Source organism: Nelumbo nucifera, chromosome 6, assembly GCF_055504915.1.
Source record: "Nelumbo nucifera cultivar China Antique chromosome 6, China Antique-T2T, whole genome shotgun sequence".
In the NCBI taxonomy this organism is placed as follows: domain Eukaryota; kingdom Viridiplantae; phylum Streptophyta; class Magnoliopsida; order Proteales; family Nelumbonaceae; genus Nelumbo; species Nelumbo nucifera.
The window spans coordinates 16660999-16769802 of NC_142654.1; the positions used below are offsets into that span (position 1 = coordinate 16660999).

Below are 108804 nucleotides of genomic sequence, written 5' to 3' on the forward strand. Positions count from 1 at the left end.
ACCACCGCCACTATCGAAAAGTCCTTGCATCCTCTTCAGGTAAAGCCAGTACTTCTGGAGATGACTTGTGATGTTCTCTGTAAATGAACCAAATATGTAGCTATGAAGTCGTCTGTGAAGTTTCAGGCGTACGGGAGAGAGAGATAGAGGAGATTGGTTAAGAGTGGAAAGTAAGAGAGAGAGAAGAAGAAGAAGGGAGTGGACGGAGCAGAAGAGAGAGGGGAAGAAAGTGGGAACACGGAAGAGAAGAAATGAAAATCTAAGGAGCAGATGGCGGGAGAGAGAAGCGGAAACAAGAAAAAAAAAAGTAGACATGCGTCATACATGCAAAATAGGAGAGAGAAATGGTGAGAGGAGAGAGGCATTTGTCCCTCATACAATGGAGAAGATGTTCAACTAAAGTGTTGAACAGTAAGATTTCAAATAGTGAAAGGGGAGAGCACCCCTGTTGCTTTAATATATATACTAGCGAGGGGCGCTCGAATAAGTGGGAGAATAAAAAAAGAACAATAGAAGTTGTAGTTGTGGGATCCGAATCCAGGTCTCTAATGTAAGGAACCAACTAATCTATGAAAAATATATATTACATAACAAAGAGAAGAAATACAAATTTTATATGCATGAGTACATAAATGATCTTACAAAGTTATTAGACATATAATTCCTAAAAGAAATTATATGTATCATAATGGAACCATCTTACAAACAAAGTCATCAAACATGCTATTCATCTTGTGAACCAACAAGTTTTGTGGAATAAGCCACCTCTACTGCACATAATTAAATATGCTGCAAATAAAAAAACTAAGGTCAGATGAAACAAGAGCCAAAAAAAACAAAAAAAAAATCACAATGGAACGTTTATTTATGCCCTTTACAAATTACTCCTATGAGTTCTACCCGTCCAGTTATTAAATCAAAGTCGTACACTTGGATGGGGTAAACATAAAAAGCCCTGCGTGGCTTCACGTGGAAGAAACACGTGCCAGCGAGATTTGACCCAATAGCTCAGAAATGGTATATTTTCAGTTTTTTTCTTTTTTAATCGATGAATTTTTTAAGGTCTGGTTGATATTGGAAGGGAAAAAAAGGGAAAAGCAGAGTTGACCATTTACATTGCCCAAGAAAAATTCAGGACTCAAAAAGGAAAATGCCGCTCCTTAAGTTCGTCTAATGTTGTATTAAAAATGTTAGATCAGCATAGAAGGCAATGCATGCCAGTAAAAAGACTGTAGGTAGATCAAATGGACACTTGCATAATTTCTTACCATGTCTTGCCAATGGTGGTATATCCCAATAATGTCTCACTTCTTCCACTCCTTCAAGTCGAAGATGTTCATTCCAAATGTCCACCCACAAGCATTTGGATCAAAATTCTCAGATATTTTTGGGTTAGAGAAGTTTAGATACTTATCAAACGGATGAAAGCTCTCTTTACAGGTCTCCACTGCACCATTAACCATTCCATGCAGGTCGACAGACCAAAGAGGTGTCAAATCCTTCTGAACTACAATATCATCATCCAAAAACAAAATCTTCTCCAATTTTGGGTAAACTTCAGCAAGGTAAAACCTTAGATGGTTCAACATAGACAAGTATTTAGGGTTCCTGTACTTGAGATTATCAGATCCATCAGAAAGGGAAGATGGATGATTTGCCTTGAAATAATATTCCTTGATTCGTGCAGATTCAAGTTGGCGAAGAACTGAACAGTAAGAAGAATTTAGCCACTTAAAATCACCAATGTTCTCAACTTGGATTGTAGCACCTGCAGGAGAGTTAACAAGGAACCACATCTTCATGGCTGCAAAGTTCAGTCTATCTGTGACCATATGGAAAACATGTTTCTCTGGTTCTTTTGCATGTAGAAAGGTAGAATTGACAACCACAGATGTGGCGAGAACATTATCAGAGAATATGGCATAATGGTATAGAGAAGGATTTTCCAGTTTTTCTATGTTAACGATTTCTTTATTTCTGTGATTCTGCATGAGATAGTCTGTTATGAGCTGCAATGGGAGGCAATGCAATGGTTTAGGTACAATCTTTGCAGCTAGCTGGATCAAGAAGGCACTTTTCTTCTTCAGTGCATTGATACTCTCCTCAGTTGATTGAAGCATGGCCCTTAACTTCCTTGCTACTACAACACAATTGTATAACTGGTCATTTGCCGTGGATAAGACATGACCGCATATCTTTTGCTCGATCAAGTGCACTGAACATATGAGAGAGAGAGAGAGAGCATGAACACCAAGAAACTTAAATGTTAACTACTATGTGATAACCTTTTCAAGGTTTAATTGGAGATACCTCGGATGTAACTCAGCATCAGAATTTGCTTCTCCAATAGCACATTGATTGTCTTTGATGTGTTTTATCAAGGATTCAGAGACCATGATCTTTCTTGGACAAAGCAACGCTTGCATATGCTTTTTCCATTCCATTATGATCTGATCCCTCATAAGCTTCAAGGTGGAGTCAGAATTTGGACATTCGTATTCTCTCCTCCATATACTGTACCTTCCCTTGACTGTAGTGTTGAGCTGTTTGGATTGTTCAATTGCTGCTGCTTGCATTTGCTTTTCAGATTCTTTGTTCTGGTGGATGAGCTCTGCAATTCGAAGTTCCCTCCTTGCCCGTCGCACTTTCTGCAAAACTAAAAAACATGACCACCCTGAATCCATTGTCCTAAAGATATTTAGAATTTGTGATTAGAAGAATTTGACAGTTCACTTGTCGCTGGAGCTTTATTGGGATCATTGTGATAGTTGGTTGATACTGCATACCTCCATCCTTGAATTGATGTTCATCAGTAGAAAGCTCACTTCTATCATCCATTCCACTCATCACATATTGAAATGAATCTTCTCTTGCCTGAAGAAAGCAGTAAGATGGAAACAAATAGCACGGTTATTAATACAGAAGGAAAAGGTAGTCAAATCAAAATTTTAGACATATATTCTGGACATTACAACCTATTATATTTTAATTGGTAGACCTATTTAATGTATACAAGGATGACATGACCATTCTAGAGAGTCCATAGAAAGGAGACCAGTGGATTTGTCAAGCATTCACTTCTGTACTAGAGCTTCCCAAAGTAACATTATCTTTCCAGAGTTCTCATTTTTCAATTCTAAGAAATGCCTACAACAAAAGGCTTATTTTGGACATTTGGAAACTGGCAAAAGCTTCATGGGTAAAAGTTGCTCCATGAATAGCAGAATTCAACAAGTACATGTGAGGCACATTCAAACAAATGGCAGTTCAAGGTCTTATAACTAATGCACCTGAACTGATCAATGGTCTCTACATGATATCATAAATGAATCAATTCTAAAAAATTGAGGGTACATACAGTATTTTAAAAGGTGCACCTGGGTTCACAAGCAAGGCTCATTGTTAGGTGCACTTTGTCAGACTTGTTGCTATGTTCTTTTTAATCAGTAAGAGTAAAGTTTTGTTATAGGGAAAAAAAGGAACAGAAAGTACAAAGTTCAAAGAACAACCAACAACCATGGAAAAAAACCATGAAAAATTAGGGCAGGGCCCTTGGCTGCTCCCCACCTACAATTTAAATGTATGTAATAGACTACAGCATTCTTTTTCTTTTGGATTGTTAATCATTGGATCTTTATTGGTATTGAAAAAAGAATGTATAGGCAATCAGCAACTAAGGATCCATTGTTGAGCTAGCCTAAGCTACCCAGTCCCTAAAGAGTCGGTCAAACAACTAAAATGAGAAAGGTCCACAATAAACACACCACCACTCAAACACATCAATAGTAAGGCAAACACAACTAGAATGAGAAACATGCGCATTGTGCAATTACAGAACAACAATTCGTTTATTCAAATTTGTAATTTTTTCCCTAACAAAAATACTCTAGGTTTTGAGCTGTGGAGGAAGAATAAAAAGAGTACTGCAAAAAGCTTTTAAAATAGTCTAGAAACAGGAAGGTATTGCCCACTTCATGTCAGTAAACAATAGCCACTGGACACTAAAATGGCTAACATGAAACCTTTCTGTTGCCGGAGGGGCCAATATCCTTTGAGTTCCCTTTGACTGAAAGAGCATACGAAGAAAAAAAAAGAGTATATTACAAAGATTAGCAGGTTTAAATCTCTCCAAAAATATGTATATAAATCTGTAAAATATACTCCTTGTATATGTGCAATAATAGACATGTTTCTGAGTGGTCTTACGTTCTTGCTGCCAGATGCCTTCAAGGGGATCAAGCAGATTGGCGTCATTGGGTGGGGGTCTCAGGGGCCTGCCCAAGCTCAGAACTTGAGAGATTCTCTTGCAGTAGCAAAATCCGACATTGTGGTCAAGATTGGTCTGAGGAAGGGCTCACGTTCCTTTGAGGAAGCTCGTGCTGCTGGTTTTACCGAAGAAAGTGGTACCCTGGGTGATATATGGGAAACTATTTCTGGCAGTGATCTGGTGTTGCTATTGACTTCCGATGCAGCACAAGCAGATAATTATCAGAAAGCATTCTCTCACATGAAGCCAAACACCATACTTGGGCTTTCTCATGGATTTCTTCCTGGACATTTACAGTCATTAGGGCTTGATTTCCCTAAGAACATTAGTGTTATCGCTGTATGCCCCAAGGGAATAGGCCCCTCTGTGAGAAGATTGTATGTCCAAGGCAAAGAGATAAACCAACTAGAGAGAGAAATTACCGCGACGTTGGGTCTGGCATGGCTGAACTACGTGCAAACCAGCTAGAGACTAGTATGATGGCTGGAACTACCACCAAATAGGGGACGGTGGGTCTGGCTTCCTTCTGGGCTGATCTACCGCCGGTTCGAGTGTTCGACGGTTGAGACAGAAAAACAGGGGGAAGAGGGGATGGTCTGATCTGCAACCGATGTAGACGAAACAGAAGCCAAGCAGAGGAGAAACCTTGAAGAAGAAGCCACGGAAGTCCCCGGTTTTTCAGAGCAAGTGGTGAGAGGGAGAGGGCGGGAAGATGGACATGGAAGCTGGGAGAGAAAGAAAAGTGTGTCGAAACAAGAGAGAGGAGTAGTGAGACGAAATGGTGAGAGGAAGATGGGGAGAGCGGGAAAAAAGTTCTGGAAACATGAGTAAACACGAGTCGTACGTGCGAAATAGAGGGAGAGACAAGTGGTTCTATGGGCGCTTTCTAGCCTTCGCTTGGCGTGCAAACCCTATTGGGGCGAAGTAAGGAGTGATTTGTCCAAGAAATCACCCTAACTCTCCTAAGCTCTTCGCTTGATCGAAAATTCAATGCCTTTTCATTAATTCGTGGCTCCTTAAATAGGAGATTACAGAAGGAAATTCCTAATTAAACTCAAATTCCAACTTAAAATCAAACTCATAATGGTAACTCAACTCCTATTTAAGATAAGATAAGATAAGATAGAGTAGCTGGCGGCGATTTGGCGAGAAGAGATAACTGTGGACCCACCCTGATGAGCTATCGTGTGGGTCTCGCTCTACTACTGCTGCAGGGTGGCGTGCGCGTCTCACAGTGCTGTTGCCGTGAGGCGCGTGCCACTGTCAGGCGGTGCGTGCTGCGCGCTGCCAGGCGGTACGTGCTATTGTGCGGCGCTGTCAAGCGGTGCGTGCTGTTGCGCGACCTGCTGTGCGTGTCGCTGCCTGTGACTGCGCCGCAATGTGCCGTCAGGCAGTGTGTCCATAACATCACACCCCTCCTGGACAACGAGCTTGTCCTCAAGCTCGAGAGCTAGATAGGCACTGTGAAGGTCGGTCCAGGGAATCCAAGTGGCCTCCGCTGAGGGTAGTCCTTCCCATTCTACGAGAACCTCGAAGGTACCCTGATTGATGCGTGACCGGACAAGAGCTCGAGGGTGGAGGATGGGTCTGCCATCCTTTAGAGGGGGTAGAGAAGGCACGTGCTCAGGGGGAGTCCCTGTAAAAGGCTTCAGTAGGGACACATGGAAGACATCATGGATTCTGATGTGCTCCGGTAGCTCGAGTTAATAGGCAACCTTCCCGACCTGCCAGAGAACCTTGAAGGGCCCGTAAAATCTGGGGGCCAGCTTGGGGGAGCCTCGCCGCCTAAGGGAGAGCTAGCGGTACGGTTGGAGCTTCAGCCAAACGAACTGACCTGGCTCGAAGGTGACTTCGCGGCGGTGTTGATCGTAGGTTTGCTTCATACGCGCCTGCGCCTGCTACAAGTGTAGGGAGACTTCGGCCAGGAGGGCATTGCGGTCTCAAAGACTGTGATCTACTTCTTCCAACCGTGTGGAACCTAGTTCGTAAGATAAAAGATGGGGAGGGTCTCGGCCATACACAACTCGGAAAGGGGTCATGCCAAGGGAGGAGTGGTAGGACGTGTTGTAGTATTCGGCCCAAGGGAGACAATCTACCCAGCATCGTGGTTGGTCCCCTACGAAACAGCAGAGGTACATCTCTATGGTCCGGTTGACAACCTCCGTTTGCCCGTCCGTTTGTGGGTGGTAGGCGGATGAGAAAGCCTGGGTCATGCCCTGTAATCAGAACAACTCCTTCCAAAAGGTGCTGGTGAAGACTGCGTCCCTGTCGCTGACGATGGACTCTGGCAGCCCATGTAGGCGGAAGATGTGTGTTAAGAAGGCGTGGGTCACAGAGACTGCACTGTATGGGTGGGACAACGGGATGAAATGGGCATACTTGGAGAAGCGGTCCACCACCACGAATAAGACTGATTTCCCTCCGACTTTAGGCAAGCCTTCAATGAAGTCCATGGAGATATCGGCTCAGATCTGTGTTGGGAGTGAGAGGGGCTGCAGGAGGCCAGTCGGGTGTAAATTCTCCCATTTTTGTTGCTGACATGTAGAGCAGTTCTGGATGAAATCCCTAACTGAGTTGCGCATACCATACCAATGAAAATCGGTGCGGACGCGGTGCAATGTCTTCTGAACCCCTTCGTGGGTGGCGTTATGGATGCTGACGATGATGGCTGGAATCAATGGGCAATCTGTCAGGAGATATACCCTCCCTTTGTACAGCACAAGTCCCTCATGGATGGACCAGTTCGGGCTGGTTGTACCTGCCTGTAATTCTTGCACCCGATCCCTCCAAGTTGGTGATTGGGGCAGTACGCTCCTTAGGTTCTCCAATAGGGTAACGCGGGGCCGGGAGATCGCGCAAAAGTGGACCGTGTCTTCATCACGCCTTGATCGTGCATCGGCGGCCCGGTTTGAAGCCCCTGCCTTGTGGTCTACGCGGAAGTCAAACCCTAGCAGTTTACTTGCCTAGTGCTACTGGGGTGGAGTAGTAAGTCGCTGCTCTAGAAGGTACTTGAGGCTGTAATGGTCTGTCTTGACGACGAACGATCTGCCCTACAAATATGGCCTCCAGTGTTGGATGGCCTTAGCAAGCCCAATTAATTCACGCTTGTAGGCGGGTAGCTTTAGGTGCCGGTCTGCTAGCTTGCGGCTAAAGAAGGCTATGGGGTGCTCTTGCTGCTGCAGCACTGCGCCGATGCCTATGCCAGAAGCATCACACTCAACCGTAAACTCCTAATTAAAGTTTGGTAGCTTCAACACGGGGGTAGAGGAGAGTGCCTCTCTTAAGTTTGTGAAGGCGACGTCCACTGCTTCATCCCACTGGAATGCATTCTTCTTCAACACCTAGGTTAATGGGGCAGCCAGGAATCCGTAATCTCTTACAAACTTGCGGTAGTATCCCGTGAAACCTAAGAACCCGCGGAGAGCCCTAGTGGACTGAGGCTTGGGCCACTCCATAATGGCTTGAATCTTGGACTCATCTATCGAGACTCCTTCCCTGTTGATTATATGTCCTAGATAAAGGACCTGTTGCTCTCCGAAGGAACACTTGGTTCGTTTTAGGAAGAGCTTATGTTGGCGAAGCAGCTCCAGAACTGTCCGTAGGTGACGAACGTGCTCCACCCACGATGCACTGTAAATCAGGATGTCGTCAAAAAATACTAGGATGAACCTGTGGAGGTGGGGCCTAAATACCTCGTTCATCAAGGCTTGAAATGTGGATGGAGCGTTTGTGAGACCAAAAGGCATGACCAAGAATTCAAAGTGGCTGTGATGCGTTCGGAAGGTTGTTTTCTTCACATCTTATGGGGCCATTCGAACCTGGAAGTAGCCTGACCTGAGATCCAGCTTAGAGAAATATTGAGACCCGTGGAGCTCATCTAGCAGTTCGTCCACCACCGGAATCGGGAACTTGTCCTTGACGGTCCTATTGTTGAGCTCCCGATAGTCTACATAGAACCTCCAAGTGCTGTCCTGTTTTGGCACCAGCAAGACTGGCGAAGAGAATGGGGAGCGGCTTGGGCGGATGATACCCTGCTTCAGCATCTCTGTACACTGGTTCTCTATCTCATCCTTCTGAAGGTGTGGGTAGCGATACGGCCGAACGACCACAGGTCCAGTCCTTGGCATTAATGGTATCCGATGGTCACACAATCGAACAGGGGGAAGGCCCTTGGGTTCTGAGAACACGTCTGGAAAATCGGCCAGAAGTTTCTCCATCTCAGCAGTGTGCAAGGCGTTGCCATGGAGAGTATGTACTTGTGGTCTTTTTGCTCTCATCTTGGTCCCTTTCCAGGTGACTTGTTTTCCATGTAGGTTAAACGTCATGGTCAAGGCACTGAAGTCCCATAGGATAGGGCCGAGGGTGATGAGCCACTTGATTCCCAATACTATATCAAACTCGTCTAGGGGCAATACAAACAGGTCAGCGAGGAATGGTTCAGAATCCACCTGTATTTGGATGTTTCGGTAGATCCCTGGGCTGTGAACTCTCTCCTCATTTGCTACGGCTATCTGAAGCTGTGGTCTGTCTTCCACCGGTAGTTTCAGTTGGAGCGTCGCTTTCTTGCTGATGAAATTATGCGTGCTCCCTGAGTCCACCAGAACCCGTACCTGTTTTCCTACTACTTGGGCCTGCAGCCGCATGGTTTGAGAGTTTTGAATTCCAGTGATGGCGTGAAGGGAGATCTCGGGTTCTAGAGTTGTCTGCTCCTCTTCTTCCTCCTCCAGTTCATCTACCAGGAGGCAGAACAACCGCTTGCAGTGGTGGCCGACAGAGTACAGTTCGTCACAGTTAAAGCAATGGCCCTTGGCTTGGCATTCTGCCATCTCAGCTCTGGATAGGCGTCTGATGGGAGGTGTCGTCGTGCTGCTCCCTATGTTGGTTGCAGATCGGGGAGGGTTACTGGTGAAAGGTGAAGGGATGAGAGATCCATCCTATGGACGCCCAAAGATTGCAGAATAAGGGGCGAATTTCAAAAATTTTATCTCTCCCTTCAACTGGGAATCGTATTCCCTATTTAGAAAATCATATTTTCAAGGATCAATCTTGAACCATAAACTGAACCAAATCTGAACCAAAAGGAGTGGGAGAGGATTATACCTGATACGGAGAAATACTATCTCCCAATGGAGGTATTCACGCCCAAGGAAGGATCCAAAAACTGCTCCCACTGAAGATGGCGCAGTGAAGGATGGAGCAGAATCAGCAATGTTCTTTAAAAGAACTTGACCCTTCGCAAGAATCAACTGGACGGCTTGAGAGTACAGCTCCAACCAATCTTTTCCCAAAAGATTGAGATCAAGATCAAATCTTGATTGCTCCCAAGAACTGGAGATCGAACTGAAGGAATGGCAATGGCAGGAAGGTGGCGGCAGGAGAGAATTCGCAGTATGCAGGAAATCTCTCAATCTCTCTTTCTTTAAGAGAAGAATGATGTTGATGATGTAAAAGGCTGCCGCCCCCTTCCCCTTTTATAATCTCAAAGGGATCAACTCCTAATCAGATTAGGAGTTGCTAATCCAAATCATATTTGGGTTTGAAGTCCCTTAGTGATAAGGGATAATCCTTATCTTATCTGCAAATCAGATCAGCTGTCTCCTAATCTAATTAGGAGGTTTCCATATCTAAATCTTATTTAGATCTTGGACTCTCTGAGTGGATAGGGTCTAAGCCCAATCCTTTTAGCTGACCCTCTTTAGAATTCGCCCCCTTTAAATGACTGATCAAATCAGCCCAGTTCGAAATGGGCTTAAGGCCCATTTAAGGTTATGTACTCAAAAGGCTTCCAAATTGCTGCCCAGTTGGGCTTCCTTGTATGGCGTGGGACCCAAGCATTGATCTACACATCAGCCACATGGGTTCGGCCCAGCCTTTGTTATAAGGCCGGGCCGAATACACTGTTAATGACAGTGCACCCCCTGAAACCCATCAAATGGGCTCTATGGGCCCAACACTTACACTAAGTGGTCCCTGGGCCAAGCCACCTTGTAACACCCAGGGACTGTGGGCAGATGCAAGATTAGCCCATCAGGTATTATCCTCAATGGTCTTACACTTAACCTCTCAGCCCATAATGATCATACACTGCCCGACAAGAGAGGACCTCTCCTTCGGCTGCAAGGAACAGTGTTGCACTCTCCACTTATATGGATCCCGGGAATTAAAACCTTCTTGCAAACAATTTAGAAACCATACATATATACTTTTATATCTTATAAAATATATTTTGCAAAACAAATCTCAATGGTTGAAATCGGCTGCCGGCAGTCTTGGTTTCCATCAGTGAGAGTGCATCCCCGATCATTACCTTTGTCCGACAAAGGGGCTGATCCTGTCACTATGATCACCCACTCAGATGAATTCTCGGACTGTCCCAACATACCCAGGTTTTGACCCCCTCTAAGGATCTCACTGATTGGTACATCAAAGACAGCCCAATCCGACACCTAGTGTAGTATCATAATCGAGTCTAGGGGTCAGGTGTAACTTTCCAGTTTTGCCCATCAATCTCCAAGGTCCAGGGCAATACTGGAAATCTGGTCCAGTTCAAAGATTCAATTAATCCTACACTGTATGTGCCTAGGGTCTCACCCTGGCAGCTGAGACAAGCCACCCCAACCGACTTGGTGGCACTACAGTGTCAGCCTTGTCAGGATAGGTCTCCCCAGACCGACCCACTGGCTGTGAACATTCTAAACTAACACGAGTCTCATTAAGTGTCCAGTTTAAGGGTATTACACAGAAACATACCAAGGGAACATGAATCAAATATGTATCTTTATTCATTTACAATAAACTCATAAAGTACATCATTCTGATTGAAGCTAAGGGCATACAAAACTGTCTAACAGGCTGTGGTTCCCTGTTGGCTGCCAGCGAAGGTCCTCCTCCAGCAGGCTTCGGGTTTGTCCAAGTCGTTGCTGGGCGTCCCATGCTGGACGGCCCTCTGCTAATCTGCAGTTTGCGCTCGAAGGCTCGGGCTAAATTCATTGCTGTGACCAGGTTAGGCGGGCTTTGCATCTCTACGTCAACTCGCAGCGGTTCGGATAGGGCAGCTGTGAACATATCCACCTGCTGGTCTGGGCGTACTGAAGAGGCTCTGGCGAGAAGGGTCTAAAACTGCCGTTGATATTCTGCTACGGTCCCTGTCTGCTTGAGGTTAATGAGTTCCCCCAAGGGGTTGCTTGTTAATGGGGGTCCGAATCGAAGGAGGCAGTACGACTTGAACTGCTCCCAACTAAGACCTGGTTCTTCCTGCTCTACTCGGTAGAACCAGAGCTGCGCTTCTTCGGTTAGGTGAAATGCGGCCAGGCTGACCTTGTCCTTCTCCTCCATGCGCTGATTACGGAAGAATTGCTCACAGCGGTACAGCCATCCCAGTGGGTCACCGCTGCAGCTGTAGGAGGGAAACTCCAGATGACTGTATTTGGGTATGACCGCTGCAGCTGGGGTGGTGTCTTGTCGTTCACCGGAGCCTTCGGCCCGTTCTGGGCGGCGGCTGTGGTTGGTGGCCGCCTCTTCAGGACTCCTTTCTCTGGTGGCGAAGTATAACTCTAGTAAGCGCCGAAGTTCCCTGACATCCTCCTTGACTTCTCTTACTTCTGCGTGATTTTCCACGAGTCGGTGTTCAAGTTCGTGGACCTTGGATGATAACTGCTCCATGTCGCCCATGACTCTAGGCTCTGATACCAAAATGTTATGGGCCCGCGCGTAGGATCTCGTCACGGAGCGGTCCACGGGGAAAACTCCTAGCCTTCCCTTGCCCTTCCCTCCCCTGGCATGCAGACCCTATTGTGGCGAACTAAGGGGTGATTTGTCCAAGAGATCACCCTAACTCTCCTAAGCTCTTCTCTTGATCGAAAATTCAATGCCTTTCCATTAATTCGTGGCTCCTTAAATAGGAGATTACAGAAGGAAATTCCTAATTAAACTCAAACTCCAACTTGAAATCAAACTCCTAATTACCTACTCCTAATGGTAACACAACTCCTATTTAAGATAAGATAAGATAAGATGGAGTAGCTGGCGGCGATTTGGCTAGAAGAGATAAGTGTGGACCCACCCTGATCAGCTGTCGTGTGGGTCCCACTCTACTGCTGCTATCGGGCGTGTGCGTCTCACAGTGCTGCTGCCGTGTGGCGCGTGCCGCTGTCGGGCGGTGCGAGTTGCGCGCTGCCAGGCGGTACGTGCTGCTGTGCGGCGCTACCGAGCGGTGCGTGCTGCTGCGCGGCCTGATGTGCGTGCCGCTACCTGTGACTGCGCCGCAATGTACCGTCAGGCGGTGTGTCCATAACATTCTAATTCTCCTGCAAACTAAGTGTTCAATCAATATCACCCCCTTCGCTTTAATGTATATATTAGCTAAAATTCAAAACTTACATGTCAATGGCTACCTTTCCTTGATTGAAAGAGTAGGAAGAAATCGCCAAAGATGAAGAAAACTAAAAGGAAAAACAAAGTCAATAGAATTCCTTGAACCCTTGTGCTGTGTTCCTTCTACTCTTTGAACCCTGCCTGCTGCTCAACATGGCTTACGTCGGGTGGTGAGTGGTCGCGTTGTTGGGTTGGAAGTTAAACATATAGCTGTCAACTATTGTTTCCTTCCTCACTGTGTCTATCTATGAAAGTTAGATGGACATGGACATTAATTGTTTACTGTTCCTTTAGGGTCTGTTCCCCTTCCACTCGAGGATGATATGATTTTGTTTTCTCAATTCCGATTTCCTGTTTGGTTTCGTCTTGTGTATGGACTATGGACTTTCAAGTATCCCCAAAGAAGAAAAAAGGTCTAACTTAAAGGCCTACCTAAATGGGTGTTCATAGATACTTTAGATTAAGGGTGTAAATGCTGGTTCATTGTAAATATATGCCTTACAAATAGAATGACTAAAATGAAAGCCAAAAGGATGACTATCTAAGCTATATAAAGAGCTGAATTTGAGCTAAAATGAAAGTCCAAATAATGAGGGCATTGTCTCAACTTCAAGAACCCTTTTTTTCAAAATTATTCATAAGAATCAAAAGTGGACATCTGCACGTGAGAGCATTAATCTATTTGTACGAATAGATTCCATTTAGTACAAGGAAAAACCACTAATCCCGTAATAAATGTGGTTTGGAGTAACGTCAAATTCATTGTTTTCCGAAAAAACAGTGCATTACTGTTAGCGGAGCAATGATATGACATCGTCTTGGACATGGGATAAATATAAACCATGTTGAAAATATTGATGCCAGCACTGATACCAAAGGAAACCAGTACTGTTTTTTCTTAAAACCTAACAGCCTATGTAATAGCATCGTTTTTCTTAGAAAACGGTATGATATTCTCAACATCGACACCAAACACTTTTCCTAAAACGAGAAAAATCCACGCAGTGACTGCTTTGCCATGTTAGGCAAGAGTTTGCAAGTTGCAGTACTTCTTTGCCGTTTCCAAGCCCCATCTTAAACAAAGACAAGGGAGTGCTGTAACCATGAACAGGTCAGCCATGTGGGAGGGCGTTCACTTCCAATAACAAATGATGAAATGAATACGTTTTCTGTTCAGAGTGTGGATCCCATCCACAATTCTGCATTGTTAATGGCTGAAGCTTGAAGAAGGGTCATTTAGAGTCCATGGTCAGTTCCCACTCCATTTTGTTCACTATAAATCTTTTTTTTTTAATTAAAAAATAAAATATTACTTTAACAGAAGTTTTACCGTTTGGTTTCACTGCATCCATGTGAGTGCACGTGGGGTTCACACTCTGAACACAAGACGTATTCATTTATTAATGGAAGGAAGTGCACCCCTGCCCACATACTTTGAGTATAGGATATCCGGACTCCACAGACATGCCCACACACACACAGATGGCAAGGCAGATCAGTCAAGCATTTCCCATGAACGGTGGAGACGGCCCCTAGAGCTATGCCCACAATTCGAGCTATCAGGCAATCCTCCGCAAAGAGCTAGCTTTACTTTCTAATTTTACAGTAGAGTTTTTCTCATCAAGAATTCATGTATGTTCTAGTCCTTCTGGCTATTAATGAAGAGTACTGAATGGGCTTTCAATCGATCTCAATCACAATAAAGCTTCAACAGAGCTGTTTAGTGTCAAGTATTTCTTTTTCACTATAACAACTTATATTTCTTCTGCTTTTACAGAAAGAGGGAGTGGATAAGGCCAAGGCGAAGATTGAAGCAGCAGTTGCTGAGAAGCTTGACATCAAACATCTCCCTTGTTCTTCCAACACTTTCACAATCGCTGATTTGGGCTGCTCGGTTGGACCCAACACCTTCATCGCAGTGCAGAACATAATAGAAGCTGTGGTGCTCAAGTACAACTCTCATGGAGTTTTCAGTTCTGATCTTCCTGAATTTCTAGTGCTATTCATTGACCACTCCAATGATTTCAACAAACTTTTCAAATCCCTTGTTCCCGAACGGCCCTACTTTGCAGCCGGAGTGCCAGGTTCCTTTCATGGCCGGCTGTTTCTCAAGGCTTCCCTCCATTTTGTACACTCCTCATACGCACTCCATTGGCTCTCTGCAGTCCCACCGGAAGTGGTGGACAAAAACCTCTCCGGCATGGAATAAAGGAAGGATCCATTGTGCAACTGCCCCTAATGAAGTCCTAGAGGCTTATTCAGCTCAATTCTCCAAGGATATACAGTCCTTTCTTGATGCTAGGGCCCAAGAGATGGTCTCTGGAGGCTTGATGACCATTATAATCCCTACCATTCCAAATGAAACCCCAATGTCTCAATCCACTTTTGCTGCATGGGTAGACTTCTTGGGATCTTGCTTACTGGATATGGCCAAGATGGTAAGGGATCATCAACCCATTTTGCCACAATTGCTCAAATACTTTTTTCACATATTTTGGCGGTGTTATACGGAAAGATTGAAAACACTGAATTTTGGGAAGCTTTAAATGAAGTTTTTTGATTTTCTAAACATGTTTTTAAAAGCTTGATAAACCAAGCCGCTTATCGAATGAACTTCATCTTTAAAGACAATACCTTAAAAATTCAATGTCTTTTAGCCATCTGAACTGCTGGAAAATCTTCAAAAAGATTTGCCAAATGGCACCTAACACTTCTTGTCAAAAATCTTTTAGGATGAATTTTGCTTTTTTCTATTTCATTGCCCTAATAGTGAAATTGAATTTTCAATGGCAATGGCATTAAAGATGCATCATATCCAACTTATCCCAAGAAGATAAGAAGTGCAGTTGTATGAGATATAGCTAGCCCAGTCTGGATGGTTGGACGGATTAGATCACTCCAATTAATTAATCTTCACCCATTTAGCCAATATTGACGATGAGAATCAATACATGCGGCCAGTCAACTATGCATTTCTTATAATTTGAGTCATTTTTGTGAATGTTTGATTTTGTTGAAAGGGATTAGTGAGTGAAGATAAAGTGGACTCCTTCAATTTGCCCATCTACCCCACATCGCCCAAGCAGTTGGAAGCATTGATAGAAAGAAATGGGTGTTTCAGCGTTGAAGGAATGGAGACACTGGATCGTCCCATGAATCATGATGCTGCATATAAAGCCAAGCTTTTCGTGTCACACATGAGAGCTGCTCTGGATGGACCCATCAGACAACACTTCGGGCCTGAGATCGTAGATAAGCTATTCGACCGAATTGCTGAGAAATCCGCCAAGTCTTCCATTTTCATCAACTATAACGAATTGGCTGTTGACTCGCTTGTTATTTTGAAGCGGAAGCTCGATTAATTGACTTGAGGTTGTGGATGCTCTTTGGCCTTAATAAATCAGCCTTTCGAACTAAGTACTAAAAAGAATTTTCCAAAATGGGACGAAGTTTGCTTAGCTTCCGTTTCTTCTGTAGATCTTCACGATCCCTCCTAGTGTCAGAAATGTCGGTGTTTAATTTACATGTTAGTGCAAATGGTTTTGATGCAAATTATGATTTATTTTTATTTCAAAATTTAGGGATAATAGCAAGACAACTTTTAGGCGCTGATATCAATAAAAGTTATATTTTTAAAAAATTTTAAAAAATAAATTAACTTTTTAAAAATAATATAAAAAATCATTGTTCATCTTCTTCTTGCAACTTCATATTTTTCATCTCAGTCTCAAAAGATCCAACCAGACGACCATTAAATCTAACTTACAGAACAGGAAATCAGAGTAAATTCCATGCCTGTATCAATTTTAAGTAAAGCAAGCCTAACGAATAGCAGATCGATAGAACTACTGATTGAAAGGGAATGATACATCAGGATTTGAAACTTCACAGACTTCTTATTCTGAACAGAGTTTAAGCCTTGAACAGAAGAAAAAAAAAAGAAAACTAACACACCATGTGCAAGCAAAAGCATCATCGGAAGAGAAAACAAAAACAGAGTGCTTGCATGCATGTTACGTAGAGGGGGAAGAAGGGAGGCGTGATTAATTAATGCGAGTGGATGGTGTATATGGTCCAGTCTGATTTTCATACCTTGTTTCCTATACAAGAAAATCAATACAATTAATTAAGCTTTTCTCTTTAGGCTGCTGCATTTGTAAACGACGCAAATAAGTGTGAATGCAAATATGTAGAGTGTAAAACGGTTCATATAAATTGTAAAATTGGGTTAGTTTTGCACCCATAAATTTACTTTCTTACCAAACAGACTTTTATCTGTAATGGATGCAAACATGAATTCCAATAAAACATATATATTTTTTTTTATCAAAAGCCCACTTGAGTGCAAATTTACTTCTTTTTTATTGATGTTCTTTTACATCTTATTATCAATTTAAATATGCATTGGTCTGTCATTTGTCAATGTACAAATGTAATGTTGCCAAACACAAGTAAAAGTGAACCAGAGTGCAAATTTACCCTGAACCGGGATTTATACTCCATTTGAATTGTTTCCAAACGCAGCCTTACTTAAAATTTTCAATTCTAGAAGAAGAAAACCAAGCATGAACAAGTAATACACGGATCATAAAATACTACCCTAATGAATCAAATGCAATTTGGAAGTCCTGATTTGAGAACTAAGAGCAAAATCCCAAGGAACATCATCAATTAAACTTTAGATGATTCAAGAGTATTTGTACTTTAATCCAATAAAATGTTTGTTTAATTGAACAAAAGATTAAGAAAGAATTCAAGATCATTGTTACCAATTCCACCAACAGCTCAATAGTTGGATCTTGGACAAGAACAGAAATGCCACTGTGGGTGGTAAGGAGGATAACCTTTGTTGAGGAGCAAACCATTAATACTTTCCTCTGTTCCTTTATTTGAAAGACTTGCAGAGAGTTGTTCTGGATCTTTACAAACTTGCTAATAAACTATTAATTAAACTTAACTTTTGGCCGGAATGAGATTGAAGCTCACTTTTAGTTGCACCAGTTTATTTAGTCATTAATCAGGTAACTGATCAAGGGCTCGTATTCTCATTGGACTCCTCAGAAGGTGCTAAGAACCATCGGTTAAGGCGTTCATGTGCCTTTTTAACCTATATGAGAAAGCAAAGTATATTAGAAATTTAAAAGTTATAAGTGAAACCAAGGTAACATGGAAATGAAAACAAAACTCTAATCTGGGCCTAGCAAGTATCCAAGGTTTAAAAAATGATTTAGCACCTAAGGATCTGTTTGTAATTATGATTTGCACTCTTGCCTGATATAAAAATTGTACTTTCCATCTCGTTTTCACTCATTGGCAATGCAAATTTTGCATCTCAAAAACTGATGGAAAATTTGCATTACTTTCTTCCTAGTTCAATTCTCTCTCATATAAAATGGGGATTAGATGATTTTGCTTCCTACATTATTGCCAAACAAATAGCCTTCCTCCTACCACCATTACTTATCATATAAGGTGGGGATCACATTATTTTATTTCCTATTTTACTTATCACAAACAGACAAGACAAAATCAAACTTGATGCAAAAGTAAACCAGAAGTTGCAATCAGCCCATTTATATTCCCATGCATTTGCACTGCAAGCAAAGAAAGTAAGGCTGTGTGCATTTGGCATTCCTTATTCTAAGGACTTATCTCCTTTTTGCAGTTAAAAACTCAGTGTTCATAGAGGCATTTTAACTGCAGAAAGGAGATAAGTCCTTCAAATAAGGAATGCCAAATGCAGCCTAAGACTGATTTTAAAATATAAAATCCGGCCATATATATCTTTTCAATATTTACATGCTCTCCATTCTATGTTTTATATTCCGTAACTATGTTTAAAATTGAAAGGACTCCTTAAAAAGGAGACCAACATCTTGTTATCCATCTCATTTATAAGTCTTAATAAGATGTATCTTCTTACCTGATCATTCCAATTAGTTTTCCAAGTAATAAATATAAGCACAAGAGTTTGTAATGCAACTCCACAGATCATTCCAATCCAGATACCCTGAGAAATTAATAAAACAATTAACCAGATAAGTTCTTGGTAGAATGGGTTGGATTTTTTTTTTGTCACTACAAATCTAGAAGTAGACAAGTGGTTTAATTTCTTACCCTAACTTGGAGCCCAGCAACATATCCAAGAATAATTCCAATAGGAACTCCTACAATATAGTAGCAACTAATATTGACATATGCCACTATAGCTTGCCAACCAGCACCTATAGCCACTCCTGTTCACATATATAGTTTATGAAACATATAAAGCACATACATAGTTAAACCATTTGCTTATTAATTTGTATCAACATTAACAGAAAAAAAAAAGAAGCTAGCTAGTGATCGATATACTTGCCTGAGAGTACTGGTTGAATACTATTGAGCAAGATAGAGAAAGCCAGTAGGACGGAAAGACTTGACACAGCTTTGGCAACCTCTGTGCTAGACGAAAATGCATAAGATATGACGTGACCAAAGATCAAAGCCAGAACCCAGAAAAACAACCCAATACACAATGATGTGCATAGATTGACTTTAATTGAGAATATTGCAGCTTTTGCATCTCCCCTTCCCAATTCATTTGCTACTCGCACACTGTGTGTTAATATATAAAAGAAAGTCACTGATTGAAAATGGAAATTAAATGATTTTGTCTTTTATAAGTGGGAAATTTTTGATTGGTTGAGTGTGTAGAGAGAGAGAAAGTGGATCAATACCAAGCTGCAGACAAGAATCCAAGTGATATCATAAACTCCCATGAAGTAATGTTGAGGCTACAAGTTCAAATTAATTAAATTAATGCACTTAGTCAAGATATTCTACAAGAAAATGACAATGAGAAAAAGAGAGAGAGCGAGAGAGAAATAGTAAAACCTTACCAAATTGAGAAAGCAGATATATCAACTGTAGCATTTTTCATGTAGCCCGCTAATAATACTAGAACTGCATTGTACCACAATTCTAAGCTAGAAAATCAGGATATAAAAATCAGTAAAATAAGATGTACAGAAATTATCATTGTTTTAATTAACAAGTTAATATGAAATTCAATGAAAACAAACAGTGGTAAAATTCATGGCTATTATGACATAATTCTTGGAAGTATATGAGTTGAGGATGTCATATCCCCTGAATAGCCAAATGCTTAACCAGTCATGCAAGTGAACACTAATTATAACTTTATTGAACAGTATGACCATTTTGCTCCTCACTAGAACAATCTACCTATGGACATCATCTCAGCCTGGCTGGTTTCTCATTGGACTCATTGGAAAATCCCATAGGCCATGTTTGGTTTGAAGGAAAATGTAGGGAAAGGTAGGGAAACCTTTACAAACCTTGTATTGGTTTCCCTGTCTTTCCCTTCCTTTCCCTACCTTTTCCTTCAAACCAAGCATAGCCTTAGGGTTAGGGGAACCAATAATATGAACATGTGGCTACCTAGGTGGATTAAATTATGAAAGGTTAATTGCCAAATGTATATTACCACTGTGGTAGAACTAGGAATTCAGAACAATATTGCCCCAAGATGGATGGGGAGACAATAATGAGAAAATACCGAAGGAGAAGAACTAGACACTCCAGAATCCAAAAAGCTATATGGGCTATTGTCGAAGGTAAAACTGCATGCATTTGGTGAAGGAAGACACTAGCAAGAAAAATATAAGCTCTTGGGGCCTTAAATCATATTGTGCAGATTAAAACACAAACAATGAAGTTCTCTGGTCTAATTTCTGATGTTTGAAAAGTAAGAAGTATTAAAATAATAGCTTGATGTCTGAGTCTTTTTCTTTGAAGACATTAAAGGTTGAAAACAGACCCAAAAAACAAGGCCTGAGCATGAAATTTCTGTTCCTATCAAAGGAGATAATATAAATAAAAATTATGGAATGGAGACCTCCCTCCCTCCCTCCCAGTGGTTACCCCTAGACAATCAATTTTGACTTACAAAAGTCAAAATTTTAACCATAGATTGGAATTAATGGCTTTCTTCTATATGATTTGGACCTCAGAGAGTCTTATCTTATAAATGGATTCACTCAAAAATATCTCAAGTGCTGAAGTTGTAATTAAGAAAGTTTTAGTCTAGAAAGATTCTCCTTCAATACAAAAGAACTGGTAGTTGTGAACCTGAGGCTGCTATGACTCTTGGCGCACATTGGGGATGTTGTGTATTGTGAATTGTTTATCTTGTTGCTAGTTCTAAAAACAAAGCAAAGCCAGCTAGATGGAAAAAAATTGCTTCTTAAAACAAAAACATAGAGAATGTGTTCTTGGTTATATATGTGTATTTTCTGTTTTCAAAATGAAACCTAAAACATGTTCTTGAATTTCTGATTTAAAGAACATATTTTCATCTGGTTATTTAATACTATGTTACTTAAGTTAGTTATATACTTTCTATACTACAAACCATCATTTTGATGGTTTCAAAAACATGTATTGTTTTCTGAAACAAAACCAACATGTTTTTGCTTTTCAAAAGAGAAAACACAACACAGTTCAAGAACATAAGAATGGTCTATTCCCATAGTCTGTCTGGTTTACACAAGAATCGGAATCAGTTGGAATGGAATTTCATTCCCAAGGTATGGGGAGGGGATGGAATTCCCTCAAATGGGGGAATGACATTCCACCAGGAATGGTAATGGGATACCGATTCTATCCAACCAAACAGTTGGAATTGGAATGGGCCATTCTGATTCCAATTCTAGACCCCTAAAATGTTTTATCCCTCAAATTTGACCTAAAGCACCATTGGATCAAGCTATTTATGAAAAATATTCCATATTCCATTTAAATGATTTAGTTCATGCAAAACCGAGTTCCAGGTGGTTAAACAAACACAGAGCACCCAAAACCTTGTTTTACTCTTTATGTTCAAAACAATCACCCTATCCCCTTTTAGAAGTTCAGATGTAGAGGTGTCAATTGGACTGGATTTGGTCCAACCTGATCCAGTCCAATGTGAGTCCACTTACAAATGGACTGGACCCAATCCAATCCAATCCATTAAAATGTAAATGGATTGGCTTGGATCCAATCCAAACCGAATGAAATATCAAAAATTATATAAAAGCACTTTTGGCACTGAAAAAGCATTTTTGTAAAAGTACTTTGATAAAAGGTTTTTCACAAAAGTGCTTTTACAAAAGCACTTTATTAATAGTGCTTTTGAAAAAGCACTTTTAGAAAAGTACTTCCATAGACTTTTATAAAAGTACTTTTGTAGAAGTGCTTTTGTAAAAGTACTTTCATAAAAGTGCTTTTTTTGTAAAAATGCTTTCGTAAAAGTACTTTTATACTTTTACAAAAGTACTTTCATAAAAGTGATTTTGTGCTGGCTTTGGCATTGATTAAAAGTGCTTCCATAAAAGTGCTTTTGTAAAAGTACTTCCATAAAAGTTTTTTGTAAAAGTGATTTCATAAAAGTGCTTTCGTGTAAAAGTGCTTTTATAGAACTACTTGTGTAAAAGTGATTTTATAAAAGTATTTTTGTAAAAATGCTTTCGTAAAAATACTTTTCATAAAATTACTTTTACAAAAGTGCTTTCGTAAAAGTACTTTCATAAAAGTGATTTTGTGCTGGCTTTAGTTTTGTTTGATTTCAAATTGGACAAAGGTTTGGCCACATGATCGATTATTGGAAATTTGGTTTAGGTTCAATTCAAACCAATAAGATTTTGGACCAATTTATTTTGGATTGGCCCAATCCAACAATTATAATGGACCGTCCAAATCCAAATTGATAAGGTTTGGATCAGATTGGATCCAAACCAAAACCAAAACCGGTCGATTGACACCCCTATTCAGATGCATTCTGCCCTGTCAATAGACACAATCACACCATATAAAGATCCCATGCTCCCCATTTAACATGCAAATAAATAAAACACTTCTGATGAAGCAAAATAGCCACACTCAAACAATTCTAATTAAAAAAATGCAAGAAAGATACACAAAAATCAAAAGAAAGGAAAATGAGGGAAAAGAAAATTTACCAAAGCATCACACCAGATGACAGAGAGAGCTTCACCACAGGCCAAAGTTCAGAGAATGCACTTTTGGAGAATCCCCTCCATGTCTGAGGGCACCAACCACCAAAAACATAGAACAATTCTCCTATGGCCATGGACCAAGTAGAGATTATCATTGCACCCATAGCACCAGGTATCCCCAATTTCATTTTGTACACAAAAAGCCAGGACAAGATCAAGTGAAGTACAAATGATGCAGTAGATAACCATCCAATGATCATGTTTTTGAGTTGGGCTTGCAAGAACATTTGCATTGTCATGGTAAAGAGAAAATAGTACATAATAGGAAGAAACCATAGAGCAATTTTTCCTGCAACTCTTGATAACTCCTCCTCTTGGCCAAGAAGTCTGAAAATGGGAGCACTGAATATGAAGAAAGGACACAAAATGAAAGAAGTGATAAACAGAACAACCCATGATCGCTGTAAGTAGATGCCCATCATGTTGTATTGTTTAGCTCCAAATGCTTGCCCACATAAAGTTTCAAGAGCACTTGCCATTCCCAACTGCAAGGAAAACAGGACAAAGATTGATACAAATGATAGTTTTAAAGGGAAAACAGAAAAGAGAATTATATACCAGTAATCCATTTATAAATCGTATAAGGATGCTTTGAACTAGTGCATATGAAGCCAACTCAGTTTCACCAATATGACCCATAAATGATTGTGTTACAACAATGATTCCAAATGATGTTATTCTTGTGATTATAGAAGGAAATGCAACCCTCCAAAGCTTCTTTGTTTCTACCCAAATCCTTTCTCTCAACTTCCCTGTTTCATCCTTCTCTGTTACAAGAAGCCTATCTTCAATCCTGCTCTCCATGTTCTCTGTGACTATTCTTACCAATGTACCTGAGATATGAAGAAATAAGCAAATTAGGTAGGAAATAAATGTTCAAGAATGTGAAAATTAAATTTTACAATATTAGTTGGGAAGAAGGAATTTCATTATTATGAGAGACCTTAATGAATAGAGTGCCCAAGAGTGACCATTGGTTTGGTCTAAGGAAGGACCCATTTTGTTTGCGGGAACAAGGGCTTGGAATCGGAATCAGCCAACTGTTTGATCGGACAGAATTTAAATCCCATTCCCATTCCTGATGGAATGGCTTTTCCCTCCCCTTTCCTTGGGAATCAAATCCCGTTCCAGCTTATTCCAATTTCTATTGTGATTCCTCTCTGAACCAAACAGTTTATGGGGAAAAAACATTCTGATTCCATTCCAATTCTAGCTGTAAATCAATGGGACCCCAAGTTACCAAAGGATACACTAGATAGAGGAGGGCGGATTGGCTGAATTTGATGACCGTTTGGCTGGCTATGGGACCACTAATACCACCCCATCCCAGCAATAAACTGTATATGGCCCACAACAACTAAACTCTGACTTCACATATATGACTGGCATGGGGTGTTATTATTGGTTCCACATCCACTTAAACAGCCATTAAATTCATCCAATCCACGCCCTCACCCATAAAATATCTCCATGTTTCCTATGTACAGGTGGGTAGAGGGGAAGTAAATAAAATTATGTGGTCTCCACCATATATGAAAGGAAATGGAGATATTTTTTTGGGAGTGAGGTAGGTAGCATGATGATGTGCTCTCCATCTTGTGCCTCACAGAGAATTGAGATAGAGATAGAAGAAAGGTTGTACAAATTTTGCATCAGTATTTGCACTGCCAATGAATGCAAATGAGACTATAAATTTTGTCTCATACAGAAAAACACAAATGCCTACGGGCATGATGATATGAATGAATGACTACTGCCTTCTTAAAAACAAACAAACAAATGCAACACTGAACGGGATTTGGGTGGTGCATGGTTCCACATGATCATCCCAAGAATATCTTTGTATTCTCATTTAAACCACATAACCAAGAATATCATCCCAAGGTACAATAACCACCACTTTGCTTTTCTTATTGGAAAAAATTTTGGCTGTTCTAGACTTCTAGGGGGCACAGTCAAATTTTTAATGAGAGGGGCCAAAACCGTCAATTAGGGTGAGCGAATAAATATGTATGGGCCATAAAGAAAGCTAACCATTGGGATGGGGAGAGGGGGACCCGGAGAAATTTACATGTAAGAATTTATTACAAGTGAGGCTCCCCTGGGTCCACCCTAAGAGCCCAGGATCCAACTGTACATCAAAAATATCTCTATGAATTTAACAACATACAACCACAAAAGATATTTCTACGTGGCTGGATGCCGTGCTTTTGGAGTGTTTGCACGGTTTTTTCTTTCAGGAGATTTGGGCTCCTAGATGCATCGTTGGTTGAGCTAATATGTCACACAGAACCCCGTTGATAGCCCGGACTGTTGAACATGGACAGCCAAAAGTTTGGTAAGCCAATCCCTAGGATGACTGAGCCAGAGTGCATCACCATGTGGTATGGGAAAAAGCTTTGGCTGGTGGAATTTGGAAACATTTTTGTGCAGATACGTTACCATGGGTGAGGGGTAAAAGAGTAATTGTCCTCAATATTCTTTTGACCAAAAAATATAAACAGGGAATTAAATGGATTGATGTGTTATGCCCAAAAATGTTCCCAACGAGTTTGGATCAGGTCCCAACACAGGGTCACAACAGAACATTTCCCTTGTCCTCCATGGCGAGATATTCCCAACGTACAACTTGAGAGGATTAGGCCTGGTTTGAAATCAAACCAGACCCATCCGGCCAGCCCTAATGCCTGAACCTCATGCTTGGTATTTTTTTTGGAAAGGCCCAATCCAAGCTGGTCAGACTAACGTCATAGTGTCAGACAGTTTAAATTAAACGAAACTCGGGTTGTATTTGGTTGGCCAGGATTGGTTGGAACTCGGCAGCTGGATCCGATTTAAAGGCCTTGTTTCTCATATTTTACACTTAGGGGACGTTATTTTTTCAGATTTTTAGAGGGGGAAGGTTGGTCAATGGGATTTTGGTTCCCATTGACCAATAATCCTATGTTCTTTTTTCAGATTTATGTGGGGATCAGGGAAAGTTTATTTTCCTGCGTATCACTTACCTTGATACCCATCTCTTAGGTGAGTAAATAACTTTTCCCCCTAAGGGGAAAGTTGCCAAAACTAATGGGACAAAAATGCCCTTTCTAATAATGGATTTTTATGGTTAAAATGGTCACATGGGTAAACACACTTACTCGGATAAGTGTTTCCCAGGAAAAATTTACCTAGGTAACTGCATTTTCCCAAGTAAGTAACTTATTGAAAAGCGAACAGGGCCTTACTATTTTCCAATTTGACTTTGTAAACAACCAGGTGGTACACACCAAAATGCAAGGAAAGGGGTTTAATTGGTGAGAGCTCTTCCTTTAGAATTAGGATTTGCTCCTCACACAGGGTGCCTCACAATGATCTCACATGCACATCCCACTGTGAATTGGAAACATCTCCCGTGAATAATAACACACAAGTACAGAAGATGTTCCCAATGCATGGTGGGATGTGCGAGTAAGGTCAGTGTGAGGCGCCATGTGTGAGGAGCAGATCCCATCTCCTTCCTTTGGGTGGATGGAACCCACCCAATTTGCATCCTTAACAAATTAGGGAATTCTCAATCCAGATCATATTTGTTAGGCATGCACTTGCACTCACCGCATCACTACTGGTTTAGAAGTTTGCTTACCAAAATCAACGGTTTTGGGGGAAAACGGAACCGGTCAAGTGACATGTTCCCAATTTTTTCGATCCGACTTTAAAAATCATGCATCATGGCATGTATTCTCACGATAGATTGCCCATCCCACTGTGTATGCTTTGACTCTCTTCATCCACATAAATAGAACCTAAACATATAAAATACGAATTTGGATCTCTTACCCACAAACTTTTTCCACATTCCAATCCACAATACACTACCACCATATATTGGGAACTTTCCCACATCCCCATGATGTTCCCAATAACAACGGGGATGTGCTGTGGGGCAGCCCCTATGGGGAGGAGATGTGAATTCTCCCATGTATGGCAGATGATGTAACGGATTCTGGTCACATATCAGTTTTTTCGTGATGTATCAATTTTTTGGCTAAGTACCTCGTCAGTGACGTCTGCTCCCGAGTGGTCTGTGACTCAGAGGCTGAAGTGGAGCTCCCTAGTGGCGAGTTGTCTGACGGCGAGCTACCTAGTGGCGAACTGCCTGGTGGTGAGCTACCTTGATGAGCTGCTTGGTGGTGAACTGCCTTGTGGTGAGCTACCTTGATGAGCTGCTTGGTGGTGAGCTACCTGGTGGTGAACTGCCTTGTGGTGAGCTACCTTGATGAGCTGCTTGGTGGTGAAACCCGATTACTCCCTGCGGGAGATGATCAGCTCATCTTTGTAGACGGCGGGAGCTGAGGGACCCATCTTCCCTGCAGGAGATGATCTGCTCATCCACGTAGACGACGGGAGCTGAGGGACCTGTCCTCCCTGCAGGACATGATTTGGTCATCCTTGTAGATGGCGGGAGCTGAGGGACCTGCGAGAACTGAGTCAAAGAACCCGGGGATGTTTACCCGATGAGGTCACTCTGATGGCTAAGTCAGCACTTAGTAAAGAGAGCTTGAAGAATGATATTAGAGAATGAGAGAGCAGGGGTTACCACCTCTTTCTCCAGCCCCTTCCATACCTTTTAGCATTTTCGCCTCATGGCCTCTTGGCCTCATTTTGCATTTTGCATCATACCTTTGCCCCTGGGGGGGTGAGGTCTTTATATACTAGAGTCCTTGTGGGTTAGGTGGAGCAATTACTGGATTCCCGCTGTGATGGGACTTGTTGCGTGTTAGGTGGATGAAATGCCGTCAAACGGTAATACTGTCCCTTCCCGTCAGAACGGGGAGTTGGTGAGCTAATATAGCCGTTACAAGTCACAATCCCGTAAAATGCGGGGTACAGTGGTGAGCTCCTCGAGGTTGTCAAGTTGGCGCCTGTGTCAGTCCGCCAAGTCGGTGCCAGGGCCAGGCTGCCAGCTCGTGCCATGGCCAGGTCGTGCCAGGGCCAGGCCGCCTGGTGGGAGACCATCAATTTAGCAAAGGCAAGTCATTGTCAAAGTGGTCCCGGGTGTCACCTAGTTGTTCTGAGGTGCCAGGCTACATGAGGGTGAGCTGCCTGTGGCGAGCTGCATATTTGTCAAGAGGCTGCACTTAGTTTTCAAGAGGCTTCCAGGTGTCATAATATCATTGGAGGGTCAAATCCGCCCTCATCATTTGCCCCCCACTCCCGAGCTGAAAGTAACTCGGCGAAGGGAGTAGATTTCCCCTTTTGGCCCGAAAGTCGACGAGCTCGTAAGCACTGATTCAGCTTCTTAGGCTTTGGGAGCTGCTTGGAAGCGAGCTGCCCATAAGGTGCTGAGGTCTCTGTCGGTTCAGTACTTTATCCCTTAGGTTCTGGGAGCGACTTATAGTCCACTCTTGTTGACTTTGTCCATGCCGACGAGGCGGCTGAGTCTTAGTAGTAGTATTGCCCATGTCGTAGAGGCAACTGTGTCTTAAGCAGCAGTGGCCCTTAGGCTTTGGGAGGGACTCGTAGTCCACTCCTGAACTTTGCCCATGCTTGAAGAGGCGACTAGGTCTAGTATTGCCCATGCTGTAGAGGCGACTGGGTCTTTCAGCAGTAGTATTGCCCATGCCGTAGAGGCAACTGGGTCTTTCAGCAGTAGTGGTTGCCCATGCCGTAGAGGTGACTCGGTCTTTCAGCAGTAGTGGCCCTTAGGCTTTGGGAGGGACTCGTAGTCCACTCCTTAACTTCACCCATGCCGAAGTGGCAACTGGGTCTTCTTGTGGCCCTTGGGCTTTGGGAGGGACCCGTAGTCCGCTCCTGAATTTAGTTGCTCCATGGAGACCTGTAAGGAACTAAATGTTAGAGGACCCGGGGTGGCTAACCCAGTGAGGTTGCTCCGATGGCTAAGTTACTACTCTCATAGTAGACTACGAGCTAGAAATCACAATCTGGGAGCTAGAGCATGCTTACTTGTTTCTGAGGTTGGTGCCTTTTTAGTTCGTTAGTTCGTGCCTGGGCCAGGCCACCAGGTCGCGCCAAGTCGGCATAGGCCACACTAGGTTGCCAGGCCGTGTGCAGGCCGCGCTAGGTTGCCAGGCCGCATGCTGGCTGTGCCAGGCCGCGCGTAGGCCGTGCTAGGCCACCAAGGGGGCTTAGAGCTATGATTGCGCCGCATCCTCCTCGTAATGCGAGAGCTTCAGTTTCTTTGAGTTCCTAAGAAATGGAAATTATAAAGCGAGAGCTTCAGTTTCTAAAGAGTGAGGGCTTAGCTTTCTGGGAGAAGAGGACTTAGCTTTTTGTAGGATGAGAACTTAGCTTTTTGTAGCATTTCCCACAGACGACGCCAAATGATGTAACAAATTCTGGTCATGTATCAGTTTTTTCGTGATGTATCAATTTTTTGGCTAAGTACCTCGTCAGTGACGTTTGCTCCCGAGTGGCCTGTGACTCAGAGGCTGAAGTGGATCTCCCTAGTGGCGAGCTGTCTGATGGCGAGCTACCTAGTGGCGAACTGCCTGGTGGTGAACTACCTTGATGAGCTGCTTGGTGGTGAGCTACCTGGTGGCGAACTGCCTTGTGGTGAGCTACCTTGATGAGTTGCTTGGTGGTGAAACCTGACTGCTCCCTACGGGAGATGATCAGCTCATCTTTGTAGACGGCGGGAGTTGAGGGACTCATCCTCCTTGCAGGAGATGATCTGCTCATCCACGTAGACGACGGGAGCTGAGGGACTTGTCCTCCCTGTAGGAGATGATTTGCTCATCCTTGTAGACGGCAGGAGCTGAGGGACCTGTCCTCCCTACAAGAGATGATTTGCTCATCCTTGTAGACGGCGAGAGCTGAGGGACCTGTCCTCCCTGCAGGAGATGATTTGCTCATCCTTGTAGACAGCGGGAGCTGAGGGACCTACGAGAACTGAGTCAAAGAACCCGGGGGTGTTTACCCGGTGAGGTCACTCCGATGGCTAAGTCAACGCTTAGTAAAGAGAGCTTGAAGAATGATATTAGAGAATGAGAGAGCTAGAGAGCAGGGGTTACCACCTCTTCCTCCAGCCCCTTCCATACCTTTTAGCATTTTCGCCTCTTGGGCTCATTTTGCATTTTGCATCATACCTTTGCCCCTGGGGGGGTGAGGTCTTTTTATACTGGAGTCCTCGTGGGTTAGGTGGAGCAGTTCCTGGATTCCCGTTGTGATGGGACTCGTTGTGTGTTAGGTGGATGAAATGCCGTCAAACGGTAATACTGTCCCTTCCCGTCAGAACGGGGAGTTGGTGAGCTAATATAGTCGTTACAAGTTGTAATCCCGTAAAATGCAGGGTACAGTGGTGAGCTCCTCGAGGTTGTCAGGTTGGCGCCTATGTCAGGTCGCCAGGTCAGTGCTAGGGCTAGGCTGCCAGGTCGTGCCATGGCCAGGTCGTGCTAGGGCCAGGTCGTACCAAGGCCAGGCTGCCAGCTCGTGCCAGGGCCAAGCCACCTGGTGGGAGACCATCAATTTAGCAAAGGCAAGTCGTTGTCAAAGTGGTCCCGGGTGTCACCTAGTTGTTATGAGGTGCCAGGCTACATGAGGGTGAGCTGCCTGTGGCGAACTGCTTATAGCGAGCTGCCTGTGACGAACTGCCTAATGGCAAGCTGTCTAATTGTCAAGAGACTGCACTTAGTTGTCAAGAGGCTTTCAGGTGTGATAATGTCATTGGAGAGCCAAATCCGCCCTCATCATCAGATATTCTCAAAATACACAGGCTGTACTGTCTTGTGGGTAGGGATGTCGGGAAAGTTGATGGGTGGGTGATCCAGAGTGTATAAAAAATAACACCTAATTTAATAATTTATGGTCATTTAATTATAATAATTTGATAAAGATTGCTGAATTGGATGACTTATTATGTGGTCTTCCACGATTGAGTAATAAAATATGGGCTGTACTGTCTTGTCTTTAAGGCAGTACTTTCAATGCCTCGTATCAGTAAACACACTAACACCACAAGGGCTTCAGTTCAAATGGAAACATGAAAAGTAAGAACTGAAGGAGGATTTAGATCATAGAGAACAATAAAGGGGAAATTACAACCGGCTAGAAGGTTAAACCAGGAACTGTTTGAATTAGCTTTTATTTTTGTTTTAGAGCTTTGATATGTGTAAAACAAAATTGAATCAATTAAGGTACTGTTTGGATAGATTTCTATTTTGTACTCTTAAAAATACTTTTGCTTGGCAAAATCACGTCCGCTTCCGGTGACAGTTTCAGGTGGTTTTACAGTCTGAAACTGGGAACAATGGTTTGATTCTAACACTGACGAACAGAGGTAGGTTCGAGAGTTTGAATCAAAGGGTGGTCACATGTGACCGGCAACACTTTTATACACTTTGTGCTTCTGATCTTTGAAAGTAAAAATCTGGAAAAGCTTATCCAGAGGCAAACTATAAAGCAGAAATCTTTGTGTTGTTGGGTAAGTATGTAGGATGTAATGGGGGTTCCATCAGTAGGACTGTAGACCCACTAACGAGTGATGCACTGGGAATTTCATTCTACAGTTTCAACTTTCAAGGTTGTGGTCTGTAAAACATTCCCCCAAGTTCAGAGTTCCGATCATGGAGTTCTACGTTGAACAACCTCACGACCTCCATCCTATTTATCAATGTAATTCTTCTGTTCAAAAGTAAAGAGAGAAAGAAACTTACTTGGATTCTGCTTCTGACAGGCTTGTTCACTTTCGAAAGTTTTACTATTTTCACAGCTTTTGGCCGCTCGATTTCTCGCAAACTCCTATAATGAGGACCGAAGATAGTAGTGACAATGCTTATATATTCATAATTTAATTTTTAGGTAAATTATAGTCTGTCCCCATGTAATTTGGAGGTAATGACAGTTAGACCCCTGAAATATCATTTGTAATAAATACCCATCATGTGTTTGTCCATATCATTTGTAATAAATATCCATCTTGAAAACCAAAAAAAAAAAAAAGAAAAAAAAAATACAGAAGAAACAAGAAAATACAAAAAACACTAAAAATTACAAAAAAAAAAGAAGTAAAGCTACAACAAGAGATGCCATATTTTAACATGTCTAATTTTGTTATTCTGATATTTTCTTGTCTCAGCTCATATAGAATTTCAAATCAAGGATCAAAACATCTGATACACCCTATACCCAAAGTTGGGTATCATGTATATCAAGGCATCCCAAAGTTTTAAAGTTTTTAAAATATGTGTATTGTGTCCATATTTTGATCCTTGTTTCAAATAGATAATTTATTAATTTTACCTTTACTATCAGGGGGCAGTGTTAGAATCTGAAAATTTAAGATGGGTTTTTGTTGGGGGCAAAGTATCACTACTCTCAAGTATAAGATGAAAGTTTGTATGTGGACGAATAAATGTGTACAAGTCCATCCACAGTACTCCACATTTGCTTTATTTTAACTTTCAAACTACCAAAATGGTGGAGGCGTTTGGTGGGACAAATGACCACAAAAACCAACAACCGGTCAGCTTGAACAGTAGTTCATGAGAAATACCAGCTATTCTTCTCCGTTGGCATACCCTTATTGAACAGTAGTTCATGAGAAATACCAGCTATTCTTCTCCGTTGGCATACCCTTAGAGATAAAATTAAGGGTGCAAATCGGGCAGGCAGGTTGAGCCTGTGTTAGATTTAGACCCGGGTTGGGTTTGATTTGGTCAATGAATCCATTTTAAAATTATATCTGTATTTGTGATATATATATATATATATATATATAGTCGGATTAGACTTGGATTAGAAACTTTGAATAAAGTTGGGTCAGGTTTGAATTACTTTAAAACCAGGCCTATGCCCAAAGTCTTGGAATGGTCCAAACTTGGGTTGAGCCTGACCAAGTTACACCATATTTAAAACATGGTTTTAAAAAGCGGCCCGAAAATAGAACTGTTTTGGCCACCATTTTTTGGGTTGATGGTTCTATTGTTCGGTTCGAACGGATGCATTCTGACAAAAAATAAAAAAATAAAAAATAATTAAAAAACAAAAAAACGGCCAAAAACTGTTGAACGGGTCGATAGATTAATAGTTTGATTGCCCGGGTCAATGGGTCGTTGACTGATTCAACGGTTTTTGGCCAGGAATTGGGTTTGGGGTAAAACGGAGCTGATTGCCTGGATGATTTCCAAGCCAAACGGTCTAACCATCCAGATCAATAGAAGTTCAAAAACCATGATTTAAAACTGTGGATCACTACCCCTGATGTATTGCTACGACCCACCTTAAAATTGATGAAATGACCTTATGAAGGGATGAGAGATCCATCGTATGGATGCCCAAAACTTGCGGAATAAGGGGGGCGAATTTCAAAATTTCTCTCCCTTCAACTAGGAATCGCATTCCCTATTTAGAAAATCATATTTTCAATGATCAATCTTGAACCACAAACTGAACCAGATCTGAACCAAAAAAATAGGAGAGAGGTATACCTGATACAGAGAAATATTATCTCTCAATGGAGGTGTTCACGCCCAAGGAAGGATCCAAAGATTGCTCCCACTGAAGATGGCGCAGTGCACGATGGAGCAGAATCAGCAGCGTTCTCCAAGAACCTGATCCTTCGTAAGAATAGATGGATGGCACGTGAGCACTGCTTCCAATCAGTCCTTTTACAAAGGGCTGATATCAAGATCGAATCTTGATTTCTTCTACAAAGTTGGAGATCGAACTGGAGGTCTGGCGGCGGCAATAAGGAATTTCGTAGAGATTGCAGAAATCTTTCTTCTATGATTTCAGCTCTGAATACTAGATGTCTTAGTATTGTGTCTAAAGGCTGTTGCCCCCTCCTCCTTTTATAGGCTTAAAGGGATCAGCTCCTAATCCCATTAGGAGTTGCTGATCCAAATCATATTTGGATCAGAAGTCCCTTTAAGTGATAAGGGAGAACCCTTATCTTATTTGTAGACTAGATCAGCCCTCTCCTAATCCCATTAGGAGGTTCCTAGATCTGAATCTTATTTAGATCTTGGACTCTCTGAGTGGATAGGGTCAAGGCCCAATCCTATCAACTGATTTAATCCCAGATCCGCCCATCATTTAAATTGTTCAAATCAGCCCAGTTCGAAAATGGGCTTTAGGCCCATTAAGGTTGTGTGCTCACTTAGCCTTCCAAACTGCTGCCCAGTTGAGCTTTCTTGTATGGCGTGGGACCCAAACATTGATCTACACATCAGCCACATGGGTTCGGCCCAGCCTTTGTTACAAGGCCTAGCCGAATACACTACTATGGACAGTGCACCCCCTAAAACCCATCACATGGGCTCTATGGGCCCAACACTTACCCTAAGTGGTCCCTAGGCCAAGCCACCTTGTAACACCCAGGGACTGTGGGCAGATGCAAGATTAGCCCATCAGGCATTACCCTCAATGGTCTTACACTTAACCTCTCAGCCCATAATGATCAAACACTGCCCGAGAAGAGAGGACCTATCCCTTGGCTACAAGGAACAGTATTGCACTCTCTGCTTATATGGATCCCGGGAATTAAAACCTTTTGCAAATCATTTCGAAACCATAACATATATATATATATATATATATATATATATATATATATATATATACTTTTGTATCTCATATAAAATATATTTTGCAAAACAAATCTCAATGATTTAAATCGGCTGCCAGCAGTTTTGGTTTCCATCAGTGAGAGTGCATCCCCAATCATTACCTTTGTCCGACAAAGGGGCTGATCTTGTCACTATGATTACCCACTCAGATGAATTCTCAATCTGTCCCAACATACCCAGGTTTTGACCCCCGCTAAGGATCTCACTGATTGGTACATCAAAGACAGCCCAATCCGACACCTATTGCAGCATCATAATCGAGTCTAGGGGTCGGGTGTAACTTTCCAGTTTTGCCCATTAATCTTCAAGGTCCAGGGCAATACTGGAATTTTGGTCTGGTTCAAAGATTCAATTAATCCTACACTGTATGTACCTAGGGTCTCACCCTGGCGGCTGAGACAGGCCACCCCAACCAACTTGGTGGCATATCAGTGTCAGCCTTATCAGGATAGGTCTTCCCAGACCGACCCACTAGCTGTGAACATTCTAAACTAACACGAGTCTCATTAAATGTCCAGTTTAAGGGTATTGCACAGAAACACACCAAAGGAACATGAATCAAATATGTACTTTATTCATTTACAATAAACTCATAATGTACATCATTCTGATTGAAGCTAAGGGCATAAAAACCATCTAACACCTTAAAGTGGGGCCACAACAAACACGAAAGGCCAGCTTGAGTGGTAGCTTGCTAGAAATATCAGATGGCATAACCTTGATGCGTTGTCGTGGCCTCATCTTTGATATATATATATATATATATATATATATATATATATATATATATATATATATATATTAGCATGTCTCTCCTTTGAGATAAACTATTTATCTATTTTTTCCATTTTTTCCATTTTTTCTTATTTTTTTTTGTTTTAAAAGTATAAACAATAATCATTACTTATCTTGGTTAGATTAATAAAGCTACAAATTATTAGAGAGACCTTTGTGTTTTCCAAGAATTTCTTATTTTAATGCATGTTATTATTACATTTAAGAGAGAGAGAGAGAGAGAGAGAATACTAATAATATAAATAATTTAAAAATCCACTAAACTTTCACTAAAAACAAATATTAACAAAACTTAGTAAATATTAAAAATGTATTTGAATTCCAGTTAGAAATCAAACTTCATAAACATTAATATAAATAAGAAATTTAAATATAAAAATATTAATTGATAGTTTTAATAATATTATTAGATAACTTAAGAGTTGAGACCTTTATTGTGCATAATGAACTCATTAAAAATGATAAAAATTAATGAAAATTTAAAATGCAGAACCCATTTTATTGCAAATACCAATAATTAATTAAAAATAAGAAATTTAAATATAAAAATATTAATTGATAGTTTTAATAATATTATTAGATAACTTTATATTAATGCATTTTTAATTAATTAATAATTTTTAAGAGTTGAGACACTTATTGTGCATAATGAACTCATTAAAAATGATACAAATTAATGAAAACTGAACCATTTTGACCACCCGTTTTTGGGTTGATGGTGCGACCGTTCGGTTCGAACGAACACATTCTAATAAAAAATCAAAAAATAAAAAAATAATTAAAAAACAAAAAATTGCCAAAAACCATTGAACGGGTTGACGGATTAACAGTTCGATTCATCGGGTCAATGGGTTGTTGACTAATTCAACGGTTTTTGGTCAAGGACCGGGTTTGGGGTAAAATGGAACCGATTGCCTATACGGTTTCCAGGCCAAATGGTCTAATCGTCCAGATCAACGGATGTTCAAAAACCATGATTTAAAACCGTGGATCACTACCCTTGATGTATTGCTACGACCCCACCTTAAAATGGATGAAATGACCTTAAAGTGGGGCCACAACAAACACGAAAGGCCAGCTTGAACGGTAGCTTGCTAGAAATATCAGATGGTTCTATTGGCATAACCTTGATGCATTGCCACATATATATATCAGCATGTCTCTCCTTTGAGAGAAACTATTTATCTATTTTCTCAATTTTTTACATTTTTTCTTATTTTCTTTTGTTTTAAAAGTATAAATAGTAATCATTGCTTATCTTGGTTAGACTAACAAAGTTGCACACTATTAGAGAGAGACCTTTGGATTTTCCAAGGATTCTTATTTTAATACATGTTATTATTATATTTAAGAGAGAGAGAGAGAATACTAATAATATAAATAATGTAAAAATCCACTGAACTTTCACTAAAAACAAATATTAACAAAACTTAGTAAATATTAAAAATGTGTTTGAACTCCACTTAAAAATCAAACTTAATAAACATTAATATAAATAAGAAATTTAGATATAGAAATATTAATTGATAGTTTTAATAATATTATTAGATAACTTATGAGTTACCTTTATTGTGCATAATGAACTCATTAAAAATGATAAAAATTAATGAAAATTTAAAATTCAAAACCCATTTTATTAATAGTATTTTATTGCAAATAACAATAATTAATTACAAATAAGAAATTTAAATGTAAAAATATTAATTGATAGTTTTAATAATATTATTAGATAACTTTATATTAATGCATTTTTAATTAATTAATAATTTTTAAGAGTTGAGACACTTATTGTGCATAATGAACTCACTAAAAATGATAAAAATTAATGAAAATTTAAAATGCATAACCTTTTCTATTAATAGTATTTTATTGCAAAATTACTCATATGCACAAATTACTAAATAATAATGAAAAAAATACTAACAATTAATTAAAAATCCAAAAAATTTTGAAAACCTAAACATAATTAAAATACTAAAAATAATTAAAAAGTATTGAAAATTAACAATATTTTATAGTAATAAGGGTATTTACTAAAAATAGTTAAAAATTACAATTAATAGTATTTTATTATTAATTAATAAAAAAGTACCCAAGCCAGAAATTATTGAAAATTAGCTATATTTTTATTAACTATGGTATTTATTTAGTTATTTAGTTTATTTTTACTAAATGCAAATGCAAATTAATTTTTTAGTGACTAATATGCAAAAATAAATGTTGAAAATACTGAAATTATTGAAAAATACTCATATGCAAAAATTACTGAATAATAATGAAAAAACACCAAAAAATTAAATTAATTGTATTTTATTGCAAAAAAATACTGAATAATAATGAAAAATAATGTTTTTTAATTATTAATAGTAATATAATTAACAATAATTATTTTTAAACTATAATTAAGCTATAAATAGTAGAAAATTACATTTAATTAGTTATAGCCAAGAAATTAGCAATATTTTTTAAAATATTTTAAATTTCATAAATTATTGTATTTTAAATAAATGCAATAATTTAATAATTATAATATTTTAATAATTAATAATAAAAAATAACAAATCGTTAATAACTTAACCTAACCCTATTAGATATATAAATTTGCAGGCTCAAGCAACTATTTTTTCTTTTGAGTTAGGTCTAACTGAGATATACACCATGCCCACACATTATTAAGGATGATCAAATTCAAAGTCTAATTGTGTATCAAACTTTTGAAGTCCAATGATGGCTTTAGCAGATAGTGCCAAGCTAAACAACCCTTAATAAGTTCAACATGGAAGTTATATGCATATATGGTAAATATTATTATATAATATTTAAATAACAAATTTTTTATTAATATATATAGAAATATTATATATTTTTTTATACTAGACTATAATTAAATAAAAATTTTAATTTGTAAAAAATCATAGTTTTATAATTAATACGAGTCGCTTTATCAGCAGAAAATGTGCAAGCCCGAGCCTAAGCCTGGCTCGACCATCAGGCCTAGATCTTGAGCCCGAGCCTAACTCTTATCAGCAGAAAATGTGCAAGCTCGAGCCCGAAGCCCAACATGTACACAAAATGTCTTATTTTCAGTGTACTTTTATAAACTAATATTAATAATTTAATAAATTAATAAACTAAATTATATTTCCTAATAGTAAATTGATATTTATTAATAATTTAAGAAGCATATATATATATTATATATCCATTACATATGTGTATAAATATATATTTTAGCAATAAATAATGTATAAATATGTTTTATATATGTTATATGTTATTTTATATTTAATTTATATTTTTTAATTTAGTTTTTTATTTTATTTATTTATAAAAATATTAAAAATTGAGGCCAAAAAAGGATTTTTCACGAAAGTAGAGGGAAAGGTGCCTATGGCTCCTTAGGACATATAGATCTTGAATAGTTACCCAAAATAAAAAAAATCACCCCAATCGGACATCGGAGTGCAAAGTTACGGTCTCCAAAAGTTTTGCATGCATTGAATTTGCATCCATGACCCGGTCACCGAGTCGAATGGGTCAACGGTTCAACCAGCTGGTCAAACGGTTATTGACCAAGTCAACGGTTTTGATCATCTAACGGGTCTTGACTGAACCGGACCTAGAATCCTTGTCAAGTGACGGTACGAACGATTCAACCAACCGAGTCAACAACGGGTTGAAAACACTAATCTAAACTATTTCAATCTTTTTTAAATCATCTATGTTATAATTTAGGTTAGACAATTTATTTGATTTTTTTATAGATTTTTATTTAACTTAAAAGACTTACCATACTTTGTTTAGAAAAAATGGACCCACAGTGTTTATTATTTCATGTAAGATTCACAACTTATGATGCTTGTTACGTTGCTAGCTATAACTATCACTTGCTTAAATTAACTATATAGGCTTCTTATATATTTTGGTATTGATGTTGTCCGGTCCGAGGTATTCTGAATCAAGGACGCAGTCAGATAGTCCTACCAATTGGACGAGGTCGAAGCCGAGGTGGAAGGACGAAACCTCACAACAAGACCGCAAACCAAGAAATAGATCAGAGGTCCGAAGTGTGACTCTCCAGATAGCTAGGCACTCCGATGCTCAAATCAGTAAGGAAAGATGCATGGGTGGTTGGGCCGAGCAGTTGAGAGCAATGCTAGCCCGAGCAGAATAATAGTATAGAGGCTGAAGAGTCAAAAGTTCTTTACCTTGAGTAGAAGTTACCTGTTTATAGTCGAAGATCCGTGTCCGATTCAGATGAGGCTTCCGGGGTTGTCGAGATGAGATTATCCGTCGAGGTCTTCGAGACAAGTCCTAATCCCCAGCGGAGCTGCCCTCCTTATCCATACAGGGCTCTCCTTTCTTGGTCATGTTTATCCATCCTACGTGGTACCAACATGGCCGAAGAGATAAGATGGCCATGAAGGTGACACATGACACCCAGGGTCAGTTCAACCATAACCCAAACAGGTATAACTATGATGCTTGCCAACATATACTAAAGACTTGAATCTATGTACTAAAGACTTGATCTGCATGGAAAAAATAATCAAATATCACGTAGGCACAGGTAAGGTTACCACACCTCCCACAGTCCCTATTCTTGGCATGGTGGGCCTATCCTGATGGTTTGTCAAGTCTCTAGCATTAAAAATCAAATAACATAGATTGCCTGTATGGAGTCTACATCTGCTCCTCACACCAACCTTACAAAACGTCAACTGCACATTGGGAATATTTCTAGCTATTTTCTATAGTTTGAAAAAACAAAATATAATTAATAACATGAACATGATATAAATCGATAGGTTGAACATAGAGGTCTCAATTTGCTCTTAGAGGGAAGAAACAATAAAACTTAGTTTGGAAAGAGTACAAATACACATACAAATATGTACAATATAAATATATATAAAATAATACAAAATACAAGGTTTTACATTCTATAAATTTGTTTTTGATCACTATATGATTTTTTGCCAATAAAACACTAGGTATCAGGTGATTGGAAAAGGTGTATTAGATTCAACGATCTAAAGCAATGCCAATGTTATGTGCACTGGCATTGTTGGACTGTTGATTGCGCCGTTGTACTATTGCCTTTCCATCCAATATTAACGAAAACACCGTGGAATAGAAGGTGATACCTTCGTATAGAGAATCAATCTCAATGGCCGTCTGCGTAGTCGAAGACAGTTCGCTTGGCCCTCTCACATGCAATCCTCAATCGTGTTCAGCCCTGGCGTTGCCGCTGATGTCCTTCTTATACTTCCTCACCTGCAACCAAGTAGTTGACAAGGTGCATGGCTGTTGAAGTCCTTTCCACCCAGATGGTAGGAATGGCAATGGGGTGGGTTCGGGGTGGATATTATATTCTTCGTCTTTGACCCTGATTCTGAAATTAACCCCATTCTCGTTTTTGATTTCCGTCGGGGATAAAATTTGTCTTCCATCCCTGATCCCCAATAGGGATGGATTCTTTGTGGGGACCCAAATTCTTAGAATTTTTTAGATAATAGTATTTTTTAAAAAATAAATTAAAAAATTAAAATATATATTATGTTTTAAATATATTTTGATATATATAAATAATATAATATTATATATATATCGGGGTTGGGGCAGGGCGGAAACCTCAATTCCCATCCCGGCTGACCCCAACCCGATATGGATGGGGAAAATTGCCATCTCTAGCAGATGGATGTCTCCAGCAGTGGCTTTCACTTCGAAGATACTTTCTTCAGTTGTTAACATTGAAACATCGAAAGTCCTGCCACCCAAATCGAAGATAAAAATGTTATGCTCACCAGACCTCGACAATTTCTTGTTCAACCCATAAGCAACCGCAGTTGTAGTGGGTTTGTTAATAATCCTCATCACATTAAACCGAACAATCCAACAACAATGAGCCATTTAGAGTCGAAGATAGTATTGGATGAGTTCATGGCGGCTTGATTCTTGGCTGCATCATCGATCAACCCCTAGAAGGTGACAAAAAGAGTCTGTCCAGTTACCCTGGTCATTGGCGATGACCAGGGTTGATCATCACACTCCATTCATAGTGATGAGGATTGTTGATCCGCAATGCAGCCAAGAACCAGGTCATCACACTCCATTCACACTGCATTGCTGATTAGTCACTTGACGTCACATGTGAACGGAGTGTGATAAAAAGTTAAATGCAAGATTTTAGACAACTATTAGAAAACTTGAAGGTATTTTAAAAAAATTAAACATATATGCATTATATATAAAAACATATTTATTTATAATATATACTATATTAAATATATTTTAGTATTTATATAATAAATTATACATTTATATAGAACATATATTATCAATTCAAAAAGACCAAAAATCAAAAAACTGATTCCATAAAAGATTGAACTAATCAATTAGTTAATTGATTGGTTTTGGTTTGTGGTTTTCAAAATTTGGTGGTATTGGTTTGATTCCAAAAAATAGTCTCACAATTTAATTACCCTTATTAATACATATATCTACCTACTCAACAAAAAAAAGTATGAGATTCAAACGGCTCCACTCTCAAAAGGTGAGAAAAAATGATGAGAATGCATGAATGAAAGAAATATTACAATACTAATTAGTAGGGGTCATTCTCTAGTTTGGAAAACAAATGAAAACACCCCAAACTAATTTCCCCTTCTCTAGAGGTGTAAAGTGGGCCGTGACACCCTCTTTGGTGAAAATTTTGGGGGTCGGCTCAGCACGGTCCATGGCCTAGGCTTGTATGAGCCCATGCCGTGCTATGGGTCGGGCTGGCCCATGGATTGAGCCATGCATCAGGCCAAAGCTATTTATTTAAAAAAAATTGACAAAAAACTTAAAATTTTAATTTTATATGAATTTTGTGTATACAATTGCTTATATATACAATAATTAAATAAATTAGTATAATAAAATTAAAAAATATTTATTTTATTAATATATTATATACTATATAATATAATTATAATTTATATAATATTATAGAAATATATATAAAATATATATGGGTCATGTTGGCCCGCTTGGTCGTGCCGTGCCGTGCCGTGTCAACCCATGGACCTAAAACCCTAGGCCCAATACGGCCCGCATGATTGTGCAAGGCCTGGCACGACCCGTGGACCATCGTGCCGGGCTAGTCCAAGTTCGTGTCGCTAACATTGAAACATTCGAAGATACTTTCTTCAGTTGTTAACATTGAAACATTGAAAGTCCTGCCACCCAAATCAAAGATAAAAATGTTATGCTCACCAGACCTCGACAATTTCTTGTTCAACCCATAAGCAACCGCAGTTGTAGTGGGTTTGTTAATAATCCTCATCACATTAAACCGAACAATCCAACAACAATGAGCCATTTAGAGTCGAAGATAGTATTGGATGAGTTCATGGCGGCTTGATTCTTGGCTGCATCATCGATCAACCCCTAGAAGGTGACAAAAAGAGTTTGTCCGGTTACCCTGGTCATTGGCGATGACCAGGGTTGATCATCACACTCCATTCATAGTGATGAGGATTGTTGATCCGCAATGCAGCCAAGAACCAGGTCATCACACTCCATTCACACTGCATTGCTGATTAGTCACTTGATGTCACATGTGAATGGAGTGTGATGAAAAGTTAAATGCAAGATTTTAGACAACTATTAGAAAACTTGAAGGTATTTTAAAAAATTAAACATATATGCATTATATATAAAAACATATTCATTTATAATATGTACTATATTAAATATATTTTAGTATTTATATAATAAATTATACATTTATATAGAACATATATTATCAATTCAAAAAGACCAAAAATCAAAAAACTGATTCCATAAAAGATTGAACTAATCAATTAGTTAGCTGATTGGTTTTGGTTTATGGTTTTCAAAATTTGGTGGTATTGGTTTGATTCCAAAAAATAGTCTCACAATTTAATTACCCTTATTAATACATATATCTACCTACTCAACAAAAAAAAGTATGAGATTCAAACGGCTCCACTCTCAAAAGGTGAGAAAAAATGATGAGAATGCATGAATGAAAGAAATATTACAATACTAATTAGTAGGGGTCATTCTCTAGTTTGGAAAACAAATGAAAACACCCCAAACTAATTTTCCCTTCTCTAGAGGTGTAAAGTGGGCCGTGACACCCTCTTTGGTGAAACTTTTGGGGGTCGGCCCAGCACGGTCTATGGCCCAGGCCTGTATGAGCCCATGCCGTGCTACGGGTCGGGCTGGCCCATGGATCGAGCCATGCATCAGGCCAAAGCTATTTATTTAAAAAAAATTGACAAAAAACTTAAAAATTTTAATTTTATATGAATTTTGTGTATACAATTGCTTATATATACAATAATTAAATAAATTAGTATAATAAAATTAAAAAAAAATTATTTTATTAATATATTATATACTATATAATATAATTATAATTTATATAATATTATAGAAATATATATAAAATATATATGGGTCATGTTGGCCCGCTTGGTCGTGCCGTGCCGTGTCAACCCATGGACCTAAAACCTTAGGCCCAACACAGCCCGCATGATTGTGCAAGGCCTGACACGACCCGTGGACCATCGTGCCAGGCTAGTCCAAGTTCGTGTCGGGCCGTGCCGTGCCAATTTACACCTCTACCCTTGTCAAAGATTTTTCATCTTTGTGATTCATCATAAAATGATTCTCATCTTGATGTAGCCAATATAAAATCATTTAAAAATGGACGGTCTGGATTTTCCAGGTCATCAGTTCAAGATGAGATGGCACATGGCTGAAGCCTGAAGGCTCAAAGCCACCTTTTCTTATAGGAGACCGGATCTACTCCTCTCATAGGGCGCCTCACATGCACATCCTACCTTGCATTGAAAACATCTCCTGTACTTATAAGTTATTATTCACGAGAGATGTTCCCAATGCACGATGGATGTGTCTGTGAGGCGCCCATCTGTGAGGAGCAGATCCCATTCCTTCTTGAGACTAGATCTGCTCCTCACACAGGGCGCCTCACACATACCTCAAATGCAAATCCTACCATGCATTCAGAGCATCTCCCGTACTTATAAGTTATTATTCACGGGAGATGTTCCCAATGCACGATGGATGCATCCGTGAGGCGCCCATATGTGAGGAGCAGATTCCGTTCCTTCTTGAGACCGGATCTACTCCTCATACAGGGCGCCTCACATAGACCTCACATGCACATCCTTCCATGCATTGAGAATATTTCCCGTACTTATTATTCCCAGGAAATGTTCCCAATGCACGGTGAATGTGTTTGTGAGGAGCCCATTATTTGGTTATGGAGGCTCCTTTTCTATGAATAATGAAACAGGATCTCCTTCTCACATGCACATCCACCGTGCATTTAGAACATCTCCCGTGAATTATAAATTATTAGTATGGGAGATGTTCCAAATGCATGATACGATGTGCGTGTGAGGCGCCCTTTGTGAGGAGCAAATCCGGTCTCGTGAATAATAACTTAAAAACGGGAGATGTTCCCCTAATGCATGGTAGGATGTGCGTGTGAGGCGCCAGATGCGGTCTCCCTGATCACCAACCATGGCGCGGGGGAGTTCTTCAGAAAATCATTAGATGGTGAGGTTGGTACTTGGTACTTTCCTAGTTAGTTATTTTCTTTGTGTCAATCGCGCGTTCAGAGGAGAGTAAAATAAGACTCTGAGAGGAAGCGAAATCAAAGTAAATAGGCCGAAGGATGGGCGAGGTCGATGAGGATTTGCTTCTCAAAAACTTCTTTGCCGAGGTCAGCGAAGTCGAAAGGGATAACGAGGTTCTCAGGTTTCAATACAGTGATTTTCTCTCTTTCACACGCACACCTTTCTCCCACTCTGTTTGCTTAATTCTTGCCTTTTTTCTCTCTTTGTACTTTCTTCAAATTCCTTCCTATTGTTTTCGTTTGTTGCAGTTAGGGTTTCTGTGATGAGAACTTGTTGTTCTTCCTTATTATTTTCTTTTTTTGAAGTTCTGGCGGTGCGTATTTGTCTATTTTATTGAATTTTTCTGTAGCTTCTACTTAGTGGCATAATGGGATGTCCTAAGTATCTATAAGTGTCTTGTATTGGATGGTTTTATAGGGTGAAGGAATTTGATTTACGAACAAATTACTTGTTGAGATGACCTAGGAGTTTCTCCACCCTCGAGGTGGAATCTATCCTTCATCTTGTTTTTTGTTTAAATTTTAGGAAGGCATGTATCATCTGGTTGTAAATTTATTTGGCAGAAACACTCTGGATAAGGAATTCTTCTTAAATTGAAAAAAACGGATAAATGGTAATAATAATAGTAGCATATATATCATAAGGCGTTTATGCATGTGTGGTAAAATTCCCTTTATTGGGTATAAGAATTATGGTTGTTCATAATTTTTGATTGATAATTAATGGGTGTTTGTTACGGACTTAAGAGGAAAAGCCAAAACTCTGTAAAGTGGTTGGTGGAAGGCGTTATTTGAATGCATTAAGCTGAAACCCGACAGGAGAAAGTTCTAAGATTAAGCGCTTTCGTGTCTATTGTAGGGATGGTGGGGTAATGGCATTTCCTCGCCCATGTTGTCATGGAGAGTCTTGTTATTCTCTATCTTCTATTACTTTATCGTTTTGTGAATGGACTTGGGTCCAGCTTGATATGTATCGGAGGAAAAGTACCCGAGGCTCGGTTTGGAAAGAGTACAAATACAAATATGTACAGTACAAATTCATAGAAAATACAATGTTTTGCACTCTACATATTTGCATTTCTATTCCTTCCAAACTGAGCCCAAGTTGCAAATCATTATGTAAGAGATTTTTCTTATAATATTTCTGGAAGGGCTATAGAGGAGGGACATAAATGAGAGTTTTAAGGAAGAAATGGGGCTCAAGAATTCTTAAAGAAAATGATAACAAACTGAAGGGTAATGATAATTTCATCAGTGCACTTGATAGTCTACTTGATTTAGTTCATTTCCATTTTTTTTATTTATTTCTTGTTATTTAAATTAGCCTCTTGGTTGTTTTTTTTCCTCCTTTTTATCAAAACCACCAGGAATTCCAAAGTCTTACTTTCTTCTTCTTTGGAGCTTCTATCTCCAAGTTTTATCTTGGAAGCAAATTCTTTCCTTTGGTGAATAGCAACTTCGTGCATCTCCTTCTTCCTCTTATGGCTTTGCTTACATCTCTGTATTATTAAGGTGGATATTTTGGAAGCTTCTTCAACAATGGGGACACGGTTCACACATTACTGTATTTTATTAGAATCACTTTCCAATAAGCCGAAAGAGAAAAACGTACATATACACCCAGTTGGGAAACATGTAATTCTGTGATAGACTTCAATCTAGTTTCTCCATCTGCTACAAACATAATTTTCCTGTTGAAGAAGTAAGGAAGATTCTAAGGGTTCATTGGAAAAGGTTAGGTCTGTAACTCTGTATCCAATGCACCCCTCCTAGTACCCTGATAGCAGGGATAACATTAGGTAATGACCTTTTAAGAAATCAGGAAAATTCTGTAGGCCTTACCTTAGTCAAGCTTTCAATCCACCCTTGATGTTTCCTACCTCTGGAAATTATAGGTGTAATGTGGGCTGTGCTGGGCCAGCATGTCACGTTTTTTTATGCCATCATTGTAGCTGGCCATGCTGGCACGACACACTAGTGTGGGGAGGGGTCTTGGCTCATGGGCTGGTATGTTTTTTTACTAAGAAAAAATGAAAAAAATAATGAAAAACTAAAAAAAACTTAACAAGAGACAAAAAATTGAAAAAAAATCTCAAAACCTTATTCCATATGAATTTTAATTAAGGTTCTATCTCAATAAAACTGAAAAACAGTTAGGATGGATTTGATTGGGTCCTTACCAATGTTTATGGACCAAATTCTTATAGAGAAACGAATATGATGTGGGAAGAATTAGCAGACATTAGAAGATTGTGGGATGGCCCATGGTGCCTAGGAGGTGATTTTAATGTGATTAGATTTGTGGGGGAATCAAGTGGAGGAAGACAGAGGGTCACTTCAAGTATGAGGATTTTTAATAATTTCATTGAGACTTTTGAGTTAAGAGAGTTCCCACTAGGTCAATCTTGTTTCACTTGGTCCAATCTCCAGGCTAATCCTATCTACTCTAGACTGGATAGGTTCTTAATGTCTCCTGATTGGGAAGAACATTGGATGGGTTTGAGGGGGAAGTCTCTTCCTAGAATCACATCAGACCATTGGCCAATATGCTTGTTTTAGAGGTCTAGTGAGGGGGGGACATACTCCTTTCAAGTTTGAGAACATGTGGCTTACCTACTTGGAATTCAAGAAAAAGGTTAAGGAATGGTGGGATTCCCAAAGGCCACAACCTGTTTGGGAAGGACAAAAGTTTTTAAGAAAATTACAAAGGCTAAATAGGGAGATAAAAGAGTGGAGTTTGGAAGATTGGAGGAGAAAAAAGGTAGCTTGTTTGCTCAAATTGAGGAGTTGGATAGGAAAGAAGTGCAAGGTGTGTTAGAAGGGTATGAAAGAGAAAGAAGATGGTCTTTTAAAGAAGGAGTTAGAGGATATCTTGTTGAGAGAGGAGATCAGTTGGAAACAAAAATCGAGAGAGATGGATTAAGGAGGGTGATGGCAACACAAAGTTTTTTCATGCTTTAGCAAATGGCAGGAGAAGTAAGAGCTCAATTTCCTCTTTAGTAGTGGGAGGGACTGAGATCACAGATCAAGAAGAAATTGCTAAAGCCTTTGCCGATCACTTCAGATCAATTTTTTGTAGGCCATTTACAGAGAGGTGGACTTTGGATGGACTAGAGTGGGAGTGCCTGGAAGAGAATCAGGTGCAATCTTTGGAGAAGAGCTTTAAGGAACTTGAAGTCAAAAAGCCATATTCTCTATGGATAAGATCTAAGGCTCCTGGACCAGATGGATTCACAATGGCTCTCTATCAAGATTGTTGGGAGATAATAAAAAATGATTTGATGAAAGTGTTCAGGGAATTCAATAGAAGGGGAGTAATTAGCCTAGGGATGAATTCAACCTTCTTAGCTTTGATCCCAAAGAAGCAAGGTGCCACCTAATGTGGAGATTTTAGACCTATAAGTTTAGTGACTAGCATTTATAAGGTAATTGCCAAGGTTCTGTCTCTAAGGCTTAAAAAGGTGCTTCCCTCTATCATTTCCTAATACCAAGGAGCCTTTGTTCAAGATAGACAAATTATTGATCAAATTCTAGTTGCAAGTGAGTGTGTGGAGGCTCAAAAAAGGTGAAAGGGGTGGCAATTAAACTAGACTTGGAGAAGGTCTATGATCTTGTGGACTGGGATTTCTTGATTGACATTATGAGAAGGTGTGGGTTTGGGGAATTGTGGTGTAAGTGGATTAAAGGTTGTTTGCAAACAAGTCATTTTTTTGTCCTAGTGAATGGTACTGCAATTGATTTCATTGAAGGGATCAGAGGCCTTAGACAAGGAGATCCACTCGCTCCCATTCTCTTTACCTTGGTGGCTGAGGTTTTAAGTAAATTGATCTCAAAGGCTAACTTGATGCACTTAATCAAGGTTGGATTGGGAGAGATAGAGTTTTGGTCTCACATTTGCAGTTTGCAAATGATATTCTAGTCTTTTGTGATGGGGAGAGCCAAGAAGGTGTAGAAAATTTAAAGCTAGTTGTGAGCCTCTTTGAAAGGATTTCCAATTTGAAAATCAACTGGTCTAAGAGTCTAGTGGCTTGTATCAATTTAGAAGAAGGTGCCTTGAGAGATTTGGCTGATTTGTTGGGTTGTGAAAAAGGAGAATGGCCTTTGTGTTATCTGGGATTGCCTCTTGGTGGAAACCCTAGATCGGTTAGCTTTTGGAATCCAGTAGTGGAAAGGTTTGAAAAAAGGTTGGCAAGTTGGAAAAGGAATTATATTTCTTTGGGAGGGAGAATCACATTTATGATGTCCACTTTGGCTTATCTTCCAGTTTATTGCATGTCGGTTTTTAGGATGCCCCAAGTTGTGATAGAAAGAATCGAGAAGATTATGAGGGACCTTTTGTGGGAGTTGGGGGAAGGAAAAAAAGACCATTTGGTTAGGTGGGAGGTGGGGCAATTGAAGGGTGAAGGGGGTTTGGAAATAGGAACTGTGAAATTGAAAAATATGGCTTAAATGGCTTTGGAGTGTAGGCTGTCAAGTATCCATGGGCTGTCAAGCAATGGTTGGGGTGCAAGCTGTTTGCATAGAGCTACTTTGGCTGCTCCCTGGAAGGTCATCCATGACATTCTTCCTATGTTCCTTCCTCACATCAGGTATGATTTGGTTTTGGGTTAGAAAATCAGAATTTGGGAGGACACTTGGATTGGGGACTCCCCCCTTTCTGAAATGTTCCCTTCCCTTTTTGCCCTCTTCACCTACAAACTTGAGTTGGAATTTGGGTTTTGTTAGAAATCTGAGAGAATCTGAATTGCCTAGTGTCTCCACTTTGGTTAACTTGTTGAACACAGTGGTTTTGGGGGGCGGTGGCTCAAACTCTAGGGCTTGGGCACTTAATCAATCTGGGTCCTTCTCTTGCAAATCCTTCTTGAACTCTCTTGTTGCTACATCCTCCTCTCATTCCTTCCCTGTCAAGGAGATTTGGCTTCACCCGTTCCTCCTAAAGTCAGTGCTTTTTGTTGGGAAGTGTTCCATGGCTCCATCAATACTTGTGATCTGCTTAAGAGAAAAAGACCAAATTGGTACTTGTCCCCAAATTGATGCTCCTTATGTAAGTTGAATGGTGAGACTGCCTTTCATCTTGTAATCTCCTATGCTTTTGCTAATTTCATTTGGGAGTGGTTTTCCTCTTTGTTTGGTTGCAGATGGATTCCTCTTGCTAATTTGGAAAGCCTCTTTAGCCTCACTCCTTCAGGTGTTCTAACAGGAGAGACAGAATTATGGGAAGATGCACTAGAGTAGCAGTTGTTTGGACAATTTGGGAAGAAGGAAATTTGAGGATCTTTGATAACTGTTGGAATGTTAACTTTATTTATTATGTTTGTATTCTGCTGAGTTAGGGTCCGTTGGAAAGCCTCTTTAGCCTTACTCCTTCAGGTGTTCTAATAGGAGAGACAGAATTATGGGAAGATGCACTAGAGTAGCAGTTGTTTGGACAATTTGGGAAGAAGGAAATTTGAGGATCTTTGATAACTGTTGGAATGTTAACTTTATTTATTATGTTTGTATTCTGCTGAGTTAGGGTCCGTTTGGACAAATTAAAGCAGTTTTTTCTTTTGTTTTTTATGCTGTAACTTAAGTAGGGGCATAAGGGTCCTTTCCCTTCAAATTATGGTTGCCCTATATATTAATATAAGCTGGCGCTGCCAGCACTGTAGCAGACTCCAAATCTCTCTCTTCTCTTCTCTCCTCTCTTCTCTCCTCTCTCCTCTCTTCCTCTTCTCTTCTCCTACCTCTCTTCTCCTCTGTTCGGCTATTAATATGGTATCAGAGCGGTTCTGCTAGGCCTGTGAGCAAATAGAACAAGCTTCAACTTGCTGTCTTCTTCAACTGAGATAAAAAAGTACAGACCTACGACTGGTACAGATTTTTTTTAGTGTTTTTTTCCTTTTCCTTGGTCGTGTACCAAGAAGAAACTATACGACTCCAGACTGCTGAATGTTTTTTGAGAAGTTGTGAGGTTCGAACCTCTTTTTTTTATGGATCGTGTGATCCCATGTCTGAGAATTCAGATCTATAGGTCGTGGATGACCTGATCTTTTAACCCTTGTGGTGTAATCATACTTGTTTATGACCCCTCCTAGCAGTCGATGTGTTTGGGGTGTCTGGAAGTTGGTGGAGTGTGACTGCTAGGTTAGATCAGCTCTGAGATCACCCTAAAATCTTGCCTTTTTTGGACAATCTAGGCTGGTTTGTAGTCAGATTGTGTCCAGATTGCAGTGTGTGCATGTGGGATTCATCCTTGGTGTTTGTAGGACTGTTTGTTTGGTGATAGGAGGGATCATAAGGTGTGTGTAAGGTTTGAAAGGTGTTTGAGTCATGTCCTCTGAGGATTCTGCAACTTCAGGAATTTCAGGAGGTCAAAATGGAATGAGAGGGGGGGGGGATGGATATGAGTTTCCCCATGGGTGTAATCCCCTTTGATGGACTGAACTATCTTGAATGGTCTAGGGGAATTAAACTTTATATTACTGCTAGAGGAAAAATTGGGTATATTAATGGTAAAATCAAGGAACCAAAGATTGGTAGTGTTGAACATGATGGATGGGATCAAGAAAATAGCATGGTGATGTCATGGCTCTTGGTTTCCATGCTGCCACAAGTAAGGGTGACCTTTATGTGGGCTGAAACAGCTTGTGAAATATGGGAACAAGCAAAATCTACCTATTCAGAACAGAGACACTATGCAAAGATTTATCAATTATAAACAGAATCCTCCACTTGCAAGGAAGGGGAGAGGAGTCTCTCGGTGTACTATTTAGACTTGACATCAATTTGGAAGGAATTTGACCATTATCAGAATGTGAATTTGACCAGGTACACTTGTTCCCATTGATATGCCTGAATCTCTTAACATTGATCCTCCTATTGTTAATGATCTTGATGTTCCTATTGCAAAGAGAAAGGGTATTTGGTCTTGTACTACTAATCATCCTATATCTCACTTTCTGTCATTGATCATATTTCACTTTCATACCGTGCGTTCCTTTCCTCTATTGACAGTGTCTCTGTTCCTAAGAATGTGGCAGAAGCTTTATCCAAACCTGAATGGACAGATGCAATGAAGGAAGAAATTAATGCCTTACACAAAAATGGCACTTGGGAGTTAGTGGATCTTCCTGAAGGGAAGGAACTAGTGGGTATTCATAGTAAAGCAAGAGCTGATGGTTCAGTAGAAAGATACAAAGCTAGATTGGTGGCCAAAGGGTTTACACAAGTGTATGGAGTAGACTATGCAGAGACCTTTGCTCCAGTAGCCAAGATGAATTCAATCAGAATCCTCCTCTCACTGGCAGCTAACCTTGATTGGGAACTTCATCAGTTGGATATCAAGAATGCATTCTTGAATGGTGACCTAGAGGAAGAGGTTTACATGACTCAACCTCCAGGTTTCTGTGCCAAAGGTAGTTAGTAGAAGGTGTGTAAGTTAAAAAAATCTTTATATGGGTTGAAGCAATCACATCGGGCCTGGTTTAGTAGGTTTCATTTAGTAGTGCAACAGATGGGATTCAAACAATGCCAGTCAGGTCATACTTTATTTGTGAAAAAAGGTGAAGGGAAAATTGCGGCTTTAATTGTCAATGTTGATGACATAGTAATCACAGGAGACTGGAAGACTGAAATACAGAAGCTAAAGAAATTCCTAGCCACTCAATTTGAGGTGAAAGATGTAGGCCTCTTACGTTATTTTCTTGGAATTGAAGTTGCCCACTCAAAAAGGGGCATCTTTATTTCCCAAAGAAAATATGTACTAGATCTATTAGAGGATACAGACAAGTTGGGAGTGAAACCAATTGATTCACCTATTGAACCCAACCATCAGCTAGTAGACAGTCAGGGGGAGTGTTTGAAAGATGTAAAGAAGTTCCAGAGACTTGTAGGGAGACTCTTATATTTGTTTATGACTAGACCTGATATTGCCTATGCAGTGGGTTTCTTAGTCAGTTCATGCATAATCATAAGACAACTCACTTTGAAGCTGTAGAAAGAATCCTTAGATACCTCAAGAAGTTCCCAGGAGCTGGTTTGCTTTTCTAGAAACATGGGCATTTGAAAGTGGAGGTGTATACAGATGTTGATTGGGTAGGGGCAATCGATGACAGAAAATCTACCAATGGGTATTGTACCTTTGTGGGAGGAAACCTAGTCACCTGGAGAAGTAGAAAGCAAAGTGTGGTGGCTAGATCCAGTGCTGAGGCAGAATACAGAGCCATGTCTCATGGAGTTGCTGAAATGATGTGGATAAAAAATTTGTTAGGAGAGTTGGGTTTTGCATTTAACAAACCTATGTCACCCTATTGTGACAATAAGGCTGCTAACCCATTCCTCCATGATAGAACAAAACATATTGAAGTGGACAAGCATTTTATTAGAGAAAAACTTGTGAGAGGAGAAGTGTGCACTCCTTATGTTAGTTCAGAGGAACAACTTGTAGACATCTTCACCAAGGGCCTTCAACACGTGCGGCATAATAATTTGTGTGACAAGTTGGGCATGATTGACATCCATATCCCAACTTGAGGGGGAGTGTTGGAATGTTAACCTTATTTATTATGTTTGTATTCTGCTGAGTTAGGGTCCGTTTGGACAAATTAAAGCAGTTTTTTCTTTTGTTTTTTATGCTGTAACTTAAGTAAGGGCACAGGGGTCCTTTCCCTTCTAATTATGGTCGCCCTATATATATTAATATAAGCTGGCGTCGCTAGTACTGTAGTGGCACTGTAGCAGACTCCAAATCTCTCTCTTCTCTTCTCTCCTCTCCTCTCCTCTCTTCTCTCTTCTCTCTTCTCTCCTCTCTTCTTCTTCTCTTCTCCTACCTCTCTTCTCCTCTGTTCGGTTGTTAATAATAACAAAGAAAGAATAATAACAAAGAAAGAAGTAAATAAGCTGTAATTGAAGTGATAACTCTAAGGGTGGCACATTGGGTGAAAACACTAGATTTATTTGTTGATTTTAAGACATAAGACTTTTTCAGGTCTTGGGGAACAATTGTAAGCACTGCATCTAGGAAATCTATTGTGATCGCATCATGGTCCCCTCCAAATGCTGGGTGGAAGAAACTAAATTTTGATGGATGTTGTTTTGGAAATCTGGGGCCATCGGGCATTGGTGGGGTAATAAGGGGACAGAAATGGGGATGTGATGTAGTGAGTGCAGAAATGAAGGCAGCAGTGTTTGGTGTTGAAAAAGCCAAAGAAATGGGGATTGATAGATTGATTGTTGAAGGGGACTCAAAAACTGTGGTAAAGTGGCTGAAGAAAGGGGAGGGAATAATTTGGTAGTTAAGGAATGAGTTCAGGCGCTTCAAACAAGCTTTTAAAGACATGGTGATTCAAATAAGATGGATTAGAAGATCAGCTAACAGTATGGCTGATGGTCCAGTTAAGCAAGGAGTTCCAAGACAATCTATGTTTTGGGCTATCTTATGGCAAGGAGGATGTTTCTGTCAGGTTACCTTTTGGGCTGTGTTGTAATTAAAGGGATTGGTTTGGGTTTGATTGGGGCTGTGATGTATTTAGTGGACAAAGTGGAATGCTTGTCTGCCACAACTTCTTGTTGTACTTGAATTTCTAACTAATGAATTTTCTGTGTTGCTGATAAAAAAAAAGAAAAAAAATTGATCAAGGTTCAAAATATTGATACACCCCTATGTATCGGCAAAGGCGTATCAGTACTAAAATCCATGCACGTTTCTATTTTTTTTTTTCAAAAAGTTGGTTTTTGGGGATGTTTTTAAGTATATTTTTTATTAAAAAAAGAGAGTTCTGAAACACCTGTAAACAGGTGTATCGAGACCCCAAAGATACAATACGATTCGCTCGATATGGGGCGTATCGTATCGAAATTTTGATCCTTGATTTTAATGTAAACAATTGTTCATATATGAAATAAGAAAATGAAATTGAAAAAAATACAATGCCATTGGAATAAAATAGTATAATAAAATTGAAAATAAAAATTTACAATTGGAATTGGAAAAATATCACAAATGACTTACAAATAAAATTGAAAATCAAAATTTACAATAATATTAAACATTTTGTACTATTATTTGAATATTAGGTTTTTGTTCTTCTCTTTAAGTTCCACCTCCTTGATCTAGATCTTCCGATGACCCACTGGATGAAGTGTATGTTCTTGATCTTGTATTTTATCCTTCACATCTAACTAATCTTTGAGACATATACACATCTCCATAGTTTCATCTGTTATACTTTTCAATTTCTCCTCTAATACTTTGTTACCTACACTGAAACAAGACTCCAATGCAACTGTGGACATTGGAGGGGTTAGTAGATCCTATGCCATGGTGGCTAACACAAGATAATTTTATTCATGTGCTTTCCACTCGATATAATTGAGTAATGTACATGAAGTTAGGTAATAAACACTCGAAAAAATATTAGTAGCATCACAAAAGTGTTGTAAAAATTCTTTTATACAAATGCCAATTTCCCAATCATATTTAGTTATGACATCATTGGACATTCTTTCATTGTAAAACATGGTAAGAGTATCCCTATTTAGGATGCAACTTTCTAACATAGATAGGTCGTAGGTGGAATTCCACCTCTGTTGAACATTTAACATAAATTTTTTTATATTTCTTCCATATTGAAGACATAAATGTTTAAAATCTTATTTTCTTGAACCGAAAGTACAAATAAACAAAATACAATTTCTAATTTTTGATATATGTGTTGAAATAATGTTCAAGCTATTTATTTTCAATACCATAACTATATATAGTATTTAAAATACTACCAACAATTGGTGAACTAGTATGTGGCCATTCAAGTATTGTAAAACCTTTTTTTTTTGTAAAAGCCATGATTTATCAATAAAATGCTCACTGGCACAAATATAACTAATATTATATTTAAGTCTAAAGCTCCAAATATGCGAAGTAAGAGAAATTTTAAAAGTAAGAGTTGAAAAAGTAGAAGTTAAATTTTGTTTTTATGAAAGGGTGGCTGCAAACAAAGAGGTTGGGTGTAATGGAATTTTAGACAGCAAATAAGGGAAATAATCTGCTTGGCAAGGAAAGCTGGAGTAACTTTCAAATGGGTAAGGAGGTCAGCCAACTCTGTGGCAGATAGCTTGACAAAGCAGGGGACCTTCAGGGAAAGCTTTTTTTGGGCTGTACTGTAATTCTTGAAGTTGTTTTGGGGTCAACACTGATGATTAATTGATATCCTTAATGAAAGTTACTGTTTCCAACACAAAAAAAGGAAAATTTTATGAGCATCTATTTTTTAGAAACAATTTTTTTAAATAGGGTTTACAAATGATTACAAAAACATAAAAATGGTTGCTCAACATGTACAATAATGAAGCAGATGTGTATGCAATCTGTGTTTGAGAACCATTTTGTTGTATGCAATTTGTGTTTGAGGGTGAGCCTTGGTGCAACAGTTGGGTTGCTCCATTACAACCTAGGTGACCAGGGTTCAAATCTTGAAAACAACCTCTCTGTATATACAGGGGTAAGGCTGCATACATCTCTCCCTCCCTAGACCTTGCATTGGTGGGACTTGGGAGCCTTGTGCACTAGGCTGTCCTTTTTTTGTTTCTCTATGTGTCTGTCTTCTTCGTGTCTAGTGCTTTGGTAACTAAAATCCTTTTTACATTTTTTACAGACAACTTTGATACCCTTTCCCTTAACTTCTTGTGTTGTGAAGTAAGGCCACATCACTAGTTTTTCTCTTGATTCCCCTAGAATCACTAGGACCAAGTACCAACATCAGTAGCAGTAGCATTAGCACCAATGCTGGTGCTATCATATTGGGATTGGGTTTCATCGAAGCCATGGCCATAGGGAAAGGGTGTTTGGGAAGAACTGACCATTTTAATAAATGTAAAATATTAAAACCATAAAATTTAGAATAAAAAAATTAATTACTCCTTACTTGGTAATCCAGTTCGGTATCCCAATTTGATTTCAATAGATGAAGCTTCTAAGCCTCCTAAATTGCCAACTTGAGACACTTAAGCATGCCTCCTTGTTGAAACTTGAAAGGAATTTGAGAAATATTGAATTAGAGAGTAAGAGAGTGTGGGAGTACAAGAGAGATTGATTGTTGTTGTGATGAAAACGAGTAAGGGTAAGGGTATTTGTAGGAGTTGGGAAATATGGAATTGACCAAAATACCCTTCAAAACTATCTATTTATAGTTGTTGGGAGGGGTACTCTGGTCCTTTATAAAGTTTATTTATCACTTGACCAGAATGTCCCCCCAAACTAGCTGTTTATAGCTCTTGGGGTGACATTTAAATCATTTTTGTCCCTCCTAAGATCAAATGCAGAAATGCCCCCAAACTAATTGTTTATAGCTGTTGGGGGGCATTCAAGTCATATTTGGCCCACAAGGCGAAACTAGCTGCTATATAATGGTTGGCCCATGGGCCAGCGCGCATGTGGGATTCAGGCCATGCCGTGGGCCTAAACCTCTAGGCCCAGCTTGGCTTGGGGTTGTGGGCTGTTCTTGGCAAAGCTTGGCACTGTAGCACATGGGCCGTGCCGGCCCAAGGGCAGCCCGCCCCATTTCACATCTTGATTGGAAATCATTAAACTCTTGGAATCAATAAGGACATAATCTAGGCAATCTGCTCCTGGAAAAGCACCTAGGAAATTGTTGAAGCTGATTTATTGAACATGGTTATTTGATTTTGGAATCAGATACGAAGTTCTTCTGGTAGTAATCCTAAAATTAGTGCCGCTGAATGATTTGTCTGAGTTCTCACCTATCATGTTATCTAGTTAGCAGTTTGCTTTATTGCTGTTTGGGTTGTGGTGGAGATGTCCCTTGGAACTGTATAATGTTTACTTTGTGGTCCAGTTCACTTTTTTTGTTAAGGGCCAGTATTTGTAGAGTTTGTTAACTTATGCAATTTTTGGGGCTGTCTGGAAGGAAAGAAGTAAGATACTCCTAGGTAATGATTAAAAGGACGAATAATCTGCATTCATATAGGTTATGTTGTGGATTGGCCATCTTCTTTTGATGAGTTCAAATATGTGGTCATGTAGATTGTGCTGCTTTTGGGAAGGAATGGCTTTCTTTCCCGGTGTAGGTTTTTATTGCAATAAAATACCTTTTGTATATAGGATTAGGGGTTTGTTATTGGCCACCCTTTGGTACAGTTTTGATTCTACTAATTTTTATAATATAAGTTCTTGTTACCTACCAAAGAAAAGGTAAACATTGTCACCAAAATATTTTGCTATTAAGTGTATTTTTTTCTTGTTACTAATAAAAGAAGAAAAATAATTTAGCAAATTTGTTATAGGGATAATATCTGAAGAAGAAAAAGGGCGTTTTCTTTTATAATGGACATCTTTGAGAAATTTAACATAGACTGAAGTTGGTGTCAGCTTTGATATGAAGGTTTTTGGGAGGAATGTTTTGCTCCTATAATTGGATATAGAGGAATATGGTCTGTTACAATGGAAATTTTTATCTCTGTTATTATAACCTTTTGGTTTATTTATACTTGCTGAAGATGCTTTTGTTTTATTTCAGCAGTTATTGGCTTTCATCAATGTTATTTGCTGTCCTTATTATTGTTATTGATGCTGTTGATTTTTGTTATTGTGATTATCCTTCTAATTATTAGTAGTTAAAACAATTGGTATTTGTTATGAAATGTAAGGAACAAATGACTGGTATTCTAGTTATAGTCGATCACGATTTCTTCACATATTTGTTTTGCTTATGGTGGTTCTTTTGATGTTTGAAGTTAACTATCTGTTTTCAATGCTTTTACGAATTTAGTAACATATACATGATGCTGCTCTGATGCATGTATAATTGATTGTTGATAATCTACCTATTTGATATTTGCCTTCCATATTCTCTGATTTAGATATTCTCTCTCTGGAAAATGTGAACATTTGCAGGATTCTTTCATGTTTCAAATTAAATCCATTTGAGTATCTTAACCTTCCTTTCAATTCAACACCTGATGATATGAAAAAGCAATATAGAAAGGTAACTTTTCAGAATGGATATTAATTCCATTTGGAACATGTTTTGTTTCATAAGCCAGTCATTCATTAACTTGTTTTATATTATTCAATTTCTGTAGTTATCTTTGCTGGTTCACCCTGACAAATGTAAGCATCCACAAGCAAAGGAGGCATTTGCAGGTAATGTATCTTTAATCTTTCCAATCTACCAGGTGAACATGGAATCTGGTTGTTATTTTTAGTTTCCTTTGCTCCCTGTTTATTGGTTCTTTAATCTTTAATCTTTAGGACATATTTTTGGAAGACAAGGGTCCTAGATGTTAGAAGTAGTACTCTGTTATCTATATCATCCAATAAACCTGCCTAGCTAGGCTAGTGTATGTTTGTGATTATGTTCTTTCTGTTATATTATTTTTTTTATCAGTAACAATGTAATTTTATTACTTAGTAAAAATTACCTTTTTGTCATATTATTTTCTTTCTCTTGTTTTGTTTGGGTGAGTTGTTTCCTTAATTTTGGGTGTCCTGCTGTGTACCTTTGATCTTATTTCAGTGCATTTTAATGTCATTATTAATAAAAAGCACAAAGGCAGACCTTCTAGAAAGAGGCTTTGGTAAGATCAAATTCTTCGAACATAAAAAATTACCTTCTTTGATGTGCCCCAAGAGTCAGTCAATGCAATGTTGAATTCTGACATGTGGCCAACATGGATGCTTCATCCATTTATGAAAGTTCATGGAATAATACTAGCTATGCTATTTTTCTATACAAAATTGGGATTTGTTTAGTATATTCAACGAGTTTCAATTCTTTTGATTGGTTTCAGTGAGTTTCAATATTGTTTTGCAGTGTTTCTTATAGTCTATCCTTCTTGTGTTCAACTTCCTATTGTGGTGGATCATGTAGTCTCTCTCTCTATCCCTCTCCCTCTCTCTCTCTCTCTCTCTCTCTCTCTCTCTTTCTCTCTCTGTTCTTTCTTTGAAGAGGTAGATGCAATTGTGTCTGAGATGTCCCACCGTGTAACAATTACAATCCCTTCATAGTTGTCATAATCTTATAATTTATGACAAGACTCATGAATCATGATCTGAATTGTGAACCTCAATGTATCCTATCTGAATCTCTCAATTAAATTCTTCTGTGAGAAATTCTTATGATTATTCTTTTGGTAGAAAAGACAAAAAGTATTGAAATTAACCAGAAACAAGAGGAGACTCAAGCTTCGATACAACCTCAGGGAGGAAGCTAACTTAAACCACAAGGCTCCATCTGTCTTAATCAAGGAAAAACGAGCATTGGTAGCACTGAGAAGGAGATTGATGTGCTTAGATCTTACGGAGGCTGGACTGATCAGCTCCTACATCTCTTTGCTCAACTTCAGAGTCCTGTTTATGTCATCAATAATACTTCAAGGATGAGATTTACCATGCTTATACAAAGAAAAATTCCCACTAGTCCAGATATGCCAAGCAGATATAGCAAAATGCAAGCACAACACCACTTCATCCTCAGATATAGCACATCTGAAATCCATGAAGAGCCTAACCAAATAGGAGTGACTTGATCACAGAAAAGTATGGCATGTTCCATCAATTCTTCATGTTTGAGGTACACCGGACACAAGGGGCTGGAACTAATTTTTCCGGTGAAGAGGATTTTCATAACTGGGAGACTATTATTAATCTCTCCAGAGAAAAGCCTTGACTCATGGCAGGGTCTTCAAATTCTTTGAAAGGAGCTTCCACTGCTTGTCCTCAGAATTGGTGTGCGAAGGTGACCTGTTCCCATCAATCCCAGTATCCCACTCTCCATTATGGCCATACGATACACAGTTTTCACTGAGAACTTGTCATTCTTCTTGAAAGTTCATTTGAGAGAAGCTGAAAGATGTAAGTTAACCCATTCTCAGGGGATCTAGGGAGTTTGAAGTGAAGAAATTTGCACCTTGGCTTGTTCTGGGAGTAATTATCCCAGTCTGTACGATCAAGCAGGAGTCAAGGTTAAGTCCTTGAACGAGAAATTTTTGCTGACTTCAGAGAAAACTTTTTCTAGGAGAAGATTAGAGATGGAAGCAGAGGAGGGTGGTAGGTCATTCTTAGGGGATCCAGGGAGTCCAGTTCTGGTTAAAAAGAAACATTTGTTGGTGGTTCAAACCGAGGGGAGGCTGAAAGAAGAGACGTACTGGTTGAAGGGGATGGGAGGCAGGATTTGAAGTAAGAGTAAAGGATGATTGGTTGGTGGTAGAGGTAGAAGTTGGGGATGATTATGAATGCATTAGAAGCTGATGGGTCCTTTTTTGAAGTCGTTGTGGGAACTCTAGGGAAGGACCTGGTTGACAGTGGAATCAAATTCCTCAAATTGTAGCAAGAGGTCTGATTCTCTTTTTATAGTTTCAGAGAATGGTTTTGGCCTCATCATTAATAATCTGATCAGTTACTCATAAAAATTATATATTTTTAATTTCTTGATTTATGATTTGATTATATATTTTTAAAATCTGATCAATTACTGATAAAAAATATATATTTTTAATTTCTTGATAAATTTCTAGGCATCGTTAATAATCTTATGACTTACCATACAATGCAAGACTTGATTTGTTTCAACCTTCTCTATGATTTATGATTTATGATTTATGATTTGATTATGACTTTTAGGAAGAAGAAAAACAGCCTTTTGAAATGAAATGACTGTTCAAAATATTGCAGAGAATCGATTGAGAGTAGCAGAAATCAGGTTTCAAGAAGAGAGAAGTGGAAGAAGAAGGTGGGGGCAATAAGGGTTCAGATAGAGATTTCGAACATAATCTCCTCTTACACCCCTAATCCTATTTCATTAACTTAAACTTTAGTAATTTATAGAGAGGCCCCTGGTTGGGCAGATAATTAAAAAACATAAGAGAAATAAAGGCCCAAATTGAGGCCCATTACAGCAAAGAACATAAAAATATAAAATAAGACAAACAGCCTATGGGCCATTTGGCCCATCTTCTCTACACTCCCCCTCAAGCTGAGCATAGATGTCAATCATGCCAAGCTTGCCAGTATGACTGTGCAGCCAGAGATAGCATAACTCTTACAGAAGTCATATTTGCAACAAGAGCAAAGGTCTCCAGATAGTCAATCCCATATGTCTGTGTATAACCTTTTGCAACCAGCCTAGCCTTGTACCTTTCAATGGTGCCATCGGCATGATACTTGATGGTAAAAATCCACTTGCAGCCTACTAGTTCCTTCCCTTCAAGTAAATCAACCACTTCCCAAGTGTCATTCTTGTGCAGGGCATCAATTTTTGTTCTCATAGCATCCCTCCATTCTGGAATAGTAAGAGCTTCTGACACCAACCTGGGTGTTGGGTTAGAAGCAACAAAAGAAAGATTAGCCAAAATATGAAGGAGAGAGCAAACTATAAGAAAGGTGTTTGGAAATGCAATGTACAGTACACTTCCTTTTTCTTTTCCTGATAGAAATCGGGATATTAAGGTTTGGGAAGGATGGCTCCAAAGGGGCTGTATCAGTACCTGTTGTCTCTTCTGTGACTGGAAGTGCAGGAGGCTCATGTGGTGTAGGGGAAACAATCTGCTCGCTTCTAGTTCTCTGCCGTTGGTACAATCTGGGGTTAAAAGGAGGACAAGAAGGTAATGGAGGAGGGATAGGAACATTGGAATGAGAATGAGATGACTGATCCTCCTTTGACTCATTTAAAGGAGGAAGAGGCTCTAAAGAAGGCTCAACTGGGACAGGAAGGGGGAGAGCAAACAACTGTGACAAATTCTCCCCCCTTGGACAATGCCTCTCTTGAGAAGAATCATAAAAAGAAGAAAGCTCATCAAAGGTGACATCCATTGAGACATACCGAGTTTCAGTTTTCGGATTAAAACAACGATAACCCTTTTGTGTGGGGGAATAACCAAGGAAAATACACTTATGGGCTTTTAGTTCAAATTTATGTCTCTGGACACTTGGAATATGTACATAACAAGTGCAGCCAAAGACACGGAAGGGGATAGGAAAAAGGTCCTTGCCCGGATGAAGAAGACTGAAGGGAGACTTAAACCCCAATACCCTGGATAGCATATGGTTGATTAGGTAGGTTGCAGTGAGAACATCACCCCAAAATTTTGTAGGGACATGTGAGAACAGGATACTTCTTGCAACTTCAACAATATGCCGGTTTTTTCTTTCAGCAACTCCATTATGTTCTGGGGTCCTAACACAAGAGCTTTGGTGAATAATCCCCAAATCAATGAGATAATAAGTTAGGTTTTTCTCAAAATATTCTTTTGTATTGTCGAATCTGAAAAATTTTAATTCTGGTATCAAACTGGGTTAGAACAAATTCATGGAATTGCCTCACAAGTCTAGGAACTTCATCGTAGGACTTCATAAAAAATATCCATGTGAATCGTGAAAATCATCAATGAACAAGATAAAATGTTTGTAGCCACCCAAAGAAGGTAAAGTGGTAAGGCCCCCACACATCAGAGTGCACAATATGGAATGGAGAAGAAGATCTTTTATTACTCAAAGGATAACTGCTTCTACAATGTTTTGACAATTCACAAGACACAATGAAGACTAGACAAATTAATTCCCTTAAATAGTTATGGGAATAAATGACTTAATGCAGAAAAAGAAAGATGACCCAAATGAAAATGACATAGTGTTTTAAAACGCGGAGGCGTGACGCGAGGCGTTCCACTACCTAGAGGCGTGGCGCGTAGTTCAGAACGCAGGAGGCGTAAGCCTCCCGAACATAAGGAGGGGGGTTAGGAGGAGGATGAAGAGGAAGGGGGGATCTCATTTTTTCTTTATTTTTAATAAAAATGTTTTATATTAGGAAGAATAAAGATTTATAACATTAGTTGAAAGGGGGGGGGGGTCTTTAGTAATCTACAGAGAGGCCCCTGGTTGGGTAGATAATTAAAAAACATAACATAGAGAAATATAGGCCCAAATTGAGGCCCATTACAGCAAAGAACATAAAAAGATAAAATAAGACAAACAGCCTATGGGCCATTCGGCCAATCTTCTCTACATAGGACTTTGTTCATGTCTCACAATATATACTTGGAGAACAAGTGCCTGAGAATGTAATTACATGCTTGCACTAAGTTTCCATATTTATCAATTAATATTAATATTCATTCTTGCTGGTATTTCTGTAGTTGAAACCTTAGTCTTAGCTTTAATTGGATGCATTATAATGTTACCTTCATATTGCATAACCTTGCCTTTCTAACCAAAATGTGGCTTTTGATCTACTAATACCAAATTCAAATGCTAATTCGAAGGAATAACTCGTTAACTTTAATATAACTTGTATATTTCCTATGACAATTTTACTGTTCACTGACAAGAGGTTATTGCCTACTGAGCAGCATTGGCAAAAGCTCAACAATTATTACTTGATCCACAAGAAAGGGAGTATCTTCTTAGCCAAGTTAATGCGGCAAAAGGTGAGCATGGATTTTTGGTCAATTTTATCTCCAGTTTTCCCTTTTTTCTCAATTCTCTTTTTTCTCACTCCTCTCAACTTGTTGTATACTTCAAGCAAACCCTAAGCCGAGAACTGGAGTATCTGCTTAGCCAAGTTAATGAAGAAAAAAGAATATATTCTTCTCTGTAGCTAGAATTATTTTTTATTTTGTGGGACAAGTTAAAGAGTAAGTATTGATTTGCATCTAATAAATTGCAGAAGAACTTAGAGCAAAGAGGAAGAAGCAGTTGAAGAAAGACACAGCATCTAAGATAAAATCATTGGTTGATGAGGTAATATGAAGTATGAAGTGGAACATGCATCCAGTCATTATTGTTTTAACTAGTTTTCTTGTTTTTGCTCCCTCTGCTCTCTTCTATGTGGTTTATCTAGATTGACTGAAATGTTAAAAATGTTCCAAATTTTGCTGAAATGTTCAAGATTTGTTCTTTTTATTTTTATGTTTTTTTTATCAATAACAATGAAATTTTATTAATGAGGAATTAGATAATCAGAGTTACAAAGGAGGGAGCTAAATAGTCTTAACTCCCAACTACCCAAGGTACTTTCTGACCATGAAGCAATTACAATTACAAAACAGCCCAGAACATAGTATTCCTATTTACCCCTTGTTTAGCTAAACCATTTGCCAATGCATTTGCAATTCTCTTTATCCATGTACAACGTATTTCCATGTCCTTGGTGAACCACTTGAATTTCCTCTTTTCATTGCTGTATCTCCAGAGCATAGAACTGTCCTCTGTTAGCCAATTCACCACAATTTCAGAATCACCTTCTATAATCAGCTTTTTAATATTCAGTTCTTTGGCCCTTTGTATCCCTTCAATAGCTCCTAGAATCTCAGCCCTCAAAGAGTCTCCCACCCCAATCGGACCAGAGTACATAGCCAACAAATTTCGTGCTTCATCCCTTATTACTCCCCCTATTCCAGAAGGCCCTGGATTGCCTATGCTGCTACCATTGAAATTCAGTTTGGTGAACCCATGAGGTGGAGGTGTCCAGCAAACGTTTATCCTGCTTGAGCCTGTTTCTGCAATCTCCTTCCAGCTCCTTATCATCTCATCAACTGAGAACACTTTAACATGACATATTTTGTCAACTTTAATTTTTCATCAATTTAATGAACTTTTATTTTATACTTCTCCAATGGAAGTTGAAGTTTCAATCAGAATGCATTTTCATTGGAAGTTTGGCTTACTTGGGATTGTTGGTCAAGGGACTTCATATGAATGAGGCTTCATGATGTATTACAACCTTCTTCCCTTTGTATCTTTGGACTTCCCAACAAGAAAATAATCATTTATCTTGCAACTTAGCCCGGCAATTAATTCTTCCCTAATTCCCCTCTCCCCTTTCTAATCATTTCTTCCTTCATTTTATGTCCTTGAAATTTCTATTATTTTCAATCATATGAAGAAACATAATTGCTTTCCTGACTTTTGAATATCAATCAAGCTGTTATATAACTTCCTTTGCAATACAGGGAAAATATGAGCAGCAGTATGAGCAATCAGAAGAGTTTCAGCAGCAATTAAAACAGAGAGTGCGAGAACTGTTAACAGAACATGAGTGGCGCCGGAGAAAAATGCAAATGAGGGTATCCTTGAACCTTATATGGTCATGTTTCTTTTATATTTCTATGAGAATCACCTTTTCATTCTTCGTCCTTCCATGATCAAATGTGTAATTCTGTTACATAGATATCAGAAGAGGAAGGGAGACTGAAGAAGGAAGAAGAAGAAACCAAAGAAATGTGGAAGAGAAAGCGTGAGCATGAGGAGCAGTGGGAAGACACACGAGAGCAGAGGGTTTGTTCTGCCACTTTTTTACTTTTTGATGCTTTATTTCTTACTTTGACATAAGCAGTCTCTAATTATTAGCTATGCATCTTTGTTATTCTTTCTTGGTGCTGGAGCCTACTAAGTGTGCAAAATCTCCAATCCAAACTTAATTTTGGAGCATAATGCTCGCAATGTTTCTCAATTCCTTGATATTTATTCTCTTTATAGAAAGTTCACAACCTGATTCATACTTATGTCCATTTATTGGAACTGCTTTTATGTCATTTGGGGAGGGTCCCTAGATGGTTGCACCTATTTCTGCCACATGAACAAATCCCATGGCCAAACCAGACCATGAAATTAGATAAAGGACCCTATAAATTGGCTGTTCACTCCTGTCCACATCATACCTATTGCCTGAAAAATAATAGACATTCATAATTTTTCCTGACCATAAAAATTTATTTTTTCTCCTATAAAGTAGGACATATATTAGAGTGAGGGTCTTATAGACTTGACCTTCTTCCATTATGCAGTATGCTTAATCAAAATAGGACTCTTACCAAAGCAAGTTTTTGCATGGAAGATTCCTTGGGTCTGGGTCATTTAGGGAAACTCACTAAACATACCAACTTTGAAAACTTCATAAGAAGTCAAGAAGCAAAAAGAAAAAGGAAAAAAAGCACAAGAAGTGTGCAGACCTTCAAGATAAGAAAGACAAGACACAGACTCAGAATGCTAGAATAGATAAACTAGAACAGTACAAAACAGTGCCCAGAAGATCCTTAATACCACTCTGGGAAGGCATAACCCAATGTAGATTACTCCTATCAATTGGTCCTTGGCTAAGCTTTATGCTGTGAATTGGCTGATCCTCGGGGCAGCTAGATATGTTGAAGCCAAATATCTAATCTCCCTAATGTGATCTGGTAACACCCAAAATCTTCATGACTGTCCCTAATCCATTCTATGGCCAATGGCAATGGGGAAATCTAATCCCTTTACCTTCACAAAATGACAATTACCACCACTAGGTGCTAGAATCATATATTTCATGGCTCAGATGGTTGCCCAACTGTCAATGCTTCTCTCCAATTTACCCTTCCTGTATCCTCCATACAAGGAGGTGAAGCCCCAAAGACAAAAGTGCCAAATCAGTCCCTCTCTTCAGTGAACTTCTCATGGTAGGTGACAGCAGTGCCATCTCTGTGAAGAGGAGTAATGTACTTCAGATGCCACTGAATACAATTGGTAAAGAAGATTAGGTTTGAAAGTCTTATGAACGATAGCTGCCAAATTATTGTGGCTGCAGCCAGCACAAAATGATGACAAACGTCCTCGCCCATACTCCCTTGCCTCCCTTGGAATTGCATGTAAATCATTGTTCAAACCATTAACACCCCCATGCAAGCTCTCCAGACACGCAACTATGAACACTGGAGGAACACTTTATCTGCCTAAGCTTCAATATATTATAATTTTGTAAGAATGTGATGATTTGGAGGGTTCCTTTTCATGTTATATCTGTTTGAATGGGCCAGACAAGTTAAATACACTTCCCGTTCTAGGGACAATTTCTCATTTACTTCATTGATTCATTGACAGGTTTCCAGCTGGAGAGATTTCATGAAGACAGGAAAGAAGGTGATGATACGGACCAGATACTATTTTGTTGCTTATATTAATTGAAAGCAGATGAAGGGTTTTCTGAACATGGCTCTGTGATGTGTTTGTAGGTTAAGAAAGGAGAGATTCGACCTCCAAAGCTTAAGACTGAAGACCCCAACAAATCATACGTTCAAAGGCCGGTGAAGCGAGGGTAAAGCCGTAAAGGACACAATCAGATTGATCTTTGGTTGTGGCTGGACTAGCAGTAGTTTGGGGATCAGAAGACATTCCGTGAATGAAAAATGTATATCAACCATGTCATAGGAGTTGAGAAGGTTATTATTTTTTGCTATATATGCAATCTTTTTGGAACTTCTGTCTCCATCTGACAAGGCTAACAGGAACCCCTGTAAGGGGCTTCTAATCTTAATGAAATGGTCCATTAAAAAAGAGAGTTGTGTTTTAATTCTCTCTCTCATTGGAATGCAAATTACATTCTTAAATGGACACTAGACTCTATGTGTGTGCGTGTTCACGTACACACGGCTTTCCTACTAACGAACGTGTTGTTCTTTGTAAAATGAGTTTGCTTAGGCCGAGTGAATTATTTTCCATGGGGAAAGTATATTTTCGTTTTTTTTTTTTTTCTTTTTCTCTTGCCTTCTCAGAATAATTCATCATCACCAATGCTCAAGGACGGCCATTTAATGTTGCTAGCACGCATCAAAACTTTTTACCAGACTCGTGAATTTGGACCCTTCTCAAAATGAATCATACAAGGTTTAAAAGTTTAATATAATACTTTCGATTCATGGTTCAAAATTTCGATACGTCATGTCTAAATTGGATGTATCATATTGCGTTCAATACGTCGGGGTGTATCGGTCCTTTTTTTACTTTTTTTTTTTAATTTTTTTTAAAATTGGTTCAGGGGGGTTGGTCTAAGGCTCTTTCACCCCCCCTGAACCGGTCAAAACCCCGATACGATATATATCGGCTGATACAGGTTGATATATGTTGATATTTTGAATTTTGATTGCATTAACAAGCTATCAAAATCCCAAATAAGGGGTGTATTGGCATTGGTCGCTTTCAGGGGGTAGGGAAGCCTAAAAGTCTCAAACTGACCATCTGAAAAAAAAAAGAAAAAAAACACAAAAAAAGAAGTTAAGAAGTATTGAAACACCCGATACACGTTCATATGTATCATACTTTAAAGTTTAAACTAGCATAAAATATTTTTAATGTATATGAAACAGGTCAGATCTGAATTTGATCTAGCCAAAATTTATATCCACATCCAGATGGGAGAAACGGATTTAGATCCTCATAACATGTCAAAGAATATATCCATTCTAGGACCATGTATAGGCTATGTTTGGTTTGATAGACAACAAGAGAAACAGAAAGTTAAGGGTAAATACTTCATAAATTTTGTGAAATTCTTTGAGAACTTTCCTTCAAACTTTTTTTTTCCCTCTCTTATTCTCTTTCAAACCAAACACAACCTTAGGTCCAAGAGTCAAAATATTGGTATAACCAAAAGTTAGAAAAAAAAAAAGGACAACTTTTAGAGAATTTTAGAAATTGGGATAGGATTTTGAAATGATCAAGGTTCAAAGTGTAGATATGTAATGCAACGTATTGTACAATATCCTGGACTTCCTACAACACTGATAGGAGTGGCTGAATACTGAACATCCAATGCTCCTTGTAATTCTCATTTCATGCCTCTGTGTTCGTCTGGGAGGACTTTCATGCACCAGCTTCTCTAACTTTGCAATGTAGGCCTCACACAGAAAGCCTAGAAGTAATGTTTGGTGAAAGAACTAGGAACACCAAATATGCTTACATTGAACAAAGAAAATGACTTACCCGTGAAAGTATTTTTAGTAGCTTCTTCAAAATTGATGTAGTTCGAATTTGCCCAATTTCCCTGTTGGAGGACAAGTCGTATGCATGGATGTTGAGGTTAGTAGACCGGTTTGCAGGAGATAGAGGATCAGAGTGCCTGGGGGATAGGCACTCCGATGCTTAAATTAGCCAAACTAGAGAGCAAGAAAATAGAGAGATTCAGAAAGTAAGAGAGAGTTTACACGTAATTGTGCGTACGTTGTGAAAGTCCCTTTATATAGACATCACAAGTGACGTGTCCGAGATATTTGGGAGCAATTGGCCCGTTATCTTCAGGGAAAGTCGTACTAGCATTGGGATGACCCTTATCTGGCTTCTTCCGAATCGGACAGAACCAGGATCATCACTGTCAGCATCAGGTGGGTGGGGACAAGTCGGTAGGTCAACTAACCACACAGGTTGGGGAGGACAAGTCGGTATTCGAAGTCATCGGCTTGCTTCTCCGAGATGATGTGCTCCATCCTGTCGTGGAGTGATCTGCCAGTTTCTCGTTGGTTGAGGTCCAATTCGGATTGATCGGCTTAGGCCGGTGTAGTCAGGTACGACCTGTCTTCACGTGGCGCCAGGGTGTCATAAAATGGCTCGGACTCACCACATGGCTCTATGTGATTGAAAGGTCAAATCACCCCTCATAAAAAACAGCTCAGTCAAAGCTGAACCCCCTCAAACGGATCCTCTATTCTAGGAATCATATAAATAAAAAAAAAAGAAGAGGAAGAGGTCACGTAGATGTAGAGCTGCGATTGGGTTGACTCTCATTGTATTTAGCCACATCCGAATTGGATCTAATTATTTAAAATTTAAATCTGGATAGGATCCGAAATCTGATCTGATTTAGAGGTGTCGAATCAGATCAGATCTTGGGTCGGACTTCGATCAAATCCAAGCCTGATTCGTTGATTTTAAAATAAAAAGAATTAAAAAATTATAAAAGTTATTTCTTTTAATTAATTTGTAAATATAGAATAATTTTATATAAATATAAAACTATTGACTTTATTAATTACTAGTGTATGATTATATGTGCAAGTATTAATCCTATATTTGGATTTAACTTTTATGATGGGCATAAAATCCAAGGCAAAAATGTATGGATAAAGCTTATATAATTATATATCTATATACTATATATAAAGCATATACCTGCTTTGATTTTCCATGCACATCATAAAAGTACATGCATATGTGTATAATAACATGTTCTCTCTCACACTATATATATATAACATGTATTTTATAAAATTTGATTGGACTCCTATGTTAATTGAATTGATGGGATGTGGTTGAATCTGCATCTAATTTGATTATTAAAAAGATGGAAGTTGGAAGTTCTAAAATCCAAATTGAATCCTATTATGCAAATGTATCATCGAAATCCAAAATAATTTGAGCATAGCGACTTCATTAGCAGGCTTACTTGCATGGTTAATTAAAATTATCATTTACCCAACTAGCCCTCTACAGTTCAAACCCTAACTTAAGAGTTTAATTCTTCCTATGTTTTACATTATATTATATATTTTATATATAAATATTATAACATAATATGTATAATTTATATTATATGTCATATTTTATATTATATAATTTATAAAATAAGTTTATATGCATATTATGTCATTTAATATATAGATATGTAATGTTTTATACATGAGTGACATTGGCCCGGAAACAAGCCCGACCCAACCTAGGCCCGTATATACCTGGGCTAGGGCTTATATTTCAGGCCCAGAACCCCGGGCTACCGGCCCAGCCCATGATCACCCCTAGGGGGGGACCCATTATCCCCTCCTTTGTGGCAAACTGATTGGATCCCATGCCAGAGAACTTACCACCTGAGCCACCATCAGTTGGTCCAATTGGGGCAATTCTCTCACTTCTCAATTGTTCTACTAATTTTGCTCATTAAAACACCACCAATATAGTTGAAAAAGGGAGTTAGCTAGTTTCACATAATAGTCCCACCATTACTTGCATGATTCCTTACTGAAAAAGGGGAGTTAGTTTCACACCACCAACTTGATCTAACACTGCATATCTCATCATGAGACTGGGACCCATCATATATGAGATGTAGAGTGTAAGATCATGACAGTAGAGGGTTAGAACGTGTTTTATTGGGAAGTGACCTGGACTCAACATTGAAACCATGGTCTATATTCTATAGCAATAGAAGTCAAATATTCCTTTTTTTTTCTTTGGTTTGACCAAAAAAGAAAAAGAAGTTTGTTTGTAGTGTGAATTTATAGGAGTCGGTGTAAATTCTGGTTTAGTTTTGCTTTATATTTGACTATGTCTGAGAAGTAAAATATTGGGAAGCCAAATGAATGAAGTAGCCCCATTTTATGGGAAAGAGTATGGGGATAGGAGGGTTATTTGCTTTGAGAGTGAGGTATAGAAAGCAAGATAGTGTGATTTTCAGAGGACCAGGAAGGATAAAAGGTGGTGAAAATTTTGCATCAGTTTTTGCCATACATATTCGCATTGTCAGTGATTGTATAGGTAAAAGTGCATATTACAAGCAAATAAATGAAAAACTAAACCAGGTGCAAAATTTCTCTCCAGTTAAAATTTGCACTACAAACAAACAAAGTCTTTATTGAAAAAAATAACAAAATCATCAAATCTCCAGTGATAATGGAAAGAATGTGATCTTTAAAGTTATTGGATTCTAGGATAAAATCATATATATAAACTGTAGTCATGCATTCTGGGCAATTCATGGCTGAGGCGATTGGTCATCGATTGTCATGCTTCTCTCCACCTTGCTCTTCCTGTACTCTCCATAGAAGTAAGAGGTGAAGCCCCAAAGGCAAAGAGCCAAAGCAATCCCCTTCTCTCCGGTGAACTTCTCATGGTAGGCGATGACAGCCCCGATCTCTGCAAAAGGAAGGAGAACTGCACCGTAGATCCCAGTGAAGAGAGAGGTAGTGCAGAAGATTAGGCCTAAAAGTCCTATTAAAGATAACTGCCAAACTATGGCGCTTGCAGACAGCACAAAGTAATACATTCCATGTCCAAGCTCATACTCCCTTGCCTCTCTTGGAATTTCCTGCAAATCAATTCATTCTTCAAACCATTAGCAACGTCGTAACCCCATCCCCATGCAAGCTAGCTCTAGCTCTAGCTCTTGGAGGAGTTTTGACACACAATAATGCACACTAGAGGACTAGTATTTATTCTTAATTAATTCTCTAATGTGTTTCTTGTGTCTTGCATTCTTTAAGTTGGTATCAGAGCCATACCATTGCCCTTACGAGTGATCGATCCACTCTCGGTTCTAATGTCACTCACTAGCTACCGATTAAGGGCCAGTTTGCTTCGTGGGAATAGGGGTTTGGAATCGGAATTGGAATGGGTCTTTTCAATTCCAACTGGTTGATTGGGCGGAATGAGAATCTCACTCTCATTCTTGGTGGAATTCCCCTCCCTTGGGAATGAATCCTATTCTAACTGATTCAAATTCTCATTCTAATTAATTCCTGTCTGAACCAAACAGACCATTCGGATTCCGATTCCAACTCTAAACCAAACTAACTCTAAGTTAGGGCACAGTTCTTGCTGGTCTTGTATACAAACTATTTGATGGGGATCGTCCATGGCACTGTTGCAGCACCACCAAATGAAATCTCTGATCCAGATAACAAAGATCAAACCATTACCAATCCAACTTACCGTGAGTGGTTCTCACAAAATCAATTAGTTCTCAATTGGACTTTTGCTTCCCTGACCGAAGGTGTGTTAGTCCAAGTGGTTAGTTTGCGATCCTCCTACGAGGTATAGAATGCTCTAAGTCATTTTCTAACTACTCACGTCCTTGAATTCTTCAACTCCGTCCACAGCTGTATCGATGGATTAAGGGAGGTAAAAATTCAGCGTTTATAAGTTATTTTAGGCTGCATTTGACATTCCTTATTTGAATAATGTTTCTATGAGTTTTGCATCCTCTAGAGACAAACGGGATTTCCTACTCACTTTTCTTACCCACTCTCTATCCGCAGAGATGTGTGACTGCAATTCACAGTGGGTAGGAAATTTGGGTTCATCTAGAGAAGCCTTTATTGAGAAAAGTTGGGATCTTTTGCACAACAGTCAGTGTTCAAATCTTTAAAACGGCTTAAATGAAAATATGGGAGATATTCTCAATGTAAATCTATAATGAAGTGTGAGTAGGGTTCTTTTGCCGGTAACAGATCTGAACTTTTGTATTTACGGGAGCCTCGTGCACTTTTTTGTAAAAGTTGGAGTCCTTTATTCCTTACAAGCCCATGAATCCCAAAGAAATCACATCCTCTATACCCTTAGTACAAAAAATTTTTGTAAATAGCAATCTGCCACATCATTTAAAAAAGTCACTTTAATTTTGAAATAGAAAGAACAGGCTGATGTGGCAGATTTCTATTGGTTTTCTATACCGAGGATGTGAACATATGTATAGGTTAGGCCCCTTTGAAAAATATAGGTGGGCCATTCCTACGATTTTGGGCTAAGAGTCCAGGCCGGGCAAAGCTCATTAGCTCAGCCTTAGTTTAGTCCTCTATACTAGCGCTAATCCAAGCCCAAGAATCAAGATCACTCTATTGTGGGTTACTATCAGTCAATTGGAAAATTAAAATTTGTATTTTTTTTAATGTTAAAAAATTTTGGTTTTGGGTCACCATAGGAACCTGGATGGGTGCAGGGACCAATGATTTGGTTTTGGTTTTTTAAAATCTATTCACTTTCCCATCAAACTTCTCTGTTGGTCGTCTTCAAACAACCCGGATCTGCTAGCTCTTCACACTAATCTCACAACACGTTTCGTAGCACATCAGAGATAGACTTGTTCATGGGCCGGGTAGCCCGAAGGGCTGGCCCGGCCCGACCTATAGGTTAAACCAAAAACCCTAGCCCTAAATATCCTAACCCCTCTCTTCTCAATCATCTCTTTCTCTTAGTCTTAGCCGCCGAACCTCAGTTCTCTCTTAGTTTTCATAGTCACAATCTCACACTCTCAGGCAGACAGAATCGACGAACACTCACTGGCGCAACCAGTGAACTCTAGCGGACCGGCGGTGAGTCCCCTCTCTCTCTCTCTCGTTCTCTTCTCACTTCTCTCTCAGAATCTCAAATGCGAACTCAGGCACTGGCGGTGGTAGTGAACAGTCATCGTTTTAAACTCTCAAAACCCTACCCGAGCTTGACTTTCCCCTTCCCTCTCTGTTCATGTCTTCTCAAGTGTTTTCTTCTCTAACAAACGGACCAGCAGTTCTCACTTCTCATTCTCAGTTCCTTGTTCCCTCTCAATCATTTTTCTTCTTTGGCGATCTCCAACGAACGTAGGCTAGCAACTACAACCTTCTTTTTCTCGTTATTTTCTCTGGTGAACTTAGGCTAACACCTCAATGCAAACTCAGCATCGGCAACCATCTTTCTGTTAGGTTGGGCTTCGGGCTCGGGCCCTGGCTTCGAACTTTTTATTAAGGCCGAGCTCGACCCAACTTGTAATCCCGTTGGTCAGGCCAGGCTCAGGCTCGGGCCTAACAAAATTCTAATCAGAAACAACTTTTATACTTGTATGTTATTTATTGTTCATGATGAGATGTTTACGGTACATGGTGGAATGTATTGTAATAATAGATATCAGTACAATTAAATCTAATTTGGTCAGACCCGATTATCCCAATTAGGATAATTTTTTTTTTATGATTTTGTCTTAATTAATAATTTTTTTTTGAAATTGATAAACCCTATTCCGAATTAGACCCAACCTATTGACAGTCCTATAATATATAGATGGCATGCTGACATTTCTGTTGAAGTTGTTGAAAGAAGCCCCACAAATAAAATAAGTGGGCAATTCAGTAAATTGAAATTATCATATATCATGCAATATTTATTCTGATTTTTAAGGTTATGAATGGTTCAGGTCAACCCCAACATCCGATCTGACCCTTTTACATAGGGTCTAGGTCTGCATCTTGAGTTTCATTTTCAATTATTAATATGGTCAGTTTTAGCTCTTGAAAAAGATTAAAACTCACTTTTTATAGTTGTCAAAATATTTATCAAATATCCATTTAACGGCTTACTTAAATTGTGCCTACTAGATCCAGTCCCAAACATAAATGTTGAATGTTGAATTGTATAATTTAACCCCATAATTGATTATGAGAATGGATACTTATGTTAACTATAATAAACATTAATAAATTGATATTAATCATCATTTTTTAGAATAAATTAACATTAAAAACAAAAAATAATAAAATAATAAATAATGATAAAATAATAATAATAATAATTATTATTATTGTTTATTATTATTATTATTATTATTATTATTATTATTATTATTATTATTATTATTATTATTATTATTATTATCAAAAGATGTCACCAGGGAAGAGTGAATGTGACTTAGCTAGGAACAAAATGAATTCGGATCCCCTTCAGAAGATGGCTTCCCTATTTATAGAACTAATGAGACAAGTTACTTTGATTGCATGAAGCAAGAATTTTGGAATATTCTTCAGCTTAGGTAATGTCTAGGAACAAATCTAATCCATTTTTCCTTTCAGTAAACATGTCCCTCGGGACTATAGGATCGTTAGATCACAATCTTGGTACAACCGATTATGGTCTCCCTGGGGCACTAATAGTGTGCCTAACATGGTTTTTAAAACCGGACCAGACCGGACGGTCAGATAAGAAAAACTAGGAACTGATCACTTGATCGGTTCTGTTTTTTCCCAAAACCGTTGATTTTGGTCAGCAAACCGCTGAACCGGCTGGTTAACCGTTTTTCAATTTTTTTAATTTTTTTTTTCAGAATGGGTTGGCCGTTCGAGTCGAACGGTCGGACCATTTGAACCGATAACCGAACCCATGACCGGTTCGGTTTTAAAAATCATGGTGTCTAACACCCTCAAAGCAACCTCCGCACTCTACTCTGTGCTCCTGTTCCGATCTTGAGAGGTAATAGGTTTTGATATGCCTCGTGAGGTTAAGCTAGTCTAGCATTCTTGACTTACAAGGTTGAATAAGTCTAGCCTTGCAAGGTCAAATTAATCTAGCTTGTGAGGTTTGATTCATGATATCAAGCTAGCTAGTTCAATGTTTTTGAACGGTCATTAACCCGGACGGTCAGACCATTCGACCCGGAAACTGTCCAAGCAATCAGTTTCGTTTCACCCCTAACTTGTTCCTGGGTCAAAAACCATTGACTTTGTCAAAAAACCGCTAACCTGGATAGTCGAACCGTTGACTCGTTTGACTCAGACAACGGTTCACAGTTGTAGGAGAGAATTTGTGTCTCAGATCTAAAGAAGAAGAAGAAGAAGAAGAAGAAGGAGAAGAAGAAGAAGAAGATCTGAGAACTCAGAGTTTGTTGCCGCCGGTGAGCGTCGAACCACCCTCCTCTTCCTTCTTCTTCCCTCCTTCCCTCCTTTTCCTTTCTCTTCTTTTCTTTTTTCCTCTCATTGCTTTCTTTCTTTTCTTCTTTCATTTTTTCTTTCTCAGCCAACAACATTACTTTCTCTCCTTTCTCAAATCTCATAACTCATAAAATATTTTCCCTAATAGCAAACCGTCCGAACCGTTTGACCTGGATGGTCGAACCGCTAACCCGAAAACCGGTAGGTAGAACCGTTCCATTTTCAGGTCGGTTTTTAAAACCTTGAGCTAGTTTGGCCTCGTGTTGATGAGTAGGGGTGGAAAATGGGTGGGTTGGGTGTGGGTTGAGTACCAACCCACCCATACTAACCCATTTGCTACCCATGTTAGTAGGTCAAAGTGGGTCATAATCCACTTTGACCCTAACCCACCCATTCGACCCTCTAACTCAAATTAAACCCTCTTTTCTCTATTCTAATTGCATAAAAACATAAAATTATATATTTCAATAAAACAACAAAAAAAATCAAAATTTTCAAATAAAAAATAAAAACATTAAAACACAAAAAATGGTAAAAAATATATGTTTCGTGTAAAACATCAGAAATTGCATAAAAAACTTAGGAAATAATAAAAAAATTAAATAAAAGTATAAAAGAGAAATTGTGAAAAAACATAGAAAATTGCAAGAAGTTATAGGAAATTTAAAAAAAATGCAAAAATTTTGCAAAAAAAAAACAAAAATAAAGAAAAAAAAGAATTTGCATAAAGACAAGAAAAATATAGAAATTGTAGAAAATACATTAAATGAAAAATTGCAGAAAACACATAAAATTATAAAAAAAATTAAAGACATATATATATTTCAACCAAAAGTAAGAAATTGCATAAAATACATAAAAATGGTAAAAAAATCAAAAGAAAATTATATATTTCAGCTGATGCCAAAAAATACAGAAAATGATAAAAAATAATATATAACCAAAAAAGTAAAAAATCATAGAAAATACATTGAATGATAAAAAATGCATAAAACAAATCAAATGATAAAAATATATATATTTCAACCAAAAATAAGAAAATGGAAAATTCTAGAGAAAAATGCTTAAACGTATAAATTAATAGAACATTGTAGAAAGTTATAGAAAATGCAAATTGTAAAAATTTAGAAAAAAAATGCAAAAATACAGAAACTTTTGCAAAAGAATGTAGAAAATGCAAAATTGGGAGGTTGCTTTTTGAACATGTGAGGTGAAAACCCATTGTTGTAAGACATAATGTAGAAAATTTTGGAGCTTGAATCGTTGATCTCCCACATAAATTTGTAGTTAATTACCAATATATAAAAATACCAGATTATAGCTTAATTGATCCTATGACTCATAGGATGTCTCATGGTGTTAGCTCCACCATTAAACTGGGGAACATCACCATTTACACATAAAGGAAAGATTGGAAATCCGAGGAGTTTTATTAAAAAGAGAAGATATAATTAACTTGTAAGATAATTAGATAAGAATCCAAATCTCATCATTCATATCATGGTTCTTGTGATTAATTTCATTCAGAAAAGAGAAACTTGGGAAGAAGATGAAGAAGAGTCTTTTTGGTTTTTTAGTTCTCCAACTTGAAGAACCAACCCATTTTCACTGTCATTAGATCCAAGAGCAGCGGCTAGAGATTGGAGATATGCAACTTGATTAGCTATTTAATGGGGGTTCTGTCGCGACGGTCGCTGCAAACTTCATTTGCAACTTGAAGATTTACAACTTGATCCGTAACTCGTAAGTTGAAGTCAACAGCGACACCCATTGCAAATATAAATGCATGGTCGGAGATAACATCTCTGACTACCGGAGAAGGGCTGGAGACGGAGAGACGGAGGCAGAGGAGTCGAGAAAGAGAGAGTGGAGGTGGAAAGGGTGAGGCAGAGGGTTATATTCGGTTTTCTGATTTTCAAACCTAAGGCCTAAACAAGAAGTGTAGTAACCCATGCTTACTCCTGTCCTGATCCACACTGACCAAACCCTCTTTCACTTGACCCTAATAGGTTATTTGACCTATCTTGACCCACTACTCAAATGGGTGGATATGGGTAAGTTTAAAATGGGCGGGTATGGGTCAGATGGAGTAGGTCAAAATTCACAGCCCTATTGATGACGACTCTCGCAAGGCCTAAGTCACTCTTCGGCTTTAGGTTACGTTGTTTTGCTTGTTAATGCACCACGAGGCGTTAATTCTATGTATGAGTTATCATAATCCTTATTGGACACATCGGCATGTTTTTGCATCTTTACCCTTGAATATATCCACGGTCTGTCTCACAATAGTTAAATAATTAGATAATTTAAAATAATATTTATTATAATAATAAATAATTAAGTAATTAAATAATAATATAACTGAAAATAATAGTTATAAATTATTATTATTTTAATAATTATAATTATTATCATTATTTTAATAAATATTCAAAATAATTATAAGAATATTATTAATACTTAAATAATATTTTCATATTAATTATTATTTATAAAGTTTTATATAATAAGAGTGTTACTAACAACAAATAATGAATAAAATGGGTGAAGGGCATTTTAGGGAAGGCGTATCAATAAAAGAGAGCAAGAGAAAAGAGCTATCAGCTGTGTTTGTGTTTCAGTTTGGTCACCTGGAAATCCTTGTTTATCAGCATCTCCATGGCGGCAAAGATGGTTGCAAACAAGCCCATATTGAACTGAAACTGCATCACTGCTGCGAAATCCACAGCCCGACTCGCCTTCGAATACGCAAACTCGATACAAGGCAAGATGAACCCAACCAGCAACGCACTCCCCAATGTCAAGAAGAAACCGGAGAGATACTCACCGTCGGAGACCCCGGCCGGCCAGTCTCCGCCGCTGTGAATCCCAAGCGTGATCGACCCAAGAATCATCAACACCACGGAATTAATTGAATAAGGCGTGAACCTCTGCTTTACTATCAGCCTCGCAAACCCAGCAGTGAAGGCAAGCTGAGTTGCGAACAGAAGAGCAGAAGTTGATACAGGAATGTAAGATAAGCCGAGTGCGTACATGAAGTTGTCGAGACCCAGCAAGAGGCCAAGCACAGCGCTGGACACTAACAACTTGGGTTCGATGAAGAACTCGGAGGGTGAGACGCCGCGACGCCGCCGATGGTGTAAGTAGAGGAGGGAGAGTGGGATCAGAAGGATGGGAAACCCAGCGCTCTGTAATGAACATGAGAGCCATCTACGATTGCCTCCGTGAAGATAATAGAGCCTCATTAACAGAGGACCGCCTATATTTCCTATAGCCATTATAGCGCAGCGGAGCAGTACTCGTAGTAGAGGCCATTTGGATTTGATAGCTTTGCTTGGTGGCATTGTTCGGCCGTTAAGGAAGGTTTGTTGGGTCTGTAATAACATATACTAGAGATAAAAAAAAGGGGGTTTTATTGTCCAATCTACTTATAGATTTTAGGGAAAATTCCTGATTGGTACCCTGTACTTTGGTTCGAGTGATAATTTGGTACTCGAACTTTAAAATGTAACAACTCATTATCCGAACTTTCAAAATGTGATAATCCAGTTCCTGCTGTTAATCAGTCCATTAATCAAACATTATGTGATATTTGAAAAGTCAAAAATGCTCTAAAAATGCCATATAATTCTCTTTATCAATCATCCAAATATTGACAATAAAATGAATAGTCCCAAATTTTAGATTCTTCTAAACAGTCACCAACTTTTTTGAATAGAAGAGGCTAGTATTTGGGGCTGTTCATTTTTTTGTCAATATTTGAATGGTTGATAAAGAGAATTAGACGGCATTTGAAGGACATTTTTGACTTTTCTAATGATACTTAACAACAAATATAATGGACTGGTTAACGGCAGGTACTGAATTGTCACATTTTGAAAGTTCAGATATTGGATTATTACATTTTAAAGTTCGGAGATCAAATTGTTACTTGAGCCAAAGTACAAGATATTGATCAGGAATTTTCCCTAAATTTTAATATAATTTGTACACTTTGAGAGTGAATGTTATATATTAGAATGAGAAGGCACAATATAATTCAATGAAGATTTGATAAATATTCTTACAATTGTCAAAAGTGGTTTTAAGGGACAAGTGTCAAAATGTTCTCTAAGTATTAATTAAACGTACTTACAATGTTGATTAGTGTGATGCTGAGTTATTGAAAGTTTCAAACGGTCCTTATTGGGATTGGGGATGAAGGGCTGAGGAAGACAACTTATATGCTGTAGGGAAAAAGGTAAGGAAAGAAAGGTTAGATAAAGTCCTCTTTCTATACGTCTCTCTCTTGACATCCTTCCGTGTTTCTGTTGTGAATTCGAAGGCTATTGGAATAAAATTTTTGGGATTTTTGGATTGTAATCCCTGTCAGAATTTTTTTTGCAGCCACCTATAAATTACATCATGCCCGTGAATTTGACATCAATCCACGTGTAGGATTCAGTCTGACCTGAATGCATCAAATTTAATATGAATTAGGCCCAATGTAAGGGTTGGGCTTAGGATGAGCACAAATTTGGACCAACCTAAACAACTTCCATCCTAACGATCCAGACCAAATAATATAAAATAAAAAATAGATAGAATTACAAAGACAAAAATATAGAAATTTTTAACATCTCTCAAATACTAAATTTGTCATATTAAACAAGGATAAGTGTAATATATAAATAATAATTGTTTATGGAAATGAGATTGTTTTCCCAAAAATGGAATAGAATATTTAAAATTTCACAAAAATGAAGTTGTTTTCTCTTTCATTGCAAATAGGTTAAAACATGATGTCATAATTATATAATAAAAAATAGATAAAAAGTTGTCAAAAAAATTGTATACATCTCTAATATTATATGTTTGTTATATTGAACAAAAATAAACATGATAAATAAGAAGCATTTTTCTTAACAAGTAACATAAAAAAACAAAATAGAAAAATTTAAATCCACTAGCACATGGAGAGCTTTTGAAGCTCCAAGTACCTAATCACCTAAGGGGTAGATGGGAACCCTAGCACTGGCTTATACATCCTTGCTGAAATCCACTAGTCTTTTAATTCCAATTAAACCAGAAAAGATCATGATTACTGAGAAAGCCCTATCTCTACGTTTGGGTGAACCCGCTACTTATTTACAGAAGAAGAGATCCAGAAATATTTGAATCCATTGAAGTTCACACCTGTTGGTAAATGTGTCCATGGGAGACCGCCCTTCCCTGAGATTAAGGATTTCCTTAGTAAGAACTTTTCACGTGAAGAAAAATTTGGTTATTAATCGAGAAATTGCAATAGAAAAGAAAAAAGGGAGGTTTGTGATGATTTTGAAATCTTTTCTACTAGGAGATATTAGTGCTTCTGTGAGTTTCCAGGTATTCTATAGTTACTTCCCGCGTTAATTACCAATTCTTGGTCATTGAGATTCATGGGCGATTTGGATTAATATTTAGTTATAGATATTACCTCTCTTTTTTCCTTTTTCAAACAAATCGAAATGATTGAAGTTTTTCTACTGCTTTGGATTCATGCAACGTTCTCATTAGATTTGTTGATTCATGCAACACGTGTTGTTCGTGGTTTCCGACGAGGCGGCCACCCTGTGGGTGGCCTCCTGTTAGATGCCCTATATTGTCCAACTGCTGAGTCAGGTTGTCCAATCTATTCAACACCATATCAAACTGGTTGATCGTGATTAAGTTCTGAATGTTAGGAATGGGGTCTTGCTTGTCAACCATTTAGGAGACATTAGTTGATTAGTTCAAATTTGTTTTTCTTAAGGGAAAGTTTTGAAGACGTTCTCATAGACGGTGCCAATTGTTGCTGCCAAATACGGAGTCGAGGGCAACAACGTAATTTCTGGTGTTTGAGGCCGACGAGTCCAATCATGCTGAGAGAAAAAGACATGAGAGGCCCCAAGAATAATCCCAGGAACAAAGACTCTGATGATCAAGTTAGTCGAGGGTTGTGAGAGGTCGGGCCAAGTAAGAGAGGAAACTTAGAGCTTAAGTCTGTGTCCTTACTTCAATGTGAGAGCCCCTTTTATAGCCAGAGTTTCCTTAGAAGAGGGATAGTTGGGAGCAGGTAGTGGTGGTTGGTAGTGGTTGATGATGGATGGTTAAGATGCATCCAGCCGAAGCCACGCATCAGAATCCACAGGATGGCCAGGATGCATCCGATCGACGCCATGTGTCAAGATCTACAGGTTGGCCAAATACCCCTACATCATAAAGTGATCACTTAATGCACTTCCTATGGTATGCCTATTGGATCTGGTCCCTTTTTGTTTTTCAATCTACAATTTCTATAGTTCGAAGTTCGAATATTTTCCCAAAAGGTGGTTGCGGGAATCCATTCCATGTCAATGCCAAGCAAATTAGGGTTAACTTTGGTTGTTAGGTCCCAACAGCATAGGCTGTTTTGACAATTTCTAGGTTGGACACATTCTGGGCAATTCACCTATTCATGCCCATGCTTTAGTTTTTAGTAAAAATAAATTAATATGTAATTACTAATTTACTCATTCTCACGGTAATGTGGCATTCCCAGAAATTCTCTCAACGGCATATGCTGTTGGTCCCCAACAGCTAAAGGTTTTCCAGCAAATTAGCAACTAGTCAAATGTATACGTGTTATTGGGAGATATTCCCAATACACGGTTGGAATGTGTGTAGGATGCACTCTTTCGGGTACATGTGAATTTCAACAAGTCATTCCTCCTTGCCTCATTTGTGGCTACAGTCTATACGGGGCCCTATTCATGGCTTTTTTTCTTATCAAAAATACCTTTATATTTTGTAGGCGACCTTTCAAGTTCTCTCTCTCATCCTTCCATGTTTTTGTTGTGAATTCTAAATTCAATTGGAATAAACTTTATTGGTTCTTTATTATTATTATTATTATTAATTGTATTTAGTGCTACTCACTATTAATAATCCCTTTTCCCCAAATTGATGATTGTCATAACTGATTCCACATCAATACTAACATACCAACAAGAAATCTTTTTTTAATCTAATATTTCTCTAATGAGGTTGTGATTGTGGTTTTAGGTGCTGCTGGTTTTACTTTGAAAAATAAATATCTGTTCATAAAAACAATGATCCGGATCAAGCTAGTTTGAGGAGATCCTGCTAGCTAGAACCGTCAGTACTATGTAAGAATTGATGAATTGTTTAATTAAGTTATATGAAAATTATTTGTTGATTTATTAAACTAACTAATTAATAAAGAAAACAATTTTTCATCTAATTTGTGGTCAGTAATACATAATGGTGCAACCTGAGCATGGACCAACCTAACTTGCAGTTTTAGATGAAATGCTTTGGATTTTTTGTCTTTGGGTTGAGTTTGGACCTAGTCCCAAACTTAGATAATTCAAACCTAGCCAAATTACATACACACACATATATATATATATGTATATATATATTTGCATATAAGTATACATATATAAATATATTGATGTCAAATTTTAGTATGGGGATAATTGACCAATTCAAGCTTAAGACCAACCTAAGTGCATCAAATTTCAATGGGTTGGGCTCAAATTGGACAGATCAAGCTTGATCTTGGACTCAAGCCTTAAGCCTTAACCCAATGTATAGGGTTTGGGTTTAGGTTGAGCATAAACTCGGACCAACCTACACAATTTGCACCCTAATGATCCAGTCATTTGGACATAATGGGTCAACCAAATAATATAAAATAAAAAAAATTGTCACATCGGGCTTTGCCTTTATATCAATAGAACATATTCTCAAGTCCAAGTCTGAGCATGACCAGACCATCAGGCCTAAATCTTGAGCCCAAGCCCAACCCCCATATAAAGCCCAAAGCCCGACCAAGAAATCGAGAAAAAAGATTTGTATTCTTTATTTAACAACAAATTGATTTATTTATATTAAATTGACTTCAAAAGTGAAATTTTAATTAATTAATTATTATTTTTTATTAAATTAAATATATTATTTTTTATTTATTTAATTTCACATGTCAATGAGTCAGTTTTGGTTCTAGATAACTTGGACCAGTCATGTCCCAATAATAAATAAATATTTAATTATTTATTTTATAAAATTAAATAATTGATTTATTTATTTTATAAAATTTAAGTAAATTATTATCCATAGATTTCTACTTATTTAATTTACTAAATTATTCAATTAATTGATGATTTATTTTACTAACAAATTATTTCTCTTTCTCTCTGAACCTAATAATTTTGGGTAAGGGTGGAGCTAGGAATTTTTTATGAGGGGAACTAAAATCTAAGTGGATTGGGGGGTAATTTAATGCTATCAATAGGTTAAGTCTGGGTTGGACAGAGCAACAAAGCTAGGAATTTTTTATCAGGGGTGCCAAAATCTAAGTGGATTAGGGGGGGGGGGGGGGGGGGGGGGTAGAAGGAATAAATATGGATGGCCATTAGGGGGGCAACCATTGGGGTGGGGAGTGGGGGAGGGGGGAATATAGATGAAGAGTGGGGATTTGTTGGGCCATAGGGGGGCATGGCTCCTTGGGGTCCCCTCGTCTTTGCTCCGAGGGTTGGGATTTAACCTATTCATAGGCCACGCTACGCTTTGCCTTTTATATCAACATAACATATTTAGGTCCAAGCCTGAGCATAACTAGACCATCAGGCCTAGATCTTGAGCCCAAGCCTAACCCCCTTATAAAGCCCAATGCCGGACTAGGAAATTGAGAAAAAAGATTTGTATTCTTTATTTGACAAGAAAATTGATTTATTTATATTAAATTGACTTCAAAACTAAAAAAAATTATTTATTTATTATTTTAATAAATTAAATATATTATTATCCATAAATTTCTACTTATTTTAAGTAAATTTTTTTCCTAAAAGCTTTTAATTAAAAAATTTACCTTTTGCAAATTCATTTTTTTCCTACACAATAATTTAACTTTTGCTTTTGAAAGCCCTGCAATGCAGTGCCCCTCTGCTAGTTTTATATTATTTTGTATGCATTTGCACTGCACATATTTGCATTTGTACTCTTTCCAAACTGAGCAGAGGATTATTTATTCTTAATTAATTGAACTGATCTCTACGCTGTGGAAGAGATGCTAGCTGGAGCAAGAGCTTCATTCTGTTATGCTTCTATGAGCTTGCATCCTCTAGAGAAGCCTCTACTGAGGATTCAACTCCGTTTGTTTTTAGTGAGAACTATCATCGATGTAAAAGTACAATGATGGAGTTCAACTCCTATGGGTTTAAAATGAGTGAATCGTTGAAGCTTTTTAGTTTGATAATCGATGTAAAACTCAACCGAGGGGGAGGTTTACATTTATTTTCGATGTAAAACTTACACTAAAAACAAACGCGTGAAAATACAGACCGGGAGTAAAGTTTTACATCGATCCATATTTACACCGAAAAGAAATGTAGCCTTCATACGAAAGTTAGGATCTTTTGTGTAATAGTCAAACTGTTCCATTTTTAGATTATTTTCATCATTAAATATTGATATATTTTATAGATTTTATAGGGTATTATTTTTATATAAAATATATCCTTTTATTTTTATATTATTTTTTATCATTAAATGATATATTTTATAAATTTAATTTTTATTACCATTATTGCTTTATTTTTCTACATTTGATTAGATTTGTAATAATTTTTACTATTTTATCATTTTTTATTTTATTGATATTATTTATTGATTTTTATCATATTTTATATTTTGTATTATATTTATAATATTTTTATAATATCTTATTACTTTAATCATTTTCATTTATTTTTATTTAAATAATGACTTTGATGGGTAAATTAATAAAGTAAAAACTTCTCAACGTCACAACATTCAAATTATAAAACAACCCCACTATATTCAAATAATGTAATGTTTGTAAAGGTAGAAAAACAAATTTTCCTTTTTGATTTCAAATTTAACGAAAGGCCACCTTAGTCGCATATTTATGACAAAGATCCACACTGAACTTTTTAGATCCCTCCATTTTGTAGGGCTGAGTAAAAACACCGAAAAACTGACCCGAACCTGAAAATCCAATTTAATTTCGATTAATCAATATAAAAAACCGACGATTAACTGAACCGATTTAGTCCCATATTCAGATGTTTGTATTTCAGTTTCACCTGCAAATCCTTGTTTATCACTGTAGTAAAATCCACAGCCGGGCTCGCCTTTGAATACGCAAACTCGATACCAGGCAAGATGAACCCAAGCAGCAACAAACTCCCCAATGTGAAGAAGAAGCCCGAGAGATACTTCCCGTGCGAGACTCCGGCCAGTCGGTCTCCGCCGCTATGAATCCCAAGCGCGACCGACCCAATAGTCCATCAACACCACGGAATTAATTGTATAAGGCGTGAACCTCTGCTTTACTATCAGCCTCGCAAATCCAGCAGTGAAGGCAAGCTGAGTTGCTAACAGAAGAGAAGAAGTTGATACAGGAATGTAAGATAAGCCGAGGGCGTACATGAAGCTGTTGAGACCCAGTAAGAGGCCAAGCACAGCGCTGGATACTAACAACTTGGGTTCGATGAAGAACTTGGAGGGTGAGACACCGCAACGCCGATGGTGCAAGTAGAGGAGAGAGAGTGGGATCAGAAAGATGGGAAATCCAGCGTTCTGTAATGAACACGAGAGCCATATACGATTGCCTCCATGAAGATAATAGAGCCTCATTAACAGAGTACCGCCTATAGTTCCTATAGTCAGTACAGTGCAGCTGAGTAGTAGTAGAGGCCATTGGGATTTGATAGCTGTGCTTGGTGGCGTTGTTTGACCGTTCAGGATGGTTTGTTGGATTTCTAGAGGGGAGGACATGGTTCGTAAAGAATGACATCAAAATGCTAATGAGGATGCGGTGGGCTAGTATTTGTACTATGCATATATAAAGCAAGATTGTCGGCCCAACCCTTTCTTCCATGATTTCACTTGTGCTAGCTAGGACACTGTGTCAGCCCTTTCTTCCATGATTTCACTTGTGTTAGGACACTGTGTCGTAGTGTAGGGCTAAAACGGAAAATCATGGCCTTGGGTATACTGTATGGTCCCACAAAGACAGCAAATCAAAGGCTTTGATTTACTTGTTTCAACGAAACTTTTTATATCCGAAGAGAAAAGGATTTCCTCCTCACAACCCTTGTAGTTGTGTATTGGAAATATCTTTTCAGGAATAAAAACATGCATGCAAGTTTGGAAATATTCCTAATTAACCGCTGCAAAAAGCTATGAGGATGATTTTGTGAGAACTGAATCCGAATTTTTATTGGAAATATATGAAGATACTCAACTACATGTCGGAATCATCATCATTAGTCTTATCCCAACCATATGATGGGGTGTGTCATTGCTGGCATGAATATTGTTTTGCCATTATGTCCTATTCAGCACCACATCATCATTATCATCTTCCATATTTTATCCCAACTATATGGGATCAGTACATAAATCTTATTTTGCCAATCCTTTCTATTTAATGCCATATTCATCATTAAGGCCTCTTAATTTAGGTAAATGCACTTATCCGAGCAAGTGTTTCTTAAAAAATAATTACATGAACAAATGTACTTACCAGTGTTATTTTATTTCTTAGGCAAAGTTATATAATGATTATTTTATCCATAAAATAACCAGTATTAAAGAAGTTATTTACCTAAGGGAGTGTTTGATAACTCTTTTTAGAGGTCTGGCGTCATAAATATCTACTTTTTAGACATTAGACTCGTTTGGTATTGCATCTGAAAACATATCCGGATTGATTTTTCAGATCTGAAATCATAAGCACAAGGCCCATCTCTTAACGCACTCAGACACATTGCAGGGATACCAGAAAGTCAAAAATGCCCCTTAACAAATTTTGAAATGCCACGATTTGCCCCTATTTAACCCCAAACCTAAACTCCATCTCATTTTTGCATTCTATCGCTGCCTACGTTCTCAACACCATCACTGCCTACATTCTCATAGATAGCATCGGAAGACCATCGCCGTTTGCGTTCTCAAGATAGTTGCTCCAGGTATACTCATGGCCGTCCCTCATTTTCTTTCGATCTGGCTTCTTCATTCTCATATTATTCTTCAATTTTTTAGGGTTGAAATAGCACCCGCACGCCAAACGCTAACCACCGGTGAACAAGCACCAAAGGTATCTTCTTCTTAGATGGGCCTCAAAACATATTTTTCTTCACGTACCTCAAAGCTTCTTCTGCAAAAAATGGCAACAGTTTATGCGACTGTGACGAGAATAAAACACACACATATTTGTCTTAAAATGCCTAGTTATTTGCTTATGAAATATAAAATTTATTTCTAGAAATTATTTCTTAAAATACCTAGTTACAGAATTTATTTGCTTATGAAATAAGGTTGAGAAATTTTGTAAAAACATTTCTAGAAATTGATTTGAAACCTATCAAATACAGACATGGTTGAGAAAGTTTGTAAAAACTTTTCTAGAATTCAATATTTGAAATTTATCCAATTTTCTAATTTGTATTCCCTTAATTACAAGCCATACTAATCATATATATTTTTATTGCAAATTAAATTCTATTCAACTCCTCAATCTGAATTACTTGAAGTATACAGATTCATTCATGTATGTTAAATTCTGATGCTTGAAGTATTCCCATCTAGTTGAGCTTTTCTAATGCTTCTGAGACATCAGCAACAAGTCATATTCTGAACTTCATCCTTTGAGATCCATCGCCCCTACTACATCCTTGGAATTTATCTATGAATCTATAATGACATAACATAACTGCTATTATGTGAACCAATCTTTGGTTTTTTAGAAAAAATCTTTGTGAAATTAACCAATCTTTGGTTCTTTAAACACTTTCCATTGCTATTATTTTTATCCTTCCCCACATTCCTTCTTTTTTGTCAGTCCTTTCCCTACATAATCTTCAAGAGCTGCATCCTGCAACTTGAGTATATCAATGATAGTATGTTGTATGGAGCATTAGTTGAGTCAGACAGTCTTCTAATTGGGGGGGGGGGGGGGGGGGGGGGGGAGGGAGAGAGAGAGAGAGAGAGTCAGGAATTTTGTTTGCCCAATTATTGCTCTTATTTCCATCCTCGAATTAACCTGAAATAGACTGTGCTAAATCATCCATGAGGTCATGCATGCATCATAAGCATTATTGATCTATTATGACTTGATTGTTGAAAGAACATCCTGTGGTACCAATGCATGTCTTCCATATGCTTCGATCCTTTCATTTGGTTGGACAAAACCCTCTGCCATCCACAAGAGTACTACTAATGTCCCCTTCTCAAATTCATAGCCCTTTTGGAAAAATAGAACAATATATATGCTTCCTTTCATTCCAGACTTCATCCAAAACACAATCCTTTAATTCCTTCTAAAGATTAGTTTGAAGTGAATCTAATTCATCATTAAGATTACAAGATTGTCCTCCTGTATATAGCAGATTCCTGAATTCTTTTTGTTAAGGTCAACATGTTATAGCCCTCTAAATTAATACATATACCCATGTTTTTAGATCAAAATATTGTTATACACAAGCTGAGCAAGGGTGATTATGTTCATCAGAGAGTAGCAACTTGATTATCTTTGCTTTGTCTTCCTCTCTTCCATAAACAATATTAATAGACCCATTTCACAAGGAACTTGGCCGTCTCTGTTCAACTCCAACTGACTCTGACTCTGCTCCAACTCCCTCTTGTAAGCCAAGACGATCTCTCTCTAGTGCAATTTCTTCCAAGTCTTTATTTATCTTACACAGCCATATCTGTACATGTCATTTGTTCTTTGCAAATGGAAAGGATATATGGAAACAAGAAACCTATAGCACAACACCAAAGCAGGGCTTTTATCAAACCTATAGTCCTTTCAACATTGCTCAAGGACTATAGCTTTGGTGTTGTGCTATAGGTTTGATAAAAGGGATATGCTCGAACAGCCAAGAAACTCCACGAGCACTAACATGCTCAAGCCGTTTATTGTTGCTAGCATCAAGAAAAAGGTTGTGCATTAGTGCTGCGCTAGCTCTCAATCCGTTTCTTCTTGTTGCGCTATAGTTTTGAATCATGCTTCATTTACTTAGAGTGCATTACAGTTTGATATGCTACATCTATCTCTTCCTTCGAGTGGTTTCAACAATTCTCTCATTTTATCACCTATTAAAGCTATTCTTAGATTCCTATAGATGCAAATGCCTTCATTCTTGATCATCCAACCCTTTATAGTTTTCAACACAGCCATCATAGCATTCACATTTCGGGACACGTTGCTTCTTGATTACCCAACACTTTCCTCCATATATATAACATATTTGGTCTTATAACTATTTTACAAAATTTTCCTTTTTATCTAAGTGGTATTCACCCATCACATAAAAGTTTAAATGCACCCCTCCATTTTTCCCATCCTACTCTAATTCTTCAAGTGACATCTTCCCCAATCTCTCCATTGTTATGAATTATTGAACCAATGTACCGAAAATAGCCACATTGAGTTATCTCTTGGTCCCAATTCTAAATATATCCTAATTTGCATTCTTATGATTACTAACTTTACATGTTATACTTTGTTTTAGTAGTCCTAATTATTTTAAAACCTCTTGTTTGCAAGGCATTTGTCCATAAACCTAATTTTGCATTTAATCCTTCATTAATTTCATCAATTAAAACAATGTCATCTACAAACAACTTGCACAATAGAAGCTTCCTCCTAAATACATTTAATCAATTCATCTATGACCAATGCAAATGGATAAGTGCTAAACCTTGGCCAAAACTTCATAATTAAGAAAAAAATATTAAAATATGTTACATAGCTAATATATAATATTTAATAAATTATCTAATTATTAATAAAATAAGTAATTAATTTACTAATGAAATAAGTAAGAAAATAATAAAATAAATAAATAAATGAGTAGATAATAAACAAAATTAATTAAACAACATTCAACCATGTGACATAAATTAACAGGTCGACCCTCCATGGAGACTAAGAATGTTCATTGAAGGATCCAGGTCTTTGATCGAGAGTATTGATGCCGAGGTTGCATATTGTCACGCCTACCGGGAAAGAAATCACGTAGCTGATTGGTTTGTGAATTTCGCTTATTCCAATGATTTGTATCTTTTCCTCTTTTCACATTTCTTTAAGAGACACCCCACCCCCCTCCCCCCTCCCCCCTCCCCCCTCCCCCCTCCCCCCTTTCAGTTGCAATGAAAGTGATATAAATGATCTTCTATACATGTGACAAACCAAATTCCAGATATACCCCTCCTTTTTGCTCATCCTTCTCTAATTATATGGGTGACAATCTCTTCTATCTCTCCTTTCAAATACACACTGCAAATTGACGAATGTTGTCACTTGTCAGATTTGACCCAAACTAAGGCCCTTTTCGGTGCCTCTAATATCTTCACGCTGAAGTGGTCTAAGGAGGCGTTCGGTCGCTCTCTTGACACTGAATCCAATGATGGCTGAAGTACAAATGAGTCACGTGTATCCCTACAAATCAGCCCAGCTCAGAATTTACTAGGCCCAAACTACGGGGAATGCATCCTGACCATGAATTCACGGGCAGGATGTGGTTTATAGGGGGACAGGGCTACTTGTACGGGGGCTGGAATTCAGAATTCTGCATCGTGTATCCCTACTTTTCCCAATTTTTTTTCATATTGTCCCTCTAATGCTCATATCAAGACCCACCGGATCCACTAGACCAACCACCGATCTTTCATTTTCCCCATAATATTATTATAATATTCATATTATCCTATGATCATAATAATTAATTAGCTATATATATTCGTAATTATCGTCTCATAGTGCTACTAAAATCAATTATATTAATTATTATAATTAATTACTTAGAATATTATTTACCAATTATAATATTATAATGAAACCAATAATTATTTATACTATATAATATACTAACTAATTAAAATAGTAAGCACTTAATTAAATATATTAAATAGTATTATAAATTATGAGTAGTAAAAATAATAATAAATAATTAATATTATTAATATAATATTAATATCACATTCATAATGCTATTATATTATAATATCATCATATAATATTTACTAACATTACAATATTATATTATATTATAAATTAATTATTAATATTACAATATTTATTATAATATGATATAGTAATATACTAATAGAAATTAATTAATTACAATATTAACTATCATCGTAAAGTTCCATTAATTATTCTTACTTATTAATTGATTATTAATCACTATTAATTATTATTTTTATTATTATTAATTATTAACAAATATTAATAAATAATATTGAGTATTAATTGTTATAATACTTTTTAATATTGTTTCTTTAATGAATTATATAGACAAACAAAAATTCTTTTATATGGGGGTTAAATTGGACATTTGACATTTTTCAGAAAGAATTCAGAACAACATTCTTTGCATTCAAAGTTCAGAGGAAAGAAAAGTTCACCAATACCAATATACCTCTTAATGTAATTATTGTACTTTTAGATGTTAGACGTCAGAGCAAACGAACAGGCCCTAAATGGTTAAACCTATGGGTTGTGACCAATTATGACATGAGCTTTCTTGATTTCATCAGTGATGGAAATAAAGAAGCAGACCATGTGGTATTTTGTTTTTTTTAACAATTAAATGATTGGTTTGTCCATGTTATTTTTTTTTTTTTTGGGGGGGGGGGGTTAGGAAGTGGCATATCCAAAAATATCCTGTCATTGCAAATTTTAATTTTGTTAAGATAAAAAAGCCTTAGATCTAGAAATGTTAAAAAAAAATGGAGAGTCCACCAACTACAAAGAAAAACTAATGCAGAGTATTGAAATCACAAGTTCTTAATCATTTGTGCTCTCCTAGTGTGCCTTGCTACCTGATCTAGAGGAAACCGAATTCATCCAGTGCAAAGCCCGTTAGAACAGCCATTATAGCCTTGTATTGGGAATATCTCCCCATGAAAGAAAACACAGAAGTACGGAGATGTTCTTGATGCAAGGCTGTAAAGACTTCGAGTTTTAATCTTATAGAGTTTTAATGAAGAAAGAGCTGGCTTATAGAGTTTTAATCTTATTTATCTTTGAAGAAAGTATTACTTTCATAGTCTTACCACATAAAGATATATTTTGCATGGTTTTTAAAACTGAATCGGTGACCGAACGGGTCAGGGGTCTAGTTATCAGTTCAAACGGTCCGACCATTCGACCCGAACGGTTAGCCCATTCTGACAAAAAAATTAAAAATTTTGAAAAACGGTCAAAACCGTTTGAACAGTTTGAATGGTTAACTGTCCGGTTCAGCGGTTTGCCGACCAAAATCAATGATTTTGGGGAAAAAAGTGGTTTTTGGGGAAAACAGAAACGGTCAGGTGATCGGTTCCCAGTTTTTCTGGTGCAACCGTCCGGTCCGATCCGGTTTTGAAAACCATGATCTTTTGAACTTAGATTGCATAAAAGCATCCTTTAATTTCTTTTCATTATACGTTTAGTTCCAATTTCATTTCCAAGCCTGGTTTAATCTAGTTTTAAATTAGGGAAAAGGATCATGGCTATGGGAGTGTCAATTAAACTGGATTTGTTCCAATCCGATCCAGTCCATTATAGACGGACCAAGTCTAATCTGATCTGATGTATACTCTGGACCATTTTGGACCAGTCCAATTCAATGTCTGAGCTGTCCATTCTATTCAAATTGGTTTTAATTTAGATTGGCTCCAATAGGCCTATATTGTTATCTTCTATCAATGGATCGGATATTGATTCAATTACAAATAGACTAGATCCAATCTAATCTAATAAATACTTTGGACTAATAAGTTTGGACTGATCCAATTCCATATATCTTATTGGACCATCTAATCCATCCAAAATGAATTTGATTTGGATGGGATTCAACCCAAAAACGGTCCATTGACACCCTTGGCGATTGGAATGCTTTCTTATATCTTCTTCTCTGTAACTTACATGATGGCATTTTGAGACAAAACCTTCTTTATTGGACAATATAGAGGAAGTTTCATATCACACGGTTTGGATTTCCGAAATCAAAGGGAAGGAGGAGAGCTCTCCTGTCTCTCATGCATAAAACAGAGAAAGATTATTGGAATTGAAGGTGGAACAGTGGGGTTGTAGACTCCTATTTTGCTGTTTTTAGTTATTTTAATTTGAATTATTTTGTATCCCTTGGTCTCCATTTAATATATGGAAAAATCCCAATTAGTACTTTGTACTTTGGGCCTACTGTCATTTTGGTCTCCGAACTTTAAAATGTGATAATTTAGTACTCAAACTTTCAAAGCGTGCCAATTTAGTACTTGCGGCTAACCAGCCATTAAGTGGCATTTGAAAAGACACAAATGCCCTTCGAGTGTCATCTAATTCTCTTTATCAATCATTTAAACATTGATAAAAAATTAACAGTCCCAAGTCATTGCCTCTTCTATTCAAGAAAGTTGGGGTCACGTCTGAGTGGACATTCTGGTGACTCCAACTTCATTGAATAGAAGAAATAAGGATTTGGGACTATTCATTTTTCATCAATGTTTGTATGGTTGATAAAGAAAATTAGATAACACTCAAAGGACATGTGTGTCTTTTCAAATGCCACTTAACGGTTGATTAATGGATGGTTAACAACAGGTATTGAATTGGCATATTTTGAAAATTCAAGTATTAAATTGTTGCTTAGGGACTAAAGTGGTACAAGGCCCAACCTTTTATATATCATGTGTCAAATAAATATTGGATTGCAAAGCTCACTGTGGAAATGGAGTTGGAGCAAAAACGGCCCTAAGGGAAGTATTCAACAATCGTGGACTTGACAACTACTACAAACCAAGAACTAGGACCCAAGTGTTCAACAAAGCATAAACAAAACTGAGGCCCGTTTGGCACGTCTTTTCACGCAATCTTTCGGTTGTTTACAAGCCAGGAAAACTGATTTTCGATCTATTCCCATTTGGCTCATGAAAGATCTAGCCGCCAAAAAGACACGAAAAGTCTATTTCAAGCTGATTTTGGAAAGCTTCAAATGAATCTTCCCACGCCTTTCGCATTTTAATCTCTTGTGGAAAGACATGGGCAGACGCATGAAAAGACGTTTGCCAAACTGTCTTCAAACTACCCAAATCTTATGTCAAAAACTCAATGAATCTTTTAGCTGTTAGAGCTATTAGAAGATCTTCTCACGTGCCAAACTGACCCCAATTTTTTAGTCATTCAAATAGTTGAAGTGGTCACAACTCACAATACATAGTTATAGGCATTTCCGTACACATTGAAGGTTCCAATAGTATATATTTAATTAAGTCAAACTAATTCACATGCTGCACTTATGGCTAAAATATATTAATTTATTTTATCTAGGAAAGTGCCACCATAATTTGTTTTTTAGACAAGTAAGATAAACATATTACTTTCCAAAGAAAAAATAATATACCCAAATTGTACTTTTCTGATTATCCAATATAAATACTCATCCATATGCTCACTTTGCACCAGTTCTAATGGTTTCCATTCTTACGACCTGTGCAAATGTTTCATTAAATTACATTACCTTATTTATTGGGATAAATTAAAAGAAAAAAAAGGTAAATTATAAAGACCACCCTTGTATTATAGGATCTGTGACAAAGATCCTTCTATATTTTGTTTTGCGATTAAGACCTTTTTGTACTATAACCGTTAGACAGATTCCCTTTTGTTAGTTTTTCGTTAAATCTACAATTACAATATTTTTAATCCCCATATTACTCCCGTAACAAAGATAATTGAGAGAAAAACACTGTTCATCTTTCTCAACCTCACATATAATATCAATAATGGTGGTAATTCATTCTACTCAGATTCCTTCACATCTCTCTCTCTCTTCTTCTCTCCCTCTCTCTGTCCCCGATTTCTCTTCTTCCCCTTCCCCTTTCTCTCCTCTTTCTCTTCTCTTTCATTAACACCCATGTTGCTTTCAACAACAGCAGATAAGTGGAATACTTAAAACTACGATTGCTACAGATAAATCCGTTTGTTTCCCCAACACAAGCTTTCTCTTTGGACTCTGAGCATCTCTCTGTTCTTTTCTTGGCCTTGCGCAGACGTAGAGCCTTCAAGGCTCCCATTGTCTCCGGCGCATCGATGTCCCATCTGCGACTGCTCCATCTCATTTGTTTTCTTTTTGATAGCTAACTTCAGATCCTCAGCACAGCCGCATCCTCATCAAGATGGCTCAACTAGTTAGTAAACTAAAGCCAACAAAAAGCTAAATGCATTCTGCTACTCTTTAATTAGTTAGGTCAGTCAGATCACTAGAAATCAAGAGAATTTACTCAAAAAGGGGAAAAAAAAAGAAACTATTTCAAGAATAAGACGTGAATTGTGAACCATGTCCTTACATAGGACCCTTCTTCTTTGTCTTTTCCTATCGTAAGTAATGTGTTCGCTAAAATGTGGCAACCACGAGCACGAAGCAATGAATTAATCAGGAGAAGAGGAAGGTGGGTACCGAAAGGTTGTGCCGTCCATTTTAAGAACGGAAATTCTCGTAGCGCTGCCCATTTCCAAGTTGACATGCAAGGTTGTTCACATCGGAAAGTGTGGGTTTCTTCAGGACATCAGCGAGAATGGAATCATCTAAGAGGGCTGAGAGCGTTGACTGTAATCTAAGAGGGCTGTCATCAATGAGCTGGCCAGTATTTCGTCGATTTCAGGATCGGAACCCCACCTCAGAGCCTCCTCCTTGTAGCGGATACAGGTAGCGATCTCGTCTGGGTCGAAGTGCTCTGCTTGCTGGAACTGTAGCAAACACCCTCCAGGCTCGGCCTTTTTGGCTCGCCATTCAACCGCATTTGCTCCGGTGAAACACCAGCCCTGTAACCACATTCGCCTCCACAGTACGACTACTCGTACGCCGATGGGTCTAGAACAAGTGGGCTTTTCGCCACAGAGATGAAAACGTTGAATACGAGCTATGGAGGACGAGCAGACAGGATTCGAGCGTTGCGGTGCCGTAGAATAAAAGATCAGACGAACTGAAACCGTTGAAGACAAAATCGACGACAAAAGCTGATCGGAGGAGCAACGTTTTGGCTAATAAAAGCAAGAGTACCGATGCAGAAGGTGGGCAGCCATTTTCAGCGGAAGCAGCAGAAGAGAAGAAGCCGCTTTGTCGCTGGCGAGAGAGATCTGAATAAAGTTCTGAACCAATGAGCAAGTGGAGTAGAGAACGAAAAGAAAGAGAGATGGTGTTTGGTAGATGAACAGTATTTTTCGCCGCTGAGTGTATGTGAGGTCGGAGAAGATGAATAGTGCTTTTCACTCAATTATTTAAATATTTATTACAAGGGTAGAATGGGGATTAAAAAGGCGAATTTTAAGAAAAACTAACGGAAGGGATCTTTGTCTCAGGGTCATATTACAAGGGGTCTTTATCACAAACCCCATCGTACAATGGGAGTCTTTGTAATTTACCCAAAAAAGAAAAAGATCAGATGGATTACACATTTTGTTGTTACAACACGGGCTGAACTCCATTAGGTGGGTTAATAATACTCCCAGTTCCTCTCAACCCCCTCCCCCCTAAAAGTCTATGAAATTTTACCTTGTTGAAAACCTTCCACCCATGCCTGAAAGCTCATCAAAGAGAAAAAACCAACTAGTTCATGTCTTTCATCGATGAATAGAAAAAAACATAGAACCTCTTTGAAACGCTTCTCTTCCAAAATTCTTGAAATCCTCTACTGCTCAAGTATTTGTTTCTCCAATTAGTTGTTTATACATTGAGAAGTCAGTCCCTCTCTATTCTTCAAAATCTTCCTCCCAACAACACAAACAAAAAAAGACAAATAGAGAGTATTTATTCCCAGTTCCCACAAACAATGGGTATTATAGCTCACTCAAAATAGGCACATATACGTCTCTAAAATCACATAGATTTCTTATGCGGTATTAATCTGACCATATTAAACAATATGACATCAACTTTATAAATCTTGATAGTTTATTACACCTTTTTCTCAAAACAAGCCCCTATACCTTAATAATTGAGAATAGAGGATTCAAATGTCTTTGAATATCTCTAAAATCACATAGAGGCTTTAAATTTCTTATATACGGTATTAACTAGACCATATTAAACAATATCACGCCAATTCCATAATCACTTAATAGTTTGCTATCTTTCCTGCCCAAAACAAGACCCTATACTCTAATAAATTATACATAAGGCTTTGATTATCTTTGAGGATCTCTAAAATCTCATAGATTTTTTATATGATATTAATTAAACCATATTACCTTTTATGATGCATTAAGAGTCTTTAAAAGAATGAGACACTGGGCAAAAAAGAGAGGGGAAGAGGAAGAGGTTCAAGGGTTCGACATTATTGCCATGGGGGCAACTGGGCAAGCGGACTATAACAGTTGGCCAAGCAACTATGTATGAAGTTTTATCCTGTTCAAAACCTTTGGCCCTAAAAGTCTAAAACCCGTTCAAAAAATTAAGTTTCACCCTATTCAAATCCTTCCACCCAAGAACCTAGAGAGAGAGAGAGAACAATCAGTGTATGTATTCCATATGAAGAATAGAGAATACAGGGTTTGCCGAAAACCTTCTTTTCTACCACCGTTCTCAAAAAAAAAAAAAAAACTGCATGTAAAAATGATGTAAAAGAAGAGAGAAAATAGTGAACAAAATGTGGCTGAGGCGATTGGGCTTTAAGGATAAAACCATATGGATTGTAGGCAATTCATGGCTGAGGCGATTGGTCATCGATTGTCATGCTTGTCTCCACCTTACTCTTCCTGTACTCTCCATAGAAGTAAGAGGTGAAGCCCCAAAGGCAAAGGGCCAAAGCAATCCCCTTCTCTCCAGTGAACTTCTCATGGTAGGCGATGACAGCCCCGACCTCTGCGAAAGGAAGAAGAACCGCACTGTAGATCCCAGTGAAGAGAGAGGTAGTGCAGAAGATCAGGCCTAAAAGTCCTACAAAAGATAACTGCCAAGCTATGGCGCTTGCAGACAGCACAAAGTAATACATTCCATGTCCAAGCTCATACTCCCTTGCCTCTCTTGGAATTTCCTGCAAATCAATTCATTCTACAAACCATTAGCAACGTCGTAACCCCACCCCCATGCAAGCTAGCTCTAGCTCTTGGAGGAGTTTTGACACACAAGGACTAGTATTTATTCTTAAGACTGATCTCTACAGTTACACTACTACAACAGAAGACATGCTAGTTGAAGCAATATAATAGCTTCATTCAATTATGTTTCTATGAGACTTCAGCCATGTTTGGGACTTGGGAATGCTTATCTTAAAAATAAGGCTAGGTTTGGTTTTCCTATCTTTCCCTTCCTTCCTCTACCTTTTTCTTCAAACCAAACATAACTTAAGTGAGTGTTTATGGAATAAATGCTTATGTTAAAAACAAATTGCTATATGTGTGTAAACTGTAAAGTGAACAGAGAAAAGAGATAGGTAGTGCTTTCACTTTGCCCATCAACGGTCAACCTGGAAATCCTTGTTTATCAGCATCCCCGTGGCGGAAAGGATGCTTGAAAACAACCCAACGTTGAACTGAAATTGCATCACTGCTGTTAAATCCACTGCCCGGCTCGCCTTTGAATAAGCAAACTCGATACTAGGCAAGATGAACCCAATCAGCAATGCACTCCCCAACGTCAATAAGAAGCCGGAGAGATACTCCCCGTCGGAGACTCCGGCCGGCCGGTCTCCGTCGCTGTGAATCCCAAGCGTGATCGACCCAATAGTCATCAACACCACGGAATTAATTGAATAAGGCGTGAACCTCTGCTTCACTATCAACCTCGCAAACCCAGCAATGAAGGCAAGCTGAGATGCGAACAGAATAGCAGAAGTTGATACAGGAATGTAAGATAAGCCGAGTGCGTACATGAAGTTGTCGAGACCCAGCAAGAGGCCAAGCACAGCGCTGGACACTAACAACTTGGGTTCGATGAAGAACTCGGAGGGTGAGACGCCGCGATGCCGCCGATGGCGTAAGTAGAGGAGGGAGAGTGGGATCAGAAGGATGGGAAACCCAGCGCTCTGTAACAAACTCGAGAGCCATCTACGATTGCCTCCATGAAGATAATAGAGCCTCATTAACAGAGGACCGCCTATGGTTCCTATAGCCATAATAGTGCAGTTGAGTATCAGTAGAGACCATTTGATAGCTTTGCTATTCTTTCTCGTTAGTGGGGTTGTTTGGTCGACGTTAAAGACGGTTTCCGTCTGTGGAGGGGAAGACATGGCTGACGGTTAATGAGATAAGAGATCAATGGAGTGTGGTAGCTTAGTAGAGTATATAGAACATGGATTTTGGTTTTTTCTTTCTTCTTTCTTCTTTTAATTTGGATAGATATAAAATCAATGTATGGATTTTACAGTGGATTGTACTCACCGGTCTACACCTATTATTGTGGGAATGGGAAATTGAGAATGGTAGATGGAAATAATTGTCCAACCTTGTGGTTTTGATGGACCCCACCAAGAGCTAACTTTTCAACACTTGCATACACTGGTTGTTGTGAAAAAAAATATCCGGCTCTCTGAATTCAAACAAGCTGGGCTATCAACATTGCTCTCCACACATGACACGTTTAGTTTGTGCAATATACTAGACAGCATCTCCCCCCTGACTTGGGAATCTTTTCCCCCGTTGACACCCAAATTATGAATCTCCCCCTGAATTGGGAATCTTTCTCCCTTGACACCGACTCAAACTATACGACCAAATTATGAATTCTGAGGTTGAGTGTATACTAAAAAACCCCTTTTTATATTCAAATCAAGCACTCCAAAGTCGAAAGTACCGATTTTGTTGTTATTACTAAAATGTCAACACTAGTTCTTAATAATATGTCTCCTCTTTCTTCAAAAAAAAGATAAATAAATAATATATCTCCTCTTGAAAAGTTGTTTGATGTAGAACCCAACTACTCTTCTCTTAAAGTTTTTCAAGTGTGCTTGCTACTCATACCTTAACAAATATAAGTTTAGCTATAGATTTGCTTTACATGTTTAAAACTCAATTGTAATCACTAATAACATCATTATTAGCAGATATATTGTGTTTGATGAGAATGTTTTTGCTATTTCCACTATTTCATTTTCTAACCCATCCTAATCATATCACCTCCCTCTATACCCATTGCTCAAATCATGGTTTTCGAATCATCATTGACCCGGACAGTCAGACCGTTCGGTCTAAAAACCGTTTAGGCAACCAATTCTGTTTCACTCTTAACCCATTTTTTAGTCAAAAACCGTTAATTTGGTCAATAACTTATTGACCCAGGAGATGAAGCCATAATTCATTTGACTTAGACAATTGTTTTTGGTTGTTTTTTATTTTAATTACTTTTATTTTTTTTTAAATGATAGCAGGTCATCTGTTCTAATCAGACAGTTGAATCGCTGACCCAAAAACCAGTGGCCAAAGCCGTTCCAATTCAAGGTCGGCTTTTAAAACATTGGCTGAAAATACATCTTCTATATCCCCCTTGGTTCCCAAGATGCAATTCATGGAATCTATTATGAAAGATTCATTACCAATTGACACCAATATGCTAGAACCTATCCTATGGTCACTATCACAAACTTCTTCATTCATTCATCAAACAATGAATGAAGAATTTGATGCTTTAATTAAAAATGATGCAATTGGGCTTTTTGTTTCACCGCAGCTAAATATGAATAACATTTGTTCTAAATGGATTTATCAACTCAAAAGGAATGTTGATGAAATCAGATCGGACTGGACGGTCGAACCAGAAAAACTGAGAACGAGTCAGGTAATCGATTCTGTTTTATCCTAAAACCATTATTTTGCCAAAAATCATGGATTTGGTCAGCAAATCGCTGATCTAGGCATTCGAACCATTTATACTGTCCAACGGTTTTGGCTGTTTTTATTTTTTTTAATTTTTTGTCAAAACAGGCCATCCATTCAGTTCGAACGATCAGACTGTTCGATCGAGAAACAGATCCTGACCAGTTTATTGTCCGATTCAATTTTAAAAACCTTGATTGATGAAAACAATGAAAAGCTCACCTAGTAGACTAAGCTAGGTTTTTCTCAAAGGTTCGTACCAACGTGTAAGACATTTTTAGTCCATAGCTTAAATCAACCACCATAAGAGTCATTCTGGGCATTGTTGCTTTAACAAATTGGTCCATGAAACAGGTTAAGCAATACCAAGGTTTAAAGAATAAGCTTATATATATATATATATATGAAACAATACCAAGGTTTTGTTGATTCTAACTTCCCTTCTCATGTTTGCAAGTTACAAAAAAAGTATTATATGGGCTTAAGCAAGCTCTACATATTTGATTTTCTAAATTAAGTTCCAAATTATAAGAATTCAACTTTCTGCATCTAATGTTAATTTTTCTCGTTATTGTACAAGCAAAATGATCTATTTATATGTTGATGATATCTTTGCTGACAAGCAATAAGGAATCTGTGTCAATTTCTCTTCTTCCTGCAATTTATTAAACAAAGATTTGGACTCAATTCATTATTTCTTGGGTGTTGAGTCTCAACGTACTGATGATAACTTGATTGTTTCTCAAAGAAAGTATATTATGGATTTTCTTATTAGTTGCAATTTGGATGCTTTAAAGCCAATGTTCATACACATATTCCTACTAGTTATGTTATCTTCAAGTATGATGCCACCCTTCTTCTTGACCCATTTGATTATAGGAGTGTGCATGCTGCTCTTCAATATGCCATTCTTATAAGGCCCAATATAGCTTTTACTTAAAATAAAGCATGTTAATTTGTTCAATCTCCCACTGAAGTTCATTAGATAGTCTTAAATGGTTTTTTTTTTTTTTACGGGACTAGATAGTGATTTTTTTCATGGAATTTTGCCGTGGGACTAGCTAATGAAAATCACTTCTTTTGGTTCAAGCATTAATTTTAGCCCATTATTTAATCAGTAGTGAGTTAGTGAGTTTAGGATTTCAAAAGGTCTAGAACTTGGGTAAGAGTAGATTTGGTTTGTTTAGGTTTTAATAGGATTAAAACTTAGATAAGAGCTGACTTGGTTTCAGGTTTAAAGAGGTATAGGACTTAGGTGAGTGGACTGGTTGGTTTAAGGCCCCATTTGTTTACTAGTAAATAAGCTTGGGAAAGTTAGTTAATAGGTATCTTTTGTTTTTCATTGACCAATTTTACGTTCTTTTTGCAGTTATTAATGGGCCCCACGGTAAAATAAGCTCTACTTTCCCGGGTAAAGCATACCCATTTCCCAAGTGGGTAAGTAACATTCCCACCCAAGAGAAAATTTTATAAAGCACAATGGGATAACTTTACCCATTTTATATTAGTTTTTTTTATGGGTAAAAATGTCGTTTTGTTATTTACTTGGGAATCCTAGAAATCAAAAGAACATGGGTAAATGCACTTTCCCAAGTAAATGTTACTCAGAAAACATTTACCTGGGTAAGTGCACTTACTCAGGTAAATTACAGAGATGAAAACGAACAAGACCTGACTGTGTTTGATAACGATGCAAATAAGTGAGAATGCAAATATGTAGTGTAAAATGGTCCATATAAATTGCAAAGTTGGGTTAGTTTTGCATTGACAAATTTACCTTCTTACCAAACAGACTTTTAGATGTAATTGATGCATACACGAATTCCAATAAAGAATATCTTTTTTTTTATCAAAAGCCCACTTGAGTGCAAATTTACTTCTCTTTTATTGATGTACTTTTACATCTTATTATCAATGTAAATATGTATTAGAAAATGTGTTTTCTATCATTTGTCAATGCATAAATGTAATGTTGCAAAACACAAGCAAAAATGAAACAAAGTACAAATTTACCCTGAACCGGGATTTACACTCCATTTGCATCATTTCCAAATACAGCCTAAATTTCAAGACATTTAGGACTTGGGTGAGAGTGGACTGGTTGGTTTAGGTTTTAAGAAGCTTAGGACTTAGCTAAAAGTGAGCTGGTTTTGGGAGGTTCTAGGTTACAGGATGCATGGGTGAAATGAATTTGGGTTTAGGTGGGTTCTTGGCTTCCATAGGCTAATGATAATTAACTAATAATGGTGGCAACATGGTGGGTTTTGACATGACTTGAACAATAGCCTTCGTACATAACATGACACGTCATACAAATGCAAATATATAGAGTGCAAAATATTATATTTTGTATTATTTTGTATATATTTATATTTGTGTTTTTTTTTTCCAAATTGAGCTTAAGGCTGTGTTTGGTTGCAATGCAAATAAATTTGCACTGATGCAAAACTATGGCAATGCAAAATATTTTGAGTGTCAATTCTGACCTATTTTTGTTTCAAATTTTAGCTTATTTTGTTTGATTGCAATACAAATGAATTAAATTAAGACATGAAGGAAAATAAAGTAAAACCCAAAACAAAATTAAACGAGAATTTGCATTTTTTTTCATTTGCACTCCCATGCATTTGTACTAGTGCCAATAAAATTGCCCTGCAATCTAACACAGCCTAAGGATCAGTTTGGAAGGAGTATAAATGCAAGTATGTAGAGTGCAAAATCTTTGAGCCTAAGGTTATATTTTAAAACAATGCAAATAAGTGTGAATGCAAAATCTTTGAGTTAGTTTTGCACTAACAAATTTACCTTCTTACCAAACAGAATTTTAACTGTAATGGATGCAAACATGAATTCCAATAAAGCATATGCTTTTTTTTATCAAAAGCCCACTTGAGTACAAATTTACTTCTTTTTTATTGCTGTACTTTTACATCTTATTATCAACGTAAATATGCATTGGTCTGTCATTTGCCAATGCATAAATGTAGTGTTGCCAAATACAAGCAAAAATGAATCAAAGTGTAAATTTACCTTGAACCGAAATTTACACTCCATTTGCATTGTTTCCAAATACAGCATAAGTGATCAAACATTGCAGTTTAATTAAACACAATAAAATCACATGTAAACATTTTATAACTCAAGATTTTCTAATAGGGTGTTTTTCACTAAATTTCACCTCATTAAGGCAAAATATTTCATATCTGCATAAAATGTAGAGGCCAAACATTAATAGCGTTTGTCATGCAGCAAAACCAGCAATCAATCTATCAAAATGCCTTAAGATGCTGCAATCGGAGGTGAAAACTTATTTGCCTTTTTTTTTTTTTGTCTTAGCTATGCCTTCCCTCTTTTATGAGAAATATACAGTCAAGCTCAAAGCACCTAATTAAAAGCATACTTATTTGCATTTGACACCTAACTTTTTCAAAAAATAAGTACTTATTCTATATTTGGCATTTGATAGTCTTTTTCTCCAATAAGCATGTTTTATTATTTTATCCTTCATTTTCTTTCAAATTTTACAAAAGTATTTTTATAAAAGTCTTTTACAAAAGCATTTTTATAAAAATACTTTTATGAAAGCACTTTTATAAAATCATTTTTATGAAAGTACTTTTATAAAAGCGATTTTATAAAAATGCTTTCATAGAAGTACTTTTATGAAAACACCTTTACAAAATTAACACTTGTCCTAAAAGTGCTGAAAAAAAATTGCAACAGATCCCAACATATACCTAAAACTAGTACAAGTACGTGGATAGAGTTGCTCGGTTTCAATTATCATAGCTTGAAATAGGATAGAAATTTGAAGTAGAAAGGGACACTTTCTATTTTCTATTTTCAAATGATTCCCCTTGTTTTAGAAATTTAATGATTTAATAAGGACAAAAGAGAATTTTTAATGATTTGATTGGAAATAACTAAGACAGGGAGTTATTAGTCCATTTTAAAAAGCGAGGGGATGTTTCAATATTTAAGAGAAATTTGAAGGGAGGTTTAAGTATTTTACCCAAATAGATATATGCCTTGAAGTTTTACTAAGGTGGCGTTTGATAACACTTTTCATACCTCTAAAGTTTGAAAATGTTGCTTTTCTGACGCCAAAGGTGTTTGGAAGTGTATTTAAATTTGGGTATAAAAATTATTTACAGATTTGAAATAATAAGACCCTGGCCAGGCAACGAAAGCATTCAAATGCGTTTCAGACATGGTGAAAAGTCCAAAATATCCTTTAATTAAAGAAATGCTTGTGTTTCTCCCTCCCCCCAATCATCTTCTCCACTTGATGCAGCAGCAAGTGATTCCTCTCTCTCTCTCTCGGTATGGAGGCATTACAACTATAAAGTATAAAGACCTCCAACCATACAGGATTTTAGCCAACCATGGCACCAAACAACCCCTTTAATTATTGACCATCGGTCTCTCGTTATTTTGCCAACTCCATAAGATATTCTGTGTATTGGGATCTTTATCCCAAGTGGATGCATTTGCTTACGTGGGATTCTTTTATTAGACAAAAAGAGTTCCTATAACTACTTGGAACTTTTACCCATCGTATAGGGCTTTGTTTGAGTTTTTTTTTTTTTTTTTTTTTAAGGAAACCATTTTCCCTTGAACATGAATTGTAAATATAATTCTTGAAATTTACTCTAAAGCTGTTAGGGGGGTGGGTCTAATTCTTGGCCCACCCTTGCGAGGATTTGCTAAAATCTGAAGCAACCTGACTTGAAGGCTAGGTGGGTCTAAGGCAGTATAAGTTCTTCTCTTCAAATTGGGTATTCAACTCTCACCCTTATCCACCGTTTAAGGCTACAAATTAGGAAGCCTCAAGCTTTTGCAGGGATTGGGCTTGAATTCTCAGGCTTTGGGCTGGGCCCAAGCTTTATAACTTGGGTTAAACTTAGGTTGAAGCATTATGCATCCTAAGCCTAGCCAACTCAACTTTGCACAAAACATATACATATAAAATCAGGGGTGTTAATAGGTCGGGTTTGGCCTGTACTTTTTTTTTGTTCAATCCGAATCCAATCCAAAGCATCATCAACCTGACCCAATCCAACTTGTCCCATATATACTACACCTATACTGAACCAAGCCTATATATACATATATTTCAATGCTGCAATGTGAATGGGCCTCAGCATGGATTCATCTAAATCCAAACCCAACCCAAAACCTAACTAATCTGACCTGACCCTATCAGGTTAGGATCAGTCTGGATCGGTAAGGATTTACCACATAACCTAATTCATTGGCATGCTTGTATGTATGTATTAGGTAATGGCATTTATACATCTTTCATTTCTAAATTGAATTATGTAACCCAAATGAAAGGTAAATGTACTAAGGCCCTGTTTTGTTTTTAGGAATAGGGGTCTGGAATTGGCATCCGAATGGCTATTCTGATCCCAACTGTTTGGTTGGACGGAATTGGAATCCCATTCTCATTTCTTCTGGAATAGCATTCCCCTTTTTTTCCCCACTTCTGCTTTGTGAATGAAATCTCATTCCTGCTGATTCCAATTCCCACTTTCATTCCTCTCTAAATCAAACAGACTATGGGATAGATCATTCTGATTCTTCCCCTCAAAGATTTCGATTCTGATTCCAACCCTAAACCAAACGGACCCTAAATATGCATAAAAAACCTTTTTTATCATGCATTAAAAGCACTATTGTAGATTGTAGTAGCATGTTATCTCGCCTCACGTCCTTGTGGATAATTCAATATTGCTAGAACAGCTAATTAGCTGCTCATACAACTTGGGTGAGCTTGGATAGACAAACTCAGGCGTTGAACTCAAACGTGAGCCCATGTATAGAACTTTGGGTTGGACTGGGCTGGGTTGGGCTTGGCCCTAAACATAAAAGTCTTCACTAACGTAGGACAACCGTTGATGTGGACTAATGTAATTGGTAGGTACAAGGAAATCTTCATACGGCGTGGGAGCCAAAGAAAACTGAAGTAATCAAAATCCTGAAGCAGCCCAATTGTCTTGAGTCTTGAAAGTAATCGTGCCGTCTTTTTCAAATCCCTTCATTTGCGTATACCA

The 108804-nt window shown here is 38.1% G+C and overlaps 4 protein-coding genes and 3 pseudogenes across 9 annotated transcripts; 2 read left to right on the forward strand and 5 right to left on the reverse strand.

The window, feature by feature from the left end:
• Positions 1-1190: 1190 nt before the first annotated feature.
• Positions 1191-4340, reverse strand: LOC104591355 (putative galacturonosyltransferase 3 pseudogene; annotated as a pseudogene). The gene is made up of 5 exons (XR_016077667.1): positions 4207-4340; positions 4023-4066; positions 2787-2874; positions 2311-2656; positions 1191-2215 (listed from the first exon to the last, which is right to left on the reverse strand). The product of XR_016077667.1 is annotated as a putative galacturonosyltransferase 3 pseudogene (transcript).
• Positions 4341-14137: 9797 nt separating this feature from the next.
• LOC104591356 (loganic acid O-methyltransferase-like) lies at positions 14138-16192 on the forward strand (annotated as a pseudogene). Its single transcript, XR_016077399.1, has 3 exons — positions 14138-14203; positions 14418-15078; positions 15661-16192. The product of XR_016077399.1 is annotated as a loganic acid O-methyltransferase-like (transcript).
• Positions 16193-17272: 1080 nt separating this feature from the next.
• On the reverse strand, positions 17273-31503 carry LOC104590453 (protein DETOXIFICATION 20-like). Of its 3 annotated transcripts, none has more exons than XM_010249130.2 (9): positions 31356-31503; positions 23260-23534; positions 22645-23186; positions 19522-19608; positions 19360-19416; positions 18999-19237; positions 18758-18876; positions 18564-18650; positions 17273-17747 (listed from the first exon to the last, which is right to left on the reverse strand). In XM_010249130.2, exons 2-9 carry the CDS (start codon positions 23503-23505, stop codon positions 17670-17672), a joined length of 1455 nt encoding a protein of 484 aa, XP_010247432.1. In that variant the 5' UTR covers positions 23506-23534; positions 31356-31503; the 3' UTR covers positions 17273-17669. The 3 variants fall into 3 exon arrangements, with proteins under 3 accessions (XP_010247432.1, XP_088745942.1, XP_010247437.1); XM_088889816.1 differs by lacking the exon at positions 31356-31503 and adding an exon at positions 26737-26868; XM_010249135.3 differs by lacking the exon at positions 31356-31503 and adding an exon at positions 23645-23921.
• A 13067-nt stretch (positions 31504-44570) lies between these two features.
• LOC104590464 (uncharacterized) lies at positions 44571-68216 on the forward strand. Of its 2 annotated transcripts, none has more exons than XM_010249142.3 (9): positions 44571-44864; positions 58634-58724; positions 58822-58882; positions 64084-64161; positions 64401-64474; positions 65686-65799; positions 65903-66010; positions 67589-67627; positions 67720-68216. In XM_010249142.3, exons 1-9 carry the CDS (start codon positions 44782-44784, stop codon positions 67804-67806), a joined length of 735 nt encoding a protein of 244 aa, XP_010247444.1. In that variant the 5' UTR covers positions 44571-44781; the 3' UTR covers positions 67807-68216. The 2 variants fall into 2 exon arrangements, with proteins under 2 accessions (XP_010247444.1, XP_010247452.1); XM_010249150.3 differs by having other exon boundaries at positions 44578-44829.
• Positions 68217-72010: 3794 nt separating this feature from the next.
• LOC148790631 (purine permease 3-like) lies at positions 72011-80297 on the reverse strand. Its single transcript, XM_088889817.1, has 2 exons — positions 79551-80297; positions 72011-72557 (listed from the first exon to the last, which is right to left on the reverse strand). Exons 1-2 carry the CDS (start codon positions 80262-80264, stop codon positions 72225-72227), a joined length of 1047 nt encoding a protein of 348 aa, XP_088745943.1. The 5' UTR covers positions 80265-80297; the 3' UTR covers positions 72011-72224.
• Positions 80298-86978: 6681 nt separating this feature from the next.
• On the reverse strand, positions 86979-87723 carry LOC148790632 (purine permease 3 pseudogene; annotated as a pseudogene).
• An 11712-nt stretch (positions 87724-99435) lies between these two features.
• Positions 99436-101254, reverse strand: LOC104590480 (purine permease 3-like). Its single transcript, XM_010249163.3, has 2 exons — positions 100405-101254; positions 99436-99972 (listed from the first exon to the last, which is right to left on the reverse strand). Exons 1-2 carry the CDS (start codon positions 101164-101166, stop codon positions 99640-99642), a joined length of 1095 nt encoding a protein of 364 aa, XP_010247465.1. The 5' UTR covers positions 101167-101254; the 3' UTR covers positions 99436-99639.
• Between the last annotated feature and the right edge of the window lie 7550 nt (positions 101255-108804).

Excerpts from the sequence above, each read along its gene's own strand:
- LOC104590453 (XM_010249130.2), bottom strand. The coding sequence starts at position 23,505 with ATGGAGAGCAGGATTGAAGATAGGCTTCTTGTAACAGAGAAGGATGAA. Across the intron at positions 23,187-23,259 it reads GATTTATAAATGGATTACTG|TTGGGAATGGCAAGTGCTCT; the intron begins GTATATAATTCT and ends TTTTCCTTGCAG. Across the intron at positions 17,748-18,563 it reads AAACTAATTGGAATGATCAG|GTTAAAAAGGCACATGAACG; the intron begins GTAAGAAGATAC and ends TTTCTCATATAG.
- LOC104590464 (XM_010249142.3), top strand. The coding sequence starts at position 44,782 with ATGGGCGAGGTCGATGAGGATTTGCTTCTCAAAAACTTCTTTGCCGAG. Across the intron at positions 64,475-65,685 it reads TAAAATCATTGGTTGATGAG|GGAAAATATGAGCAGCAGTA; the intron begins GTAATATGAAGT and ends TTTGCAATACAG. Across the intron at positions 66,011-67,588 it reads AAGACACACGAGAGCAGAGG|GTTTCCAGCTGGAGAGATTT; the intron begins GTTTGTTCTGCC and ends ATTCATTGACAG.
- LOC148790631 (XM_088889817.1), bottom strand. The coding sequence starts at position 80,264 with ATGCCACCAAGCAAAGCTATCAAATCCAAATGGCCTCTACTACGAGTA. Across the intron at positions 72,558-79,550 it reads TGATAAACAAGGATTTCCAG|GAAATTCCAAGAGAGGCAAG; the intron begins GTGACCAAACTG and ends ATTGATTTGCAG.
- LOC104590480 (XM_010249163.3), bottom strand. The coding sequence starts at position 101,166 with ATGTCTTCCCCTCCACAGACGGAAACCGTCTTTAACGTCGACCAAACA. Across the intron at positions 99,973-100,404 it reads TGATAAACAAGGATTTCCAG|GAAATTCCAAGAGAGGCAAG; the intron begins GTTGACCGTTGA and ends ATTGATTTGCAG.